General features: G+C 30.2%; 3 protein-coding genes across 3 annotated transcripts in view; 1 reads left to right on the top strand and 2 right to left on the bottom strand.

Moving 5' to 3' along the window:
* LOC142333354 (uncharacterized) overlaps positions 1 to 6,329 on the bottom strand; it is a 14,284-nt gene extending 7,955 nt beyond the window's left edge. The window contains exons 1-2 of the mRNA XM_075380377.1: positions 6,252 to 6,329; positions 3,785 to 3,847 (exon numbers count right to left, since the gene is read on the bottom strand). Coding sequence (XP_075236492.1) covers positions 3,785 to 3,847; positions 6,252 to 6,329 — 141 coding nt within the window. The remainder of the gene's footprint in view (positions 1 to 3,784; positions 3,848 to 6,251) is intronic.
* A 49,756-nt stretch (positions 6,330 to 56,085) lies between these two features.
* On the bottom strand, positions 56,086 to 119,382 carry LOC142332735 (uncharacterized). Its single transcript, XM_075379340.1, has 9 exons — positions 119,084 to 119,382; positions 118,153 to 118,292; positions 111,238 to 111,360; positions 110,451 to 110,618; positions 107,616 to 107,726; positions 107,211 to 107,503; positions 98,163 to 98,423; positions 85,320 to 85,543; positions 56,086 to 57,632 (listed from the first exon to the last, which is right to left on the bottom strand). The coding sequence occupies exons 2-8, from the start codon at positions 118,279 to 118,281 to the stop codon at positions 85,423 to 85,425; spliced, it is 1,206 nt and encodes a 401-aa protein (XP_075235455.1). The 5' UTR covers positions 118,282 to 118,292; positions 119,084 to 119,382; the 3' UTR covers positions 56,086 to 57,632; positions 85,320 to 85,422.
* Positions 119,383 to 120,007: 625 nt separating this feature from the next.
* bora (aurora kinase A activator-like protein bora) lies at positions 120,008 to 143,755 on the top strand. Its single transcript, XM_075380177.1, has 9 exons — positions 120,008 to 120,220; positions 121,107 to 121,420; positions 121,846 to 121,985; positions 123,033 to 123,208; positions 126,063 to 126,151; positions 131,896 to 131,978; positions 136,277 to 136,322; positions 136,651 to 136,801; positions 141,112 to 143,755. The coding sequence occupies exons 2-9, from the start codon at positions 121,148 to 121,150 to the stop codon at positions 141,405 to 141,407; spliced, it is 1,254 nt and encodes a 417-aa protein (XP_075236292.1). The 5' UTR covers positions 120,008 to 120,220; positions 121,107 to 121,147; the 3' UTR covers positions 141,408 to 143,755.
* The last annotated feature ends 424 nt before the right edge of the window (positions 143,756 to 144,179 follow it).

Below are 144,179 nucleotides of genomic sequence, written 5' to 3'. Positions count from 1 at the left end.
GGCAGTGAAATCATAGTTTGTTAGAAGTAAAAAGGAATGCTTTAATTTATTTATTTAATTTTTTCACAACACTGTATTTACTCGTGTGTTGCACAAAAACTTTGAATAAGAAATGACCACAAAAAAATTTCTAGTTGACGGTGCATTGGTTGTTCTAAAATTAAAAAAAGAAGTTAACAAATAGTCATCGTAAGACATTATATAGTTTTTTTTACAAACAATATAAGCATATGATTTTTTTTTAACCATCTTGGTCCTCAAAGAGTAAATATTGTTTATATCGTTTTATTATATTTGTAAAAAAATATATATATTTCAAACAATAATGGTTGTTGTATATACAAGTGTTTTTAACTGACTATAAATAACTTTACTTATAACTTTTATTTGTAAATAATTGAATAAATATAATAGTATGAAGGTTGTCTAGTTATAAACAGACAAATTCACAGAGAAAAGTCTAAAATCAATGGTGAAGCAGACATCTAATGTTTTAACTTTGAGAATGAAGATAAATCTTTATTTACAATACAGTTATCAAATGAGAATATTAGGTTAGCGAGACAGTTACAAAGCTATAGCAGCTAAAACGTAATGGAAGAAAATGTAAAAATCAAAAGGTGTGCTGCCCTCTTATAATTTCATTCTCTTGATATTAACATTCTAAAACTTGTTGACCCACCACACCCTCTCACTTTCTGCCACCATTTTTATGGAATCAAGTACACCTGCTATATCAATCTGTCTAAAGCAAAAATTCAATTTTTATAAGTGGAAAAAGTAAATGCTAGTGACATTCATTGTTGTCTAAAAGCTATTTTGGTGATGGAAAATATTAAATCACAAAATGTTTGCCACAATAAAAAAATTCAAAATAACACTCTAACAATAAAATTCTGTAAAAAGAGTGCTGGGATTCCAAATCCATGTACATGACTGACTACCTGGAAACAAGTTAGAATATAAATTCTGTGTGATACATGGCGACATAAAAACACCTTAGAAAACGTGTACTGTTTGACAATCTATGGAGCCAATAATTCTGCAACATGATAATGCTTTGCCAAACACATCATGTGCCACCTTCCAAGGTCGTTGTAAAGTTGAAATTTGAATGTGTTTCAGATTCTCCATAATCACCAGATTTCGCGCCCTATAATTTTCACTTCTTTCCACAATTAAGAAGATTATTAAGGATATTCATTTCACAACAGATGATGAACTGAAGGATGCAGAGCATGATAATGGATCAAGAAAAGACTGTAAATTAAAGTTTGAAATTTAATAAAAGAATATGTTATAGGGAGAAATAGTTATATTTAAATAAATATATTATTATATATAATATATATATTATAATATACTTATTTTTTTCTTTTTTGTAATATGATAATTAATAAATTCAATGATGTAATATAAATAGCTTATTATAACAAAAAAATTTTTGTTGAAAAATTAAACTTAAAATAAAAAAAATTTGCAAAACGACAAAAGAATGACAAACTTAGTTCACCATTGAGAGAAACGTATAGCTTTAAAAGTTGACTACCTGAAAAAATATAAGTTTTTATAGCAAATAAAATGTACTTTTATGCTGTATTTATTATTAGTGACTACATTTCAATTCAGCCACCCCTCAGTGTAAGTTCTGGATCCGAACTTAGTAGCAATTCTAATAGATTGCACTTGAACTTGAAAAAATAAGAAAAAAGCAACATAAGGGAGAAAATTAGTCATGTGTTAATCTAATTCATACTTACATTATTTAATTTCTAATAAATAATAAAGAATAACTAACAACAGAATTTAATAATAAATTTATTTTTTTTTTATTATTAAATTAAGTAGAAAATTATGACTATTTTAATAACAACATTATATTTACAAATATAAACATAAAACCGATTACAAATTAATTTTAATTTTTGAACAGGATGAAGTTTTTTGATTGGTACATCTAATTTTGTGGCTAACTGCAACTGTTTAAATTCAACTCAGTCAGTCATAATAACTATCAAATTTCTCATATAATAGGTAAAGCTATTATAAAATTTTATAACTGATTACTTCACAGATTCAAGAAGCCATATAGATTGATAAGTTTTATTAAGTAATTCGTTTAAGCTACAGAGTGATTTTTTAGTCCTGTTACCCAATTTTAAATGTAATTTAAGAAAGGGAAATTTAGGTGGAATAAAAAAATGTATTTGTTACTTACAAAAGAGATTTAATAAAAAGCTATTACATAATTGTTAAAGAATATGATCAAAATGCCCACCCCTTGCAGTTATACATGCACGGACTCTTTTCAGCATATTAGCAGAAACCATTTAAGAGTTGCATTGGAAATATTCGTGATTAAGTCTGTAATATTGACTTTAAGTTCATCAATAGTGTGAGGATTGTTTTTGAAGGCCTTGGACTAAATATAACCCCACAAAAAGGAGTCAAGAGATGTGAGGTCTGAGGACCTAGCCCATAAGCCCTTGCTTATTATTCGATCATCAAAGAACTCTTGCAGAAAATCCACGGTTTCTCGAGACATGTGGCATATAGCGCCGTCTTGCTGAAACCAGCAATACCGTTTTTGAGGTTCCAGGTGGGACACAAATTGGCGCACAATATTCCTGTATACTTCACCATTTACTGTCTGTTCGAAGAATACGGGTCCGACTATACGATGACGGGATATCGCTCACCACACACCAATTTTTTCAGGATGCAAAGAATTATCTTGTAAAGCGTTAGGATTTTTAACCGCCCAAATTCGACAGTTTTGACTGTTCACATAACCATCGAGATGGATCCAAGCTTCGTCACTAAAGAAAACTGTGTTTAAAAATTTGATTCCGTTATCGTTTACGAGAGACCTAAACCAACGGCAATATTGCAATCGCTTGTTTAAATCTGGAGGCTGAAGCTCTTGAACTAATCATACGCGATACGGACACGATTTTAATTTTTTAGTGGCTTTCTGAACACTCGAATATGACAAACCGACTTGCGTGGAAAGTTTTCGTAAACTTTTCCGTGGAGAATTGAGCAATCTTGTTTTCACATTCTCTAAAACATCATCTGTTAAAGCGAGTTGGTCGACCGCTACATTTTCTGTCGAAAACACTACCTGTCTCTCGAAATCTGTTTACTATCATAGAAATTGACTTTTTTTCTGGTGGAGGAACACCAACAAATTTAATTTGAAATGATTCTTTTACACTCGTGTATGATTTCATAGCAAAATATCGTTCAAGAATGAAAACTCATTGTTCTACGGTAAAAGACATTCTGTTGATAACACGACCGGAAACAGCACAAAAGTTTACACAGCTCAAGGAGAATCAACTCACACTGCCGTATCTATACCGGTTGAATAGCGCTACCAACTTTGTGTCTCAAAACAAAATTTCCCTTCCTTAGAAAAAAATTACCAGACATTAACAATTGGGTAACAGGACTAAAAAATCACCCTGTACTTGCTGTATTCATATGTATCTTTTATTAATTATAGCATATTAAAAAACATGTTTAACATAATTATGACATTGAGGTATGTGTAGTTATTTACATACACATACACACAAACACACTCTCTCTCTCTTCAAAGACTAGGGCAATGCATTAAAGTGAGAAAAAAGAATGGAAACATTTTAGGCTGGTTCATCCACCCTTCCTATCCTGGAAGAATGATACATGTAAAAACTGTCAACATGGCTTAGGTTATGTAAAGTTTAACTATACTGATTATGCTTTTATAACTAAAACAATTTTGCCATATAAAATTTACCTTGTTATCAAATTTATTAATGTAGTCTGTAACATCATCAACTGCCCAATTTTCTTCCAAGTCCTAAAAAAATAATAATTAGTTTATTCCATTATGTTAAAAATTATTTAAGAAATATAAGAAAAGAAGAAAAAATGGTGCATATGACTGAAACATAAACTCCACAAATGGCAACTATCACTTTACTAATAAATATGGTGAATATCATTAAAAAACACAAATGCCAAAAAAAAAAAATCTTAATCATAAAAATTAAATGGTCTGGTGTTTGTATTTGTAAACTTAATATTGGCAACTCCTGGATTGATATACATCATTTTCTTACTACTACTACCTTTACTGAAAGTTCTTAGGAATAAATTTATCCACATAAATCCAGCTTTACTTGAATAGTACAATTTAAATCAAGAACATCCATATTTTACAGAAATTTTTATTTTGTAATATTGTGAATCATGGCAAAATTATGTTTGTAAATATAAAATACTTGGTTTCCACAAAATTAAATTAGAAAACATCATAAATTTTACTTTGGTAATTCATTAACCAAAATTTGATTATCTGATACATAGAATAAAAAATAAAAAAAATAAAAATTGTTTATTTTTTTTTTTTTTTTTAGTTAGGAAATGATCTTATTTGGATTAGCAAATTCTCTGCCATAATACAATGAAATCTCACTACTGCAGCTCTCTATCTCTCTTTTGGAACAATATTTATTAATATTTATTCTTTTACATTCCTAAATTATGCAAAAAATTTTACTAATTCTATCTTCTATTGCTACAAATAAAATTCCATTATTTTCAAAGCAACAGAAATATTTTCTTGACCTTCAAGTGAATATGGAAAAATGTTCATTATCAGACATCAAGAGTCAAAGAACCCAAAATGTTTGAAACATTTAAAATCTACTTGTACAAAGTATTAAAGTAACAAACCAACATTCAAGACAGCTGAAATTTTTTAAGAAGAAAATATGATCATAAAATTAAAAGCATTCTATAGATAGATCAGAGGGTTACAACAAATGTATAAAAAAATATTATTGAAAGAAAAAGTAATTAAGGTTTATTGAAAACTCACCTCAGAAAGAAATTTATACGATGCAGTATGCTTACTGCAAAAGGCATGGAAATAATTACAAGAGTATAAAAAAATTTATATTTTGGTGACTACACTGTCGTCAAAAACATTCTCTTACAGAATACATAAGGGAAAGGAAGTGAAAAATATGGCAAAATTGAATTTGATACACTGCCACCATTTAAAAAAGAAATGTTAGATGTTTTTCTATTTCCATGTATTTCTGATGCCTCAACAGAAATAAGGATTTACAATGGCAACTCTTAAATACTGAAAATAGAATTGATACACTACAAGTCAAAATGCGAATGGTTAAAAATTACTAATTACTCTACTCAACCATAAGTGTTTTCAAGGATTGTCAAAAATTGCGACTTAGTTTACTTCTGCAATATACAAGACAAAATAATCTATGTACTGTATATAATCTGTAAATATTTGTTATTAAAGTCTTTTAATTAATATTGTACTTTCATGGTGTTATTTTTGTGTAATCTTTTTTTGGACTAAAATATTTTGCATAAAATTAATTAAAGGAAATATTTTTAGAAGCTAGTGTTTTTATTTCTCTTAATAGTGCATGTTTCTTTTCTTTGTATAGTGAACATTTTTATTTGTTCTTTTTCAGTCAGTCTCTTAAATAACATTTTAGCATGGATTATGGATTTCACTACACACGAGCATGCACGCACAAAATTTTGTTTAATATATATATTATTGTTTATATATATATATATATATATATATATATATATATATATATATATATATATATATATATATATATACACAATAAAATTCATTCTAAGATTTTTGTAATTTTTGTATTGAGTACAATTATCTACCTTTCTTACTTCCATCATAATTTAATCAAATGTTGATGTTTTTATTGTGCTTGTATGTAATACAGTGAGTTTTGAAAATGGAGTATATCTGAAACGCATCAATATGATTTAATTATGATGTAGCTAAGAAAGATAGATAACTGCTCAATACATAAATTATGAATTCTATTTTCATGATACTGGTAATTCATATAAAACTGAAACCAAAACTCAATATGTTATATGCATTACCTCAATTTGAGTATACTATTCAGTTTGTATGTATTATTTGCAACAGCAACAATACAACCTCTTTACTGTTTAAATGAAACTAGCACATAAGCTTAATTACACCAATTTTTTTTTTTAATTTGAGGCATTTACTAACTCAAGATATTTTTAGCGTAAAATCTCAACAGACGGAAATAAAATGTTAAAAGCCTTTCTTCCAAAGTTTTCTTTGGGAGGTTGTTCATCCTTCTTTTGGTAAAACTGTTTTTATAATTTATTGGTGGAAAATGCATTTCAACAAAATAATTTCAAGCAATTTATATTACCGATCCAATAACTTGCCATTGTGCCTTCCATCTGGAAGATTCTGAATTCAAATCCACATCAGACTTGCCATTTTTCATCAACTATAACTACTTCTTATCATATTCTCATGCACAAGCCTTGAGTTTATTTGGTGAATTAATCATCTAAATACACACTTTCCATCTCTTGAAATTTCAACAACTGGTTGAAATTTAAAAGGGTAGATTTTATGATTCACTAAAATATTTTAACATATCCCGCAGAGGAAAATTTGATAATTCAGTTTGTTTCCAATAATATAAATGAAAAAGATTGAAAGAAAAGTAATGAACACACTATTCTGCTACTTCTGTAGCACAGATTTCTACCATCCATCCAGAAAGTCCAGGGTTTGAATCCATCAGGCTGGGCATTTTCAAATGTTATCATAATTTAACTATAATCAGTTCTTGTTTAGAGAATAATTAAATGTTATAAGCATTTGTACCAAGGCATAAAATTAATTATTTCAAGAGGTAAATACCTCCTCTCTTTAACTCCAACAATCTGAAAGAATAGTAAAAGAATTTTACAATATTTCATCAAACATATTAGCAATTCCAGGCCAGAACGTTCACCTTTGGAAGGAAACCTAAAAGGACATGTATGAACGTAAAGATGAAAAATGCAATTCTCTAAATAATAACCCGACAATTAATTTTAAATACAATTTTATGAATTGGTATCAGTCATAGTACTAATGTAATTTTTTTTGATTTAGTTACAAAATTAAAACTTAATGTAGATCAATCTCTGGAAGTATAACTTCGTAAGTCAACATGATAAGAATACAATAATTAAAATAAGAATTTTTAATTGTACTTAGTTACCTACAGTAAACAAATTTTAAATTAAAAAAAAAAAAAAAAAAAAAAACTGCAAGGAGCCTACAACAAATTATTTTAAAAATATTGAACAATCAAACATGATTTATACAAAGATAGTAGTACATTTATACCATATTTCATTCATTCTTGTTCAGTATCAGATAATGGTTCTTCTTTAATGATAACACTTCAGATGTCATAAGAGGTTGCATTGGCTGTTTATCAGATTGTGAGGTTGTACATTCCACATCATCTTCACCTTCTGCATCAATGTCCTAAAAAAAAAAAATTAAGTTTTATTACTTAAATATACTTATAGTTTACTTATAATTACTATATTTTATTACTATAATTATAATTACTCATAGTTTTATTACTTAAATTTTTTTGTCTTAATTTATCACAAAAATTACATTCATTTACTACTTTTTTACACACTGCCTTCAATTTCAACAGATTTTTCAGTGTTTCACTAGCTTCTTCGTTCAATCTTCAAGAAATTCCATCACCTATGACTTAATCACTTAGTAAATGCCATTTTTCAACTTCTTGTCACTGTCAAAACTTTGTGAAGCAAGCCACTGTTTCAGGTGAAGAGCATTATAATCTTATTTTAGTGTCTAATATTCAGCCTGTATATGTCATTATTTTTACTATGAATTTTAGTCACAAAATCAAATTACTCCTCAAATTTCACTTGGCGGAATCACAAATCACAGTAACTCATTATAAACAGATGAATATAAACAACTAACAAAAAATAACTAAACTATTGTTGCTAACAGCTCACAATCAATTGAAAATCTGAGCTACACAAGTGGCATCTGTTTACATAGAGTATAGGGAGCAAATTCAAAACAGGCCTACTTTAAAAACATGCAAATGTGTTAAAATTGAACACTAGTTATTAATTCTTTAAAGTGTTTTGATACTTTATAACATTTGCACAATTCTGCAATCTTGACTGGTTAAATCAAATGGCACAAATAATTTTAAAAAAACAGCTCATTCCAGTATCACTTAAAACCAAGAAGCAGTAAGAGTACTTTTTTGATGACTGGGCTCTTATCTATTCATAAATTTAGTGCATTTTTCAATTAGAGTACATTTATTTATATTAGTATATTTTACAACAATAATTAAGTTAAGAGATATTTAACTATAAGTGATAATTAAGTAAAGCACAATATATTACGGTCTTATCTAGCAAGATAAAATGTAATTTGTATATAGTACAAAAATATGTACTTTTTGAAATAAAATATATATTAAATCATTAATAATAAATAAAACTTGAGGTCCCATTTATAAAAAAAAAATAAATAAATAATATTATACTTACTTTATTAGAATCATCAGTAAATGAAGAATTAGTAGTCCCAGCTAAAGAAAATGTTTTCAACTGAATTTTTCCACCTTCATATATTTCACTGACATCAGACTTTTCAACATTTTGTTTCTAAATAAATAAAATAAAGTAAAACATAAATATAAGCTACTCTTAAGTATAATTACTTTGTGTAAACAGCATAAATAAAAAATGGAGCAAAAGTACTTTTTTTTTTAAATTCTCAACTTATATTTAATTTCATATTTCACCAAACATTTCTTTCAAGATACTAATTTCTTTCACGGTACTTTGTAATTTAATTTATTTTTGATATGCTTATAAAAAGCAATTGTTTTTATGGAAACTAAAGCTGCAATTGAAGCCTAGTGGGATGTATTATGAGAATGCTTTGAAGGCTTGGAGAGGTGTAAGAATGCAGACTACAGAAGTAGAAGAGGGCATTAAAACCAAGAATACATATATTTAGACATTTTGCTTATACATTTATAGGAAATATTTATCCAATACAAAACCTTTTCTTTTCTTTTTCCTGTTTAGCCTCCGTTAACTACCGTTCAGATAATACTTCAGAGGATAATATGTATGAGTAAATGAAGGGTAGTCTTGTACAGTCTCAGTTCGACCATTCCTGAGAAGTGTGGTTAATTGAAACCCAACCACCAAAGAACACCGGTATCCACGATCTAGTATTCAAATCCATGTAAAAATAACTGGCTTTACTAAGACTTGAACGCTGGAACTCTCGACTTCCAAATCAGCTGATTTGGGAAGACGCGTTCACCACTAGACCAACCCGGTGGGTCCCAATACAAAACCTAAAAATCATTAAGTACACAGCAGAGCTAGGAATGAATCTAAAAAGGATCTATGAACTCATGTTGTTTCATAGGATAATTTTATTAGTCAGAAATTCTAAAAAAAGGTATAACAGAAAAACCCACCAGGTTGGTGTAGTGGTGAACACGTCTTCGCAAATCAGCTGATTTCAAAGTCGAGAGTTTTAAGATTCAAGTCCTAGTAAAGGCAGTTACTTTTATACAGATTTGAATACTAGATCGTGGATACTGGTTTTGTTTGGTGGCTGGGTTTGAATTAATCACACATCTCAGAAATGGTCGATCTGAGACTGTACAAGAATACAATTCATTTATACTCATACATCATCCTCTGAAGTAATCCTGACAGTGGTTCTGGAGGCTAAAGCAGTAAAAGATAGAGAGGTACAATAGAGAATCTGTTTGACTCAATACTGGCAATGAGAACTGGATGAATTATTACTGCAAGTTGTTTCCATTAGAAAATTTTGAGAGAGTCTTGGAAGAAATAACTATGGAGGAGGAGCAGGATGCCAAAACACCCACAACGAAATAGCAAGCTCAAGCTCAAAGAATAGGAAAGGAAGAGGTTTTGAGGGTGTAATTATGAAATCACTTTAGTTTAGGGGTATATTTCTGTATTTTTTTAATATATGTTGGAAGCAGAAGAAAATACTTGTTTGTGGCTTAGAGCAAAAATTGTTTTATTACTAAAGATATACAGACGAACAAGGTTATGTACCAGGGATGCTCTACTTCCCAGATTTTGTTCAATGCTTCTTATGAATTAATTAGAAAATGTAAGCTAAATTTTGATGAGAATACAGTTTGAATATCTTACTTCAACAAACTAGTCTCAAAGTTTACCCATTATGTCCTTTTTAGTTTCATTATTTCTGAATGACCTGGAAAATACTATTCAAGTAGGCATAAAGATGGAAAGTGTCCTGTTGGACCAATTTTTGCAAAGTTTTTTTTGCAACCAATTTGATTTCATTGCATAAGATGATAGATGCATTCCATCAGTATCGTCTAATATGGAATCTGTAGTTAAATATTAAGTCAAAAAGTGTTGCCTTCTTGAAAGGTGTAAAACTAGCAAAACATGAAAAGTAGTGATACCGGTATCCTCTAACTGAGGTTGTGAATAATTACCAATATTTAGGTATATCGCACTTTCAAGATTATAGTCAAGACTAGCATAATTTTTCAATGAAAAAATTATCAATGGCAAAATTAATTTGAAAACTTTGAATAACATAATGAAAAATGACATCAAATATGACAAGAAGGTTTATGTGTGCCACATATATAATCAGACTAAATCAATTTTGTAAAATATTTTAAGTAGATATTAGATGGCTATATATTTATCACCTGATGACAACAAAACTTTATGAGATCAGGGCATCTGCCTGATTTCAAACGAAAAAAAAAATAACTGCAGGCTGCTTTGTTTTTGTCTGTTGTGGGTGAAGCAGTTAAAAATGTATTATCTTGTAAATAAATCTAAAATCACAAGAAACTTCACTAGTTTAACATTTCTTTATCAATAAAAGCAGTTGCTCATCAACAGTTTCATTTATCTTTTCTGTCTGCCATTTACCGAATTTAAAATTTAACACACTTTCAGTTATGAAAAAATGTACTAGTCTTGCACTATAAAAAAGAATTGTTAAAAATAATTTTTAAAGCAGTGATTTTTTAAGTTTTTTTTTTTTATTTTTAACAATTTTAAATTCAAAAAATTTATTTCCTAACTATTTTACTGAATTTTTTAACATATATAAGAAAATTACTCATTTTTTCAGATTCTGACTTTTAAATGCTTTATATTTTCCATTAGTCACAATTTATATCTAATAGTACTAAATTTTAATATTACATATGCGTTGAATCTAATTTATTCACATTTAATACTTACATAAAACCTGTTACTTGTAAATCCATCACCATTACTAGTCGATTCTCTTCTACGTGATCCTAATGAACGTCTTTTTGAAACTGGTAAACGATCATCTGGATCTTGAAAAGCAAGAGACCCCGCCATTTTATTCTATTAAAATTACAAAATTGGAGGCTGAAAAGAAAAATACAGTTTTTAATACATAAATGTTAATATTTGTCACATATTTTATAAATATTTCAAAACACATACATAAAACATATAAACATGACAATAAATTATTCTGTGTTCAAAAAATATGTTATTTTTAATGAAAAAAAAAAGTTAAATTAATTATTGCTACTTAATTAAAATAAAAATATAGTCGTAATGTTTTTCTCAGTATTTCTATTAAACAACTTAGAACAAATCTCTATATCTTCATTATGGTCATTATTTTTATATATAAGATAATTAAAAAAAAAAAAAACATTTATACTCGAGAAATGCATTTCTCTCAGCCATTGAAGTAAAGCAAGCTACTGCTGCTGTTGGTAGATAAGAAAATAACATCTGATACTATGTTTGTACTTCAAAAGTGGTACTACAATAATGATACAATCAATAATTAGAATTTTGTTTTATGTCTTATTTTTTTCTGAATATTGTATTTATGACTGTAAATGTAGTTGAAATATTTTAATATTCCTATTTGTAATTTCTATTAATAATTTTATTTTTATTTTATTCTCCATATTATTTTAGGGATAACTATACATATTAGAATTGGTAATTATTAATTTTATTACAGTTTAAATTCACATTTATTTCTTAATTTATCATTTATTCTAAATAATTTTTCATTACTATTTATTTTATTAAACTGAATTCCTTACATTTAACTTATCAGGGATCTATTAATCACAGTTATTGAGATTAATGTTAAAAAATTAATTTTTAAAAAAATAAACAATGAAGTATTCCAATACACAAAATAGTTTTGGCTATGTCACAATGTTCAGGAAAGTAGATGAAATTCTCATTAAATGGATCGGCTGGTGTAAGGGAAATAACTTCTTAATTGATTCAGAAGTTCTCGAGTTCTTCGAGCACGGAACTTCTGGTAGCCTAATTTATCAGTGACAATCGTGTACAAACTGCAAAAGCTATTTGTAGGGATTGTTTGGAGATGGTGAATCATCAACTTTCATGCACTTTTTCATCAATTTCACTGACAATATCATTACTCACAACAGAAGGCATTCTTCTCTTCTTCATGGTGTTTGACCTTCCTTTTTTAAAAAACTTGAGACCCATTGCCGCACTACACAATCACTCAACATTTGTACCATACAAGTACACTACTGACAATAGATGTCTGCTGCCGAAACATTTTGTGCTCATGATGTTTTTAGGTTATAACAAGCGAATGTTCGTAACTCACGCTAACAAATAAAAGTGCACTGATTCAGAGAGAATGTCAATGTGCACCACCAACAATACTAGTAGCACTATGCTACAACGGAGGTTACTTTCCAAACCGCCCTTGTGTAAGTGTAAAAAAGTTATACAACAATTTTATATTTTCTGCAAGATTAGACTACTTTATTAAATTTGGATAATTTATTATTATTTTTTTTTAATGAACTGTGAAAGTACATTTTTTGTGTACATATGTAGTACTGTGAAAGTTCTTTAATAACATAATGTGTAAGTACTGCAATTTTATTTTATAATCTATCTTATTCTAAATGATTTGTTTAATTTATTATTTATAACTTTTCAAAATAATTTCCACCACAAATTATATTCTTCTCCATCCTTTGAAACCAATCTTCAAAGAAACCCTTCCATGTTTCGTAAGAGATCTGGGTATACTCATGATCTCAAGCCCTTATTAGGAGGTCATTAACAGTTGTATAATGGCTCCCTTTCAATCTGTACTTCACCCGGGGGAACAGAATGAACTCACATGGAGCGAGGTCGGGACTGCAGAGAGGGTGCTCTAACAGTTTTATTCCAGTGCTTACTACACACTTGGTGCAAAATTTGGAATGGAGCACTGCTGGAGAGAATTATCATGGTAAAGAAATCAGTGTGCATCCTTGAATTTGGGCACAGCTTTTTGAGAACTTAAGACAACTTTAGGCAGGCATTCCTCAGTATACCATTTCCCTTTAACTGTCTTTTGAGTTTCCAACAACTCATTCTAAAATTCAACTAGAAAAACATGACCACCATTCTCCTCTTCACTGATCTGGAATTTTCAACCGTCACGGGGTCTCCTCATCTTCAAACATTCACACTTTGTTCTAAGCCTTGGTCAGGATGTCATAATAGTAACAGCCAAGTTTTGTCACCTGTCACAATACTGTTCACATAGAGAGAGATTTCCCATTTTCAAACTTTTTCAGTATTTCAAGGTACCATGAAACATGATGTGCCATTTATCATCGGTCAATTTTTTTGGTACCCGAAGGGTACAAAATCTTTTTACCTTGAAGAAGGTCTATCTCGCATAACAGCACAAACTGCTGGCGCATTAATGCCCAAGGACATATTTGGTAGTAGGTCACACACCTATCTCTTTCAAGAATGTTTCAAACTACAGCAATGCTTCCCACAGTCACAAATTTCCTCTTTCAAACCCTCTGTACCACCTAAATATTGTTGTACGATGAGGACATAGGAGTCATTTCCTCAGTAATCAATACTTAACCCATGTGCAAAACTTAGCATAAAATTCCCCGATATTCAGTTTTCAACCATGATGATATCACTACCTCTTTTCACTAACACAGTTAAAAAGAAAATAACATTGAAACAGTGGCTAGAGTGGCTGTTGTGCAGGTTGGGACCTCTCTAAACATGCACTAACTTGCAACTGCCTGTGATAATCCGTTCTGTCATACTGAAAAACTTTCCTAGTGCCCTTTATACAAAAGCTGGTAACAGAAGAATAATATGGATTCAGGTTGGGAAGGAACCGATAAAACTGAGGTAACAAGAATTATTACTGTTAAGAGATATATGGAAAGAGCTACAGATAAGTATATGTTTTATAGAAATGAAAAAGTATTAAATCGTGCCAAATCCATAAATTAATGGGAAATTAGGTTAGATTGAAAAGATAGAATATTAATTAAAGAACCTGACTTATATAAGCAAGGATATAAGCAAGATACTCCAGTTACAACACATCCAAAAATTGTAAAACTGTGAAGTACAATTATTTCATCTTTAAAGAACCAAATCTTGTACTTAGAGCCAATTAAAATTCCAAGAATTATTTTTTGGTTTTGGCCATAGAGTGAAGTTAATTTGATAAAAGTTCTTGTATTGTAAAAAACTAATTTAGGCCAAGTTAACTGATAAAAAAATATTTGAAATACTGGTACATGGCTAAAAAAATTTAAACCCTAAATAACCTTAACACTATTTAATGATACATAGTGAATTTATGAATTACAAAAAGTAAATGTAATAGGAAGTAGGAGCTATCAGCAACTCAAAACTTTAACTGGGAATAGAGGAGAATGGAGACTGATGTGGTGCAATGGAACTGCATAAGGGCAGATAGTCATATGTTGATAAAATAAATGTTACGTTAATAAATTTTGTAATTTATCTTTTACTCCATTTCCTTATCATCCTAAAAACTTGAAGGAGATATAATGTGGAGGTTTTAATGTAAGTATAAATTATTTACTATGTTACAGAAAACAGTTAAACGAAACTAATATGCAGCTACGAAACAAGTCAATAACAATACTCAGTGATTATAAAATCCATTATCATCCAATATTTGCTTGCTCACTACGAAAGGATTAATTTTGTCTTATGAATAAAGGACAATGAGTTTATATCTTAAAAACATGACAATACCTACAATTCAAAATGTTCCACTTAACTGCAAGAAAATACAGAAAATTATTTTTTTATTTTATATTATCTAATTTAAAAAATAGAATCATTAATTGGTATCGTACTTGCACAATTTATTTTAAACAAAAATTATCAGATTTCTTACTTGAACATGACTTAACAGAACAATATTTTTAAAACAAATTATTATTATATATATATATATATATATATATATATATATATATATATATATATATATATATATATAATGTATATATTCCTACTCAGAACAGCAATTTTGAAGTCAAAAAGAGGTAAGCAGGAAGTAAAGTGAAAATTTATTTTCTCCTAAATTCAGAATGATTTAAACAGTCTATGTATTGCTGACTGGTTACACTGATAGACAAAAAAATTTGTTTAATGTTTCTCTAAGTGTGATACCATTTGCTGAATTGCACTTTTGTGTACATTACAGATCTGTAAATACAATTTTTTTATCACCCTTAGTTTTAAATAAATTACGCTTCAAACAAAATTAAGGGAAAATATAGTTAAAATCTGTAAAATTTAAAATTTTGCATGGCCATACATGTGTTAAGAATGATTTCACTGATGCTTTTTCTTTTATAACTAGCCTCAGGCACATCCTAAATTAATGTCCAACAATAATCAGCTAGCATGTTAGTAATCCATTTCCCTTTGTAGCGGCTTTACATCATCAAAATGTCTTTGTGGAAACATTCACTGTGTTCGTTACTTACATCTCCGAGATTGTCTGGGAAAAAATCCAGATGTGAATGGAGGAAATGTATTTTTAAAGATATATTACATCCCATAGCTCTGTATGATGTAAGAAGTTGATTAACAATATTGTGATAATTGTCAGATTTTTATTTGCCTAGAAAATTTTGCAAATGTCTTTAAATGAAGCCGAAGCTGCACTTTCTACATTATTTAACATCGATTTAAATACATCATCTTTAACAAACTATCTTATTTGAGGGCCAACAAATATTCCTTCTTTAATTTTTCCTTCACTTAAATTCGGAAATATCTGCCTGATGTACAATGTCCTTCTTCAATGTATCCTTCTTCATTGCTTTACAAAATTTGTCATTAGTCCTAGCTTGATGTGGAGAGGATAAAAATATTTTTTGGTTTCAACTAAGAGCTCATGAATAATATTTTTCCCATTTGGAGTTTAGTTGTCACATTTCTTCCACTATTTGGTAACATAATGTTTATCCCTAGTTCGGCCGTACTATTTGCAAAGAAAACACATCTACTCAGTATCGCCTAACAAAATAGCTATAACTTTCAAATCATCACATATGTTCCAGCTATGTATTTTATAATTTATTTTTTCAAGAACATCTTTCATCACATTGTATGTCTCTTTCAAATTAATACCATAAGTGATTGGTATCGAAGGATATTTGTTACCATTCTGTAGTAGAACCAGTTTTAAACTATACTTGGGCAAATCATTGAAAAGGCACCACTCCTCAGCTTTATGATCTTGTCCTAAGTGCAACATAATATTTGTGCAATAAACCAAATTAATTTCATCAATAAAGTTCTGAGAAAGTTCTTTTGATTTTTTGTTTCAGATCAGCTTGATTTTTTGATAAATTTAAATCCCTACCAAAGTCATTTAATTCATCTTGTGATATAAGATGTGGCTTGTTGGAAGATAATTCAAAATCAAAATTATTGTTGTCTTCTTCAGTACTGCTTTTGAAACATATACTCACAGGTTGGTCAGGAACTGGAATAATTTCACTGTGAGATACAGGTCTGATTGCAGATTGCAATAAAGGATATTTTACAGTATGTTTAGAATTTTTAGAAATTCCAGACACACATGTTAAACAAAAGTAAAATTGGTTACATGATTGTTTGGTTCATGCCAAACCATAGGTACAATATGGATAAGATAGAAAGATTCTGAGTTCATATTCGTTTTCAGCATAAAAAAATAGATTAAAATCATGTATCACATGTTAGGAAACAAAAATTATGTTTATCAGTATTATTTATAGGCTAAATACATAAATGTCATCAAGCTCTTAATTCAAATTATACTTTATATTAAAAATGTGAAACAGGCTTAAAAATCATAAAATCTGCGGTATTTCATATTAAATACTAACATTGGGATTGAGGAAAATGTTTCTTAGTTTTCTCCTAATAGAAGGCTTTAACCAGTAATATTAATCAAATCTGGCAACACTTGCCAAACTTTTAAAAGATGACACCTAAGTGATTTTCAAGGGTATCTGTTGAACTCATCATAAACTATTTACGAGAGTATTAAACTATTACGAGAGTTCTGAAGAGACCGAAAAAAATAGTAGTCTTTACTGTTCAAGGTCAAAACTGTATGGTGATTATTCATAACCATTTCATCTAGTATCAAATCTTCTCGACCAAGCTATCTGTATTTTTGACATCATTAAAAAATGTGTGGGATCTGACACTGTTGTGATGGAAGTTTGACCTTTCCTATTGATCAGTTTATATCAATCGCTTAGTATAATCTTTCCAGTTGTTGAATTAGAAGTTAAAATCAATTGTTTGACTGGGAGGCAGCAGCTCATACTGTGCAAATTCCTTTTCTATTCCACCACACACAGGATCACTTTTTTTGACATCAATCCTAGCTTTGCTTTCATTTGTGGAGCTAATCTCGCTTCAACCACGATCTTATCCGTACATTATTGTCATACAATTTTTTTCATTACTTTAAATGAACTGTTTAAAAAATTACAGTACATTTTAACAACAATTCACAGATGGAAATTTGATCCACTAAATTTTTAAATGTTAAATCACATCGTATCCAAACAGAGCTTTTTTTATATCCACTGTTTTGTAGTCAATTATTAGTTTGTTACTGATACCATGACTGCTAAATGTGCTGTGCTAAATGTGTCAACTTTTTTCTGATTTCATTGAATTTTTCAGTCATTGGCTGTTCCGAGCATGGTGCATCATTGACATACTATCACATCCATAAACATCACAAATTTATTTTGCAACCAGTCTCATTTTTAACTTTTTTTGTAATAAAATTACAAAAATAAATTTCTTTCTTATTTTCACTTGTTTTCAAACCGAAATAAAAGATTTTCAAATTAAAAAAAAAATACACTTTTGTATATATTCAAGGTCAAATAATGTTTTTTGTGACCTTCAACTATTAATAATACAAAACTTTGCTATGTGACATCTCATATAAAAGCCCATTCCAAGAGCTTTAAAATTACACCAAAATAAGCGTCTTTATCTCTTATAGTAGCTGAGAAATTTATTATTTTATAATTACCCAAACCTTAATTTTTGCAGTTTTTTTATGGGGACCTACACAAAAAACAGAGCGACTGAAAAATCTGAAAAAAAATATATTTTGCATCACTTCATGGGTAGAGCCAGCCAAACCTGTAAATTTTATTTGAATTCCTGGACATGAATCTGAAAAGTGCATTTATTTTTGTTGATTTGATGTGGAATGCCCTACTGCAGTTTTTCATTCAGTAAACACAAAGTTCTACAGTGATAGGATATGATTTTACTTCAAAAATAGCAAAAGCTTATCTTTCAGATTGCACATATTTGGTTTAATAAAATTAATTAGGAATATTAAAAAACCTCACTTTAATTCTGTACTAAAATATAAAGAAAGTTTTTCCCATTAATATAATAATATAATCCTTACCTAGTTGTAAGTTTAGAATTTTTTTTCTTAGAGGAAGATTCCTTCTAGGTATTGCTGTCTTCAAATAGGCAAAAGGTCTTCTTTTATCTGTAACAACAAATTAAAACAATGCTTATTTACACTGTTTGATTTTTATTTCATTTCACTTCCAAATATGAAAATGTATGCCAATTACAAAAGGAAAATTAATGCTGCAAACTACTGCATACTGTCAAAGTTAACACAATCCTCACAACAGCTTTTTTCTATTTATTTAAAACACAGTTGAAAATATACTTTCGCATGTACAACACAACCAATTTGATTCATACAGGCAATTTGATTCATACAGTCAATTCATGCATGCAAAATATATTTAACAAATATGGTGAATGTTTTCAATATCATCGGGATTTTTCTTAATTAATTCAACACTTTTCGACATTTTCAGCTTAGCCTTGGTAAAGTCTTTGGTTATTATGGACTCATCTCTGATTTTGAAATAGTATGGAGTAAACCTTATCTAGGACCTAAGTTTACAATTGAAATAATTGTCAGAAACGCCTTTCACCCGAGTGACGTCCCTTTTAAATTACACAGTATCCTAATACCCTCACCAAAAAATTTTGTAATCCAGCACTGTGTAAGTGCAATATACATTATTTTCAGATTAAATAATTTGGTTTCAGTGAAATAAGTTAAGAATGAGATATTAAGCTTATGTTGTAGATTTTGATAAATGTGTAATGTAGATTAATTTTCAGAGTAAATAACTTGATTTAAGTGAAATTAAATTGTTTCGTTAGATTTAGATAAAGATTAAAGTTAGATTAGGTCAGATTTGTTAAGTAACTAGCATACCTGGAAATGCTTCACTATTGTTAGATTTGAGTATATATATATATATATATATATATATGTTGAATGAACACAATTTAATGTTTAATAACACATTAAAAACTGAACATTACAAGATTTAACCTTTCACTTTATCCCTTTTCCATTTCATCTTTCCCCTATTTTAATTTCCCTTTTTATTTTCATTTTACCCTTTAAATTTATCTCTTTTCCATTTTTTCCCTTTTCCCTTTTTCCCCATGCATAAATCGGTCAGTAGTTTTTTAGTCTATAGCAGACACACATTGCCATTTTATATATATATATATATAGAGAGAGAGAGAGAGAGAGAGAGAGAGAAGAAAGTCTGTTTGTATATTTATTTGTTTTGTAAATATCTTGACACCGACACTACCTAGTGGGTATAGTTTTTGTTAAAATTCTTCTTTTCATGTAACTAATATATCAATCAAATCAAATCATTTTTATTATTTCAATCATTACAATGTACAGTACATAACATTTTTATACAAATAGTAAACTATATTAGATACTTCATGTATAAAAAAAAATAAAAACAGTAAAAAAGCAAAAATTGAAATTAAATATGTACATTAAAAAAATTCAAATTAACTTTAAATGGTTTAAAAGAACTAGGTATCTTATTTAGGCATTGTCTGTATCAAAGTTACGACACTTAAAAATTAATAATTGAGTTAATGGAGAATTAAAACTGAAGTTATTAAATTAAAACTAGAGTTAAAAAAATTTAAAACTAGTATTAATAATTTACAGCAGAGCAGACAAAAAATATTTTTTTAAAAATAATACTGGATTTACCAGCATGAATTCTATAATTTGAGAAAACTTATTGCAAAACAACTAGTAATAATAAAAATAAAAGCTACTCTAAAAAAATACAAAATTAAATTCATGACATTAGAATACAAATATTACTGTTACACTGAAAACACTTTTTCAACTGTAGTGTTGATAACTAGTTTTTCAAATTTCTTTTAAATAATTTAATGTTTAGAAAGTTTTTTATAAATACAAGTTATTTATTAAAGATTTTTGGGGAAAAATACGTGTAAATTTATTAAACGTAGTAAAATTTGATTTTGGCATGTGAAAGTCATGTTTAAACTTTGATTTGCTACCACTTCTTTTGTAAAACAAATTTAAAACTTTATATACATACAAAAGTAGCAGGAAGATATTTAGATTAAAAAAATTTGTCACAAACATTCAGCAGTATGAATGAGCTTTTTTTGCAATTATTCAAATAATTTTTTTTGTATGTTAGCAATAGGAATTAAGTTTGTGTCAAAAGCCGCTCCGTTTAACAAGTTAATCCATAATCTAATCTACTTTGTACAAAAAAAAAATAGAACTTCTTACTGATCTCTTGAGAGCAGAGATTAGTTAGGAAGTAAAAATTTCTTGTGATTTTATTTAGCTTTTTCATTAAGCTGCCTATGTGGAGTTTCCAGGAGAGTTGATCATCTATGAGAATACCCAAATATTTTGTAGAAAATTCTCTAAGTATGGAGGAACATGTTTGGCATGCACTGCGTGAAACGAGACACACTCATTTGCAGTAGACACCTATAAATATCAGAGTTAAAAGAGTCATGAGATTTTCTTAGAGATAAATTAATTTAATTTGTTTTTTGAGTGCTTAGAATCATTTCATGATATTTGATATCAATATATTTCATATATTCTGAATATAAGCCAAATTTCTCTCCATAAATACAGTTTTTCTTAATATATCAACACACCAGCGCCTCCTAGCGGATCCCTTTTTTTGAAAAAATATTTCTTTTCACATAACTAATATATATCCTGAATATGAGCTAAATCATACCATAAATACAATTTTTCTAAATATCTTGACCCCCAGTGCCACCTAGCAGGTCCGAACTAATTCAGAAACCTTCACAGACATGTACACAACTCACCAGTTTCATCGCAATCGGATGAATGGTACAGGAATGCATATGGGGGTACAAACAAACATTGATTTAACCTTATATATATATATATATATATATGAAGTTTAAAAATTTAACAGAAATTTGCCATCATTTCTCTGACATCATAATTTCAAGAATTCTGCTCAACCTACCTTAAGCAAATCTAACCTTATTCTTAACTAAATTTAACTGAAACTAAATTATTTAGTCAGCAAATAATGTACATTACACATCTGTGGAGCGAAATAACAAAATTTTGGGTGCAGATACTGTATAACTTATTAGACATAACTCAGGTGAAAGGTGTTTCTATTGAATAATTTCAACTGTAACGAATGATTTAAGACCTAAAAAGGTATATTGCAAATTTCATCAAAACAGAGGTGAGTGAATTACTGTATATAATAAGAAAGTCTTTTACTGTTCTTACATCTGAATCACATTTAATTGTGATATTCTGAGTTTTCAAAAATGATTACATTTTTTGTAAACCTTAGTCTGCTGTATAATTTCATCGATAAAATTTATGCTTTGAAAGTTTTTTTATTATTAATCTAATATACTTTATGGTTTAAATTGACAACACAATATTAATGTAAATAAATGAATATTTTACAAAGTTACTAACAACAGATTTGTTTTATTTTGTAAGAGTATATTGTTTTATCTTACTGAGAGATTTTTTCTTAACTTACAAGATTATCTTTCTAGCAGTAATTTCTAAGAGCAATTTAAAAACAAAATTTTTAATTTATCGTGTAATAAAATAAATATTCTAATATTGAGAATCATGGATACTATGTTCCTTTATATATAGCATATATATATTTATACATATGTCTTGCAGCATATTTTTAACTTACAACAAACTTGTTATGCAACCCCAACAGCACCTGTTACGGATATAAAATAAAATTTCAGAGGGTAATTTTAAATTGTTCTGGTTTTTAAATTTTATCACATTGATCTGTTTTTTTAAAAACCCTAACAGCCTAATCATCCTTACATGCCTGCTTTGCATCTACTCCACGCATTCACTAAACTTCACATATTTTCAGTTTTATACAAAAAAGATTAAACAATTTATTTACTAGATAACCAATTCTTGAAAATATTTGTTCAAGTGAAGAATCCAATTAAACGGAATTATTGTTTATATTTTTTACAAAAATTTTTATAATACTAAATATTTAATTTCTAAAAGCAAATATGAATAAAAATATAATCAAAAACTGAGAAAATCAATTCAGAAAAATTACAAAGACAATCAAAATACATTAGAAAAAATACACAAAGACAAAGAAAAGGCAAGGAAAAATGAGAAAAATTAAAATCAAAATTACTTGAATGGATTATGTAAAAAATGGGGTATTCCATCTTACTTCAAGAAATTTTCAAAAATTTTATTGCATCAATATTTTTGATTTTGATGAAATTTGGTATATAACTATCCACCTTGTAGTGGCCAAAAAATATTTCTATTCTTGAGTACTAGACAATTTTCTAACTTGCCAACAGACAAAAACAGCCATTTTCATCACTTTTTCCATGAGCTATAGCATTCTTATTTTACATCGTACAGAGGGTCAAAAAGAGGTTTTCGGAAAGAGTAAAGATGGAACTTCGTCTTAGTATACTCAAAATTCATTTTGTTACATAACCAAATGTTATAATGTTTACAGATTATTTTTTCATATTTTGGGCCCAAAATAAATAATTATGGTTTAGGGTAACAGATCTGTTTTTTACCTTTTAATTCTTAGGTACTAGTAGTACTTATAAAAAAAAATTGGACTGTTACAGTGACCTTTATTTAAAAAAAAATAGCTGCCAAATTGTAAGATTATGAAAATGTCTAATTTTTGGGACCCAAAAACTACATGTGGGGCAATGGCAAAATTCTGAAATGTGTACAGCAGTAAGTACTTTTTATGTACTTTAAAGCCATAGAAAATTTATTTTGTTACTCCCAGGGCTTGACTAGTAAATGAACCACCAAAACAGCTAAAAAACACTGTTCCTTCTAACCGTGAACAATGTATCCAAAAAATTCAGAGCATGCATTTTTTTATATAATAATGTAGGCCTACTATACAAAATATTTTGATATGTCTATAACGAGATAGCTTATATTCTAGAGAGTTTGTTACTTAAAGTATGACTCGTACACACAAACTCATGTTTAAACTCGAAAAGTGAATAGACATGCATGGACATGAATGTTTCCGAAATCCTGAATATAAACATTGTAGAAGGCTCAGTTACTGTTTTGATTTCAATGTGATATTTTGTATTGTTGCTAATGTTAATACTGTGGTTAGGTAATCTACACTTGTTTTTAAAGTAATTTTATTAGCAGTGAACTTTTCTTTTATGTGATATCTTTTATTTTTTATTTTATTAGAGAAATTCTTATTTTTGCTGTAGAAAAACTGGGATAAGACAAAGTGAGGTGCAATTGGTAGTTTTATAATTTATACTACCTGTATTTTTATTATAAGAACCCTTGCATTTTATAAAAATGGATAATGGAGTGTTCAATTGGCATTCACACTGAAACAGTATGTCAAAAATTGACTTAGAATAGATCTTCAATATTGCATTATTCAGAGTTTACTGAACAGCAAATAACATTGATATCTTTAAGAAGTGGATGTATGGAAACAAAAAAATATCTGTATTTCATAAAACCGAATATTTAGATAAATATTTTCATATTAATGGGAAAAGTTACTCTGACCCCTTTAGCTGTCACACTAAACTGGTAAATCTCTTTGACACTTTAAACATACAACCCAAATTTAAAATTAATTCCAGGCGCAAAGCACTGTGTACAAAATGCTTAAATAAAATATAAAACCACATGATGATATAGAAAGCAAATTGGAATATCAGGATATATTCGAATCTTAAGGTGTTATAGTCAAGTTGGTGAATAAAGCTTGTTCAGCACTTGGCATTTTCCCCATTAAGGTTCAAAAATTATCAAGCAGCGCAAAGGGGAGACAGCGAGCGGAAAGATTTTGCTACAGCCGAAAATGATGAAAGGAGTTCTCTTTCATCAATGAGACCGAGAATAGATTGCCTTGGCGATCTGAAAATTGCATGGATTTTTTCCACACAGTAGACGTGGATGTCGTTCACATATTTCGTCCATGAATTCCTCTTAGCGTTCAAGAAGACCCGACGGCATACTGCTCTAGCCCTGCGGTACAAATTTAGATGTTCAGTTGTAGGTCTATTATTAAATTTGCGTAGTGCTCGCTGTCGATTCTTAATAGCACATTTGCAATCATCATTCCACTATGGAACATGGAACGGAAGGACGTTTAGGATTATCCGATGTTTGTGGGATATATCTGCTGGCAGTTTCAATTATCATGGACGTAAAAGAGGAACATTGCTCAAGGATGTTTGCACCATCGTCATACTGTGATTGGAAGGCCTTATGATATCCATCCCAATCTGCCCTAACTGGTTTGTGGTCACTGCCATGAAAGTCATCACAAACAGACCAATCAAGATGAGAGAGTAAATTCGGTAAGCATATGGAGAGATCGATGTTAGACATAGTACCAGATGATAAAGACATGAATGTGTGAGATCCATTATTCAGAAAACAAAGGTCTAAGTCTTCTCACACTGTGTAATACATTTCCTCGAGAGGAGGAGAAGGTCGACCCCAGGAAACATGGTGGGCATTGAAGTCTCCTACTATTAACGATGGAGATGGTATTTGTGTAAGATTTGAGATATCCAGAGCACTGAACTCAGTGTTCGGTGAGAGATACAGATTGCAGATATGTAACTTGAAGGGGGTTAGAGATCTTTACTGCAACAGCAGGAACGAGAGTGGTCAGTTAAATCCTTGCAGCAGATACCTCATCCTTCATGAAAATAGCTACTCCACCATTCTCTCTACCGTCTACTATACAGTCGTATCTCTCACAGAACTATCCTCTGAGTGCTATTGTCATGTTGTTGAAGATGAGTTTCCTGGAAACACATGATTATCGGATCATGTACGTGTGCCAGTACTCCAATATCTTCAATGCGGGACCGAAGACCTCTAACATTTCACTGAATAATGTTCATAAGGGAAAAAATATATATATAAAATATATATAATATTTAGTTGTATGTGATTCGGTTTTTCATTTTCGTGTTCTTTAATTTAGATAACTCCGACACCTTTGGGTTGGGAGGTTCTTCAACCATATCCTCCAGTATATGGGGTGATGGTGGAGAAGACTTATTAGAATGGGATGTCGCTATTGACTGACATCCCAGAGGGGGTGGTTATGTGGGTTCCCTTTGTGGGGAGCTTGTTAGTTGGCTTACTGCCAGCTGTGGTAGTCTCTGCCCGTACCGGTAGGACTTTGGGAGCAGGAACTTTCGTATGGACCACCCTGTTGGATTCATTTACTGCGACGTAGGACTTTTTATTCATCTTTGTCAGCTCTGAAATAGTGGCTGTAAGCGAAGTAACTTCATCAGAAAGCATCTGAACGAGTTTCTTAAGTTCATTGCAGGATCCGCACTGCTGATTATGAGACGTAGCGGTGGTGAAAGATACATCCGGTTTGACGAGGTTCCGTGAGTTAACTACCTTTCTATATTCCCTACGTACAGCCGGGAAAGATAGTTTCTGCACAATACAGATTTTGAGAATTGCCTTTTCTTCCTTAAAGGTTGGGCAATCTCAGGAGCGGGCTGTATGTGAACCACTCCAGTTCGCACATTTTTCACTTTCCTTGTAGTTAGTGTCATTGTGTTGGGTATGAATGAGCGTACCCGAACGGAGAGGTAACCCACTTTATTCTTCTCTAGTGGAACAGGAAGACTGAACGTCAGTATAAGAGACGGTGTTGATTCTTCTATTCCGTTCTGCCGTTTCACTTCTACAACACCTTGAGTACGAAGTTCATCAGGAATTTCACTTAAATTCATTTCCAGAAAGTCACGACAAAAAATTACTCCTCGGCTGGTATTTAGGGTCTTGTGGCATGTCGTACTTATGTTTATGCCACCCATATTGGTCAGACGTAATAGGGAGCGACTCTGCTCATCATTAAATGTTTTCACCACAATTGTTCCATCACGTAATCTTAATGTTGCTCGGAGAACCAATACATCCTGTAACGCATTTGTTAATCAGGAAAGGTGAGACCTTTTGAAGGGAGCCACCATCCTGATTATTTTGAATAACAACAAAGCGAACATTTTTGCACCTGAAACCATCTTCGTCTGCTGTAGCAAAATTATCCTTGTCAGACGAAGCTGACCGAGATCTTTACACTAGACTGAAATTGGTGGTTTTTTTCAGATGGACCACCAACCATAATAAAATTTGCTGAAGAAACTGAAATTTTGGTCCCACGAGAACCGGCAATATAATAGACCATTCCAGCAGAGCGCACGCGTACTGGAGCTAGAGCTAAATACAACTGGGTTTTTGCTCTGATGCCCAGAGGACATTGTTCGAGACTCACTACGTAGAGCCATTCTCCCATCGGCACAATAGTTCCCACCTTAGGTTACGGTTGCGTTTCGTAAGATGTCGCAACACCACATAGTGTAAATGAAAGAGAAAATTGTGTTGGATGTTGTTGTGTAGTCGAGTAAATGTATATGTTGTAATTCGTGTAGTGATCTTGGTGTAGTATATATGTATAGTGTCAAGTATTTTGCAGTTAAGTGTGTAGTGGGAAGAAAAGCTGGAGAGGCTAGGCCTGTGGGGACGCCAGCCCCCAAAGTCTTAAAAAATAAGACTCCCCATCGAGGAGGTGCAAGCTTGTGCAGAGGCCAATTGTGAAAATATGATATTCTTTAGTCCCTCTTGATGAAGGAGGCAATTTTAATTTTTAACTCTGATCACTACACTCCTAAAAGGTTTAAATATAAATATTTTGTTGGACACACAACTAAGTTCAATGATTTTGTTAGAAAAACTGTTCAGTACATACAGATAAGGGTCTTACCATCATTTACTAAATTATAGCCTTACTCAAAGGGCCAAATAAAGTGTAGACAAGATTTTCCCACTTCCCTATATACAAGGCGAAAGATATCTTAAAAGATTAGAATAAGCAAAGAAAAACTTTTCAAGATTTTAGATGCTTACTTTTAATATTGTTTGTGAATGGGGTTTTTTATGATTCATCATTTCTTCATAGCCCTACTTTTCTAAATAAATTAAAACATACAATAAAATTTAAAATGTTAATAAGGCCTACATTAAAAATTTAGAAACTAATCCAATCATACAAAATATTAACTGAGAAATCGCTATGGAACATGAACTTAGGTTGTTTGGAATAAAATATACACTTTTAGTTTTAAATTAATTTTCTTAGTCTCAGATCAAAATATTTTGCAAAGCAGAGTAACTTCAGGCTATGAATATCATTACGTTTTAAGAACATAACACTACATAATGATAAATAAAAAATATTGTTTAAAAATTGTTTCATTCATATTATATGGAAATAATGTACACCGTACATGCCTTTGTACAGTGCAACTTGTACGTTACAAAAGTTATTTTTTGAAGATCACATCTTGCAAGTGAGTTCTGTTCATGTGTAAACATTCCTGCAGTCTCATATTGAAACTCTGCATGGTTTAATGCAACATTTCAACAGGAGTTTAGCAATTGCTGTTCAGATTTTGATCTAGCAGATTGACTACTAAAAACTTTGCTTTTAAGGTGACTCAACAAGAAGAAATGAATGACAGATCGGGAAACTTGAAAGGCCATGGAATGTTACAGTTTCTCAAAATTATAAGTTTGCCAAACAATTTGTGTACAGCGGCCATCAATATATATTTATACATGTCGATCGATCTTGTTAAACCAAATGTTGTCAATAATTTGTGAAAATGTATATAGTTTTTGCACAAAAAAGTTATTCAGCATGATGACGCATCAATCTTATGTGCCTGTAGTTTTGAGGTCATCCTTGTTTTCAAAAAAGGGTCTATTACACCATGTAATAACAAGTACATCACACAGCATAATATGGACACAGGTATAACTTTTTTACGTAGGATTCTCTTGTGTCCAAAAATGAAAATTTGGTTTTTAACAGATTCTTCTAAGCGGAAACTGGCTTTGTCCAACAGCCATAGTTTGTTAACAAAGCCATTGTGCACATTTATCTTTTCTACCGTTCATTCACAGAATTGATGGTGTATTATGTGATCATTTGATTTCAGTTCCTGGACAATCTGTGACCTGATGAATTGTTACAACTTGCAATTATAAGAAAAAAATAACATATATATATGTATAATGCGATGTAAACGATACTTCATTGCAGCATTCATATAAAATTTAAGTTGATTAATTAAATTATTATTAACTCACAATATGTATAATTCTATTGAAGTAGAAGCATAATTAGAAGTAGTTGCTGTTTATATTTTTCTTCCTGTTTTTTTTTTTTTGAACACATTTTATATAATGATAATTCAGCTGTTACGGTACATAACTGTTTGTGGTATAATATTAACTGCATGTGCAGTTAAACCAGGTGGTAGAGGACCAGTACTACCTCCGTTTTCTTTATTGCGATATGAGCATATTGTTGTACTGAAAAAGAAAAAAGGATATACATATATAAAAATAAGTTTAATGAATTTTTTCTAATATTTTAACTACTGAATTTAAGAATATTAATTTTTTACTTTTCTGGTAGTTTTAATGTAAAATACTCACCAGAATGAAAGTATAGAACAAATGGCAAACATTACCATTCCTTTTTTTGACAATGAATGGAAAAAAGGTGAAATTTTGTTTGTAATCTATTTGGGATCAAGTAGATCAAAAATCTTAGATTTAGCCGGGTAACTTTTACATCATAATGGCTATATATGTTTGGTGTTTGTTGGACTCTGAAAGGGGTGGAAAGTAGAGGAAGATCCAGAAGTCAGTCATATCTTGGCTGGAGTTGAACTTATTAAAAATTTTACTTTCATCAATTTTCAGCTGTTTAACAGAGATTTTGTTTTAAATGTTTCTTTTCTCTAAAATATCTTCTAAATTAAAAAATAATGGTTTAATTAAAACAATTTTCAAATCATACAGATTGGTTAGTTTTAGTTCAAACTTTATGCACAATTAATTTTGGAATTTAGGTCTCAAAAGGGTACACGGCTAATTACTCTAAAGAATCTGTGTGGGTTTAATCTAAGCATTGAGGATTTTTATATTTTGAGGCCTAGCAATTCAAAACCTTTAAAGTTCATTAATTGGCTTACATTTAAATTTTAAAACTTAATCAGACTGTTTAGCTGGTAGAGATATCTTATTTAGGCAATGGAGTTTATTAGAGTTTTGCTTTTGCACTGAGTTCATGGAACTGCTTCAAATGGTATGACATTTTCCATTACTATGCTATGCGTTATTAGTACCATTAAAATTTGAGTAAAATTATTTTTACAGTAATCGTATACTGTTTGTTTTAATATCAGAAGGTAATTATCTAATGGTTTGTGGTTGAAGTAAGACATTTTAATTGTTAACACTAATTAATGAAGTATATTTTTTTAAATATTAAGCACCTGTACTAGTATTTATTTTACTTCCTGAATACTGTTATGTAACTGTTTATAAAGAACAGTTGTTGTGAGGTCGCATGAATATTTATTGCCAATGTTATGAATTAAGAAAAGTAATCTTGTATCTAAGAAATTTTAATCTAGGTTTTTGAATTCAAATTAGTTTAAAATTTATGTTATTATATTCATTGAAATCTCCTGCCTCCAAATTTTCTTATAAATGGGAAGTTCAAGAATCAGCAAATTATTTTTTTTCTTATCCAAATTCTTCTTGTGCTCTAGTTAGGAATGAAAATATGCATACTGGATTACTTAATTTCAATTTGTTGTTTAAAGAAGTACCTAATTCAATAGATTTTCTGGCATAACTATTTTTGTAATTTTATTCTCTTAAGATAATTCGACTTTAAATATTAGATAGTGTATTAAACTATACTACAAACTTAGATGGTTTGTGACAAAAGAATGGGATTAACCATCATCAACCTGATAAATTGTAGTAAATTAAACTCATAAAAAGTAAATACATGAAGGTATTTACTATACTCCAATACTTTCTTTATAATGTGTGTCTTGCTAGTTTAGGGAATTGGATGATTAGAAACCTAAGGGTGGAAAAAAACTGTTATCTTTAAGTGGGGTGCACAACTATCTCTATGATACATCATATAGTACGATATATTGTAAATTACTGTAGAATAAATGCATGTACTAATTTTAAAACAAAAATGTATCATTTTTTCATATCCAAAATTTTCCTCTACCTGGGATAAGTCCTTTCAACATTCCACTGTTTGTGAGAAGTTTTGAATTTGAAGTTTGTGAGTTCTTATGCATTTATAATTTTGCATGCTAAACATGCCAAGGTAGCAATACACATAATACATATCTAAAGATACCCCTCTGTGAAATGTAAAAAAAAAGATAAGAAATACAAAAATTTAATTAAGTCAATAATTCATAATGTGGAAACATATGAAAAGTAAGTAAATAAATTTAAATTCCTTACGTCAAGAAGCTTGATGAATTGGTTTGTTTGCTGTATGTGCTCACATTTTTATTTTGAATGAAGCGTTTCTATGCTATCGCAGCACATACAGTTTCACTGACAGTACGTTTTATCAAAAGCCTTTTCTAAAATATGTTTTACTACTTTTATTTTTATTTTAAATATTAAAGCTAATTAATTATTTTGTATTTTTTGTCTGTATTAATTATAATTTTATAAATTATTATACAATACATTTAAAAAAATAATTAGCTTAATATTTAATGTATACTTAAATGTAGCCATAGTTTTTGTGAAAGCTTTAGTTTCAAGTGTATTAGATTTAATAGTGCATAACAGAATGAAAAAAAAATGCTGATAGTATGTCCAATACCGCTGTTTTTGGCCGTAATGTTTGTATCTAGAAGCACGGTGCGTTGGTTTGTTTGCTGTATGTGCTCACATTTTTACTTTGAATGAAGTGCTTCTTGGCAAAATGCAACAAAGTAGCAAACTGCATTTGCTACTTTGTTGCTACATTAGTATGCTAAACTGTAATGTGTACAATTAAAACACTATATTGTTTACATTAACATTTATTACACTTATTATTTTTTTACATTTTTGTTAAAAAAAAACTACTGTAGACTTAAATTTTCTGTAATTTTATAAAAAATAAGTATAGAATAAACGTTAATGCAAACAATATACTGCTTATAGTACACAATACAATTTATTATATACTTGTTATTCAACTTTTTGTCATCATATTTCTTCATTTCGGATTTAATAAAAAACATTATTTAAAAACAATATAGAATGAAAGGAACTGCTGCTTCAGCATTTGCTTGGATACAGGAGAAACAATGATAAGAACAGCATCATAAAATACTTAATCCTACCTACATTATAAAATGATAAGAAAAATAATGAAAAATGAAAACGTCAATAAATCGAGACCTAATTGATCTGCTGGGATGGGTAATTACTTAGAACACTTGGATAATCAAGTTATGCCTAATGAGGTGACACCCAAGATTTTTCCTCAACTTGAGTCGAGATATGAGCGAACACTAGTTCTCTCTATATTATGAAAAACGCTGAAATATAATATAAGAAAAAATGTATATAACGTAAATATAATATAAGAAAAACACTCAAATTTTCGCCATGAAGCACTATATTCAGATCAGTGAAAAAAGAAACTACTCTTAAATTTCCTGAGTTTGCCTGGCAATGGATGCTTATTAATATTAGGAATGTTTATGCAACTTTTATCTCTACTGGGTCACTGAAAACCATTAGTTAGAATATGGTACCAGACATACACATATTCAATGAAAATTTGATTAAAATAATTAAAAGATTTTTATAATCAGTAATAATATAAATTGTATATGTGTAAATACATGCAAAGTAAGTATTGCAACTTGAATAGGCTGAATTTTATGATAAAAGGTCCCCTCAAATAAAATATTTTCATTTGAAGTTTATCTATTTAGGCACTCATCATTTTTGATACTAAGATAGAACCACATACTCTAATTATAAATTAACCTCTGTTTGGGTGTTACAACAAATTGATTTCTATAGTACCACACTGCATGGGCAGTAGACATTAACTAAGCTTAAGTATAGTTACACAGGCTTGTCACCATTTTGTTTAAGTAGTACCACCTTATGGTGGTTTAGGAAACTAAACAGAAATAAAATAAAAAGAGTAGTACCAAGTAAAATATGAAGGCGATTGTTGTGGCTCCTGCCAGTTGTACATAGCGACATTTGTTTTCTGCAAGTAGAAAGAAAGAACATCTGCAGCCAAGATCCAATGTCGGCTCTGAACAGCTTGTGGTAATAATGTAATTAATGATGGTTCTGTGAGAGAAAGGTGCAGGAAATTCAGGGAAGGGCGAACTAATGTGTACGACGAGGAAGGAAGAGAAAACAATCCATTGTGAGTAATGAACTTGTTGAAAAAACAATTGAACTTGCTTTGAATAACAAACACCTTTTCACAATTGGTGAAAATATTCCTCAAATTTCAAAGTTCACTCTTTTTGCAATTGTAACAGACAGATGGGTTTTCAAAGATGCTGTGCATGTTCGGTACTGAAAATTTTACAGATACCCACAAAATGAAAAGAATGGAAGGGACATTGAATTTTTTTAGAAACACCAAATAAAGGAAGTAAATATCTTGACAGAATTGTTTTTGGAGACAAGACATGAATCTTGTTCACCAATATAGAGACAAAAGAACAGTACAAACAATAAATGGGCATATACTTGTTGAATAATCCCAAAAAATTTTAACAAACCCATTCAAACAAAAAAATGATTGCTACAATTTTTTGAGAGTAAAGAAATTTTGTTGACAGAATTTATGAAATTGGGTATAACAATAACTGCAGAAGTTTATTGTGAAACATTGACAAAGCTTACGGGAGCAATACAGAATAAATAGTGAGGGATGCTAACAAAAGGTATCGTTCTTTTTGCATGACCTCACAATGACGCTAGCATTATAGTCAGATTTTTTTACCACGTCCTTATTTGACACTGTCTGATTTTCATCTATTCACAAATTTGAAGAATTGGGTAGCTAATCAATACTTCAAAAATAATCACCAACTCACGCATGAGTACTTTGACAGTACCGTCTAAGTGGATGTAGGTAAATTAGTATCATGATATGACAAGTGCTTGAATTTACACAGGGATTACGTTGAGAAATATAAATATGTATGTAATTTTTAAATACAGCATTTTTCTAAAATTTTTATTATTTTACTGAAGGTTATTTTAAAATAAAACTCAAGTATACAATCAAAGATAATGCATAATTCCTGGAGGGCATGAAAACTCCATCTTAACTTTGTTTAAGCCTATTACAGATTCTTCATAGTTACTGTTGCATTAATGATTTTTCTCACATTGATACAGTATATTTGTACCACTTATAGAACAATAACGACAACCACTTACTCAACATTCCATTAAGGCACGGATATCAGTCTGGATTTCACTCGTTTATCCAGTGAAATTTTTAGTTTTTAGGTAAACTGTTTTTACACTGTTATGTACACAGTTCAGATGAGTTTAACAAAGAACAACCATACTTTCTCAGTCATATTTAATCCTCCCTCTTTTTTCTGTTTAGCCTCTGGTACCACCTTCTGGTATTACTACAGAGGATGGTATGTATGAATGTAAACGAAATGTAGTCTTGTACAGTCTCAAGGTCAACCATACCTGTGATGTGTGGTTAATTGAAATCCAACCACCAAGGAACAACAGTATCCATGATACAAATCCATATAAAAGTAATTGCCTTAACTAGGGTTTTAACTTTAGAACTCTTGACTTTGAAATCAGCTGATTTGCAATGACGAATTAACCACTAGACCAGCCAGGGGGTTAGTCATGTTTGATCCGAGATTAACAACTGAACACAATAGTAAGCTTTTTTGTTCCCTATAATTCAAAAGAAAATGTTTTAATTTAATAAATAACATTAGGGTGTAAAGTTTAGGATAGAACCTTTTAACTTCTCCAAAATAACATCTTTAACAAAAGTTAGATCGGAGCATCCATGAGGTGCACCTGGATATATCCAGAACAAATAGGAGATTGTCCAGTGAACTGAATCCAAACTTCACAACTTCATCTATCATCAATCAAACCCACTATAACATCACTAGATCATACCTACAGTTGTAACTTGGAAAGTAGTCCCAGCACAGGTGACCTCTTGACAGTCAACTATGAAAGGTCTTTTAAGGGATATTCCACCAGCTGAACCAAGCAGTACGAGTTCAGAGAGGGCAGAAGCACTCTGATATGGTGGACAGCCACTCAGAAGATAACATGCGATTGGAAGCACTGGAATGCCCTAACACCACACACGCAAACAAGAACAATAGAAAATCCAAAATCAAACTGAAGCAAATCACGTACATTTCCTCACACAATGTAAACTCACTCATGCAGACTGGTAAACTAAAAATAATAACCAACCTAATAGACAAACACAAAATTCTCATGGGACTACAGGAAATAAGAAAAACAAACCAGGATACCGTGGAATCTCAAGGATATAGACTCTACAAAGGTATACCTGGGAAGAGAGTGATGAAAAGTGTCCCACAGTTTAAAACAGGCTCTATGGTCAACCTCAAAATAATAAACTCAAATACTAGAATTCAAATCATAATACCCAAGAATTTCAAAGCATCTAAAATACCCTTAACACATCTAATAGAATCTATCATAATAAACACCCATGCCCCCACTAATCATAAAAACAAATCTTTAAAAGACTGTAAGAAACAGAAAAATTCTGGGATCTATTTGACCAGACCATAAATACCATCCCTAAAAATCACATTTAAACAATTAATTGGAGACTTCAAGACTCAAATAGGCAGAGCAAAATACCATGACATCATCGACAAATGGCCCGCCCAAAAGTGAACAAATGAAAACAGACAGAGACTCATTGAACTCTGGAGAAACCAGAACCAGAAAGATTTTTAAATCCATATATTTAAAGAGGAAACATCAAGAACTCAAAACCTAGAAACACCTTAATTATACTAAAGGAGAATGGCAACTAGATCATGTCTGCATGCACAAACATCATCACAAACACATCTACAACATAAAAGTCCTTTGAGGAGTAAACGTAGGCTCAGATGATTATGTAGTCAAAATTAAAATTGGCTCTAATAAAAAAAAACAAAAAAATTGGCTCCTATAAAAAGCATCAATGGTGAAACAGCAAATACAAAAAACAGTGTAGAAATGTTATCAAGCACGGCTATTACACACATTCCAAAAATCAGAAACCTCCTTCCAAAATCTAGTAAAACAAAGAAAATAAACCACCTGTACCCCTAAGGAAAATAAAAAGACAATACCACAAAGACACACTGAAATCAACAGAAGAGCATTAAAAAAAAAACAGTTGAGAGATTACCACAAAATCTTCAAAAAACAACTCCAAAAATATGAACCTCCAACCCTACTAATGAAGTATGAAATCTATAATCTGGCCCATAACAATAAAGACAATATGGAAGCCCTAGCTAAACATTTCAACAAACTCCTAAATTTCAAAGAACTGATAGAATTCCTAAACTTCAACACCAGCGCTTCAATAACAACACCATCCGAAAACATCAACCATCCCACAATGAAAGTCTACCAAGCACTGGGCAAGATGAAGAATTACAAAGCACTGGGAGATCAGACACCTTTGTAGAGATCTGGAAACATGCAGAAAGACCAGTAAAAATCACTCTTCATCAACATCTGGATCAATGAACTACCAAGCCCAGTGTACCTGCTACACAAAATAGACCCTAACAACTATAGGGCATTTCACTTCTAGACACAATACACAGAATTCTTTCAAGAATTGTCCTCAGCAGGATCGGTTTACAATTTGAGAAAGAACTAGAATACGAGGGAGATTTCAGACCCTGGAGGAGCTGTCCAGACCAGATTATGAGTCTCAAGCTAATGGATTACAACAGAAAAAGAAGCAGAGGCGTGGTTATAATGTTTGTAGACTTCAAGAAGTATATGATTTCATACACAGAGAATCCTTACTAAAAATTCTATGACACCTTGGACTACACCGCTATTATTCAACTGCGCTTTGGAAATTTGGTTTGTCTGGCATTTCTCCCACCACCACCACTCCATTTGGTCACCCTAAATCATAAGACTGAATGTCCGTACCATAAATGGCTACTGTTCCTCAAAACGGTTTAGCGACCAATATCCTAATTAGCTCCTAGAGCTTACCTAACTGCATGAGCGGAATAAGCATGGTGCCCTATACCACTTGTTTGCATGTCCCACCGCTCACTTGTCATATATTACTAAAATGGTTAGGCGCACCCTGTCTACATGCTAAAATATATGACCTGTAAATAAATTAAAATTTATTCTGACAAGGACAGCAATTTACTGCCATGCCTAGGTCACTGAATGGCAGCAAGTACCTGTCCACTATATTATAGCGCTTGGAGCTATATTTGACTGATGACCAGCCATTTCTACATATGTAGCTCCCTACGGCTAGCAGTAGGAGTCTTTTTATCCCTTAAACTACTGATGCCGGTTGAACAAAGCAACGACATCAACAAACTCCCACATGGTCCGACGATGCGACTCACGCCACACTGACTCGTCGCTTATGAGTGGCTAATTTTCCCCTTGATCTCTAAGTTCCAAGGTGGCCTGAGTTCTGGCTCCCTCAAGAGCTGGGCAGTCGAACTTCATTTGTTCATTCTACTGGACCTCCTCGTAGACACACAGCTCATCAGTTGCCAGGTGGAACCGAAACAAATATTGGTTCAAATTCACATGGATGGAGAGTACTTGGGCTCCTGTTGCCCTTAAAAACGAACTAGAGGCGTACCATCTCTCGCAAGTCCTGTATAAATCTATACTAGGACCTATCCCTACTTGTGAGGCTCGTAAAGCCTTCTCCGCAGGCGGAGATGGGCAACTGTTCGAAATTTAGAACCGGAGCATTGCGCTCAACGTTCCGCTCCGGTACAAGCCCAGCTAGAAACCGCATCCCAAATACCTCGGCCTCAAGATGGTAAGCCTTGTAGGAGGTTCTTTATACACACCACTGCATACACGATTTAGGCTCTGCACTGGGCACTCCTTCAATTTTGAATAAGTGCTCGATTTCTTTCCAACCTATGCGCCCAAACGGATGCAGCATTAGAGGTCATACTTTCGAAGACACCTTGGTACACCATGTACAAATAACAGCTCGACAGCCTGCAATACTTCTGAGTGATCGTCCTAAGCTTATGCATCACAGAGACGGCATCCGACGCTACTTGCCTAATGTGGATACTAAACAGCAACTTCTCATCAAACAAAACACATAGGTACTTAACTCAGCTGATTACACAGCCTTTATACTTAATATGTTTTGGAAATGAGGGAATGGCTCAAAAATAAAAAATAGGCAAAAAATCAAAACAAACTGCCTTAGTTTCACCGACAACTTGGCACTGCTAGCAAACAACACTGACAAAGCAAAAACATAAATTTAGAACTTTAAAACATTGCAAATAAAACTGGCCCCAAAATATCAATCAAAAAGACAGAAATTATGGTCCCAAAACAAACAATTAAACGATGTAAACATATAACAGTAATAAAGTCAAAATAGTAATCTAAATGCCTTGGAGAAATAATAACTCAAACAAGAACAAACTAGCTAAACACAATAATTATCCAGGTATACCTACAATAAAAAATATCTATTCATAAACGCAAAAATAAGAAACTACAACAAAGTTATAAAACCAGAAGCCATATATGCAGCAAAACACTCTTCCACCTGAATAAACAATCAAAGACAGACTCCTGAAAATTGAAAAAACCTGCATTAACAGTACTAGAAAGATGGGCAGTGGTGGATTGAGGCCAACAAAGTTGTATACAACAGAACTCATCACTGTGTAAGCGTGTAAGAGGAGACTATGATTCTTTATACTCACCATGAGGATGCAAGATTTAAAACTTCTGAAACAGCTAGTACAGTATAATCTTGACTCGAAATACACTAATACAGAATGGAGATAGATCAGAGAAATAAGAGAGGATCTAAAGGAAATTGTCCTTATACCAGAAGACATTACAGACAAGATAAAATTAAACAAAAAAATCAAGGATAAAAACACTTGTTTCAAACTTACAAGAAAGAAACTCACAACATGTACATTTTCAAAAGACCGAAAGGGCATGGAGATTGGAATGTATAAAAAAGTACTGGAACAGCTACAAGGCCCAAACAGTCACTTCAAAGAGACTTGTATAATGGACTGATTAAATTGATCCTAAGCAGTCATAACATGAAAAAAAAGATTTACATATTACAACTTAAAAGTGATTATTATTTATAATCATAAAATTAATATGTAATAGCAATATATAATTCAACTTATACTACATTTTTAATATTCTTCTTTAACATCCATGAAGTCATTAAAAAACCTATCTATTTGTATGATTCCGAATGCGCTGGCATCAGATGTTTCACTGATGAGCATAAGAAAACTAGTTATAAGATTCATGTAAGTGCACACAGAGACCAGTGACTTTATTGAATAGTATGTAGATGTAAACAGAATTTTTTTTCAATAACATTTTTCAGTTATTTTTTTAAAAATAATAGGTACATGTATAATATTGATTGAAAAGAAGTAAATTAGTTTTAAGAGAAAAAATGTATTTAATAAATGCTGTAATTATGTTTTAAGTTAAAAATGATACGATAGAGAATGGATGCAGTGTACCAGTGCAACCTGAGGTTAAGTGCTTGGAAGATGTCATTTGTAATAAGATGGCAAATTCCTGGCAACCATGCATGTGCAAAACTCGGCAGTCATGTCTACAGGCCAAGAGGTGACTGTTCAGTTTGAGAAAGACAAGAGAGTAGTTCTCTCTACAGTGTGGGCTATCTTGTGGTGGACCAGTGGAAATTGTTAAATTTAATAGTGAAATAAACAAAAAATTTGGAGCAGTGTATATGTTTTCTGAGTGAACAGTTTTCATCCTGGCTGTGCACTGAGGGTGAAGCTGAGCCACAGCAATTTGGATGAGGTCAGACAATGGCAGACGGTATTCAGACCTGTACCGTTCTTTATAATTACACAGGGCAGTTATTAGTAATGTGGAGACTAATTTGATAGTTGTAATAGTAGCTCGAATTTTACCTTTTCTAAATTGAATCATGATGTTACAATTTTAAATTCAGTATCCAGAGTGTGTAGTAAATTTGACACTTAGTGGATATCCACCTTTGTACAGATGCACTCACTGCATTCCAAAATGTAGTATATGATATTTCTATTTCACTTAGAGTACATCATTTAAAAAAAAAATTATACATAGAGTTCATTGATTATGTGTCAACTGTTTCTTTTTTTAAATGCAATATATGATGCTAATGAATCAAATATACAAACAGGAATAAAATAAATGCTTTAATATGGACCATTCAGTTTACATAATATAAAAGTCTTTAGCAACTGTTGTTTAGCTGATAAAAAAATAAGTTGCAGTAAAAATCTTAAAATGTGATGATGTAATATGTATGATATATCCAGGGCACTTAATGGTTGTAAGTAGTTTTAATTTTATTTGGGAGTAAATGATTTTTTTTAAGTTTTATTTAATAAAACTAATAATTAAACTGTAATATTCAATTACTTATATACTTTCAATAGTTACATTTCTTTTATTACAATTATATATATATATATATATATATATATATAATTGTATATATATATATATATATATATATATATGTGTGTGTGTGTGTGTGTGTGTGTGTGTGTGTGTGTGTGTGTGTGTGTGTGTGTGTGTGTGTGTGTGTGTGTGAGTGTGTGTGTGTGTGTGTGTGTGTGTGTGTGTGTGTGTGTGTGTGTGTGTGTGTGTGTGTGTGTGTGTGTGTGTGTGTGTGTGTGTGTGTGTGTGTGTGTGTGTGTGTGTGTGTGTGTGTGTGTGTGTGTGTGTAAAATTAAGATACTTAATTTAAATATAGAAATTGTTTGCAGTATTGTAAAATTTATTTTTATAATTTGTGAAATATTATATATACATATATATATATATTTGTTTTAATTATCATTATAATATTCTAGTTATTAAATGTAAATTTTTTGTATTTTGTTGTCGCAATGTAAAATATATTAATCTAATTCCAACATTACATTCCAATAAACAAATTTATAATACAACTAATTATCTAATTATAAAATTATGAAGAGCATTTAGTTTCTAATAACTTAATATAATTTCTATATACACTATGAATTTAAAAAAAAATATATATAAAAAAATATTCAACAAACCTTGTTCTTTGAGTTAGAAAAATTATCTGGTGATTGTTTCTGTTCATTAACTACAGTTTTCTATCCATTCAAATTTATTTTCTTTTATCTTAATTCTAATTCTACTGTACATTCTTTTTATTGTAATTTTTTTTTTTTCCAAAAATTAAATGAAAGCTGATATTTTGAAAAGTAATTAACACAGCTGACTGAAATATGCTAAGTGATTTTTATCATTCTTTCAATAGCGATTGATAGATTATACAAACTGGTGTGTAATATTTATGAAAAAGGGGAATTTCCGTCAGACTTCAAAAAAAGTGTTATAGTCACGATACCAAAGTATGAAAAGATAAAGATCCTATGATTTGCTGATGATATAGTAATTCTAGCCGAGAGTAAAAAGGATTTAGAAGAAACAATGAACGGCATAGATGAAGTCCTACACAAGAACTATCGCATGAAAATAAACAAGAACAAAACAAAAGTAATGAAATGTAGTAGAAATAACAAAGATGGACCACTGAATGTGAAAATAGGAGGAGAAAAGATTATGGAGGTAGAAGAATTTTGTTATTTGGGAAGTAGAATTACAAAAGATGGACGAAGCAGGAGCGATATAAAATGCCGAATAGCACAAGCGAAACGAGCCTTCAGTAAGAAATATAATTTGTTTACATCAAAAATTAATTTAAATGTCAGGAAAAGATTTTTGAAAGTGTATGTTTGGAGTGTCGCTTTATATGGAAGTGAAACTTGGACAATTGGAGTATCTGAGAAGAAAAGATTAGAAGCTTTTGAAATGTGGTGCTATAGGAGAATGTTAAAAATCAGATGGGTGGATAAAGTGACAAATGAAGAGGTATTGCGGCAAATAGATGAAGAAAGAAGCATTTGGAAAAATATAGTTAAAAGAAGAGACAGACTTATAGGCCACATACTAAGGCATCCTGGAATAGTCGCTTTAATATTGGAAGGACAGGTAGAAGGAAAAAATTGTGTAGGCTGGCCGCGTTTGGAATATGTAAAACAAATTGTTAGGGATGTAGGATGTAGAGGGTATACTGAAATGAAACGACTAGCACTAGATAGGGATCTTGGAGAGCTGCATCAAACCAGTCAAATGACTGAAGACAAAAAAAAAATTTGAGAATTTATTAAAATGTTTTTATTTATTTATTATTGTCAAAATGAATTGTTTAAGAAAAAATAATTCCAATCTTTATTTTAAATAAATAACAGATATATATATGATGAAATAGTATTTTATAGCTTTCAACAAAAATATTTTTCTTGATGTAAAGTTCATCTGTGAAGTCCCAATACCCCTTCCTGCAATTAACATTGTCATTACTTTTTTTAGTCACATAGTATTCGGTTTCTAAGAAACAATTTCTCAAATATGGTTGCTCTCAATGTCACATATTTACTGTCTTGTTTCAGTTACAAAGCCATGGTTGATGTGAGAAGAAGCAGTTACAGTATTAAGAATGTTTGTTGGTAACTGTGTTTGGATGCACAAATGATGATGTGATTGTGGGAAAGCAATCCCACAAATAATGAATGCACTTCAAGAACTCTTTAATAGGTCAGAATGTCATCATAATATGTTCATCATAATTGTTCAGACCTAGTATGCAAATTGTAGTTCTTATTTGAAAATTTTAGAAAGATTGTTAATAGTTCAATTTCAAAAGAAGGAGGAGGAGCACTGTAGTACTTGTGAGGCTACAGAAAGGTAAGGCTCTAGCTCATTTTGCTTTTCTGAGTGTGCGATTTCCTAGTTAAACAATTTCCAGGCTGTTGGATTGGCTGTGGTTCATAAGCACCAATGCAATGCCTATCTCAAAGCCCCTGCCTTAATGCACCTGACAACTCACTGTGGGAAATAATCAACACCATTCTATCTCAATCTTATACATAACAAAAAAAGAATTGCTTAATAGAGTGGAGGAAGCATACAATCCAAAAATGCTTCGCAACAAGGAAGACATGGTAATGCAAAGTTCTCTGTGTTCATCATGGTGTATGGACAGGTTCATAAATAATAAATAATTTATATTTATATGAAGAGAATTAATTTTATATTTATACTTGTTTAGGGGTATAGGAACTTCTCAAATAAATATTATATTTAAATGCTGTAAAATAATATCTATCAATAAAGTAGAACTTTAAAAAAATAGTTACCAAAGCAATACAAGCATGTCCACGACTATCAGCAACTGACAATTTTCTACAGCAAGAATGGATTTAAAAAAAAAACTCTCTCTATACTTATAAATTCAGAAGCGTATTCATGGATGCAGCACATTCATGTTATTTTTAATCTCAAATGAAGCACTTTTAACAATATATCTGTATGTTTGTGCATGTTATGATATTTGACAAAATTAATGTATCATCTGTTGATGGTAAACAATCAACATTAATTTTATAAACATAGGGAGTCACAAGTATGGCAATCCCTCAACAACTTTAAAACTGTTCCAGATAGAACACTGTAACTTTCAGGATAAGGTATCAGTCAACTACTTTACCTTTTGATCAGGGGTTTTAACTAAAATATTTTAAATGGTAACAACACTCTTTGTGCAATACATAACTTTAAAGGTCTCTTTAAGATAAATAAAAAATGGTATAAATAAAATGTTGGTACGATGTCTGTACTCAAAATGGGGGCAGGATAAAGTTCAGATTTTGAAATTACTACATTTACTTAAGTTCAAATAATAAATTATAATAAGTGAAATAAAAAAAAAATTAATCTAGCTTAATTTAAATTTTAAAAGTTAAATTTAAAATATTTTGTATTTTTTAAGACAAAAAACTGTTTTTGTTCAGTTTAATGAGAAAAATAAATAAAAATATTGTAAAGTCTTTCAAACATGCCATTGTTGGTAAAATATAATTATTATAAATATAATATTAAAAACAGCTTACCAATATTATGTTTATATATATCAGTAAGCTGTTTTTAATTATGGTTTCTTATCATTGTTGCAAAAATAAAGTTTACTTCATTGTTTAGAACATTCGAAAGTTTAGATTCAAACACTAATAAATGAAAATTCCAAACACTTCACAATGACTTAAGTTCAGCAAAATTATGATGAGTAATAAGGTGCAGATCCTAATTTATTTAACAGTTTTTAGTGATGGGACCACATTTTTTTAAAATGACAATGTAAATCACCATAATTAGCAATACTGGACTGATGATATTAACCCACATATCTTGAGGCTCATTACTGGTGATGAAAAATGGATCATGTACTACAACAATATTGTAAGGAGAAGATCTTGGTGTTTGTTGCTAATTTTGATGTCAATGACTGACAGTAAGTGGTGATGCTGTGTGTGTGTATGTGTGGTGGGATTGGAAATTAATTAGAATTTTCACTATGAGCTGGTGCTGCTCTGTCAAACAATTAATTCTAATTTTACTATCAACATCTGGAAATATTAGGCCAAGTTGTTGGGATAAAGCCACAAGAAATGATCAATAGGAAAGGTATTGTCTTCCATCATGACAATGCAAGCAAGACCCCCCCCCACCCCTTAAATCTTTGGTGACTAGTCAAAAATTGAGAGAGCTTGGCCGGGAAGTTTTTAAGAACCTAAAGTTTCCTGATCTACAACTGGTTTTGCTCTACAGAACTCTCTTAACTATATAAGGTTAGCTTCTAGGAAGACCAGTGGAAATCACTTATCACAGCTTTTTATCTAGAAAACAGAAGTTCTACAGCGATGGTATAATTTTACCTCACAAATGGCAAAAGGTGATAGATCAGAACAGCACATATTTGGTTTAATAAACTTCAATTGAAATATTATAAAAAGACTTATTTTACTTTTGTATTAAAATATGAAGAGACTTTTTCAACCCTTTATTTATAAAATTAAAAAAACGAGGTTACAAATAGAAATTAGTTGACAGTATGTTCCTGTTAATAGCGACAAGAAAAATTTCTAGTAAACAACATAAATATATAATTAGAATAAAGCATAAAAAAAATTCTTTACTTAGCACTAGGTCCGCCATTATCACCAGTATCCATTCCGTACGCTGAAAAGTAATCACCATTTGAGCCATACTCTGGTGATGATTGTAATCGTTATTGAGTAATATTTGTAGTCACTTTAGTCGAATGTAAAACTGATTGCTGTTTCTGCTGACCCCTGCTACCTTGTACTTTAATTTCAGTACCATGATTCCTTAAAATTGCTTCAACTTGTGACAAATGATATAACTGTTGCTCTGCCAAACTGTTTATATTTCTTAACACTTGTGAACCATTATCACCGCTATTATCACCCTGAAATTAATAAAATAAATGTTAAAAAAAATAATTCATAAAATCAAGCTTATTCTTATTAATTAACAACTGATCACAAAATTTGAAAAGTAATTATTAAAAATACTTACTGAACCTTTACTGTCTTTATTATTACTTCAGGTGTAAATTTCATCACTTCCCAACCATCCACAGATTCAGAATCACCACCTGGTACAGCAATTGCTCTTGCATCCTGTAAAAGTAATTTAACAATAATACTGTTTTAAAAAGCAGAGATATACTTAAAAATCTTTAGTATTGTTATATGTGTTCTACAAGTTGGACTTTGTTTGCTGCTGTTCAGTTAACCATACCTCTTCTTGAATGATTTTAAATTTTCAACTTATTTTTAAAAAATCTTATGTGGACACCACATGAATTCCTTGTATACCTACTAAATTATATCACATTTTTTGTTGCACTTCATTTAAACTTATTTCATTTGAAAGTGAGATACGATCCTCCAATTCTTTAATAAAGTGGACAGTTACACAATTGCTGAAATATTAGTGTTTATTAACATCAAATATTTATACAATTATTAATTCAATAATCTTATATGAAATATTAGAATAGAGTAAAAGTTCATTTATCACTCATATTACTAGATCAGTATTATTTGTATCTTTGTGAGTTGCTGACTAACAAAAGTTTCTGATTTCTGGTGTGTCATATAAATAAAAGTTAATAATAATTTAAATATTCCGTTTGGTGAACTCTTGTATACTGGTTAAAAGTGTTAATTTTGACTTTATGGTGTAAAATATTCAGTTTTTATTATTGGATTAATTGCTGAATAATCAAAAATGAAAAAGAAACAATCATATAGGAAACAGAAAGATAACATGAGGAAATATATCTAAAAAAAAAAATGACAAGAAGTTGAATATTAAGAGGAAGAAAATGTTAAGAACAAGGAAAGAATAAAAAAAATAGGAGAAGATGATAAATAAAGAGGAAGAAAATGTTGCAAACAAAGAAAGAATAAAAACATTAAGAGAAGATGATAAATGTAAAGAGGAAGAAAATGCTAAAACCAAAGAATATAAAAATTAACAGAAGATGATAAATATAAAGAAAAAGAAAATGTTAAGACCAAGGAAAATATAAAAAGATTAAGAGAGGATGATGAATATAAAGAGAGAAAAATTTTAAACTAGAGAATGTGTACACAAATTAAGATGAGAAGAATTATCAAACCAAAGAGCGATTAAATGATTGGCAACAAAAACAAACGAAATGATGATCAACTATGTCTTAGGGAGAATTATTGTCCTACAATATCAGAGGAGTAATGAACTAAAAGACAAGAATTTTTGCAATTTATAAAGATTAGGCTGTATGCCTCAGTTTATATGTTGTTCTAGAAAGAGTCTATTTTTTAGTCACTCTGTAGTTAATTTTAATGTAGAGGAAATTGAACTAGAAAAAAAAAATTCTAAATTATAATTTTCAATTATTATTATCAGATGTTTCACCAAATCTATTACATATACACATATGTAATAATACCTATTAAATTACATATGTACATTTTAAAAGTACATCAAATTTTATTTCATTAATAACTTCTGAATTTTTCAATTTCTTTTTATATTATTATTGAATTATTAGTTATTGTAAAATTTTTTTACCATCAAGGGTTAATAATTAATAAATCAATATATTTAAATTAAAAAAAAAAAAAGTTACAAAAATTAATTAAGAAAGTTTAAAAAAAAAAAGATGAAGTCCGATTCGAACCAATGTGCCTTATTCTAAGACCCCAATATTTCACCGATTTAAATTTTATTTATTCATTTTTGAGTTATGCGAGATACATAAGTACGTACGTACATACAGACGTCACGCCGAAACTAGTCAAAATGGATTCAGGGATGGTTAAAATAGATATTTCCATTGAAATCTGAAAACCAAAATTTTTTGCGATCACAATACTTCCTTTACTTTATACAAGTATAAAAAAAAAAGTAACTTATCATTCATTCTAAAAACACACAATGTTTCCTTTTGAAATTTAAAAAATGTATTAATTATTAGACGTTATCAATGGATATATTTTTAAAAACATTCTGTCAAATTAAAAAGTCAAAAAGGGTAAAAGAGTTTTTTGAAGACAACTTCCAGCAACAAAATCTTATAAGCTGCCAGAAAAGTGATTGAGAAATAAAACAGGATAATACGCGATTTTTATCATAACTATACAGCAAATTATTAATTTTTAAACTCATCAGTTAAGATATATAGTGTGATTTTTTAAGTCTGATTTAAACCGATGTGCCTTCCCTTGTAAGATCCAAATATTTCATTAATAAAAATTTTATTTAGCTATAACTCTGGAACCCATGAAAATAAGTACCATTTATATGATATATCATTGAAAAGCTCTCAATGAGGATTTATTACTACAATTAAGAAATAGTCATCCAAATATTTTTGGGCTTTTTGGACACTTTTAGTTGTCAATTGCACTCAAAAAGGGAGGTGTACAACAAGATGTTACAATAGTCCTAAATCCAAAATTTCAATATCCTACAGTTAATCGTTTTTGAGATATGTGAGGTACGTACAAATGTACAATACGTACAGATGTCATGCTGAAATTTGTCACAAAATTGATTACGGGATGGTCAAAATGGATATTTCTGTTGAAATCTGAAAACCGAAATTTTCTGCGATCACAATACTTTACTTCGTACAAGGAAGTAAAAATATATGACTGAACACCAGTATTCATCTGATGTTATTCATGAAACAATTTCTGATCAGGAAAGTAAGAACAAATAAACATGACATTATGTTATTAAACCTGTTACACAACTCTTAAATAATGTCTGCACATCCTATTTTTTTAACAGACATATATTATTGTAAAAAAGCATACAGTCATTACAAGAATACAGAAAATTCCACTTTCAAATAATAATTTATTTAATTTACTATTATTAAAACTAGCTGTACCAAATTCATTTCTTACCATATCATCTACATCTGAATCTTCTTCATCATCTATTTCTTCATCTTCATATTCAATACTACTGCCATTTAAACTATTATGATTATTAATATTATTTGATGAACCGTTTAAGACTAAATTATCGCTGTTTTTAACAGTAACTGATACATCATTTTCCTGTAAAAAAAATGTTCAAAATTTAATAATATCTTATATTTAAAAGAAATTTATTTTACTTAAACCTTTCAGTATGAGATGGCATATCTGTACAAAATTACTTACTTATTTAAAATTGATTCACACAATACATTTAAATTTGCAATAATAATACAAATTCTCATTTTATAAATTTCATGTATGAGAGTATGTTATCACCATCAATTTCACCATTTATCAGATTTATATAATACTTTTTCTCTGAATCTTTCATGTATGGCAGAATTTTCTCTAATAAGTTAACTTTGCTACAGATGAAGCAAAATTAGTAAATCAATTAACTTTGGGGCAGAAAACACCTGAAATTGAATATCTTTGATATCCAAAATAGTCTTACTTTTTTCAAGAATGTTGCAGTATTTCATTTCCATGTTTGAAATTCAATGAATTATTCCTTATAAGCTACAACTTTTGGGTATTCTGCAGTAATTTTAATTGTCCACACTTTAGAAATACCTATTTTTTTATGTGTATTAGTGTGTAAGCTACATGTATCAAATTAAAAAAAAAATCATGAGAATATAATTTAACTGGTATCAGTGTATGTTCAAATTTTACCATAGCATTTAAGTTAAATCTTTTGGCGTACGGATTAATTGTTTCCATTTTCTTTTTTCAATGTGGCTGAAGTCATGGTCACAAGAAAGGAAACTGTGACTTCAATGCAAATTATGCTGTACCTCCTTGAAAACTCCAATGGTGACCAACAATATCATCAGGAAAATCACCACGGTTCTTGTTTTGTCCGCACAGTTATTGGACAATATCGCCAGTTTTTTTGTGCAAATGATCATCATTTACAAGTTTTAAGAGACATTAACCATTTCACTACTACCTTGAGCTGTTACACCTTCATGCCAAATGCAGTATCATTGTTACCCATATGTGCACCAAAATTATAAATTCACCACTGCTGACAGTACATGTCTGTATGGGATAAAGAAGTAAGCTGAATGATTTGCTACAAGTCCATTGATAATACAATGTAATCGCACACTGGATTTTTTGCTTCTGCGTGGTCCTTAGCCATCTCATTCAAGATTCTTGTATAGGCCCTATGACTAAAATGTAAGAATTTGGTAGATTTATTTTACAATGTACCCATTTCCCTCTCTCAAAGCATCTCTCTATAGTGCATTTACTGTAGGAAAAAATTCATTAATTTGTTAATATGTTAACGTGTAAAATATTAGAGGTACAATCGACTCTAGCCAGAGTTACTTTGGTCTGAGATTAATAATGTTCATTTTACAGCTAGCTCCTATGATGAATGAGGTGAAGATTTCATTTGTGGGGTTGAATAACACTGTAATTCGGTAGATTTGATATCCTTATATGCAACAATATCTGACTTTTGAAAGATAGTAATAGGGAAACTATTTCACTCCTCACATTTCCTAGCAAAGCAGAAGGTACTTATTATTCTTTGGAGCAGTTATGTCATTACTGGCAATAATTTTTTGTCTTTTTTGGATTTTTTCTGAGCGAAAAACGCTTCTGCATTTTCATCATTGACATGATTGCCTGGACACGATATATTTGTAGTAATAAACAAGGGTATATCACATTATGAGCCAATTAAGATAAAAAAATAACCATCTGCTTTAAAGCAATTGACATGAATAGCTGAAACTCACTGCAGTAATTCAAATATACGAATGTAAGCAGACAGCACTAAGAAAATGTAAAACATAAGATAACATTTCATTATCCCATAGAATAGTTTGCAGGTTGGCCCTATGTTAAATTTGCAACATATATGTTAAATTCTGCATAACATATATAATCCACAAGGATGTGATGCACTGTTAGTTGCCAGTTGCATCAAGCACAAAGAGGTACATCTGTTTGGGTCATCAGATATCCATGAGCGAGCCTAGTGTACCCTATTTGTAAATGGCAGAGAATAACCTCCTCCTGACAGTTATTTCTGCATGAAGAGCTCAACGGTGAAACAGTATTCTTAATTGGGTGAAGTTCATTGTTCATGGTAATATCCCATTCACTTTGCCACTCATTGTGAACTACCCTCTTCAGGAACAACCGTTAGAAGCAATGTGATTGGTAAAAGTAGTTTGAAAACAAGACTCTTTTGCTGCACTATCTTTGCACTCCTTGCCTGAAATTCCTAAATGGCTGTGGATCCAGCAGAAGCTCATTTTGGTATTACATCTAATCATTTGCAAAATAACACACTGAATTTCACAAACAGGGTATCTGGAATACTCATCACTAACTGCTTGTAAGCAACTCTGGAATCCAAGCAAACTACATGTTAAAATGTTGAGCTAATTATATTTAAGATCTTTAGGAAAAAGCACTGCAAAAAAATACTGGAGATGCTGTGGAGGCTCATATGTGTTTTCTGTTGTTTACCAAAACAGCACAAAAACAAACTTAATGTTTTTGGAGCCATTTGTATAATCTGTAACATCAGGATTTATGCTATTTATATTATAAAATTTATTTCGCAAAATAACTGGATTTTTACTATATTAACAAAGCACTAATTAACCAAAGTTGCCAAGGAAGGTAAATAGCATGAAGCAACTATAAGGACTGTAAGAAATTGTATATTTAGAGCTGAGAAAAGGCAATGAACTCTGATGCCTAGTGAAGCAGTATATCTCGGCTGTTCCTGGTATTGAATAGATGTTGGTTACAGAAAACCCATTAAAGGTTGGATGATTTCGTTGCACTTTAATACCAGCTACATAAGTGCATATCATTTGATTCTGTCTATTCAAGAGGGATGGCTCACCACTTTCCACCGGTAGACTTACTACAGGGCTTTAACGAAAAGCACCTGCAGCAAAACAGATGAATGAATGATGGATGGAATCCAGCATTCTAAGAGCGGTGGACCAAGCGGATGAATAAGTCACACAACTGTAGTTCAAGCGGTTATGCGCTTCTAGTAAAAGAGCTTGGTAGAAGCGCAACATAATACTCGATCAGTTCCCCACTCTCAGCAGTCCAACAACATTTTTCAAGTTTTATCTTCAGCTCTTTTAAATCTGTTACCAATGTTATTCATGGTCAAACCACATTCCTAAAAATGTAACCAGTGTGCATGCTTCACAATGTAAAAACAATTGGGGGTCAGTATCTTTCTTAAAGCATGAAAAACAGATGCATTTTGTTTTTCTTCAGAGAAAATGTGAATCCACTCGTTCTACACCACTTAATTGTATTTTGGAGCAGCCCCACAAGCTTAAGTTCTAGTTATTACGTAAATTGAGAAGTCAACAAATAAAGAACACATAACTGGTTTTCGCATGCAGTTTGTTGTATTATTTATAGCTACAGCAAATAAGGTAACGCTTAGGAGACTTCTCTGTGGTATTCGGTTTTCTAGTTGGACAATATCCAAAAGTTTTTTTGTTTTGGATATCGTTCCAACTCGAACTCAACAGGACTGACTGGTGAGGAAACCCATGATAAATGTAAGATTTCCTTGAATACCCCATTCATGCAGTTTATTTAGGATTCCTCTTCTCCAAGCTGTGTTGTACGCCTATTGCATATAAAAAAAATACCACAACTAGGAGTTGGCGATGTAGGAAGACGTTTTGAATCACATTTCAGGACAACTACATGATCGACAGTTGATCTATCTTGGTAGAAACTGTAAAGTTCAGGGGCAATAGGACATTTCTTTCAAGGAACCACACTAAACGACGGTTTATCATACGTTCCACCTACTTGCACAGGGTTATTATGGTCAAGGATATAGGACGATAACTGGAAGGGCATGATTTATCTTTACCAGGTTTCACTATGGGGATGACCAATTTTTCTGACCAGGAATCTGGAAACACCTGTTCAGAGAATATTTTATTGTAAAACAAAAGATGTCGTAATGATATTCGGGAGGCGAGATAGCATGCTGAACCAGGTATTATCATTTCTAGGGAAATTTCACGGGAATTTTTCACTGCAAACTTAGTTCATCAAGAGAAAAAGGAATGTTTAATCCACTTTGTGAATCTCTGATAATAAAAGGCACACTTTCTACCTGCAGCTTATACCTCATAAACTCAGTACAAAGGGATCATGTTAGTGAAACTGAGGACTAACCAAACATGTTCACCACATCAATTGTTCTAAATACGAATGGAGTGTTCAATTCACCAATGTTTAACGCCAATATTTCTATCTGTACTTTGTACCTCTGAAAATCGTTGTTATATGGTGAAGTGAGAGACAGCGAGCGGAAAGATTTTGCTACAGCCGAAGATGATGAAAGGAGTTCTCTTTCATCAATGAGACCGAGAATAGATTACCTTGGCGATCTGAAAATTGCATGGATTTTTTCCACACAGTAGACGTGGATATAGTACCAGATGATAAAGAAATGAATGTGTGAGATCCACTATTCAGAAAACAAAGGTCTAAGTCTTCTCACACTGTGTACTACATTTCCTCGAGAGGAGGAGAAGGTCGACCCCAGGAAACATGGTGGGCATTGAAGTCTCCTACTATTAACGATGGAGATGGTATTTGTGTGAGATTTGAGATATCCAGAGCACTGAACTCAGTGTTCGGTGAGAGATACAGATTGCAGATATGTAACTTGAAGGGGGTTAGAGATCTTTACTGCAACAGCAGGAACGAGAGTGGTCAGTTAAATCCTTGCAGCAGATACCTCATCCTTCATGAAAATAGCTACTCCACCATTCTCTCTACCGTCTACTATACAGTCGTATCTCTCACAGAACTATCCTCTGAGTGCTATTGTCATGTTGTTGAAGATGAGTTTCCTGGAAACACATGATTATCGGATCATGTACGTGTGCCAGTACTCCAATATCTTCAATGCGGGACCGAAGACCTCTAACATTCCACTGAATAATGTTCATAAGGGAAAAAATATATATATAAAATATATATAATATTTAGTTGTATGTGATTCGGTTTTTCATTTTCGTGTTCTTTAATTTAGATAACTCCGACACCTTTGAGTTGGGAGGTTCTTCAACCATATCCTCCAGTATATGGGGTGATGGTGGAGAAGACTTATTAGAATGGGATGTCGCTATTGACTGACATCCCAGAGGGGGTGGTTATGTGGGTTCCCTTTGTGGGGAGCTTGTTAGTTGGCTTACTGCCAGCTGTGGTAGTCTCTGCCCGTACCGGTAGGACTTTGGGAGCAGGAACTTTCGTATGGACCACCCTGTTGGATTCATTTACTGCGACGTAGGACTTTTTATTCATCTTTGTCAGCTCTGAAATAGTGGCTGTAAGCGAAGTAACTTCATCAGAAAACATCTGAACGAGTTTCTTAAGTTCATTGCAGGATCCGCACTGCTGATTATGAGACGTAGCGGTGGTGAAAGATACATCCAGTTTGACGAGGTTCCGTGAGTTAACTACCTTTCTATATTCCCTACGTGCAGCCGGGAAAGATAGTTTCTGCACAATACAGATTTTGAGAATTGCCTTTTCTTCCTTAAAGGTTGGGCAATCTCAGGAGCGGGCTGTATGTGAACCACTCCAGTTCGCACATTTTTCACTTTCCTTGTAGTTAGTGTCATTGTGTTGGGTATGAATGAGCGTACCCGAACGGAGAGGTAACCCACTTTATTCTTCTCTAGTGGAACAGGAAGACTGAACGTCAGTATAAGAGACGGTGTTGATTCTTCTATTCCGTTCTGCCGTTTCACTTCTACAACACCTTGAGTACGAAGTTCATCAGGAATTTCACTTAAATTCATTTCCAGAAAGTCACGACAAAAAATTACTCCTCGGCTGGTATTTAGGGTCTTGTGGCATGTCGTACTTATGTTTATGCCACCCATATTGGTCAGACATAATAGGGAGCGACTCTGCTCATCATTAAATGTTTTCACCACAATTGTTCCACCACATAATCTTAATGTTGCTCGGAGAACCAATACATCCTGTAACGCATTTGTTAATCAGGAAAGGTGAGACCTTATGAAGGGAGCCACCATCCTGATTATTTTGAATAACAACAAAGCGAACATTTTTGCACCTGAAACCATCTTCGTCTGCTGTAGCAAAATTATCCTTGTCAGATGAAGCTGACAGATATCTTTACACTAGACTGAAATTGGTGGTTTTTTCAGATGGACCACCAACCATCATAGAATTTGCTGAAGAAACTGAAATTTTGGTTCCACGAGAACCGGCGATATAATAGACCATTCCAGCAGAGCGCACGCGTACTGGAGCTAGAGCTAAATACAGCTGGGTTTGCTCTGATGCCCAGAGGACATTGTTCGAGACTCACTATGTACAGCCATTCACCCATCGGCACAATAGTTCCCACCTTAGGTTACGGTTGCGTTTCGTAAGATGTCGCAACACCACATAGTGTAAATGAAAAAGAAAATTGTGTTGGATGTTGTGTAGTCGAGTAAATGTATATGTTGTAATTCGTGTAGTGATCTTGGTGTAGTATATATGTATAATGTCAAGTATTTTGCAGTTAAGTGTGTAGTGGGAAAAAAAGCTGGAGAGGCTATGCCTGTGGGGACGCCAGCCCCCAAAGTCTTAAAGAATAAGACTCCCCGTCGAGGAGGTGCAAGCTTGTGCAGAGGCCAATTGTGAAAATATGATATTCTTTGGTCCCTCTTGATGAAGGAGGCAATTTTAATTTTTAACTCTGATCACTACACTCCTAAAAGGTTTAAATATAAATATTTTGTTGGACACACAACTAAGTTCAATGATTTTGTTAGAAAAACTGTTCAGTGCATACAGATAAGGGTCTTACCGTCATTTACTAAATTATAGCCTTACTCAAAGGGCCAAATAAAGTGTAGACAAGATTTTCCCACTTCCCTATATACAAGGCGAAAGATATCTTAAAAGATTAGAATAAGCAAAGAAAAACTTTTCAAGATTTTAGATTCTTACTTTTAATATTGTTTGTGAATGGTGTTTTTTATGATCCATCATTTCTTCATAGCCCTACTTTTTAAAATAAATTAAAACATACAATAAAATTTAAAATGTTAATAAGGCCTACATTAAAAATTTAGAAACTAATCCAATCATACAAAATATTAACTGAGAAATCGCTATGGAACATGAACTTAGGTTGTTTGGAATAAAATATACACTTTTAGTTTTAAATTAATTTTCTTAGTCTCAGATCAAAATATTTTGCAAAGCAGAGTAACTTCAGGCTATGAATATCATTACGTTTTAACGTAATGATAACACTACATAATGATAAATAAAAAATATTGTTTAAAAATTGTTTCATTTATATTATATGGAAATAATGTACACCGGAATGCCCAAAGAACTTTCTCTACGCTGTTCAAGTACAAGGATAGTTGAAAAAATTTTTTCTCCTTTAATATTTTTTTAATTTTGAAAAAAATACTTTTTCTCCTTTAATATCAAGATGAAAATTATAAATAACCATCTGAGGAAATGTTTGATAAAGGAATAGATGAAATAAATAAACATGTTTGTTTAAAGGTACTAATTTATAATTCAGCCTTTAAAAATGAGTACATTATTTTATTATGTTATAAATGTATTTAATATACAAATCACAAAAAAAAACATAATATTAGAAATAATAATACAACAAATAATACATTAAATGTCATGGACAAAAATATAAAACACACTAAAAAATATATATATATATATATATATATAAAAATCACAAAAAATGAGTATTATTTGTATTTATTTTTAATATCATATATTAACAGAAGGAATACACTTTGTAATAATAACTTAACTTTTTCTTTCTCCCATCTCCAGAGAAATATTTTATTTTACAAAACTCGTGAAACAAAATTTTATTACAGTATATTTTAAGTAAAACATTGTTAATACAAATCTTTTTTTATAAATCTGAATGAACATTATAATTTGAAATTTATTATTAATATCAATAATCTATTGACAATCTAAATACTTCAACTATTATTATTATTATTAGAATCAATATATTATATCAATAATCCACTTTTGGAGTAATCTTTGTAGTACAGGCCAGAGAATACTAAAAAAAAATTTATACCAATTGAACCAAAACATCATAATTTAATTTCTTTAAAAATTACCTTGGGGTTTTGAATTTTGAAGCAAAGATTTAACTGTATTTCCAGCGAAGAATATATAATATATATTACAAACTATTTTTTTTTTTTAATTTTTCAAAAATCGAAATTTTAATATATAAAAATTATTTTAAGTGTTTTCGCATCTGAAAAAATATTAGTTAAAGTAATGATTTATTTTTGTGCCTTTCCTGTCAGAGATGAGATAGACCATAACACAATATACTTTCTAATATTATATAATTGTTACTTTGAAGATAATTTGTTACAGTTATATAATTATAATCTACTGAAAATCATGAAACAACATTATTTTAGACATTTAGGAGGCGTAATGGAAAGGCAAAACAAGCATAAGTAAAAATATACGAATATACATAATAGTATCTATTGTATTAGGATGATCTATAGTAAAAAATAAGAATATCAGGAAAAATTAAATTTATAAAGCAAGATTTTTTAAAATTATTTCTCTTTTTTAAGGTTTACCAGAACAATAAAACTTAAAGTAAATCCATTAACCAAGAAATTTTTCATATTATGTTTTGCAAAAACCAATCATTATTTCAAACATCTGATGGAGTAGAATACTGGAAATGTGTTAAATAAAGATAAAACACCAACGGCTAAAACCCCACTTAACTTCCAAAAGATCAAGTTATACACATCTATTCCGGTAAAGAGGAGATTTGTGTCAATAGCCCTGGATGAGTATCAGCAATGAATAATTTATAGAAGCCGGTTCATGCCGTATTGGTATTTAGTTACTGTGGATATTTGGGAGTAGCGCATAACATGCTTTAACCATCAAAGCTTTTTATAAAAATAATGAGTGTGTGCAGGCTTCGCGTAGAGAATTTCACCGTCGATTTAACTTAGGAAAACATAATTGTGAACCATCAACACATGGATGCACAATTTTGAGATTCAGAAATGAAAAAGAAGCCTCCAGTCAATATGCAGACCCTTTGTACACCAGGCAGTATCAAGCTCTGTGAAAAGAAGCCCTTACCATTTAATTCATCATCAAGCAGTGTCTTTACTGTTGCATAATTCAAGTTTGAAAAATACCGTTACAGGACTACATTCATCAGGTCACAGATTGTCCAGGAACTGAAATCAAATGATCACATAATACACCATCAATTCTGTGAATGAACGGTTGAAAAGATAAATGTGCACAATGGCTTTGTTAACAAACTATGGCTGTTGGACAAAGCCAGTTTCCGCTCAGAAGAATCTGTTAAAAACAAAATTTTCATTTTTGGACACAAGAGAATCCTACATAAAAAAGTTATACCTGTGTCCATATTATGCTGTGTGATGTACTTGTTATTACATGGTGTAATAGACCCTTTTTTGAAAACAAGGATGACCTCAAAACTACAGGCACATAAGATTGATGCGTCATCATGCTGAATAACTTTTTTGTGCAAAAACTATATATATTTTCACAAATTATTGACAACATTTGGTTTAACAAGATCGATCAACATGTATAAATATTGATGGCTGCTGTACACAAATTGTTTGGCAAATGTATAATTTTGAGAAACTGTAACATTCCATGGCCTTTCAGGTTTCCCGATCTGTCATTCGATTTCTTCTTGTTGAGTCACCTTAAAAGCAAAGTTTTTAGTAGTCAATCTGCTAGATCAAAATCTGAACAGCAATTGCTAAAACTCCTGTTGAAATGTTGCATTAAACCATGCAGAGTTTCAATATGAGACTGCAGGAATGTTTACACATGAACAGAACTCACTTGCAAGATGTGATCTTCAAAAAATAACTTTTGTAACGTATTCATAAATGGCATGTATTTTAGATTTAGTGTTTATAAATTAAACCTTATTTTCATAATAATATTAAATTTTCAAAATTAAATTTTTGAATTTTATTTTTAATTCTGAATTATCCTAAATATACTTTCTCTGTCTAAGTAGCATTTTAATCCTCTTGAGCTTTATATTAATTTAATAAGATTACTCCTGCATGTACGTACTTAGCTAATTTTTCCTACATTATATAGAATCACAAAAATATTTCTAATTTACAGGACTTGTAGCAAATAAAATTTTCATCTTCATGAGAATCACTTAGAATATTACTTCCAGAATACAGAGGTAATCCTACATCTGATCAAATAATTCCCTTCTTCATTGACCAATATTGCATGTGAGAAAACTCAACCATTACAATATTAAAAAAAAAAAATTATTTTATATACTAACAATAACCATTATTTGACATAAAATTATGAAAAAATCAAAACAAACTGCAAAACAACTAAGTGATGATTCAGAAATATAGATGGAGGCACAAAAGGTTCTTGCACCGGACATGTGTCTTGTCACTATGCTCAATCAGAAATAAAAAAAACAACTTAAGTACCTTTCTTTATCATCTGTGACTTTGATGTTATAAAATGATGGGTTTCAGAAAATAAATTCTTGTCAGAAATATTACTCTATGGAGTTGTCATGTCAACATATAACGTTCACTGTATAATTAAACATTATAAAGTACACAGGCACTGTTGCAATCAATTTAAATGAGAATCACACAATAAAAATGAAGGTTATAAGTTTATATATTGTTCATTCCACAATGACCTTTATCCAAAAATTTTTAAAAGTGAGTTATTGGTTGTATGATATTCCTCATATCAAGAAGTTCGCGGAACTGCGCTATATTGAATATTTTTGTTGATTCAATGCATTTTATTTATTAAGTACTTTATAATATAAAGCTGACTGCATTATTTAAAATTTTTTTAGTCGTATTTGATTTAATTAATTAGTTTTTCGTGGCTAGCTAGGACTACTGCTTTAGAAATGAAATTTGTACTGAAAACTGTTGTGCACTGTAAGCCTATCATGGAAGGAGTTCAATCTCAGTTCCAGGAAGAGCAACAGCTAATGAAAGGTATGAAAGTTCCTTCCTGTCCTAAAAATAAGGTCAGAAAATGTCCAAGAGATGTTGAAGTGGAAAAAGACAGCAAAAAAGAAAGTTATATTTCAAAAACATACTTCCAGAGGGTAGGCATGTCAACAGTTTTTAAATGCAGTCTTTTATCTGTGGAAGACATTCGTAAATTCTGTGCAGATTTCTATTTTACAAAAAAACAGTTCAAGACAATTATGTGCTAAAATTAAAGCGAGTGTTTATATATGAGCAAGTCTCCTGTAATTAAAAGGAACAAAACAGAATGGAAATGATTCTAATGAAAACTGGAATCGCTACTTCATTCCAAACAAAGAATTTGGGAAGATTTCATTTTCAAATTGGAAAAATACTTTCTGTAACATATTAAGCATTACAAAAAAAAGGGCACTATGCATTTGTAAATCAAGTAAACTTACCACAGAGAACAGAGGAGGAAACCATAAGTCTCACTTGTTTGCAAGTAAAATGTCTCTTGTCATTCATCAAGTGTACTTTTACCCTCTAGAAAAACACTACTGCAGGTAAGCAAATATTGCAAGGCAGTATTTCCCAAGTTACCTCTCAAACCTGTTTCATGAAACATCAGTACAATAGTACTGAAGAAGTACTCAAAGTACCATATTCATATTTTTACGACATCTTTATAAAAGATTATAATCTCAGCTTTGGTTCACTAAGCTATGGACAAATGCTCGAAATGCATCCCGTTTGAACTAAAATTACAAGCAGGTGACAATTCAATTCAGAACTCCTACTTCATAAGAAAAGGGAGATACTTTTTACTCTTTTTTACAACAAGAAGAAAAAGGTGAACTCTTACTGTCTTTTGACTGCCAGAACCTAGACTGAGGCATATCAATAGCACTACTCTCAATGGAGTACGACAGACATGGCATAGCAGTTTGGTAATGTAATTGCTATCTTCTATTTGTTTCTTCTGAATATTTTCTTAACTTATTTTATAATCTGTTAATTTTATGCGAAGGATACTGAACCAGGACCATCAAATCCAATTTCAAGATCTACTGTGAGTGGAAAAAGGCAATTTAACTTTGATTCAGGGCTCTAAGCAAACTTCAACGTATTTCAAAAACTTTATTAGTGATATTTTGAATGAAGTGACAGGGGAGATGAAATTGATAACAGTGATAATGACCCACACTATGTGGAGGAGACCAACCACGACAGTGAATCAGAACAGTGTGAACGTAATCAGAAGACTCGAGAAAAATATGGCGAAATTGGATGCCATAATTTTCTAAAATACACTGAATGTGGATGCACCTGTTGAAGAAATCTGTATTGTCCCAGTTGCTGATAAGAACATAAGTAATGAACATCGAGGTGAAAATTGTCCAATTACATCTTGCATAAGAGGTGACAAGAATTATTTTTGCGATAAATGAATAAAATATATGACATAGAAAAATACAATGTCATTTAGGTGAAAAAATTACAGCCTAATCAAAATCTGGAGCAAAATTTTGAAATTGAGGCTGTTTGGAGCTTACTTTCAATGAAAAAATTTTGCATGAAATCATATACTGAACAAACAAAAAAAATAGGACGAATTAGACCAAATTATAAAAAGAAAAATCTGTCATATATTCATGATTTTGATTTAACGGTTAGAATTAAAAAAATTTATTGTGCTGCTGGTGTACTCAGCACTTTTCACATCTGGAGATAAATCTGTTTATAGCTTGTTTGTGATTGATGGCACCAGAAGAGAAATTTTCTGATGCGTCATGACGAAAGATTTTTATTTCTCCTACAAGTTCTAAGATTTGATAATCATGAAGATAGAGAGAAGAAAGAAAAAAAGGAGGATGCCTCAGCTGCAATATCAAACATTTTGTTATAGATTAATAGAAAATTGTCAAAGTGCTACTGCCCTGGTGCTTTTTTTTGCATCGATGAGATGCTGTCTGCTTTCCATAGAAGATGTAATTTCAGAGTTTATATGCAAAACAAGCCAGCAAAATATGGCTTGAAGGTATAGCATTTAATCAATGCAAAAACTAACTACCTATTCAATATATATTTGTATACAGGAAAATATTCACGTACTTGATGTAATATGAAATATATTCACACATATTTGATGGAAAAATATTCACAGATGATTAAAAAAACGCTAATGATACCAACTCAAGCTGCTCTTAGATTAGTGAAACCCATCGAAGGAAGTAGATGGAATATTACTGCAGATAATTGATACAGTTTCATACAGCTTGCTCCTCAAGAAAGATTTGACTTTTGTTGGACCTCTTAAAAAGGAAAAAACTGAAATGACAAATGCTTTTCTTCTTGAAAAGAATAGAGAGGAAACAGTTCAATTAATATGGAAGACTTGATGTTACTTTTGTTCATTAGTAATAAATTCAAAGCCACGATTATGTTGTCATAAATACATCGAGGAGCCAGCACTGATCCATATTCAAATAAACCAGAGACAATTGCAGACTATAATAATATATAAGGTGTGGTTTTTTTCACATGCTCAGAAATAACATGTATCCTATTTGACGGTAACGAACATCTTCTGGCAAAGTGTATTTTGACGGATGACCCTTGGTTGCCATCAGTGATGAAGAAAAATTATCTTTATTTTTTCTTTATTTTCAGTAATGCGTCGTGGTATTTTTCTTTCTTCACTTTTTATCAGTGATAATACAAGAGAAGATCTAAAATCAATTTGACTGATTTTATACTATTATTTTCAAGTCTGTGTATTCTCCATAACTTTACTATAATAGAATCGATAATAAACAACAGCTGCCACCACCACTTTTTCTCCATGTACTTGTTAATTTCTATAATTTCCATACCATTGTCATAGGAATCAATGCCATCCATACTTTAGTATATTCTGTTATCATTAAAGGTTGAAAGATCACAATTTTTCTTTTTTTTTTTTTCAGCTATACTTTTCTAATGGATATATGCCATTGTGGTTACTGGCAATTGTCACCAGAGCATTATAGCATTATTATTAGATGTTCCATCTAGCAACTGCGAAATTTGTTTTTCAATGGGAAATTAGGAAGCCTATTTTCTCTGACAATGCCAATCACAAAATAACCTTTTTTCTTCGGTAATTTAAACAGATCATGTACAGAAAAGAAATTGTCAAATAATGTCTATGCTCATTAGGATTGTTACAACACTTAACAAATCTAGTATTACCTGTGTTTAAAGACCATATTCAGATTTTTCTTTGTATGCACCTCCGTATGGAAAAATTGGTACAAATACCCATCTGAACTACACAAACATCAAAGCTTAAATCTAAATCTAATTGGTTTTTCCTTTATAAACATTTTTTCTGAATGCCTACCAAAATATGGCGCCATTTCTTCAACATATAAATTATGACAAAAACACATTGTAAATTCAGTTTGTTGACAAATGTATAAACTGAACATTTTATAAAATGATGTCTATGGTTTTTAAATGATGTTTATAATTTTTTTAAAATCATGGACATGTTTTGTTACATTTTACTAAAAATAGTAAAATGATAGACAAAACAAAACTTAAAGATTCAAAATAAAAACAGCACAATACAGGATTGCAAAATTATTATTTGTAATGTAAGAATAACACACTGCAGCCTATGTGTGATTGATCAGTCCATAGGTCAGTGTAATCGCACCATTATTTTTATCAACCAGTATTCATTATCAGTTTTCAAAAATAAATAATTTTCATGAACTGATGAATAAGAGCAACACTTAAATAAGCAAATAAAATAGAAATATTATTTTTAACATCGATCATTATATACCTTATCTAGAAGGGGTTACACGATCTCATAAAATACAGTAAGTTGATGTAAATAAACTAATTAAAAACCTATAATCATATAATTTTCTTTTTTGTGATTACAACTCCTAAGAAAATAAGGGCAAATTGCACAAAGCAAGAAAATCTTGTACAAATTAAATAGAAAAAATGTTTATGAAAAGGTTTATTTACGCACCATTGGCGGTTAATTGTTGTAGGGCTTGTATTATGAATTGAAAATGGGATATTAGAAATTCAATATGGAACTGAGCTATTTCAAACATGTCTTGTGAATAACTCATCCGACCTCCTGTTCTGTTTTTCCCATTTAGCCTCTGGGAATCACCATCAGGTATTACTTCAAAGAATGTATGAGGATGATATGTGCGAGTAAGTGAAGTGCAGTCTTGAATGGTTTCAGGTAGACGATTTCTGAGGTGTGGTTAATTGAAATCCAACCACCCGTAACGAAAGAACACCGGTATCCACGATCTAGTATTCAAATTCATATAAAAGTAACTGGCTGTACTAGGATTTGAACTTTGGATCTATCGACTTTGATGACCTTCTTATGCCCAAGCAACCATACCCGAAAACAAGACCATACTTGTTTTGCTGATGAGTTTAAAACTTAATAACTTGCTTCATAATAATGTTAAAAGAGCCACAGATGATTTTATTTTATTCCCTGATCAGTTTTCTGTTGAATTCTTTAATTTCAACTAATTGAAAATTACTTCAATTAACTTCACCAAGCTGTATGGTCATGTGAAATGTAAAGAAAGTAAGAATATGCTCTATTAAGTAATCATTTCTCATTTTCTTATTAGGTTTGGTATTTTTAGTTGTTTCCAACTGGAATGATTAATCTTTAAAATTAAAAAAAATGCCTGATAAGTTCATTTTGATAAGCCGCATAAACACATCCGTAATATAAAGTAAACAACTATTATTACAACATATTAGATGAACTGGGATATATGATTAAAAATTTAGTGCCAGTGTGATAGATGCATAATAATTCTCAGAAGAAATAAATTCATCGTCTTAACAGTAAATGCTAGATACTTTTTCCTATCAACAGCAGTTATCTAAAAAAACATTTTATAATATTAGATTACTCCAACTTTTTCTGCTGTACCTATTAAAAACATTTGAAACAATTTTAATAATTATTTAATATAATATGAAGTAGAATATTTTTATTTCTATTTTATGAAACTAATATAAAATAAACTATTATAACACACAAAGTTAAAAATGTGGAATCTGACCTAACAACTACAATAAACTCAAGTAAAAAAATATTTTTCCAAATCTTCAGATCTGGAAAAATATATATGAAAAGAATACTAATGCAGTAGAGGCATTTTATCGTACACATGAATATTCTGTAATGAATAATAATGAACACTATAACAAAACACCATACGTAATCTATTCAAAAAATATTGACTTTTAAAAAAAAAGTTGAAAAAAAATTTTTTAACTTAAAAAAACAATGAGAAAGATGTATTAAATTGTTTTTGAAGCAATATATCTTATAACTTGCCCCACCTGATTGCATGTTAGTGCAAAACTAATAATGTATAAAAAAAAAAAAATCACTTAAAAATTACTGACCGATAAAATCCTTCATAATTATAAAAATAATATATATTTTGAACAAATAGTTCATTTCTCACTACTGAACTACAGGAATTGCATAACCAACTAATGACATTACATTAATTAAGCAAAACATATCAACTGTTCATACACTTAATTAATAAAAAAAAAATATGCATATTAAATATAAAATAATTTGTACATAAATTAATAATCTCAAATATAGCAAACTCAAGATTAAGAATTGCTTTCATATTTACTTTTGATAAATTTTACAATCACAAATACAATGTCACTAATCTGATTTAAAAAAAAATGTTTATTTAATATAAAATAAACACATAAAAGTCTTTTATTTTGAATTTTGAAAAAAGTTTATAAAAGAATGAAAATTGCCTTTACAGAACTATAATTGGTTATAAAAAAAATAACAAGAATGTCAGATATTTAAAACAAAACACCTTTACAAAAAAAAAAATCATTATGGCACACATCAAAATTTCATACTAAAAAAACTCAATGTCTATAAATTACATTTATAAAAAATTCAGTACAAATCTTACACACACTTGTATATAAATATATATGTATAAGTAACAAACTACACTAAATATATTTAGAAAAAAATAATACCTACATTTAAATAATGATCACATTTTTATTTCTTTTAATTAGGAGAAATGGGAACAAAATATAATACTAATTGTAGCAAAAATAAAAATAATGCATAAAAATAAATAATTTATAAAACTGAAACGTGATGTAAATTAAAAATATTAACTAAATGCATTAAATTTTATAAAATGTCATGCAAAAATCACTAAAGATCATTAAAAATAATAATAAAAGAAAGCAATCAGCTGCATTAATAAATCAAATAATACTAAAACACAATAAAAAATAAAAGTAACAAATTAACAGCCAAAGATAAACAGTAATTTTGTTGGACTACAACATACTTTAAGGGAGGAGATAAAATAGAAAAAAAACATTTTAAACCAGTAAATATTTTTAAAATATCTACTTTTTATATATATATGTATATTTTTAAATCTTGGATGATCTTAATGTCTTGTAAAAAGAAATCGTTTTACATCTACAGTCTGTTTATTAACAGAAACAATTTTATTTAAAAACGTAACAAAGGATAATTATGTTCATAGATGTAGATAATAAAGTAGCTTTATAAAATCTGTTGGATATACCTCTTGTATGTCTATGGAGTTTTACTTAACATACACTAGTGGTTCCGTTATTGTTCATATTGTTAAGCATCATGAAAGAAAAGATACACCGTAATGAAATTTTAGTTACTTGACATGGTAATTAGGAAACCTAGGGAACTGAATATAGGGCCAGTTTACAGAGAAGTTATCATAGTCAGAATCATTAAAAAATTATTGCATATACACAGTAGGTTTGAAAAGTTCCTGAACTAAATTTCTGTAGTCAGTACAAGTAGCGCCATCTCTTGGACAACCAAGGAACTACGTAGTACAATGTCTGACAAGTGTGTGTATATTTAAAAATTTCATCATGTTTCATCACTCCAGTCTCGAGTTATATTCAGCCATGTACATTGTGTTCATGTAACCTTGTGACATGGAACAGAGAAATGGGATGAAATTTTGTGTTTGACTTCAAAAATCTCTAGTTGAAACTTATTTTATGATACAGCAAGCATTTGGTGATTAAGCTGCATCTCGTACTACAACATACACGTGATGGAAGCGGTTAAAGATAGAAGAGAGTCATTGGATGACAACGAACGAAGCGGGAAGCTATCAACAGCTGTTCACGATGAAAATGTTGGGAAAGTGCACACACTCCTGCTCAAAAAACCTCATTTATTCTTCGGGGCATAACAGAAGAGCTAAATATGGGTAAGACATGGAACAAACAATTCAAACAGAAAAAATGGACTGCCAAAAGGTGTGCTGTCGTTTTATTCCAGACTTCTTGACTGAAGAACAAAACAGGTGTATCTTTCTTGCGCTTAAGACTTCTTTGAAACTGCCGATAGTGACCCAAATTTTTTGCAAACAATTGTAATTGGGGATGAAAGCTGGTGCTTCATGAATGATCCACAAACAAAGCATCAATCCGCTGCTTGTTTGTCCTGAAGCACAAAGACTGGCAGCAAAAATCAAGAGTGAAAACGATGTTAATTGCATTTTTTGACTCAAAGGACCTGATTCATCATGAATTTTTCAAACCGGCCAAACCGTGAATTCTAAATTCTATTTGTAAGTAATGAAACGCCTGATACATTGCATTTGTTGAATCCGGGCTGAGTACCGGGATCCGGGCAGTTGGACTTTTTTGCATGACAATGCCGCAGCACACATGGCAACAGTTTTAATATGTTATTACATAGCAAATCAAATCACCATCTCGTTCCACCCACCCTATTCACCTGACTTTGCTCCAGCAGACTATTTTCTGTTCCTGAAATTATTGTAGATGAAAGGTCGCGTTTTTGACAACATTCTGACCATCCAAAGGACTTCCATCGAGCAGTTAAAGGCAATCCCACAAAGTGATTTATAGCATTTGACGGGCTCTACCGGTGCTGCAACGAGTGTATAACTAGAGAAGGGTTCTATGTAGAAGAGGTTTGATACGAGTAAATTTGTTTATCTTTAAATCTGTATTTTTGTTTAATTTAGTTTGAGAACTTTTCAGACATACTGTGTAGTATTTGAATCATCACCAAGTGATGATTCTTGGTGAAGATTCCATTCAGGTAAATTAAGAGATTAATTTTTAAGAGATAATTTTTCTACGAATAATATGTCCCTGAGATGAATGAAGCTGAAAATTGGCCTAGAGTTGTTAAAAAATGTTAATCGGTTGTTAAAAATTTAGCATGTTACCTAGTTTATGAAAAATCAGGCTCTATAGGATAATAAAGAGAAGGGTGTGACAGGCTAAATTTTGCTAGTTATAACAAGATTTTACTTTCAGTGGAAAGGCTAACTCTAATTTTAGTGGGTCAGTTTTAGGTATAGTGTCTTTCTTTTTTTATATTATGTCTGTCAAATTGATCGGTTCTGCAAATTTGTTGTTTACAGATTGGGTTAAAAAATATTTAAGTGATGGTAAATATATACATCATCGAGCAAGTTTGCTATATCTAATTAAATAAATGATTAGCGAACTTACTAGTCACATGAACCACTGAATAAAATTGTTTTGAACATCTTCAAATTGCAACAGTTAATTATTGAAACAATACTAATTTTTTATTTATTAAAATCCACTTCTATTTTAAAATAACACTTTTCAACCGGTTTTTTTATTACAACACTGTTTTTTTTTTTTTTTAATATTTCTATTAAATATAAATTAAAAAGAGTATTTATAGTCCAAAATAAACACCAATTAAAAAAAAAAAAATAAATAAAATACTGAGGGACTCTACTAAAATAGTTTTTAACTAAAAAAAAAAAATCACAACTATTTTTATAGTTTTAATAACCTAACTCTACACTATAACAAAACTAAAATTACAAATCACTATTAACAAGCAAATTATTTTGATAACACAGATTATTCACAGGTTTAGAATATTGTTACTATTTTTTTTTTTTTTAAATAAGAACTATGTATATGTTACAGCCACTAATTGATCAAAACTAATGAATTTTGGCAATTAAACACAATTATTATTTATAAAACTTAAAAATATTTTAAACAAAAAATTATGCAATAAAAAACATAATACAACTCAGAGAGATATATTATCAGTTCTATATAATACACTTAAGCCTTATATATAACTACAATTTATCCACGTAGCACAAAAAGTTATTCTAAAATTAAAGTATTGACAAACCAGAAAAAAACATATTGTCACTAAATAATCTAACTAAAATCTCACTAATTTTGTATATATACTAGCTAAAGTTACCTGGCTTTGCTAAGGTAACTATTAACAGTAATGAGCTAAGCAACTTGGCAAGTTAAGTTTCAAAAAACCTTTTTTTATTGACAACTCTGTCAAATTTAAAAAAAGTACTTTCAAATTTTATGTGGTTTAATTATTTTATTGTCTTTAGTAATTTTCTTTCCTGAAACATACTTCAAGTGAATAAACCACAAAAATAAATAGTTTTGCGAAGAGGACCTAAACAAAAAAAGCCCTAAAAAAAGAAGACTGATTACTGTAATGCTGGTCACAGAAAATACCAAAACTGGATGAGTATAGCGAGAAAAGATAATAAGGTAGCTAACAGGGCATAATAATAATAATAATAATTTTTTTGTGCGTTTTGTACAGGATAATAGGGTCAATAGGATTGTATAGGGTTGTATAGGTTTAATAGATTGTATAGGTTGTATAGGGATAATAGGATCAATAGGGTGAGGTCACTTTTAATTTTTTAAAAATAAAATTTCAGTAATTAAATTAAATTACACAGGTTAATAAAAAACTTATTTCAGAATAAAATTACATCTTCAATTTTCTTCTGTTAACACAAACAGAATTACTCAATTTTAAATTCACATTGATATCATGACTAGGGTACCATAACTTTCATCCATTCTCAGTCACAGACACATACTGAAAGACTGGCTCAGCAAATTGGTGAAGGCATTCTATACTGCAATTTTCTTTTTCCTTTAGGCATCTGGAGACTGATGCCTGATTGAAGTTACTTATTGAAAATAGATTTTCAAGTGTGTGAAAAATGCTAAGCCTGACTGGGATCTGAATGTAGGACCCTCCGGGTAAAAGGCAGCAATGCTACTGCTCCACCATCAAGGTCATCAAATTATGTACAATTACAATGTTTACATTTTGCTATAAATAAAATTTATCTTAAATTCATGTATCCTGTTTAGGATACATGAATAGCCTCTTAGTTTTAAGAGGCTATCAAAAATTAAAAAAAAGAATCTTATTGATGTTTTCAATAAACAAACTCTAGATTCCAAAATAATTAACCGATTTATACATAATAATACGATAAAGAATATACTCTTTATATATATAAAACATTAAGCCTGAAAAATTGGCTGAAATAAAATCAGATTAATTTAAAAAAAATATCAAACATCACTCCATAATAATTATAATAAACTATTATAATTATCATTATAATTAAATACTTATAACTAATTGTAACTTGACAAAATACTTGTATACTACAACAACTATACTAAAATCACCAACTGATTTATTTCTAAAATCTAATTACCTTCTAATTCAGCTTACTACAGTAATAATTACATACGGTAAAATACTAAACTACAATCATACGATCACAAAATATATATCATATAAAATAATAAGCTACAAAAATTAAATTAAAAAACTATAACTGTTTAATTCTATTTTATATAACTACAGCTACAATTAATTGTTCAACTACATATAACTAATTATTAATATTAACTGCTTATAACAATGCAAATTATAATTCCATACATATATATATGGGCACAAGTATCAGTTATTCATAAAGTGAAAAATTGCTGACCAAACTGCATTCAGGCCTATGTAAAACATCAGAAAATGGGATTATGGATTGCACTCTTACTTATTATTAATTAATACTGCAATGAATCTGAGTCATATAAACAAAAAAAAATTACATTATAAATGTTTATGAAATTATCAATAAACTTGTAATCTTAACATAGACACCATAAATTAAAAACATATCCTTCTGATTGAGAAAAAAGTACACACACACACACACACACACATACACAAATATATATATATATATATATATATATAATAGACACACACAAAAAAACTATTTATTCAACACAAACTATTTTGCTGCTTTTACCAACGATGGCAGATAATGGCTATTGTTTTTTAAATAATAATTTGAATATTATACAGTAAATATCGTTTATAGTGACCTCCAAGGGACCGATGATTTTAGGTCATTATAACCGATGTTCAGGTAGATTACTGGTACTACTTTAATATGCCATCTACACGGGTATTGTAATACAGAATTAATATATTAATTTATTTTCGCAAATATATTATAAAAGAAAAAAAAATAATACGCAATAATACATACAAATTCCTTCATTGTGAAGTTTTTTATGAAATCATAATTAAATCACTATTGAATGAATTACACACGATATGTAAAATAAAATACTGTACCCGCACGATATGATATGCTCATAGCAAAAAATTAATAACAATTGAATGTGAGTGCTTCAGTTTACAATAATCTGGTACACAAAATTAAAAAAAAGAACTACAGTACATATGTAAGAAAAAGTCAAAATATTTCTGAAGCTACAATGCATATATACTGTTACGCATATATACGTTACTGATGAGTCACTTCTGTCTTGTCCATAAACTATAAAATGCTGCATTGCAATAGGAAAAATAAGTCATAATAACTGATATGTCACTACAACCAAATGTCATTATCAACAATATACATTAACGTATTTATGTATTAGCAGCATACCAAACTAACCTGACAAGTTTTTGGTCATTATATCCAATGTCACTATAAAAGATATGTACTATGTTACTAACGAGTCACTTTCGTCCGTCATTATAAGATAAGAAAAAGAAGAACTATAGTATGCAGGTAAAAAGGAAAAGTGACTCATTTTAACCGTCAAAGTATTTCTGTAGCTACAATACTATGTTACTGGCGAGTCACATCTATCCGTCATAAGTGATAAAAGATTGCATTGCAGTAGAAAAAATAAATCACTTTCAACCGATAATAAAATATGTCACTACAACCCTGATGTAATTATAAACAATATACATACTGTATTTAAGTAATAGCATACTAATATGTACTATGCAATATAATAATATTAGTAATATGTACTAATATGTACTAGCATACTATGTATGTACTAATACATATTTATGTAATAGCATACTAAATCAACCAAGAGACAAGTTTTTGGTCACTATATCCGATATGTCATTATATCCGATGTCACTATAAACAATACTTAATGTATATGTTTTATTATTTCTCTAATTTAATAATTATAATTTTGATTTTATTTGTGTTTGTTAATCATACATTTTGTATCAGTAACTAAGAAGGTAAACATACTTCTCCATGTTTTTAATATTTTAATTAAATTTTCTCAAAACATTCTGATGAAGTACAAAATCTCTAGAGAATATTTTATCACTTATTTATATGATCTAAAACATCAATATATATATATATATATATATATATATAAATAAAGTACACGTCATGTTATTTCCTCTCCAATAATAACAGTTATATGTTTATATAAAGGTCATGCAACATAAATTATTGCAGTTCAAATTAGTAATGTCTTATTCTGCATGTTTCTATAACAATAACTAAAAATAATAACATTAGAGATATTAATATCTCTATGAGGGTCACATAGTCATTAAAAATAATCTGTTTAGGCTAGAATAAAATTATTAAAAGCAAAAAATAAAAAATTTTGAGGACTATAGTAACTGAAAGAGCTCAATAAGAAAATAAGGAAAGATAGCAGTCTAAAAAAAGGAAGCAATCTAATAAAAGGAAGGAAAGGAAGACTTCAGTAAGAAGAGGAAATTATTACATATGGAAGTGAAGCATGGATGACGAGAAAGAGGGAAACAAATTGGATTGAGGCTTTTGAAATGTGGATACTGAGAAGGATAGATAAAATGAGAATGATGGATTAAGTGATGAATGTGGAAGTAATGAACACGATTAAAAAAGACAGATTACTTATATGGGAAGTACACAAAAGAAAAAGAACTGGTTAAGGACACATGATTATAGGTGTATTGGAAGCATCAGTAAAAGGGGAACGGAAGCAGTTAGATTAACAGATGAAGTTAAGAATAGAAACTACAAGGGAATGAAGGAGAAGGCTTGGGACAGGAATGGATGAAGTGCAAGGGCATAAGGGACCTGTTGCCAAACAGAACACCAACTGATGATGATGAAACAAAAGCAAAGAAAAAATAACAATTAAATAGTGCATTATGCAACGAGCCTATAATGATAGCATTTAACCCTTTGCACTCATATGTTGGTAAATAGCCGACATTCTGAAAATTCCCATTCAACTTGTGTCAGCAAAAGGCTGACATATTCATTTGTTATGTAATCCATTCAAATACCTTGGTTATGTCCTAGTGTAACTGCTTATGCAATTCAGTGGCTTTTTTTTTAAATACTGACTGTTATTTTTATTGGAATTCAACTATCGATAGCTAAGAAATAGTCAATTTTTTGACCGATGTTTGATAATGCTCATGTTATGTCAAGTCAGCAGCCATTCCATGTTGCGTATTGTGCGTGTTGTGTAAGTCGCTGTAGTTAGTTGTTTATTTTGCAAGATACAAAGTTATTCAATATTGTTTAAGACACTTAGTGATATTTATACGTATGTATTTTTTCATCCAGTTAGTTTTTATATTTATAAAAAAATCTTTTGTATGTATTTTATTTAGCAATATTTGTGTTTATTATGGTGACTTATCGGTTATGATTTACGTTACTTGAAGCTATTTTGTTATTATGTTTTACTGATTTTGGACATTTTTTTACATAATATTTTATTTATTGGACATGGCTGGACCAAGATGTTGATTAACAGAGGCAGAAATATATGCTGCATTCTCATTAGAAGATGAATTCAGTTCTTATTCTGAGGACAGTAACAGGGAAGTCCTTCCCACAATGTGGATTTTCTCACAGAAAATGTTAGCAGTGTTGTTGTTGTAGTAGTAGTAATAATGAGGAAAGTTATATGGAAACTGATGACGTTAGAGAAGGTGATTACATTTGTAATAACAATAGAACGGATTTTCCAAAATTCTTTTATAGTACAGTGTCTGGATATACAGCACCACCAGGAAAATACTTTTTCCAGTTATTTTTTAGTGATGAACTTTTATGCCAATGAAATATGCTAATGACCACATACAGGAGAAATTTTCAAATAATGCCTGTTTCTTGCAAATCTATGTGGCATACATGGAAGGATTTTGATCTACTAGAAATGAAAGCATTTTTTGGTAACATTATAAACATGGTTCTACATCCTAAACCTTCCATTGAAGATTATTTTAACAAAAAATGGACTCATTACCAGTCCTTTTTTAGCGGTCTTTTCAAGAGATTAACTACTATAAAAGATAGGCCAAAGTAAAAAATGTTGTTTTCTATTTGCAGAATAAATTCTAAGAATTCTTCACTCCAGCTTATGAGGTATGCGAGGATATCCCTTAAGAGTATGGGGTATACCTTTTAAAGGCTGCATCATTTTAAAATGTTATAATAAACAAAAACCTATTTGAAATGGGGATTAAAGGTTTTTGTTTTATTCGATTCAAAATGTGGCTATATATATATATATATATATATATTCATTTGAACTGTATTTCAGTGCTGCTACTATTCTACCTTATTAGACCTGATCTGCTTGTAACTGCACAAAGTTTTACATCTTGTGGAAAGACTGTATTAAAGTTATCCTGACTGTGGTTTTCGTATGTTCACGGATTGATAATATCTGGTACGCGGTTGGCTCTTGAAATGAGGAAAATTAAAATGCATTTCACTGGAACAGTAATGGGCAATAGAAAAGGATTACCAGTTCAAATGAATAAAAAAAATCTGAAACTTCATGAGACAAAAGCTAACAGACATGTTTATGATATCCTTGCTTTGGTGTGGAGAGATAAAAGAAATGTCCTCATGGTTAGTTCCTATTACAACAATGAAACACGGATTGTACGTAAAAAAACAAAAAGGGATATAGTTGAGATTGTAAAGCCAGTGGTGATAAGAGAATATAACAAATTCATGGGAAGGGCAGATATTGCAATCACTATATGGCAAGCTATAATTTTACGAGAAAGTCTTTGAAATGGCGGTGACCTTTTTTTTGGCTCTTTGAAGTGTTACAAACAGCTGTCATTTACATAACATGCATCAGCAAAACATGGGAAAACATATAATAGCCCACAAAAGATTCAGAGAAATATTAACAGAACAACTAGTTGGAGATTTCCAAGTACCAGCTAGCAAACTTGGACAACCATCGACATTAGATAAAGAAAACTGGCTCAACCAGAAGCAGTATTTCATGTACAAGAATGAAAAAAAATTCAAGTAAGGACTCTGCAGTTTTTCATAATCGGAATATACCAAGTGGAAGAAGGGAAATATATTTTTTTTGAGAGAAATACAAAAGAAAGCCAGGTTTTACATCCAGGAGGCTGCTTCAAGTGGTATCACACCTTCAAAAATTATAAAATTTATTCGGTGAGTGGATATATGATTAACTTATTATAAATGCATATTTATTAAATTAAATATTTCATGCTTCATAATATTTCAGTATTCTAGGAAACATATAAGTTACACTGATAATGACTGAAATGTTTAAAAACACATAACTAAATCTGGACAGGATTAGCATGATCTAAATATTCCTGAGTGGAATAAAAGGGTTAATGCATGACTGTGAAGTAAGTTACAACATAAGTTTTAGCGAGTGTCGTAAACTTCACAATAGTGCATTAATGGCCATTATAAATGTTTGCATTTCGCATTTTTTTCTACAAATGAAATAATATTGGGATTATTGATTTAAATCAATGACAGAATATTTTATTTTTAATTTTTCAAAAAAATAAATTAAATTATACATTTCTATGGCAGTAGGTTATTAGTCTTTCCTTTAATGCTGATCATTTCTTCCTCATTATCAGACATAATTAACAAAAGGATAAACAGTGTAATACAGAAAGATACCCATCGGTATATTTTCGACTTATTCTCTACTTGCTAACTACTAAATTGGATTAAAATCAAAATTAAAAAACAGCTGATACATTAAACAACACAAGCTTCTGATTGGTCAGCAGTTGAAGAGAGTAGCCTTTTGATCGGTTGAACACTTGTATCATAAAGACCCTCATTATGGTACAGATTCTAGCCACCTGATTCAAATGTTATAATACAACCATAGAAAAATTTATTTGATTTGAAGGATCTTGGCCACCATGAATTCATTCCAGTAAGATGAGTCATAAACAAGTTAATGTATGCCTACAGGATGTAATCAGAAGGAAAAATCACAAAAAAAAAAATATTAAAAAATTGTATTTTTTTATGGCAATGCATCATTCAATCTACACTGGTTAAAAATTTGATCCATAAAATTATCACCTGTTGACATTTTTGTTAACATTATAATGGTAAATAAAAAAGAATGAAAACAATTTCTATTTCTAGAAACAGCCAAATATGACATGAAAAACAACAGATCAGTAAAATAACCATATTCCAGGAATAGATAAACATCTTGCATAAATATAATATATATATATTTATATTCCATATAAAGTATAGAATTCTTTAATTTATTAAAGTAAAGTTGCAGGAGGATGTTGAAAATTAGATGAGTCAATAACTTTCTCCTAATCTGTATTTCATCTGTTCAACTAGTGGACAATGAGCAACCCTCAACGCTCGGGAGGCTCTTTGTGTCCCCCAAGATCCAATGAGATGAGGATGATATTTATGACATGTAAATTTGATATGAAAAGATTTAAGATGAATACAGAAGGGAAAAAATTTTGGCAGAATCTTGTAAAAAGATAAGAAGGTGGTAGGCCATATATCAATCAACCATGTTTCCTTAAATACGAAAATGAACAGGTTTAGATGGTAGGACATTTAAAATTCTTCCCTTTAGTTTGCTCATTAAATTGAATATCCTCAAACAAAAGGTTTCTTTTTGTGACAAATTCTTCAATAAATTTACTTTTAGCTGTAATAAATGTCAAATGTTAGTAGATTTATATACAATTTTGAGATAACAATGCTGACCAGATGTACTTTGGCATACTACCATAAAAATTTTAAAAAAATTCCATAAAATTTTTTTGATGTTTTACAAAGCTCAGAAACAGACATAAATTGGATTTATCACTGAATAATCGATTTCAATGTTTGAGCGTATATATACATATTAGCAACTTTATTAAAACAATGTCAGTTTAATAAATTAAATAATATTCAAGAGATGATCATTATTATCTCCTGAAGTCAAGAATAAATTTATCTGCATTTTTATTATTAAAATACTGTTGTTAATATAAATCATATATTTACAAACACAAATAAGTAAATGAATATAAAAATAAATGAAGTACACACAAGTACACAGCAATAATACAATTTTTCAAACACAGAAATAATGAGTTTTATAATATAAAAAAAAAGAAACAATACAGAAGAATTATTATCGTTCACATCGCCATAAAAATTCAATATCATTTCAATTTAAGTTCATGAAATAATATTTTAGACCGATTACAGTGAAAGTTTGATACAGTGAATTCAGCAAATAGTGAAAGAATTATTTACAGAGACGTCTATTTTTATTTAGTAATTATTTTTTGTCTTGAGTAATTACTTTTAATTTGCAACACATAATTAATTTTTTTCCTAATTATATCAACAGATCTGGACTGTTTGGGCAATCATCAGGACCGGCCCTGATGGTTACTTAATAACGGTAAGTAATTTCACATAATATAATACTCAGTAATCCTTACATTTAATACTTACTAGATAGGAATAACGAGAAGGCACGATAAACAACTCCTTTCCTTTGGTTTTTCTTCTATCATATTATAACAATAAAAACATAAATATTAAAGGAGAAATATATTAATTTCAGATATGAATCATAATTTCTCTTATCATTTCCTATACTAAAGACTAGTTCAAATTTAAAAATAAATTTTTTGTGAATTTTATTTTTATTATTAAATTTGCCAATAATTATCAACTGTCAGACTCTCACTGTATTTATCATATTTAATAAAGGAAAGTTACTTAATAATGGATGTTTGGATAACATTTTCAAGCAGGATGATTTTTTTTGTTTTTTGATGTGGAATGATCGCCCTTTATTTTTTTTTACAAGCCAAATTGTAATTTTTTCTACCTAGCATAAATTATACCGGATGATATTTAAGTACAGAAACAACTTTATACTGCATATCTGAGTGGTATTTGGAGGTAGAAAGAAATGGAGTTCAGCATAGTTAAAAAAAAATGAAGCAATACGGTGGGTTTCTAATTTTAGTCTGACATCTTGAATATGATATTAAGAAAATATCAGTTGATATAGCTGTTTAATTTGCTGTTGTGTTGTTAATTATTAGTTATTGTTTATATTATCAATATTATAGCACTGTTAAATAAAATTGTTCATTCAGCATATTTCACCTTGTCTTATTGTAAACATACATAATTTTTTTGTTATTGCAACTTTGAATGCTTATAACTCGACAACGAAAGCATTAAAAGAAAAACCAATTTCACCAATATTTTTCTTGTAAAATATTAAATCAAAATCATTTGTTACATGTCCATCTTCCAATTTAAAAAAATTAAGTTTGATTCAATATGGTGGACAAAAATTAAAAAAACCACCATAATGGAGATTTTTCGTTTTTTAATTATGTAGAACCCCATTTCTTTCTGCCTCCAAATACCTTTCAGATATTCAGTATAAAGCTGTTTCCATATTTAAAAATCACCTGGTATATGTAAAAGAAAACATATAAACTGTATTAAAAATAAATAGCGGTCAGTCACATGAAAGAGTGTTAAAATATTTAACAAGCATTAAAAATTAATCCAGATAATAACTTAACATTGACAAATTATTTAAGGATTTCTTGTTTGAGATTCTAAAAACTACTTTACGAGTGCATGCTACTTGAAATACGATTTCTTTCAATTCTTTGTTTTTATCTACAATTTTTGTAAACATCCATCATTATATAACTAAAATTTCTTTAATTTTCACACATTGACAACCTTTATTTTCTCTGTAGTATTCTACACTTGAATTAAGAAAATGCTAAACACAACACATTCTCCTCAGTCACAGGGTCCGATTTTCCAAAAATAATTGACAGTACAATAAAATTTTGAATTTTTTAGGATTACAGTCCTTCAATATAGTATTTTTTTTTTTAATTTTCATATAATCTATTTCCTGGTAGTAAACATGTTTTTTTGAGTATTTCATAAAAGTCTATGCTTATAAACAGTCTCCTAATGTATTCTTGTCAATAAAATTAAGCTTATGAAAAATTGTTTCCTTAAATAAAACTGTATTTAATTGGAGTTAAATGACATCACTAAATCACAATGTTTATAAGATCATTTATGCTAAATTTAAAAAGTTAAGTAACTCTACACCAAAGCCAGAAACCTAAAATACCTCATAATTAATGTAAATTAAAATTGGAAAATTATACTAACAAAATAAATTAATTTAATAAGAGGTATAGGAATCAAACAAATACATATACAAAAGTGTGTTCAAAAATGTAATGAGGATTTTTGAAGTTTTGGAGGTTGTATTAATCTGATTCTCAAGATTTTTTCGTTGTATTGGTAAACATGTCCGAAAAGTATCTGTACATTTTTAGCAATATTGGATGTTTAGTCTGGTGTCAGCTATCAAAAGGATAACACGTGTTTTGGTACGATCTGTAATTTTTATTTGTATAAATAATGGATCCAAGAATTTGTAGTAAATTCTGTTATGAGAATGGAATAAAGTGTATTAATGTTTTAAAAATGTTAAATATTGCTTTTGGCGAGTCTGCTATGAGTAAAGCAAGGGTTTACATGGTATAAGTGTTTCCAAGAAGGTCGTGAAGACGTTGAAGATGACGAACACCCCAGTACATCAACAACCGATGAAAACATGGAAAAAGTAAGAGATGATTTTCAACGATCACTGAATCACAATCAGAGAAGTTGCTGATGATGCTGGGATATCAGTTGGCTCATGCTATGAAATCTGTTCTAAAATTGTTGAATTTCGAACAAAAACAGTGGTAAATGGAAGTTGCTAAATGAAGTCAACAACGATGCAGAACACTATTGAAATTCTGGATCACCAAGACCAAAAAAAACTCGGTTGAATGTGAAGGTTATGCTGACTGTGTTCTTCGATTTTAATGGCATAGTGCATCCTGCGTTCTTGCCACAAGGTAAACTATCAATAAGGAGTATTACCTACAAGTTCAACGCTGTCTGCATGAAGCAATCTGAAAAAAATGTCTGGATTTGTGGCGAAACAATTCATGGCTTTTGCATCATGATAATGCGCCACGTCATTGCTTGTTTATCAATTTTTAGCCAAAAACAACACTTTAATGGATACTGCAGCCATCATATTCGCCAGACATGGCCCCTTGTGACTTTTTTCAATTCCTAAAGAGAACATTAAAGACCGTCGTTTGTCGTTTTAGAAGTATAGATGAGATTAAAAGCGAATTGCTGAAAGAGCTAAACACTATTCTAAAGACTGAGTTCCAGAAGTGTTTTGGGGACTGGAAAAAGTGCTGGCATAAGTGTATAATATCTAATGGGCACTATTTTGAAGGGGATAACATTAATGTAGACGAATAAATAAAATTTTTTCCAAAAAACAAAAATTCTAATTACTTTTTAACAAACCTCGTGTGTGTGTATATATATATATATATATATATATATATATATATATATATATATATATATATATATATATATATAAAGTTTATTTGATTACAGAAAAATAGTAATGAACAGCATATTGGTCTATGATGAATACACCATGTATGTTGAACGACTGTCATTTGTACTCTCTCTTTTTCTGTTTATCTACAGAACTATTATACGGTATTACTTCAGAGGATGAATGTGGATGATGTGTATGAATGTAAATGAAGGATGAAGGATTTGAACCTTAGAACTGTTGACTTTGAAATCAGCTGAGATCAACCTGGTGGGATACTGTCATTTGTACTAGGTACAAATGACATTTTTGAAAATTACTTTAAAATGAGGAAAATTGTATTGTATATAACTATTGTTTAAAATTATCAAAATAATACTAATAATTTTTGAAAAATTTAGCTCTGAAATTTTATAGCAGAACAGTGTGGTTTACACTATAAAAGGAGTATAAGATTAAGACAGAGTTTTTAAAATTATTAACTTAAAGTTCTGAAGTTAATAAAAATTGGTAATTTCGAGGAGGAGAAATAAAAATAATGCCAATAGGAGAAAAAGTAGAAATGCATGGGGACAAACTAATTTTTTTTAATCTAATCCAACGTGATTTTGCCTGCTACACAAGCTATAATTATTCTAAAAAAAAAAAATTATTATTCCAATCAATTTTCATTTCCTCCGAGAATGGAAATGAATGATATACATCATTCATTTTTGGAATTGAACCACTGTGAATAGAGCTATCTACACAGTCTTAAAATTCTGCTTGAATAATGCTGTTCATATCGAGACAGTCAAATTTATACTGTTATTAATTCTTATTCAGTTAAATTTTAACAATAAATATATTGCATACAATTATAAATAACAATTAATAAATGAGTATTAAAAATCAAAATACATTATTAAACATAAAATAATTATGTAATAATGTTTAAGTTATTGTACAGTTATTAAATAAATTTTATACTATTTACATTAAATATCAAAACTATATTGGAGATACTCCATTAAATTTAATACATAACAATACTAGTATTATTAAGAAAAAATGAATTATGAACCCTGAGCTGAAATACAATCCCTGAATGTAAACAACTATTATGACCTGTCAAAGACAATACAGATTATATAAAATGGAGTGAATTCCTTTTTTATATGATCTGGCAAAAAAAGATGAAAAAACCACTGAAAATAACACAGATGTAATACACACATTACTAATGAAATGCAACCGTATGTACTAAATAAATATTATGCTTTTGGTAAAAGAATAAGTGGCCTGCTTTCAGTTAAAAATTTTAATTACAAATAATCATAAGAGTTAACTTACTCCCTTATAACTTGATGATCTTATTAATATCTGGAACGACTCAAAATAGTAGCATACCAACAGCCAAAAGTACATTCAATAAACTGGTTCACACAGATCACCAAATCTTTAAGTAAGAAACTATAGCAGAAAAATTTAACATAAGGGGGTTGTAAATGACCCTGACACAGCGAGTGGAAAATCAAATTGATGTGGATATAAATAATCCATCTCTTAAGATTAGTTGGTTATTTAAAATTATAAAGATAGAATGACTTGATTAAAAGAATAAATATATATAAACAAAAGATATTAAGCCTCTGAATGAAGATGATGCAAGTGTACTCTCGCTAACAAACTAGTTCAGTAACACTCATCTAAAACTGTAGAATTAGAATAAAATTGAAATACATATTCATTTATCTTTTATTACAAATTATTAACTATGTGCAATCATCAATCACTTTGGCTTAACATATTATACTGCACTTCACCATTAATTTTAACACAGCAATACAGGTTATAAATCTTCGAGACTGTGGGTAATTTTTAAACTGTCTGCTCTCTTTAATTCATAAATTTTTAACTTTTTTTTTTTTAATACTATATGCAATATTTTTCTAAAAATCCCTATGTTTAACAACAAACCATCTAACAAACAAAATTGTTACTTTATAATAGATTTTATTGATTACCTTCAGTAAGTTGCATTATCAGTTATATCGTAATAAGGAATATAAAAACTAATTTTTTTTATTAATAAATTTTATATTTTAATTCTGCTAATAAAAATCTTCCTTGATCCTTCCAAGAAATTATAACAGCACTTTCCTGGTCAACATATAAGTCTGGTCGTGATGTATTACATTTACTTTTAGACAAATACATCATAAAATGAAAAATCATTAAAAAACAGTTGCTATTTAAAAAAAAAGCATTATTACCAGTTAATGAATAATTTCATATTAATTATTTCATAATTATTCATCCAGCAGAATTTTGACTGGATCCCATTTAGAAGGGCTATTACATGAAATTAAATTATTCTTTTATTTTTAACAGTCTGCACCCATCATAGATTTTTTCCTTATATTAATCAAAATAGTCTAAGGAATCATTTTTATGTCTTTTTCTTACTCGAGTGACATCATAGAAAAATAATAATAATAATAGGAAAAAAACAACATAGAAAAACATTGCTCTTAAATTTACTTGAACACTAATTTATAGTACACTGCATTTGGAAAGTTGCTGTGTAGTATGCTTTAGAATTATGTGGTGCATTCTGTTCTTTCAGTGTTAGGTTGGTTGCCCTGTGGGTTTGTTGCACATGCTCAGCATAAACTAAGACATCAGCTGTTGAATTGTGATTGAATGCGATTTGTTTTGTACTGAGTAATTTCATTTATCACAACAAAAGTTGCAAGAAATGTAACTGTTCTTTTGGTAGAGGAATGCAATTTTCTTGTTGAACATGTCTTTTGTAAAGGTGATAAGTATACAGATTTAGTAAAGTACAAGTTTTCTGAAAAGTTTCCAAATACTCCTGTTCTTCTACACAATGCAGTTTGAACTCTTATCGAAAAATTTCAGGCAACAGGCTCTGTTGAAGACGCTGATCGAAGCGGAGGACTACCTAAACTAAATGAACAGAAGCTGCTTGATATTTTGGATGCTACAGCTGAAAGTCCATCAAATTCAACGTGCAAGTTAATACAGTAGCAAAGTATTAGACCTGCTACTGCACATAAAGTTGTAAGAGAATTGAAACTTTACCCAACAAAGTAACGCATGTTCAAGAACTGAAACCTACAAATCATGCTAAAAGATTAAATTATTGTCAACAGTTTAAACTTTTCATTAACCAAAATTCTGTACGTATCCCTGAATTCTTGACATTATGTTTTTTACAAATGAATTGAGGTTTCATTTGGAAGGGTATGTTAATTCACAAAATATACGTGGTTGACGGCTAATCCCCATGAATTACACGACATGAAAACTGGAGTCTGAGTCAGTATAAGTAGAAAGCGCATTGTGGGTTCAATCTTTTTTTAAAACACAGTTATTAGTAATTGTTATTATGCTGTTTAACAAACTTCATTAATCAATTAACAAAAATGGAAATCAATCAGGATTAGTTGCAACAAGATGGTATCACAGCATATACAGCTAACAGGTTAATGACTTTTACAAAATGTTTTCGGTGAACAAAACATTTTGAGGGGTTTGTAGCCTGCATGATCGCTCAATCTGACTCCTCAGATTACTTTCTAAGGAGGGGGGTTAGTGAAATAAACAGTGTATCGCAACAGACCATGCACAACTGAGGGACTAAAAACCAACATTCCAGTACAACAGCTGGTTGAGGTGTTTGAAAACAAACTGAAACGTGTTGTACTGATGTTGGAGGAGGTCATTTTCAACATCTTTTGTAAACTATTCCAGTTATTGTAATATCAGTTTCTGTAAAACAATTAAATATAAATAGAAAGTAATAATTAAAAAAGTTTCATTACATTTCCGTAATTCCAGTTTACAGCAACTTTCAAAACGCACAGTATTTCTCTTTATCAAGTTACGGAATGCTGAGATTACACCAACAGGAAAACACTTGGAAGAAGGAATAATTTTTATAAATAATTTTCTGTAATTCCTTTGTGCTTTCTTCAAACAAATTGCAACTTATAAAAATCATGAAATAAACAAAAATATTTATACGATGCAAAACTAAATTTTCTCCATAAACTAGATCTAATTCTTCAAAAGAAGTTTTCTTTTACGATGGATCCTGTGATTAATAGCGATATGAAAATACTTTTCGCAATAGGCAATTCCTATTTGAGATCAGCGGTAAACAAACTGTATCTACAATATTCTTATGGCCACCTAAATTAAAACAAGGTATTATGTATATACTTTTTGGGAGGAAAAGATTTAGAGATTCATAAGAAAAATACATACAGAATCAGACTCTAATCTGTACAGATACGGAAGCGAAGGTATATGATGAGGTAATAATGTTTTTTTCTTTCCTGAGCTGTAAAATGAATACCTATTTTAACTGGTTAAACTTAAAGATCACCTGTTAAAAATTATTTATTAAATTTTAAGCTATACGACCTGAAATTAAATGAACAGCATCTAGAACAGAGAACTGTTATAATTAGCAAGGAGCTAACTGAACTACAAAAAAGTTTCCCTTCTTATTTTTATCATTAAAATATACGTTGCAAAATTGATAAGAAAGTTTAAATTCTGAACCTATAAAACCATACACATCAATATTTTAAAATTAAAAAAGTAAATTGATTAAAAAAAAATTAATACTATAAACAAGAGAGCTTTTTTTACAGGCTAATAATAAATACATCCTCATTAGGAAAAAAAAATAAATAAATAAAAAAATCTTATCACATAAAATCACGAGATCATATTCTTTTTTCTTCCATGTAATCATTCAACATATTGTTACAACTTGCAATTATAAGAAAAAAATATCATATATATATATATATATATATAATGCGATGTAAACGATACTTCATTGCAGCATTCATATAAAATTTAAGTTGATTAATTAAATTATTATTAACTCACAATATGTATAATTCTATTGAAGTAGAAGCATAATTAGAAGTAGTTGCTGTTTATATTTTTCTTCCTGTTTTTTTTTTTTGAACACATTTTATATAATGATAATTCAGCTGTTACGGTACATAACTGTTTGTGGTATAATATTAACTGCATGTGCAGTTAAACCAGGTGGTAGAGGACCAGTACTACCTCCGTTTTCTTTATTGCGATATGAGCATATTGTTGTACTGAAAAAGAAAAAAGGATATACATATATAAAAATAAGTTTAATGAATTTTTTCTAATATTTTAACTACTGAATTTAAGAATATTAATTTTTTACTTTTCTGGTAGTTTTAATGTAAAATACTAACCAGAATGAAAGTATAGAACAAATGGCAAACATTACCATTCCTTTTTTTGACAATGAATGGAAAAAAGGTGAAATTTTGTTTGTAATCTATTTGGGATCAAGTAGATCAAAAATCTTAGATTTAGCCGGGTAACTTTTACATCATAATGGCTATATATGTTTGGTGTTTGTTGGACTCTGAAAGGGGTGGAAAGTAGAGGAAGATCCAGAAGTCAGTCATATCTTGGCTGGAGTTGAACTTATTAAAAATTTTACTTTCATCAATTTTCAGCTGTTTAACAGAGATTTTGTTTTAAATGTTTCTTTTCTCTAAAATATCTTCTAAATTAAAAAATAATGGTTTAATTAAAACAATTTTCAAATCATACAGATTGGTTAGTTTTAGTTCAAACTTTATGCACAATTAATTTTGGAATTTAGGTCTCAAAAGGGTACACGGCTAATTACTCTAAAGAATCTGTGTGGGTTTAATCTAAGCATTGAGGATTTTTATATTTTGAGGCCTAGCAATTCAAAACCTTTAAAGTTCATTAATTGGCTTACATTTAAATTTTAAAACTTAATCAGACTGTTTAGCTGGTAGAGATATCTTATTTAGGCAATGGAGTTTATTAGAGTTTTGCTTTTGCTTTGAGTTCATGGAACTGCTTCAAATGGTATGACATTTTCCATTACTATGCTATGCGTTATTAGTACCATTAAAATTTGAGTAAAATTATTTTTACAGTAATCGTATACTGTTTGTTTTAATATCAGAAGGTAATTATCTAATGGTTTGTGGTTGAAGTAAGACATTTTAATTGTTAACACTAATTAATGAAGTATATTTTTTTAAATATTAAGCACCTGTACTAGTATTTATTTTACTTCCTGAATACTGTTATGTAACTGTTTATAAAGAACAGTTGTTGTGAGGTCGCATGAATATTTATTGCCAATGTTATTAATTAAGAAAAGTAATCTTGTATCTAAGAAATTTTAATCTAGGTTTTTGAATTCAAATTAGTTTAAAATTTATGTTATTATATTCATTGAAATCTCCTGCCTCCAAATTTTCTTATAAATGGGAAGTTCAAGAATCAGCAAATTATTTTTTTTCTTATCCAAATTCTTCTTGTGCTCTAGTTAGGAATGAAAATATGCATAATGGATTACTTAATTTCAATCTGTTGTTTAAATTTTTTTTTCGTGTCCAAATTCTTCTTGTGCTCTAGTTAGGAATGAAAATATGCATACTGGATTACTTAATTTCAATTTGTTGTTTAAAGTACCTAATTCAATAGATTTTCTGGCATAACTATTTTTGTAATTTTATTCTCTTAAGATAATTCGACTTTAAATATTAGATAGTGTATTAAACTATACTACAAACTTAGATGGTTTGTGACAAAAGAATGGGATTAACCATCATCAACCTGATAAATTGTAGTAAATTAAACTCATAAAAAGTAAATACATGAAGGTATTTACTATACTCCAATACTTTCTTTATAATGTGTGTCTTGCTAGTTTAGGGAATTGGATGATTAGAAACCTAAGGGTGGAATAAAACTGTTATCTTTAAGTGGGGTGCACAACTATCTCTATGATACATCATATAGTACAATATATTGTAAATTACTGTAGAATAAATGCATGTACTAATTTTAAAACAAAAATGTATCATTTTTTCATATCCAAAATTTTCCTCTACCTGGGATAAGTCCTTTCAACATTCCACTGTTTGTGAGAAGTTTTGAATTTGAAGTTTGTGAGTTCTTATGCATTTATAATTTTGCATGCTAAACATGCCAAGGTAGCAATACACATAATACATATCTAAAGATACCCCTCTGTGAAATGTAAAAAAAAAGATAAGAAATACAAAAATTTAATTAAGTCAATAATTCATAATGTGGAAACATATGAAAAGTAAGTAAATAAATTTTAATTCCTTACGTCAAGAAGCTTGATGAATTGGTTTGTTTGCTGTATGTGCTCACATTTTTATTTTGAATGAAGCGTTTCTATGCTATCGCAGCACATACAGTTTCACTGACAGTACGTTTTATCAAAAGCCTTTTCTAAAATATGTTTTACTACTTTTATTTTTATTTTAAATATTAAAGCTAATTAATTATTTTGTATTTTTTGTCTGTATTAATTATAATTTTATAAATTATTATACAATACATTTAAAAAAATAATTAGCTTAATATTTAATGTATACTTAAATGTAGCCATAGTTTTTGTGAAAGCTTTAGTTTCAAGTGTATTAGATTTAATAGTGCATAACAGAATGAAAAAAAAATGCTGATAGTATGTCCAATACCGCTGTTTTTGGCCGTAATGTTTGTATCTAGAAGCACGGTGCGTTGGTTTGTTTGCTGTATGTGCTCACATTTTTACTTTGAATGAAGTACTTCTTGGCAAAATGCAACAAAGTAGCAAACTGCATTTGCTACTTTGTTGCTACATTAGTATGCTAAACTGTAATGTGTACAATTAAAACACTATATTGTTTACATTAACATTTATTACACTTATTATTTTTTTACATTTTTGTTAAAAAAAAACTACTGTAGACTTAAATTTTCTGTAATTTTATAAAAAATAAGTATAGAATAAACGTCAATGCAAACAATATACTGCTTATAGTACACAATACAATTTATTATATACTTGTTATTCAACTTTTTGTCATCATATTTCTTCATTTCGGATTTAATAAAAAACATTATTTAAAAACAATATAGAATGAAAGGAACTGCTGCTTCAGCATTTGCTTGGATACAGGAGAAACAATGATAAGAACAGCATCATAAAATACTTAATCCTACCTACATTATAAAATGATAAGAAAAATAATGAAAAATGAAAACGTCAATAAATCGAGACCTAATTGATCTGCTGGGATGGGTAATTACTTAGAACACTTGGATAATCAAGTTATGCCTAATGAGGTGACACCCAAGATTTTTCCTCAACTTGAGTCGAGATATGAGCGAACACTAGTTCTCTCTATATTATGAAAAACGCTGAAATATAATATAAGAAAAAATGTATATAACGTAAATATAATATAAGAAAAACACTCAAATTTTCGCCATGAAGCACTATATTCAGATCAGTGAAAAAAGAAACTACTCTTAAATTTCCTGAGTTTGCCTGGCAATGGATGCTTATTAATATTAGGAATGTTTATGCAACTTTTATCTCTACTGGGTCACTGAAAACCATTAGTTAGAATATGGTACCAGACATACACATATTCAATGAAAATTTGATTAAAATAATTAAAAGATTTTTATAATCAGTAATAATATAAATTGTATATGTGTAAATACATGCAAAGTAAGTATTGCAACTTGAATAGGCTGAATTTTATGATAAAAGGTCCCCTCAAATAAAATATTTTCATTTGAAGTTTATCTATTTAGGCACTCATCATTTTTGATACTAAGATAGAACCACATACTCTAATTATAAATTAACCTCTGTTTGGGTGTTACAACAAATTGATTTCTATAGTACCACACTGCATGGGCAGTAGACATTAACTAAGCTTAAGTATAGTTACACAGGCTTGTCACCATTTTGTTTAAGTAGTACCACCTTATGGTGGTTTAGGAAACTAAACAGAAATAAAATAAAAAGAGTAGTACCAAGTAAAATATGAAGGCGATTGTTGTGGCTCCTGCCAGTTGTACATAGCGACATTTGTTTTCTGCAAGTAGAAAGAAAGAACATCTGCAGCCAAGATCCAATGTCGGCTCTGAACAGCTTGTGGTAATAATGTAATTAATGATGGTTCTGTGAGAGAAAGGTGCAGGAAATTCAGGGAAGGGCGAACTAATGTGTACGACGAGGAAGGAAGAGAAAACAATCCATTGTGAGTAATGAACTTGTTGAAAAAACAATTGAACTTGCTTTGAATAACAAACACCTTTTCACAATTGGTGAAAATATTCCTCAAATTTCAAAGTTCACTCTTTTTGCAATTGTAACAGACAGATGGGTTTTCAAAGATGCTGTGCATGTTCGGTACTGAAAATTTTACAGATACCCACAAAATGAAAAGAATGGAAGGGACATTGAATTTTTTTAGAAACACCAAATAAAGGAAGTAAATATCTTGACAGAATTGTTTTTGGAGACAAGACATGAATCTTGTTCACCAATATAGAGACAAAAGAACAGTACAAACAATAAATGGGCATATACTTGTTGAATAATCCCAAAAAATTTTAACAAACCCATTCAAACAAAAAAATGATTGCTACAATTTTTTGAGAGTAAAGAAATTTTGTTGACAGAATTTATGAAATTGGGTATAACAATAACTGCAGAAGTTTATTGTGAAACATTGACAAAGCTTACGGGAGCAATACAGAATAAATAGTGAGGGATGCTAACAAAAGGTATCGTTCTTTTTGCATGACCTCACAATGACGCTAGCATTATAGTCAGATTTTTTTACCACGTCCTTATTTGACACTGTCTGATTTTCATCTATTCACAAATTTGAAGAATTGGGTAGCTAATCAATACTTCAAAAATAATCACCAACTCACGCATGAGTACTTTGACAGTACCGTCTAAGTGGATGTAGGTAAATTAGTATCATGATATGACAAGTGCTTGAATTTACACAGGGATTACGTTGAGAAATATAAATATGTATGTAATTTTTAAATACAGCATTTTTCTAAAATTTTTATTATTTTACTGAAGGTTATTTTAAAATAAAACTCAAGTATACAATCAAAGATAATGCATAATTCCTGGAGGGCATGAAAACTCCATCTTAACTTTGTTTAAGCCTATTACAGATTCTTCATAGTTACTGTTGCATTAATGATTTTTCTCACATTGATACAGTATATTTGTACCACTTATAGAACAATAACGACAACCACTTACTCAACATTCCATTAAGGCACGGATATCAGTCTGGATTTCACTCGTTTATCCAGTGAAATTTTTAGTTTTTAGGTAAACTGTTTTTACACTGTTATGTACACAGTTCAGATGAGTTTAACAAAGAACAACCATACTTTCTCAGTCATATTTAATCCTCCCTCTTTTTTCTGTTTAGCCTCTGGTACCACCTTCTGGTATTACTACAGAGGATGGTATGTATGAATGTAAACGAAATGTAGTCTTGTACAGTCTCAAGGTCAACCATACCTGTGATGTGTGGTTAATTGAAATCCAACCACCAAGGAACAACAGTATCCATGATACAAATCCATATAAAAGTAATTGCCTTAACTAGGGTTTTAACTTTAGAACTCTTGACTTTGAAATCAGCTGATTTGCAATGACGAATTAACCACTAGACCAGCCAGGGGGTTAATCATGTTTGATCCGAGATTAACAACTGAACACAATAGTAAGCTTTTTTGTTCCCTATAATTCAAAAGAAAATGTTTTAATTTAATAAATAACATTAGGGTGTAAAGTTTAGGATAGAACCTTTTAACTTCTCCAAAATAACATCTTTAACAAAAGTTAGATCGGAGCATCCATGAGGTGCACCTGGATATATCCAGAACAAATAGGAGATTGTCCAGTGAATGAATCCAAACTTCACAACTTCATCTATCATCAATCAAACCCACTATAACATCACTAGATCATACCTACAGTTGTAACTTGGAAAGTAGTCCCAGCACAGGTGACCTCTTAACAGTCAACTATGAAAGGTCTTTTAAGTGATATTCCACCAGCTGAACCAAGCAGTACGAGTTCAGAGAGGGCAGAAGCACTCTGATATGGTGGACAGCCACTCAGAAGATAACATGCGATTGGAAGCACTGGAATGCCCTAACACCACACACGCAAACAAGAACAATAGAAAATCCAAAATCAAACTGAAGCAAATCACGTACATTTCCTCACACAATGTAAACTCACTCATGCAGACTGGTAAACTAAATATAATAACCAACCTAATAGACAAACACAAAATTCTCATGGGACTACAGGAAATAAGAAAAACAAACCAGGATACCGTGGAATCTCAAGGATATAGACTCTACAAAGGTATACCTGGGAAGAGAGTGATGAAAAGTGTCCCACAGTTTAAAACAGGCTCTATGGTCAACCTCAAAATAATAAACTCAAATACTAGAATTCAAACATAATACCCAAGAATTTCAAAGCATCTAAAATACCCTTAACACATCTAATAGAATCTATAAAACATCTAAACACCCATGCCCCCACTAATCATAAAAACAAATCTTTAAAAGACTGTAAGAAACAGAAAAAATCTGGGATCTATTTGACCAGACCATAAATACCATCCCTAAAAATCACATTTAAACAATTAATTGGAGACTACAAGACTCAAATAGGCAGAGCAAAATACCATGACATCATCGACAAATGGCCCGCCCAAAAGTGAACAAATGAAAACAGACAGAGACTCATTGAACTCTGGAGAAACCAGAACCAGAAAGATTTTTAAATCCATATATTTAAAAGAGGAAACATCAAGAACTCAAAACCTAGAAACACCTTAATTATACTAAAGGAGAATGGCAACTAGATCATGTCTGCATGCACAAACATCACCACAAACACATCTACAACATAAAAGTCCTTTGAGGAGTAAACGTAGGCTCAGATGATTATGTAGTCAAAATTAAAATTGGCTCTAATAAAAAAAGCAAAAAAATTGGCTCCTATAAAAAGCATCAATGGTGAAACAGCAAATACAAAAAACAGTGTAGAAATGTTATCAAGCACGGCTATTACACACATTCCAAAAATCAGAAACCTCCTTCCAAAATCTAGTAAAACAAAGAAAATAAACCACCTGAACCCCTAAGGAAAATAAAAAGACAACACCACAAAGACACACTGAAATCAACAGAAGAGCATTAAAAAAAAAAACAGTTGAGAGATTACCACAAAATCTTCAAAAAACAACTCCAAAAATATGAACCTCCAACCCTACTAATGAAGTATGAAATCTATAATCTGGCCCATAACAATAAAGACAATATGGAAGCCCTAGCTAAACATTTCAACAAACTCCTAAATTTCAAAGAACTGATAGAATTCCTAAACTTCAACACCAGCGCTTCAATAACAACACCATCCGAAAACATCAACCATCCCACAATGAAAGTCTACCAAGCACTGGGCAAGATGAAGAATTACAAAGCACTGGGAGATCAGACACCTTTGTAGAGATCTGGAAACATGCAGGAAGACCAGTAAAAATCACTCTTCATCAACATCTGGATCAATGAACTACCAAGCCCAGTGTACCTGCTACACAAAATAGACCCTAACAACTATAGGGCATTTCACTTCTAGACACAATACACAGAATTCTTTCAAGAATTGTCCTCAGCAGGATCGGTTTACAATTTGAGGAAGAACTAGAATACGAGGGAGATTTCAGACCCTGGAGGAGCTGTCCAGACCAGATTATGAGTCTCAAGCTAATGGATTACAACAGAAAAAGAAGCAGAGGCGTGGTGATAATGTTTGTAGACTTCAAGAAGTATATGATTTCATACACAGAGAATCCTTACTAAAAATTCTGACACCTTGGACTACACTGCTATTATTCAACTGCGCTTTGGAAATTTGGTTTGTCTGGCATTTCTCCCACCACCACCACTCCATTTGGTCACCCTAAATCATAGGACTGAATGTCCGTACCATAAATGGCTACTGTTCCTCAAAACGGTTTAGCGACCAATATCCTAATTAGCTCTTAGAGCTTACCTAACTGCATGAGCGGAATAAGCATGGTGCCCTATACCACTTGTTTGCATGTCCCACCGCTCACTTGTCATATATTACTAAAATGGTTAGGTGCACCCTGTCTACATGCTAAAATATATGACCTGTAAATAAATTAAAATTTATTCTGTCAAGGACAGCAATTTACTGCCATGCCTAGGTCGCTGAATGGCAGCAAGTACCTGTCCACTATATTATAGCACTTGCAGCTATATTTGACTGATGGCCAGCCATTTCTACATATGTAGCTCCCTACGGCTAGCGGTAGGAGTCTTTTTATTCCTTAAACTACTGATGCCGGTTGAACAAAGCAACGGCATCAAGGAACTCCCACATGGTCCGACGATGCGACTCACGCCACACTGACTCGTCGCTTATGAGTGGCTAATTTTCCCCTTAATCTCTAAGTTCCAGGGTGGCCTGAGTTCTGGCTTCCTCAACAGCTGGGCAGTCGAACTTCATTTGTTCATTCTACTGGACCTCCTCGTAGACACACAGCTCATCAGTTGCCAGGTGGAACCGAAACAAATATTGGTTCAAATTCACATGGATGGAGAGTACTTGGGCTCCTGTTGCCTTTAAAAACGAACTAGAGGCGTACCATCTCTCGCAAGTCCTGTATAAATCTATACTAGGACCTATCCCTACTTGTGGCCATTCTTGCTGCCATGCTTCCATCGTGAGGCTGTAAAGCCTCCTCCGCAGGCGGAGATGGGCAACTGTTCGAAATTTAGAACCGGAGCATTGCGTTCAACATTCCGCTCCGGTACAAGCCCAGCTAGAAACCGCATCCCAAATACCTCGGCCTCAAGATGGTAAGCCTTGTAGGAGGTTCTTTATACACACCACTGCATACACGATTTAGGCTCTGCACTGGGCACTCCTTCAATTTTGAATAAGTGCTCGATTTCTTTCCAACCTATGCGCCCAAACGGATGCAGCATTAGAGGTCATACTTTCGAAGACACCTTGGTACACCACGTACAAATAACAGCTCGACAGCCTGCAATACTTCTGAGTGATCGTCCTAAGCTTATGCATCACAGAGACGGCGTCCGACGCTACTTGCCTAATGTGGATACTAAACAGCAACTTCTCATCAAACAAAACACATAGGTACTTAACTCAGCTGATTACACAGCCTTTATACTTAATATGTTTTGGAAATGAGGGAATGGCTCAAAAATAAAAAATAGGCAAAAAAATCAAAACAAACTGCCTTAGTTTCACCGACAACTTGGCACTGCTAGCAAACAACACTGACAAAGCTAAAACATAAATTTAGAACTTTAAAACATTGCAAATAAAACTGGCCCCAAAATATCAATCAAAAAGACAGAAATTATGGTCCCAAAATAAACAATTAAACGATGTAAACATACAACAGTAATAAAGTCAAAATAGTAACCCAATCTAAATGCCTTGGAGAAATAATAACTCAAACAAGAACAAACTAGCTAAACACAATAATTATCCAGGTATACCTACAATAAAAAATATCTATTCATAAACGCAAAAATAAGAAACTACAACAAAGTTATAAAACCAGAAGCCATATATGCAGCAGAAACACTCTTCCACCTGAATAAACAATCAAAGACAGACTCCTGAAAATTGAAAAATACCTGCATTAACAGTACTAGAAAGATGGGCAGTGGTGGATTGAGGCCAACAAAGTTGTATACAACAGAACTCATCACTGTGTAAGAGTGTAAGAGGAGAGTATGATTCTTTAGACTCACCATGAGGATGCAAGATTTAAAACTTCTGAAACAGCTAGTACAGTATAATCATGACTCGAAATACACTAAGACAGAATGGAGATAGATCAGAGAAATAAGAGAGGATCTAAAGGAAATTGTCCTTATACCAGAAGACATTACAGACAAGATAAAATTAAACAAAAAAATCAAGGATAAAAACACTTGTTTCAAACTTACAAGAAAGAAACTCACAACATGTACATTTTCAAGACCAAAAGGGCATGGAGATTGGAATGTATAAAAAAGTACTGGAACAGCTACAAGGCCCAAACAGTCACTTCAAAGAGACTTGTATAATGGACTGATTAAATTGATCCTAAGCAGTCATAACATGAAAAAAAAGATTTACATATTACAACTTAAAAGTGATTATTATTTATAATCATAAAATTAATATGTAATAGCAATATATAATTCAACTTATACTACATTTTTAATATTCTTCTTTAACATCCATGAAGTCATTAAAAAACCTATCTATTTGTATGATTCCGAATGCGCTGGCATCAGATGTTTCACTGATGAGCATAAGAAAACTAGTTATAAGATTCATGTAAGTGCACACAGAGACCAGTGACTTTATTGAATAGTATGTAGATGTAAACAGAATTTTTTTTCAATAACATTTTTCAGTTATTTTTTAAAAAATAATAGGTACATGTATAATATTGATTGAAAAGAAGTAAATTAGTTTTAAGAGAAAAAAATGTATTTAATAAATGCTGTAATTATGTTTTAAGTTAAAAATGATACGATAGAGATGGATGCAGTGTACCAGTGCAACCTGAGGTTAAGTGCTTGGAAGATGTCATTTGTAATAAGATGGCAAATTCCTGGCAACCATGCATGTGCAAAACTCGGCAGTCATGTCTACAGGCCAAGAGGTGACTGTTCAGTTTGAGAAAGACAAGAGAGTAGTTCTCTCTACAGTGTGGGCTATCTTGTGGTGGACCAGTGGAAATTGTTAAATTTAATAGTGAAATAAACAAAAAATTTGGAGCAGTGTATATGTTTTCTGAGTGAACAGTTTTCATCCTGGCTGTGCACTGAGGGTGAAGCTGAGCCACAGCAATTTGGATGAGGTCAGACAATGGCAGACGGTATTCAGACCTGTACCGTTCTTTATAATTACACTGGGCAGTTATTAGTAATGTGGAGACTAATTTGATAGTTGTAATAGTAGCTCGAATTTTACCTTTTCTAAATTGAATCATGATGTTACAATTTTAAATTCAGTATCCAGAGTGTGTAGTAAATTTGACACTTAGTGGATATCCACCTTTGTACAGATGCACTGCATTCCAAAATGTAGTATATGATATTTCTATTTCACTAAGAGTACATCATTTAAAAAAAAAATTATACATAGAGTTCATTGATTATGTGTCAACTGTTTCTTTTTTTAAATGCAATATATGATGCTAATGAATCAAATATACAAACAGGAATAAAATAAATGCTTTAATATGGACCATTCAGTTTACATAATATAAAAGTCTTGAGCAACTGTTGTTTAGCTGATAAAAAAATAAGTTGCAGTAAAAATCTTAAAATGTGATGATGTAATATGTATGATATATCCAGGGCACTTAATGGTTGTAAGTAGTTTTAATTTTATTTGGGAGTAAATGATTTTTTTTAAGTTTTATTTAATAAAACTAATAATTAAACTGTAATATTCAATTACTTATATACTTTCAATAGTTACATTTCTTTTATTACAATTATATATATACATATATGTGTGTGTGTGTAAAATTAAGATACTTAATTTAAATATAGAAATTGTTTGCAGTATTGTAAAATTTATTTTTATAATTTGTGAAATATTATATATACATATATATATTTGTTTTAATTATCATTATAATATTCCAGTTATTAAATGTAAATGTTTTGTATTTTGTTGTCGCAATGTAAAATATATTAATCTAATTCCAACATTACATTCCAATAGACAAATTTATAATACAACTAATTATAAAATTATGAAGAGAGCATTTAGTTTCTAATAACTTAATATAATTTCCATTTACACTATGAATTTAAAAAAAAAAAATATATAAAAAAATATTCAACAAACCTTGTTCTTTGAGTTAGAAAAATTATCTGGTGATTGTTTCTGTTCATTAACTACAGTTTTCTATCCATTCAAATTTATTTTCTTTTATCTTAATTCTAATTCTACTGTACATTCTTTTTATTGTAATTTTTTTTGATTTCCAAAAATTAAATGAAAGCTGATATTTTGAAAAGTAATTAACACAGCTGACTGAAATATGCTAAGTGATTTTTATCATTCTTTCAATAGGCAACTATTACTTTAAGATTCTTTTGAAAGCAATTATTTAACATAATAAGTGTTTTTGTTGTTTACTGAATTAAAGATTACATTTCATCTTAGAATATGAAAAGTGTGTTACATTTTGAAATCCGACTTGTCTTGACTTTTGTTAGCATACGATGAGAAGAAAAATTTATGTAAAAATGTGTTAAATAAAATCCATTGAAATTTTATATTTTTTTTTATACTGATGAATAAATAATTCATTTTATTTTATGATTTACTATTGCTAGTAGAATTAATACCTACTGTATTGAGTGATGTTTATTTCTTGATTAATTAATATGTAATGAGGTGGACAATTTTTTTTGTACATGGTGGATTATTTTGAACTGTTTATTTTAAAATTTTTGAAGATGTAAAAATAAGAGAAAAATGGGGTTTTTGCCACCATCCAAGTAGTGGATAGTGGTGGTTTCTTGACCTCCCAAACGAACTTTTGGATATGAGGAAGGAATAAAAAATAATTAGCGCTCAACCAAATTCGATTTCATTAATGACCCTACCTTACGTAGCCGGATTATCCGACTATTACACAGAATTACAATATTGAGGCCATTACATCTTTAAGAAAGTTTACATTAATGTTCAGTACAATATAACAATACATCTATGCATACTGATTAAAAACTAATACTTACACATGTCTTTCATAAGTATTGAGCGCTTTAAATATACGTCCACAATTATTACATCTCCAGGTCCTATCAACAAGATGTGTACGGCTATGACGTTCCAATTTCTCTGGTTCAGCAAAACCCTTCTTACATATCGGACAAACATAAGGTCGTAACATTGTATTGTGCACAGCTTTATGTCTACTAAGTGCTGAGGAAAAAGAATATGATTTTGGACAAAGACGGCACTTAAATAATTTTTCACCATCGCGTGATCTTCTTGACCTATAAAATTTCATAACTTACTCAAATTTTATGTAAAATAATAAAATTATGTAAAATATAACTAATAAAAACTTTTAAATGGGAATCTAGACACCTTGATATGGAAAACTTGGGTTTAACAGATATAACTTTTACCTTAATAATCTTAATTTTTAGAAATTTTAATCTACAAAATTGGGCTTTGAAGAAATGACATAAAATTAAAAACAACTATCAACTTACTAACATCAAAATCAAAGAATTACTATTTACTGAATTCTTAATGTGGTTATTTATTTAAACTATTTTTTAGAAGTTTATTATATTTTTAATATAAAATGTATAGACCTACGATCAACTATAAGAAAAAGAATCAGTTTACACGAAACAAAAAGGCGAGAAACCTGCACCTTGATAAAAATAAGAACAAGAATTTAGACAGATGATTTAGTAAATTTTTACAAGCCTAAGAGCACAGGTTCTTAGATAAGGAGGAAAACAACAATAGGTATGATTTATAACCAAAGTTTTCTAACTAGTAATCCTGAACTTTCACAAGAAAATAATTGGGATATAAGAATGACTTCACACTAAAAAAACCACAACACTAAGTAATTGTAAAAAAAAGAAAACTATCTTCAAAGTTTATGCAGACAATGTATTTTTCGTTTAAAAATTTTCAACTTAAGTTATTGGTAAGTCAACAATGGGACAACCAGGTAAATTTCCTTAACAAAATAAAATAAAGATAATGAAATCAGTCATTTTGTGAACAATAAGGTTTAAAATATATTTAAAAAGAAAAAAAAATATTATAGTTTAATTTGAGAATGCCTACAAGGGCCCATGATGATGATGAGGTAGAGTGTATATACGAAGAGATGGATGAAGCAATTAAACACGTAAAAGGAGATGAAAATTTAATAATAGTTGGAGATTGGAATGCAAGCATTGGAAAAGGCAAGGAAGGAAATATAGTGGGTGAATACGGGCTGGGCAAAAGGAATGAAAGAGGGGACCGACTTATAGAGTTTTGCACGAAGTATAATTTAGTAATTGCCAACACCCAATTTAAAAATCATAATAGAAGAATATACACTTGGAAAAAGCCAGTCGATACTGCAAGGTATCAGATAGATTATATCATGGTTAAGCAAAGATTTAGAAATCAACTCGTTGACTGCAAAACTTACCCTGGAGCAGATATTGATAGCGACCATAATTTGGTGATAATGAAATGTAGATTGGGGTTTAAAAACCTGAAGAAAAGGTGTCAGATGAATCGGTGGAATTTAGAGAAGCTTGAGGAAGAGGAGGTAAAGAAGATTTTTGAGGAAGAGGAGGTAAAGAAGATTTTTGAGGAGGACATCGCAAGAGGTCTGAGTAAAAAAGATAAGGTAGAAAATGTAGAAGAAGAATGGGAGAATGTTAAAAAGGAAATTCTTAAATCAGCAGAAGCAAACTTAGGCGGAATAAAGAGAACTGGTAGAAAACCTTGGGTTTCAGACAATATATTGCAGCTGATGGATGAATGTAGAAAATATAAGAATGCTAGTGATGAAGAAAGTAAAAGGAACTATTGGCAATTAAGAAATGCTATAAACAGGAAGTGCAAACTGGCGAAAGAAGAGTTGATTAAAGAAAAGTGTTCAGAAGTGGAAAGAGAAATGAACATTGGTAAAATAGACGAATTGGAAAATAGCAGACCAAAGACCCCGGACATACCCGGCACAAACATATCATAAAACGTCCACATCCACGAACTTTAACCTGTTAATCTCCCACTCCACAACCCGACAGTATAAATAAAGAACACAACAGTCAGGCCAACCAGTACAAAAGCAATGATCGACGGCGAAGTTATAGACTGCATAATACACGAAGACTGTAAACACGGAGAACGCCTGTGCAATTGTATATATTGTGGCAATAAAGACGAGCAGTGTATAGGGTGGCTAAGAAAAGTATCAGAAGAAGACTACAAAAAAGACTACATAGACAACTTCTGGAAATCAGGTGAAAATAGTGCATACGACGAACTCAACCACGACACCTATAAAAGATACAAAGAAGAACTGGAGGAACTGGACGGGAGAGAACTTCAAGAAGAAGATAGAACAGATACAACAAACAATGGACAGACTAACACAACTAAACAAACCATGGGCGTGGCCAAACCAAATAACGGAGAAACAACTATACCCAACGATACAGAACAAATGGGGGGTCATCGATTTACATTTCGGAGCATACAGGAAAGTTAAGGAAAATTTGGGGTACATAAATTAAAATCTAATAATGTGTTAAACAAAGATGGTACGCCAATATATAATACGAAAGGTAAAGTCGATAGATGGGTGGAATATATTGAAGAGTTATACGGAGCAAATGAATTAGAAAATGGTGTTATAGAGGAAGAAGAGGAAGTTGAGGAGGATGAAATGGGAGAAACAATACTGAGATCTGAATTTAAGAGAGCATTAAAAGATTTAAATGGCAGAAAGGCTCCTGGAATAGACGGAATACCTGTAGAATTACTGCGCAGTGCAGGTGAGGAAGCGATTGATACATTATACAAACTGGTGTGTAATATTTATGAAGAAGGGGAATTTCCGTCAGACTTCAAAAAAAGTGTTATAGTCATGATACCAAAGTATGAACAGATAAAGATCCTACGATTTGCCGATGATATAGTAATTCTAGCCGAGAGTAAAAAGGATTTAGAAGAAACAATGAACGGCATAGATGAAGTCCTACGCAAGAACTATAGCATGAAAATAAACAAGAACAAAACAAAAGTAATGAAATGTAGTAGAAATAACAAAGATGGACCACTGAATGTGAAAATAGGAGGAGAAAAGATTATGGAGGTAGAAGAATTTTGTTATTTGGGAAGTAGAATTACAAAAGATGGACGAAGCAGGAGCGATATAAAATGCCGAATAGCACAAGCGAAACGAGCCTTCAGTAAGAAATATAATTTGTTTACATCAAAAATTAATTTAAATGTCAGGAAAAGATTTTTGAAAGTGTATGTTTGGAGTGTCGCTTTATATGGAAGTGAAACTTGGACAATCGGAGTATCTGAGAAGAAAAGATTAGAAGCCTTTGAAATGTGGTGCTATAGGAGAATGTTAAAAATCAGACGGGTGGATAAAGTGACAAATGAAGAGGTATTGCGGCAAATAGATGAAGAAAGAAGCATTTGGAAAAATATAGTTAAAAGAAGAGACAGACTTATAGGCCACACACTAAGGCATCCTGGAATAGTCGCTTTAATATTGGAAGGACAGGTAGAAGGAAAAAACTGTGTAGGCAGGCCACGTTTGGAATATGTAAAACAAATTGTTAGGGATGTAGGATGTAGAGGGTATACTGAAATGAAACGACTAGCACTAGATAGGGAATCTTCAAATCAGTCAAATGACTGAAGACAAAAAAAAAATTTGAGAATTTATTAAAATGTTTTTATTTATTTATTATTGTCAAAATGAATTGTTTAAGAACAAATAATTCCAATCTTTATTTTAAATAAATAACAGATACATATGATGAAAAAGTATTTTATAGCTTTCAACAAAAATATTTTTCTTGATGTAAAGTTCATCTGCGAAGTCCCAATACCCCTTCCTGCAATTAACATGTCATTACTTTTTTTAGTCACATAGTATTCGGTTTCTAAGAAACAATTTCTCAAATATGGTTGCTCTCAATGTCACATATTTACTGTCTTGTTTCAGTTACAAAGCCATGGTTGATGTGAGAAGAAGCAGTTACAGTATTAAGAATGTTTGTCGGTAACTGTGTTTGGATGCACAAATGATGATGTGATTATTTGTGGGAAAGCAATCCCACAAATAATGAATGCACTTCAAGAACTCTTTAATAGGTCAGAATGTCATCATAATACTTGTTCAGACCTAGTATGCAAATTGTAGTTCTTATTTGAAAATTTTAGAAAGATTGTTAATAGTTCAATTTCAAAAGAAGGAGGAGGAGCACTGTAGTACTTGTGAGGCTACAGAAAGGTAAGGCTCTAGCTCATTTTGCTTTTCTGAGTGTGCGATTTCCTAGTTAAACAATTTCCAGGCTGTTGGATTGGCTGTGGTTCATAAGCACCAATGCAATGCCTATCTCAAAGCCCCTGCCTTACTGCACCTGACAACTCACTGTGGGAAATAATCAACACCATTCTATCTTATACATAACAAAAAAAGAATTGCTTAATAGACTGGAGGAAGCATACAATCCAAAAATGCTTCGCAACAAGGAAGACATGGTAATGCAAAGTTCTCTGTGTTCATCATGGTGTATGCACAGGTTCATAAATAATAAATAATTTATATTTATATGAAGAGGGGACTATTAATTTTATATTTATACTTGTTTAGGGGTATAGGAACTTCTCGAATAAATATTATATTTAAATACTGTAAAATAATATCTATCAATAAAGTAGAACTTTAAAAAAATAGTTACCAAAGCAATACAAGCCTGTCCACGACTTTCTACAGCAAGAATGGATTTAAAAAAAAACTTCTCTCTATACTTATAAATTCAGAAGCGTATTCATGGATGCGGCACATTCATGTTATTTTTAATCTCAAATGAAGCACTTTTAACAATATATCTGTATGTTTGTGCATGTTATGATGATATTTGAGAAAATTGTATCATCTGTTGATGGTAAACAATCAACATTAATTTTATAACACAGGGAGTCACAAGTATGGCAATCCCTCAACAACTTTAAAACTGTTCCAGATAGAACACTGTAACTTTCAGGATAAGGTATCAGTCAACTACTTTACCTTTTGATCAGGGGTTTTAACTAAAATATTTTAAATGGTAACAACACTCTTTGTGCAATAGATAACTTTAAAGGTCTCTTTAAGATAAATAAAAAATGGTATAAATAAAATGTTGGTACGATGTCTGTACTCAAAATGGGGGCAGGATAAAGTTCAGATTTTGAAATTACTACATTTACTTAAGTTCAAATAATAAATTATAATAAGTGAAATAAATAAAAATTTAATCTAGCTTAATTCAAATTTTAAAAGTTAAATTTAAAAAATTTTGTATTTTTTAAGACAAATAACTTTTTTTGTTCAGTTTAATGAGAAAAATAAATAAAAATATTGTAAAGTCTTTCAAACACGCCATTGTTGGTAAAATATAATTATTATAAATATAATATTAAAAACAGCTTACCAATATTATGTTTATATATATCAGTAAGCTGTTTTTAATTATGGTTTCTTATCATTGTTGCAAAAATAAAGTTTACTTCATTGTTTAGAACATTCAAAAGTTTAGATTCAAACACTAATAAATGAAAATTCCAAACACTTCACAATGACTTAAGTTCAGCAAAATTATGATGAGTAATAAGGTGCAGATCCTAATTTATTTAACAGTTTTTAGTGATGAGACCACATTTTTTTTAAAATGACAATGTAAATCACCATAATTAGCAATACTGGACTGATGATATTAACCCACATATCTTGAGGCACATATACAGTATCCAGTCAAAGTAAATGTTTGAGCAGGTGTTATAATAGATTGATGATTGATTTCCTTCTACATTTATAGAAGGAAATTTAAACACAACGAAACATGAATGAGGCTTTGCTTCTCAACCATAACATTGCCGACATTCAACAAATCACTGGCCCCAACTTCCAGAACATTTGGTTTCAACAAGATGGTGCCCCGTCTCATTTCAGTCTTCAAGTACATGAAATTTTAAATGAATTTTTTCCTGGAAGATGGATTGATCGAAGGGATCAAATAGAATGACCAGTGAGATCACCTGACTTGTCATCATTGCATTACTTTCTATGGAGGCACATAAAAAGTACTGTTTATCATAATAAGCCCTTAATTATCAATGATTTACAAAATAGAATTCGAGAATCAGCACAAAATATCACTAGGGAATCATTGAATAATGTAATATCATCCTTTTACAACTGCCACATCAAACAACAGAAGGACATTTTGAACATTTATTAAAATGAAATGTAAGTAAATAAGCAAATATTATGTTTAATAACTGTTTTTTGTAAAATAAATTTAATTGAAAATATCTATTTAATTAAATTTTATATATATATTTATTTGCAGTAACAGTTCCTTAAATCATCAATGTAAGTTTTATCAAAATCCAACAATTATCCTGCTGCAATTTTGGTTACAGCCATCGTACCAACTTTTTATTTATATCATTTTTCTTGTCTAAAAGATACCTTTAAAATGATGAATCACAAGGTGTTACCATTTAAAATATCTGGGTTACAACCCCAGGGCCACCCACCCAAGAAGAAGTTGAAATTCTATTTCTCGTCAAAAGGTAAAGTAATTGACCAATACCTACCTTATCCTGAACGTTACAATAAACTATTTCTAAAACGGTTTTAAGGTTGTTGAGGGGTTTCTATACATTTGACTCATTCTATTATATAGCGTTGTCTTGTATTTTTTTACATTTTATTTAGAAAAGCATGATAAATTTTTAAAAGTAAGTGAGATTATATTCATTTTATATGAATTCAGTGTGACTTTCTTAAATTTTTCAAACATTAATGAAAACATCAGTAACACGACTTGCCCAAATAAAGAAGTGAAAATAACTTCTTGAAGCATTTTAGGAAACAGTACAACTTTCAATATGCCAAAAAAAAAACTCATAAATGTAACAAAGTATACCAACCAGTAAATACATTAAATGCTTATAATTTTTGCGAAGGAGTGTTGGTCCTGACTTTAGGGGAAGAACCCACATGTAACAATTTCAGCCGCCATGCCACCCACTCTTTACCTAGCCTTTATGGGCTACAAAAGGCATCACTCAGCCTTGTTCTTGCCCCAGTCAGGATGCCACTGATGCGAATGCCACATGCGACATTCCCATCAATGTACTACTATCCCTTAAAAAACAAAAAATCTGACATCAGTCTCAAATAAGACTGAGTGAATAAAATAAGAAAAAAAGGAACTGAAATCCACTATCTACCTAAAGGTAAAAGAAGTGAATTCAACACGCAATACAATAAAACAAAACAAAAACAACAATGAAACTACAGAAAACAAACCAACAAAAAAGAAGGTGGAAAAGCCCAGACTGGACATCCCAAATATCCTCAGCAATCCTTTTTTTTGCCAAATAACGCATGAAATTTTCAACTATTATCCAATCAGCCTGGTTTCGCCAACTGTCATGGAGAGATCTAACGTCAACCCGACAAAAGTGATTTTAATTTTTTCTAATCTTCCCTTTCAAAAGATATTTCACATTTATCATAACCCAATTTTTCTATTTAAACAACTCAATTGTCATATAGAATCAAGAAGTAGTAATGATTCCGACAAAAGATTTTTTTCTATTGGGACTGAAAAAAAATTTCCTCATTTTCTCAAAGTAGTAGATGACTTCAGGATTGAATAAGTCTGGTAACATTAATCAAATCTGGGAACAATTGCGAGATGTGGAAAGGAAGAATTGTCATATCACTGTGTATCTCTAAAAATATTATGATTGTATTAGTTTATTTATTTAAAATTTATTGCATCTTGAAATTTAGTGAAAATAAAAAAGAAATCTTTAAAGTTTTGAAATTTTATCCGAAAAGGTAAAGAAAACAACCAAGAATAAGATAGCTAAAAACATTTATGATGTTTAAGAACGAGATGCAGTATCAGTACATGTGGTACAAATCTGGTTTAAGCATTTTCAATCTGGAAATTTTGATGTCAATAATGCATCTTGCTCTGGTCTGACAGTGGCTAAAAATGTCGATGAAATCATGGAAAAAATTGAGCAAGACTGGCATATTAGCAGTCGTAATATCAATAATGAACTAAATATTGACCACAAAACAGTTTTAAAAATTTGAAGAAAGCTAAATACATTAGAAAACTTTTCGACTGCTACATGATTTAACAAAGAAATATTGAATTTCAATCTGGGAATAGCTGCTGAACCAGAATTACTTTTGAAATGGCTCATTACTGGTGATGAAAAATGGATCATGTACTACAACAATATTGTATGGAGAAGATCTTGGTGTTTGTTGCTAATTTTGATGTCAATGACTGACAGTAAGTGGTGATGCTGTGTGTGTGTGTGTGTGTGTATGTGTGGTGGGATTGGAAATTAATTAGAATTTTCACCATGAGCTGGTGCTGCTCTGTCAAACAATTAATTCTAATTTTACTATCAACATCTGGAAATATTAGGCCAAGTTGTTGGGATAAAGCCACAAGAAATGATCAATAGGAAAGGTATTGTCTTCCATCATGACAATGCAAGCAAGACCCCCCCCCCACCTTAAATCTTTGGTGACTAGTCAAAAATTGAGAGAGCTTGGCCGGGAAGTTTTTAAGAACCTAAAGTTTCCTGATCTACAACTGGTTTTGCTCTACAGAACTCTCTAACTCTCTTAACTATATAAAGTTAGCTTCTAGGAAGACCAGTGGAAATCACTTATCAGAGCTTTTTATCTAGAAAACAGAAGTTCTACAGCGATGGTATAATTTTACCTCACAAATGGCAAAAGGTGATAGATCAGAACAGCACATATTTGGTTTAATAAACTTCAATTGAAATATTATAAAAAGACTTATTTTACTTTTGTATTAAAATATGAAGAGACTTTTTCAACCCTTTATTTATAAAATTAAAAAAACGAGGTTACAAATAGAAATTAGTTGACAGTATGTTCCTGTTAATAGCGACAAGAAAAATTTCTAGTAAACAACATAAATATATAATTATAATAAAGCATAAAAAAAATTCTTTACTTAGCACTAGGTCCGCCATTATCACCAGTATCCATTCCGTACGCTGAAAAGTAATCACCATTTGAGCCATACTCTGGTGATGATTGTAATCGTTCTTGAGTAATATTTGTAGTCACTTTAGTCGAATGTAAAACTGATTGTTGTTTCTGCTGACCCCCGGAACCTTGTACTTTAATTTCAGTACCATGATTCCTTAAAATTGCTTCAACTTGTGACAAATGATATAACTGTTGCTCTGCCAAACTGTTTATATTTCTTAACACTTGTGAACCATTCTCACCGCTATTATCACCCTGAAAGTAATAAAATAAATGTTAAAAAAAATAATTCATAAAATCAAGCTTATTCTTATTAATTAACAACTGATCACAAAATTTGAATCAAGTAATTATTAAAAATACTTACTGAACCTTTACTGTCTTCTTCATTGATTATTACTTCAGGTGTAAATTTCATCACTTCCCAACCATCCACAGATTCAGAATCACCACCTGGTACAGCAATTGCTCTTGCATCCTGTAAAAGTAATTTAACAATAATACTGTTTTAAAAAGCAGAGATATACTTAAAAATCTTTAGTATTGTTATATGTGTTCTACAAGTTGGACTTTGTTTGCTGCTGTTCAGTTAACCATACCTCTTCTTGAATGATTTTAAATTTTCAACTTATTTTTAAAAAATCTTATGTGGACACCACATGAATTCCTTGTATACCTACTAAATTACATCACATTTTTTGTTGCACTTCATTTAAACTTATTTCATTTGAAAGTGAGATACGATCCTCCAATTCTTTAATAAAGTGGACAGTTACACAATTGCTGAAATATTAGTGTTTATTAACATCAAATATTTATACAATTATTAATTCAATAATCTTATATGAAATATTAGAATAGAGTAAAAGTTCATTTATCACTCATATTACTAGATCAGTATTATTTGTATCTTTGTGAGTTGCTGACTAACAAAAGTTTCTGATTTCTGGTGTGTCATATAAATAAAAGTTAATAATAATTTAAATATTCCGTTTGGTGAACTCTTGTATACTGGTTAAAAGTGTTAATTTTGACTTTATGGTGTAAAATATTCAGTTTTTATTATTGGATTAATTGCTGAATAATCAAAAATGAAAAAGAAACAATCATATAGGAAACAGAAAGATAAGATGAGGAAATATATCTAAAAAAAAAAATGACAAGAAGTTGAATATTAAGAGGAAGAAAATGTTAAGAACAAGGGAAGAATAAAAAAAAAATAAGAGAAGATGATAAATGTAAAGAGGAAGAAAATGCTAAAACCAAAGAATATAAAAATTAACAGAAGATGATAAATATAAAGAAAAAGAAAATGTTAAGACCAAGGAAAATATAAAAAGATTAAGAGAGGATGATGAATATAAAGAGAGAAAAATTTAAAACTAGAGAATGTGTACACAAATTAAGATGAGAAGAATTATCAAACCAAAGAGCGATTAAATGATTGGCAACAAAAACAAACGAAATGATGATCAACTATGTCTTAGGGAGAATTATTGTCCTACAATATCAGAGGAGTAATGAACTAAAAGACAAGAATTTTTGCAATTTATAAAGATTAGGCTGTATGCCTCAGTTTATATGTTGTTCTAGAAAGAGTCTATTTTTTAGTCACTCTGTAGTTAATTTTAATGTAGAGGAAATTGAACTAGAAAAAAAAAATTCTAAATTATAATTTTCAATTATTATTATCAGATGTTTCACCAAATCTATTACATATACACATATGTAATAATAACTATTAAATTACATATGTACATTTTAAAAGTACATCAAATTTTATTTCACTAATAACTTCTGAATTTTTCAATTTCTTTTTATATTATTATTGAATTATTAGTTATTGTAAAATTTTTTTACCATCAAGGGTTAATAATTAATAAATCAATATATTTAAATTAAAAAAAAAAAAGTTACAAAAATTAATTAAGAAAGTTTAAAAAAAAAAAGATGAAGTCCGATTCGAACCAATGTGCCTTATTCTAAGACCCCAATATTTCACCGATTTAAATTTTATTTATTCATTTTTGAGTTATGCGAGATACATAAGTACGTACGTACATACAGACGTCACGCCGAAACTAGTCAAAATGGATTCAGGGATGGTTAAAATAGATATTTCCATTGAAATCTGAAAACCAAAATTTTTTGCGATCACAATACTTCCTTTACTTTATACAAGTATAAAAAAAAAAGAAACTTATCATTCATTCTAAAAACACACAATGTTTCCTTTTGAAATTTAAAAAATGTATTAATTATTAGACGTTATCAATGGATATATTTTTAAAAACATTCTGTCAAATTAAAAAGTCAAAAAGGGTAAAAGAGTTTTTTGAAGACAACTTCCAGCAACAAAATCTTATAAGCTGCCAGAAAAGTGATTGAGAAATAAAACAGGATAATACGCGATTTTTATCATAACTATACAGCAAATTATTAATTTTTGAACTCATCAGTTAAGATATATAGTGTGATTTTTTAAGTCTGATTTAAACCGATGTGCCTTCCCTTGTAAGATCCAAATATTTCATTAATAAAAATTTTATTTAGCTATAACTCTGGAACCCATGAAAATAAGTACCACTTATATGATATATCATTGAAAAGCTCTCAATGAGGATTTATTACTACAATTAAGAAAAAGTCATCCAAATTTTTTTGGGCTTTTTGGACACTTTTAGTTGTCAATTGCACTCAAAAAGGGAGGTGTACAACAAGATGTTACAATAGTCCTAAATCCAAAATTTCAATATCCTACAGTTAATCGTTTTTGAGATATGTGAGGTACATACAAATGTACAATACGTACAGATGTCATGCTGAAATTGGTCACAAAATTGATTAGGGGATGGTCAAAATGGATATTTCTGTTGAAATCTGAAAACCGAAATTTTCTGCGATCACAATACTTTACTTCGTACAAGGAAGTAAAAATATATGACTGAACACCAGTATTCATCTGATGTTATTCATGAAACAATTTCTGATCAGGAAAGTAAGAACAAATAAACATGACATTATGTTATTAAACCTGTTGCACAACTCTTAAATAATGTCTGCACATCCTATTTTTTTAACAGACATATATTATTGTAAAAAAGCATGCAGTCATTACAAGAATACAGAAAATTCCACTTTCAAATAATAATTTATTTAATTTACTATTATTAAAACTAGCTGTACCAAATTCATTTCTTACCATATCATCTACATCTGAATCTTCTTCATCATCTATTTCTTCATCTTCCTCTTCTTCTTCATCTTCAATACTACTGCCATTTAAACTATTATGATTATTAATATTATTTGATGAACCGTTTAAGACTAAATTATCGCTGTTTTTAACAGAAACTGATACATCATTTTCCTGTAAAAAAAATGTTCAAAATTTAATAATATCTTACATTTAAAAGAAATTTATTTTACTTAAACCTTTCAGTATGAGATGGCATATCTGTACAAAATTACTAATTGTTACTTATTTAGGAATGACATGTAGAAGCACAGTACATAGAGAATAAATTTATTTCAACATTTTTATCAACTTTTTTTCAGAGTTTCCACAGCTACTCTTAATTTATTTTCCAGGACATTTACAAGATTTTCCAGACAGTATGTGACCTAGCAAACTTCTGATACCTCAGATAATGTAGATCAAATTATATTCCATGTCCTACACAGCAGCAAAGGCCATGCTACCAATGATTCTGCTGTTAGGTCCTAATTACAGACATACTCTGACCAGATTATGCAGATGTGTTACAAGCTACAGGTACAATCAAATTGCGAACCTGTTCTATGTAATATAATTATTATTTAGTGAACATGTCCATCTGGAAAAATCTTTAATATGGGGTGATTACACAAAATCCGTACAATAACGTACTAATTTAGTCCTTGTATAGATGGTTAACAAATACATATCAAAAGGCTAGGAACATTAAAAAGAAATTCTATACCTTAAAGAGAAATTATATAATTTGTACCTGAAAGTTTTTCCTGAGTGTTGCATCAGATTTTTCACACTGGAGTTTAAATTGGTAAGATTTATCAACTTGAGCGAGGCACTGATGACAAATTGACGCTGGAAGACCATCCCCCTCTACTACCTATAAAAAAATTAATATAATTTATGCCATTGCTACATAAGTTGGTAGATATCATTGTAAAAAAAAAATAATATAAAACAGAAAACCATATTACCTGTACTGAAGACTCTACTTGGTCTGTACTTTGGATTAACCATAAGTTAACTTAACCTTTTCAGATCACGTAGCCTTGGAACTGGTTATGTGCGGCGTCAGTTTTAAAACGCTGTTACAAAATCATTTTATATGGGATCTAAGTCTGTTATTTTCTTTTATATTCACAAAGGAATCAGTTTTATTACACAATTTGAACGACGTTTATATGATGTAAAATGTTTTATTTAGACTAGAAAGAATATGACCATTTTTTTCTCAGAAATGTGCTTGTGTGTGTGTGACTTGTGTATTATAATTGCTACGAGGATTACGGATTCATTTATTATTTACAAAAATAGCTTATCGTACTAGCAACATATCGATGTATTGAAACACATAATAAATTATGATATACAACACACAAAATAAAAAGGAATTTGTGGTCATAAATACGTCACTTTTACTTGAGGTCTATAAATATCTTTTCTGACAAATAATATCGGTAAACATGTAACACACTAGATTCGTAATAAATAACAGTATACAGTAAAAATGTTTTTTTTGTCAATCTGAATAGCCTTTTGACCTCGTGGGGATTTTTATAAAACGTAGTTTTCTGAATCTACTTTCACTTATACTAACATATGTTACTAATCTGTGATTTATGACACAGGTTTTTCATCATATTTTGCCCAATTTTCAACTGATTTGCTTCAAAGTATTATTTTTAAAATCAGCAAACTATGTTTCATAAACACAAAGCAAAAAAAAAATTCTGCTAATAAAAAACGTGGTAGAAATGAGCAAAAAAATTCTGCAATTAAATTATCGTTATTTTTGTACTGTTTCAATATTTTTGTTGTTACAGGCATAAAAAATATCCAATCATAACGGTTTTTTTGTCAGAATCTGTTAAATCTCTTAATATACAGTAATTTTTTGATTTTTTTCACAAGAGGGTAGCATAAGACTATGAAGGGAGGCAATCAGATACCAACATACTTTCACGGAGCGCTAATCAACTGCGGATCATTGTGATGGGAAAAGGTTAATAATCTTGTTTTTGTTAACAATATTCAAATTTTCAACCACATTTGTTTGTTTATTGTATCACATAATATTTAAAGAAAGATGATCAACCTTTTCTACCAATGATTTGGCTTTAGGTAACCAGTTTGGAATTCTATCACTTCCCCAACCTTCCACATCTCTCTTCTTGTTTGTGATCAATACTTTCATGCACAAAATAGCAATTAATTCTGCAGTAAAAATTCAAGGAATTCACTACAACCCTTCCTGTTGTATCATCTGATGATCATTCAGCTAATATGATGATCTTGTTTATCGCATCCTTCCTCACCATATGAAACTACTTCTAAACTAACCACTTTTTCTTCTTCTATCTCAATGATATAAGTTGATAATAATTTAGCAACTGTTTTATAAAATACTTCAGCTAATACTAATTTAGCTGTTTCTTTTCCTTCTGACGTGTTCGATAGCTGGAGGGGAGAAGCAAAGCAATCCAAGCAATTTAAGAAGCACTTATTCATTGTCTGATTTACATATATATATATATGTAACATTGGCTGGCCAGGTTACATAGTGTAAATTTGTTCTATTTATTTCATTTTTAAACATAATTTTAACTTTAATTTTTAATTATGATGTCATATTTACCATATATGTAGTTTCAAATTTAAAATTTAAAAAAATATTTGAATTTTAAATTAATTTTTATTTTAAATTATATTTTAATATATTTTATATTTTTAATCTATATTTTGATTGTATTGTGTTACGTGATTTGATAAAGAACAATTTGATTAAAAAGCAAATTAAAAAGAAAAATTACAACTGAGGATGTGGGTTGCCACGAAAGTGCTTTTGGAATAATTATGAAAAAATAGTAAATGTCATCTCATTTACTTTGTATTTTTGTACTTGGGTGGATCACGTTGGTTTTTGATTATAAAAATACAATATATATGTATATATATTATTCATATGCTTCATAGGTTACATTACTTATAAGGGTGCTGAGCATGTGTGTAACGCATAGATTCCCATACAAAGGGGTACATTAGTTTCCTTTGCACTAAATCACAATTTTCTTATGACTGGTTTAAATAAAGCAATTTTAGTCAAAATTAAAATTAAATTCACTCCCTAAAGGAAGCAAAAAATCCAAGCCCCTAAAACTAAAAGAAAAATAGATCCTACACAACTAATCAAGAATAAAAATTACCAAAAAGCAACTGAAAAGATTTATCAGAGATAAACTCGAAGACCTAGTCAACAACCTTAAATAAATCATAGAATTGGTGTCAATAAAACCCCATAAAAAGCATTAATAGTGGAACAGCAAATGCAATGAAAACATGGAAAAAAGAGCATGTCTATTACACATTTTCAAAAACATCCTCTAAAAAAAAAAATCAGAAACATCCTTCCAAAATCTAGTAAAACAATGAAATCACCCAAACCCCTAAGGAAAAAAATAAGGCAAACTGAAATCAATAGAAGAATTCAAAATGCAGTAGAGATTATCACAAAGCCTTCAAAAAATAACTCCAAAAATACCAACCTTCAACCCTACTCTAATGAAGGATGAAAACCATAATTTGGCCCATAACAATAAATACAGCTTGGAAATCCTAGCTAAATATTTCAACAAATTGCTAACTTGTGAAAACTGACAGAACTCCAAAACTTTGACAACAGCACCCCAATAACACCAGTGGAAAACATCAACCCTTCTACAATAAAAGAAGTCTACCAAGCACTGAGAGAGATGAAGAATTATAAAGCAGCAGGAGAAGATCAGAATTTTGTAGAGATCTAGAAACACACAGAAAGACCAGCAAAAATCACCCTTCAACAATTGTCAACATCTGGATCAAAGAATTATCAAAACACTGGACAACAGCCTTCATCCACCTGCTACACAAAAAATAGGATTAAACCCTAACAACTATAAGGTAATCTTACTCCTAAATGTACAAAATTCTTTCAAGAATCATCCTCAACAGGATCAGCTTACAACTTGAGAAAGAACTAGGAGAACACTATCAGAAGACTTGACTTGAGGATACCAGGGAGGTTTCAGACCCTGGAAGAGCTATCCAAGCCAGATTATGAGTTTCAAGCTAATAATGGATTACAACAGAAAGAGAAGCAGAAACATGGTGACAAGATTTGTAGATTTCAAGAAAGCATATGATTGTATTTACAGAGAATCCCTAAGTTTTAAAACACCTTGACTATACCCCAAATTAATAAAAATGATAAAACTGACCCTCCCAAATATTAAGTCGAAAGTGAGATTCAGGGATGAACTCTTTGAACCATTTAAGATCAAAACAGGACTGTGTCAAGGCAATGGACTCGCACCGCTACTATTCAACTGTGCTCTGGAAATGGCTCAAAAAATGCCGCCAAAAATAAAAATAAGCTGCCTTGGTTTCACCAACGACTAATTTACGTACAAAGAGTTAGAACCCATCGCTGATGCAATGCCTAAGAGGAAACCAGGATTCTTTGGACTCATCATGATGATGCAAGATTTGAGACTAATGAAACAGGTGGTACAGCACTATCTTGCCTTGAAAAACACCAAGACAAGATGTAGATGGATCAGAGACATAAGAGGCGATCAGAAGGAAATTGGCCTTACAACAGAAAACACCACAAACAAGATAAAGTTCAACAACAAAATCAAGGACAAAAACATCGCTTCACACTAACAGGAAAGAAATTCACAACATGAACATTTTTAACACCACAAAGTGTAAAGAGATCAGAACATATGAAAAAGTACTGGGAGGGCTGCAAGGTCCGAACAATCCCTTCAAAAAGACTTGGATAATGGACTGACCTATGCAATCATAAAATAATTGTTTTTTTAAAGGACTATAACTATTAACAAGCTAATACGCCACTTTAGAAGGGTTAATACCTATAAATGAGTTGACTAGCAAATCATCAATCGGTTAGAATAATAAGGTTGAGACCAATTATGTGGTCTAAAATAATATATTATAGAACAAAGAACAGAAGTATTGAAACAGAAGTCAAAATGAAACTTTTCTGGCTTTTTAGCAATTAAAGTAAATGTACAGAAGAGTAATTTTCAATACTTCTGTTCTTTGTTCTATAATACATTTTTTATATAATCAGCCTGAACCCATTAATTTACATGAGGTTTGATAAAAAAACAAGTAAAGTTTTTTAATTTCCCAGGCTTTATAAGTCTAATTGTCACAATTTTTTTTTGTTGGTACACTTGTCCCTACCGTACATGTACAGTGGTAGCCATACTGGATGCTTAGTTTATTGTTGGCTGTCAATAAATTTATAAGTGTTTTGGTATGGTTGACAATTTGTAACTTGTAGAAAAGAATTTGCATTAAATTTTGTTTTAAGAATAAAATAAAGTGCAGCATTGGATTGGAAATGTTGAATATTGCTCTTCTATGAATAAAACAAGCAGTTACAAGTGGTACAAATGTTTCCAAGAGGGCTGTGAAGATGTTTAAGATGATGAGCACCCTGCCCTGGATGTCCCAGCATGGGATGTTGTAAAACCAGAGAAAATGATTCTGGACAATCACCGAATCACTATGGGAGAGTTAATAAAGTTTAGTACCTGGAAATTCTACGCAGTTTGAGTAAAGCAATCTGAAGGAAACGCCTGGATTTGTGACGAAACAATTCATGGCAATTGCAGCAAATAATGCATCTGCTTGTTTGTGAATTTTTTCCCAACTTATTATGATGCCTCAGCTTCTTTATTTATCATGCATGGCCCCCTGTAACTTATTCCTGTTCCCAAATCTGAAAAGAACCATGAAAGATGATGTTTCGCCAACAATGAAGAGGTAAAACAGAATCGCTGAAGGATCTAAACACCATACTGGAAATCGTATTCCACAAATACTACAAAGATCGGAAAAAGTGTTATCACAAATGTATTATATCTGAAAAGGAGTATTTTGAAGGTGGCAATATAATTTTGATGAATAAAAAAAGATTTTTTGAGAAAATCTAAAATTTCACATATTTTTTTAAATCAAACCTTGTATTCTAGTTTCCAGGAATACTCCCACCAAGTTAAATAGGAAAACAATGAACACTTTTCTATGGGTCAATAAAAACTTAAAACTACTCATCAAATTATATAGAAACTTCTTTCAGAGGATCTTTTAGAACAGAACTAACAATAAATACAATTTCTTTTCAATGCAGTTACTTCAGAAATTAGACATGGTTGTTAATAGCATTTTTCTTAAAGATGTTCTCAGAAAAAAAAATTGTGTAATTTAAAAGCAAGTTATTGATAATTTTTAAGTGTTGAACAGTAATCATGCTGTGTAATGAACAGGATGAATACTTTTACTCATGAGTATTTTTACACTAACTGAGAGATGCATATAAACAAAAATTTAATATTCTTATAATTTTATGAACATTAAGGTTAAGATGTCTAAAATAACAGTACACTATGAAAAACGTTGATATGAAATCTGCTAAAATCTCAATTGAATGTGTGGAATGAATTAAGAAATAAATCATACTGAATGATACATATAAAAGTGTGGCAAGTAGGACACTAAAGGCTCCCATTGAAATAAGACTATATAAATACCTATCTCAAGAAACAATTTGAAAAAAAAGCAAATCTAAAATTGAAATTTAACATCAACTGATTTAATCACTACAAATAATTTGTTTCAACTGCAATGTCACCTAAAATAATGCCAAATTCTAGATACCAGTTTAAATTTATCCTTTAGTGTCATATAAGATATTTATATAACAAAAAAAGGGTTACTAGTTCAATAACTTGTTACACTCATTCTGTTCCAAACAATAATAGCAACAAGATCTTAACAATGAATTAGTAAACAAATGAAAATTGACATTTGAAGTTTGTTGAATATCAAAGAAATAATCATTGCGCTGATGCAACAAAAAAGTTTTTTATACTATAGGATAAGCGAGAAGGGCCACAACATAATTTTATGTGATTCTGCATAAAGGGCTGTTACATGAGTGCTAGACAACAGTTAACAAGCATGTAAATAACTGGTATCAGAATTTACAAATTCCATTTACTGTCATTGTAAGATTCATATAATGTTTGAATTAGCAACTCAAGTTAATACCATGATGTGAAAACAAAGTGAAAATGTGCAAAACCAGAACAATTGAAAGGTTATTCATATGCAGTACCTCAGTGATGGATTTCAGCAGATATTTGTCAACAAACAAAGAAATGTTTTTTGTTTTCATACCGAAAAATAAAAAAAAAGATATTCAAAGCCATTGCCATCAATATTGCTGAAGAAACAACTAATACAATACTGTTGGCCAATATAATAACAAAATAAACAGTCTCCCCCACAACCCCTGTTTAATAGCCATGAAACAATGAATTACTATGGATAGGAAAATTGAAACTACAAAAGACAACATGAAGAAAGATTTATACTTTGTATTAACCTGAAATAATACAAATAGAAGTGTAAAAGTGCAAGTTCTTTGCACCACTTACAATAAATTTAACAAAACTGGAAAGATATGCTAGCTACAAGCATAAAGGCAAATAAATACACACACATCTAAATTTACTAAATGAGATATCTTATTTACAGTTCCTTAAGTCTGTTAATTGTATACATTTTAATAATGGCAATATAAAATAAATAATGTTACCTTAATCTGAGCACAACTCATAATTCTTTGTGGTAAAGCAATCCCATGGCTCGAGTGACTGCTAAATATTGGGCACATGACTTCAGCCTGGGCTAAACATAGCCGACAAACTTTATTACTGTCACTCATTATTAGATGACCTGTTAAACAGTAAAAACATGTAATTTGTAACTGACAATAGTCTTTTATAAAATACACAATCAACAATTGTAGTAACATTTACCTGAATTATTAAACTAGAATAAAATACATTTATTACACTACATGAATAAAAAATGAACAAGAATAAAACATGAGTACGTTTAAAAAAAAATTTGTCACAAAACAAATATACAAGACGTTTTTGAGATGACGGTCGGCAGATATTAATTCTTATAATAAAACATACATTTAAAAAAAATAAATAAAAAATGTTTCACTTTAAATAAAAATTGGGGGGAAAGTACAATACGTACAATTAAATGAATTGCACGTTTCGTATATTACAAAACAATAAATTATTGCTACAGAAATGATAAATTAATAAAAAAGTTTTGTTAAAAAATGTACTATCATTTTGAATTAAACTATCAAAAACAGCATTAATTACTAACAATATTCTATTTCTAACTTTTAAAATCACAATATAATGATTAAATAATTAAGAAAATTACATTAATTAAATAATGCACTTGTTTAATGAATAATTTAAACGCGCCATCTTTACAAGTAAAAAAGAAATTATTATTATTCATCAGAACTTTAAAAATACAAAATACACAAACAATTAATAACAGATTTATTACTTCGCACAATGACAAAAAAAAAATTGTCTAACGAATTAAAAATAAATAAAAAAATGAACAAAGCATCGGAGCCGGCGGAGAGCGATACTTAAGCGAATATACTGGTAAATAAAATTATTTAAAAAATGTCATTTAACTTTTCTTACCGTAAATTTATTCTTATGTTTAGAATGAACGTGCGATCAGTTGAAAGCAGATAACTGAACATCGAAACACCGGCGTAACAACTCTCACCGTGCAGAGGTTTCTTGTGATTAGGTTAGACCTTGAGTAACTAAAACAATCTTCTGTAATTCAATGTCAACTTTATGCAACGAAATTAATACTTTATCATGATAAAATTGAGTATTTTTAATAATAAAAATTTATTAGTAACCATCAAAACTAGGCTTTAGTTAAATTTGTAAATACATAATTAAGATCACATAATTACTTAAAATTAAGCTTACAAAATGAACGCCATTTTATAAAATATTGGTCAGGTTGGCCATATCACAATTAAAAAATCGAAATTATAGCGCAGCGGTTTGAAAATGACAATACTTTCCAGCCTATCCACCATTTTACTACTATACTTCGTAAAAACATTTGCATACCTATACATAAAATTCCCTTCAGTAGTACCACAATTGAAAGTGTTTTAATCGGGAAAAAGTACGTATTTAAAGAAGGTCACCGCGCAATATAGATCAATTGAGAAAAACTCTTATTGTTTTAGAAAATTATAATGCTGTATTAAAAACATTTTTTAGATTTATTATGACATATTATGTATTTTCATAAAAATTATAATAAGAAAACAAATCTAATTAGAATTATGCATTTTTACTGAAGTAATTTAATTTTCTAGTAAAATATGAGTTATTGAAATATAATTAAGGTAATATATGACTAAAAAAATAGTAAAATAACCTGTTTTATACCGAAATAAATTTATCCATGGATAGATACTTTTTATTTCAGCCTGAATTGAGAAATTTACTTCGAATTCTTATAATAATAAGGCTATTCAAAGGATTTCTGACCTTTGAACATTATCAAAACTTGAATTTACCAACTATGACAGGTTGCCTGTTCAAGTTTATGATTGTCCGTTACTTTATAGTCAGCTGGAATAGTTATTTTTAAAGTTTAAAGTCGGTTATTATAATAGTAAATTGCTTATTACTATTAGTTTTCTTAGTTGCAATTAAAATAAGTTTGTATCTGAATTACTACTAAATGCATAAATCTAAATTAAGTAGTTAAAAGTGTAATACCGTTACTACAAATTTTAAATACTGGTGCGTCTTTCATATTGATGAAATTTTATTTTATTTTAAACATAATTTTAGAAATCTATTAAATGTTAATTTTTTGTTTTAAGCTCCACTGTTGAAAATAAATGTGGTGGTTAAAATGTATATGATCTGCACACAAAATGTTCTGTTTTGAATTTTGTACTATACTTTTTATTAATAACTACGATCTGTATGATCAGAGGAACATTTTTTTAACAAAGATTATTTATAGTTAAAAAAAAAGACTGTGTTGTAATTTTAAATGCATTTAAACCTATAATTTTAATTTTTAATATTTTAAACTAAGAAATATTTTGAAAATTATGATATTTACATTCTTTGAATGCATACCATCTAGAACCATTGTTACCAGCCAGATGACAGTAGTATAATGGTAATGCACATATTTTTTTGAAATTGTTTAAAACACTTTTCATTTACATTAAATTGTTTTTATTACTGTGAATTCCTTGTTCTTTACGTAGTAAGAAATGGAGGTAGTGGCAGTTCTAAGATTAGATTACGTGAGATACCCTCAAAATCATTTCTGAGTCACTGGGGGATGATATTAAAAAAAAAAAATTAATTTGATTAAGTGACCATTATTCATTGGAGGAATGAATTGGTAGTAATTATTTTTTCATAATTACTGTAATGCATTGCTATTTATATTTTTATAAAATAATAAAACTTACAATTCAGTTTCAAAGTAATGAAAAATATTGTTCCATAAGATCTTTTTTAAACTGAATGAATAATCTAGTGGTCCATTCAAAAGATACTGGATATCTCAAAAAGTGAATTATGATTTTAATTACTTTATAAATTTTTTATCATAAAATAGCTTGTAGTAAGTAAATTTATTTTGTATTAATTTTTTTTCTTTCAGCTTTAAGAATAGAATAAATTACCAATATTAATGAATAAAGGATGTCATTTTCGATAAAAGAATGTACAGATTCACCAAAAAATCGCAATCTTCAAAGACAAGCTGTTTTGCACTCATTTAATAAAAAAGAAGATAAAACTCAAACATTGTTAGCCCATACAGATTCATTTGCAAGTTTGCCGCTATATAAAACTCCACCATCAGTAGTTAAAACAAGAAAACCATTTAATCCTTTTAATAGAAATTTGATGGAACGTCTTGAGAGTACTACATTTAGTCCAACAGTATTTAAAACTGTTATCAGCCCTGGAGAGGTATGTTGGTAAATAATATAGCATGTTTTATTTTATATTTACTTTAATTTTTATAGTAATTTAATTATTTCTATACTTTGTCATTTTATGTTTTTTTCTTCCATTCCACATATTTAATCTCTGCCCTTCCTTTACCCTCTATATAATGTTACATTTACAGATTAATAATAGGTTAATGTATTGTATTTCTACTAATCTACTTTATTGTTCAGTCTCTCTTAAAACTTCTTTATTTAACTTTACCAATCTTTATTATAATATATATGTATATCACACTTTATTCTCAGACACACTTCAAAAACACATTAATTTTTTCTGGCATTTCTGTTGTTAGTTTTAATTTTTTAAAGAATAATAGACTTAAGAACTGTTACTTGTAGGAATGTAGGCAATGCAACTTGTGTGCTGATATCATCTGATTTTAGGTATCATCAAGTGAATTTAGGTGGACAATTGAGGATGTATCAAGAATCAACCCGGTTAATATTGAAGAATTTGTTCATCATGATGATACTGATGCTGTTGATAATGAAACCGAGCAGTCAGCACAAGAAGCAATTGAAAGGTAACTTCACTGATTATGAATAATTTTTTTTTGTCTTCAGTCATTTGACTGGTTTGATGGAGCTCTTCAAGATTCCCTATCTAGTGATTCACAAATGATACAGTTTATGTTGTTAATATCATGAATTGTGTATTAGTTTGTCCCGTTTATTTTTTTTGTAAATCAATCCATTATTCTAATTGGTATGAATAAAATAGATTACATCATAAAAAAATTAAAAGTTAAAAAATAGACTTGATTAAAATCTGTATTAATTATTCTAATATAAACAGATGAAATAATGCTAAGGTAAATAATACCTTAAATATAAAAATTGTTACAAAATAGTTCACAATTCAGAAGGTGCTTATGAAAATTATTTTGAGCACATATTTATATACAGGTTGAATGGGATGCAGATAAATCAGCTTTTTCCAACCTTTTTTTACAAAGTTATATTGTTTCTGTAAAAGAAAATCTTTTTATTTTAATAAATCTAGGAAAGTTTTTCACTTGGTTCGGCAGTTTATTAAAAATAGCAATGAAAGCATAAGACCCTTTGTTGTAAACTGAAGTATTGTGTTATACAAAAAACAGTTTCATTGTCTAGTGTGGTAAAGTTAGATATTGTTTTTTAAGTTGACAATTATTTTTTGGGAAATATGGACATTCATAAAAATAAACATAAAGATGATTTAATTTTTTATATTTTAAATATGTTTACAAGATTCATATGTAGGAGTCCCAGATCTGACACCCACACATATGATTTGACTGCCCATTTTTGTATCTTAAACTTAAACTTGTTTTGTCTTTCTGAGGGAACTCCAAGGGGGGATATTATATTTTATATGAGAATGTATGTCAGTAATAATATACATGAGAGTAGCATTTTATTAAGGTAATCAAAGCAAAACAGTATGATTTATTATTTTGCAGTCTGATTTTTTTTTTTAATATTAAATGGGGCTTAAGATTTGTTTTACTTTAGAAAGATGTGACTGTAATTATAATTGAATCTATTATAATGATAATTACTTTTGTTAATAATTTTATTTTTAATTATAGATACTTTTCTAAAGTTGAAATACCAAGCCCATGGGATGCTCCAAGACATTGTAGTTCGCCTTTAACTGAAACACCTGAAATTCTCAGTAAATCAAAACTATATAACAGTGTATCCTCTGTCTCAACTGGTAATAAACATTTTCAGGTTTCTTCATCGCCATGCCTTACTGTTAATGGTATGTATTATTTTTAACTAGCTTTTATTATTATACCATTCCCAAAATTCTGACTTTCTCCAACCGAATTTACATAGACTTCTAGCATAAGAAAAAACAACACTTTGCTATTAATTGTTCAAAATGTTAGTTTTAGTTGATATTCCCTGAACCTTCAAATATTCAAAGTTTCAAACTTCATATTTTTTTTCATTTCAATTCATTTATTAAAGAATCTTATTCACCTGAGTCTCATATTTGGTTTTGTAACATATCACATTTTTTTCAGTATGTTAACAATTGTTAGCCTATTGCACTAGTTGACAACCTGGAAATCATGTAATTTATTTTTTTGAAGGTTTACCTTTTTTAGCTTCTGATAGATCAGTGCTGAACTACAAGATAATCTATTGGTCCATGGAAGGGGGAGATATTTGAGTTCTCTTCTATCTGAAAGAGTTTCTTTTACCTGATTTAGAGATAACCAGCTTAAAAATATGTTATAAGAAAAATTGTTTTCCTCTAAAAATTAAAAAAATCACTTTTGTACACACACAGGATTCCTAAATTTTTAGGAAGGAAAGAAATCTTTTTTTGCAAGAGCCTTGTTACCCTTCCTTGGATGATAATCTGCAGAAGTCAGCATTTTTCTTTATTTCTTATTTGATTTTATAACAAGAATATTCAAACCATTATTTGATAAGTGTTCTACAAGAGTTTTTTGTTACAGAGATAATTTAGGCTTATTCTTAGGTATTTTATGACACTGAATTCAAAAATGACCTCAAATTTGTCCTAAGGGCTTCATTTTGTATAACTGTTGCTCATAAAAAATTAAAATTGTTAAAAAGATTTATTATTCCAATTAAGAATAAACACTTACAGAGATTTGTTGCGAATCAGCATTTATATTAATAATTAAATATGAATGTCTGAAGATATTTATAAATGAATCACATCTACAAATGGCTCAGAATGGAATAATTAGGAGGAGTGACCAGTCTGACTAATATGGTATTACATCATAGCTTGACAAAGAGTCTGTTTACTATAACTCATTCTTTTAGGAAAGATGAATTTATCACTGTATATGATTTAATTAATAGCCTTTATTAATGACATCATAATTAATAGAGTCATTTCAATCAATATTTTTACTATGAAAAAACCCATACTAGGCAATCAGTTTCATTCTAGCTTTCAAAGTAATGAGGAAGAACACGAAGAAGAAAGAGGATCCAGATTTCCAAAGTGAGAATCCTTGCTCAGGTACGTGAAATTTTGCTCAAGCAAAATTTAATGATGGCTTGTGATTTTCATTATCTAAAATCCAGTCAGATTTATTGGCTTCAAGGTTAAAAGTCTGGGAAAATCCTTGAAAGTGGCACTAAAGTATGTTTTTTCTGAGTTAAGCAGCAAGAATTTGAGTTAAAAGATAATAATATAGTATATTGTAATGATGTATATTCTTTACTGGATTTACTAGGTCAGCTTCACAATCGTATAGAATACAGATTGTTTTTGAATTCCTCTAAAACAAGTTCAAAAGTTGCCCTCCACAGTGGAAATCTCATTTCCACTGTGAAAAACAAGAGGCACTCTCAGTGCCTCTTGTTTTTACACCACAAATAAAGAACACATATGAAGGATGACATTTGAAATTTTTACTGTCTATGATACTGTTTGAAAAGTATTCTTGGCAGCATATGTGGAAACCTGAAAGTGATATGCATGTTATTAGGATTGCAGCTTGGTTATACAAACTGTTGTTTCTTGTGCCAGTAGAGACAGTAAAAACCACTAGATTGAAGAAGTAAAAGATAGCTGAAGAGAGAAGCACTTATAGCTGGGCAGAAGAGTGTCAAGCTCTTGTGAATCCAAAGAATATGTGTCTTCCACTGTTATTCATAAAACTTGTTTTGTTGGTGAAAACTTTTGTGAAAGCAATGGTCATAACGGCCAAGTTTCTTATACTTTAAGAGCAATTTTCTCAGTGAGAAAGAAATTAAAGGAGTATTTGTTGGATGACAGATATGTGAGCTAATGTAGGATTCATATTTTGAGAGGCGTTTGAATGAATCTGAGAAAGCAGTACAGATATCATTTTAAATTATATTGTTAAGTCATTCCTGGGTAGAAAGAAGACTGAGAATTGTGTTTTATTGGTTAGTTAAGTTCTTGAAAACTGTTAGAAATTGGAATTCAATATGTCTAAAAATATGTTGCATTTACACATTTTTAACCTAATCTTGGTGATGTAAGTGATGAGCTCGGTGAATGCTTTCACCAGGATATATCAATGCTGGCGACTTGCTATCAGGGAAAGTGGATTCTAAATATGCTTGTTGATGACTGCTAGAAACTGAAAAGAGACATTCCAGAACACGAGTACTGGAGGAAACTAAAGAAATGCAGGCTATATTAGGTTAAATAATATCATACTACAGATTATGTGTTTCTTTAAAAAATCAGATTTTCTTTAAATCCACGTTGCTAAAACAATTCTCTTCGCCATTAAATTTTGGTTTGCAGATTTTAAATTTGTGCAAAAAGTAGCTTATTGATTGCTTGTAAGAGAAAAAACCATTCTTTTTTGTAGGCCAATGTAATCATTATTAGTTAATGCTAATTTTAGGTCAGTTTACACAAATAAAATTAAATAAAAACAATGTATTTATGTTCACATAAGAAAAACAAGAGAAAAATGAATTAAGACAATAAAACTGTTTGTGTGATTTATAAGAAAGTTTTAGTAATTTAAGAACTTTCTTATCCTAATGGTTCGTATTGGGAAGATTTAGATATAAGTAATATATTTCTATATTTGTAAATTAATTTTAGTTTGTCAATTACATTAATTTTTTTTTTGTTTTAGTTGGTACACAAACATGTTGGAGTTTCCCACCAGTATTACCTGAACATGTTGAAGCAATATTGAAACCATATCTATTTCCTATTACAAATGTGCGTAAGTTTTTATTGTTTAGTTTAATACATGCTTTTGACATTTTTGCACTGGTTAGTAGTTGTAATAGATATTGATTTTGTTTGTCAGTTAAATTTAAAAAAAAATTGTAAGTTTGAAATATAAGATTTCCTGGAAAATACAAGATTTTCCAGTTCCTGTGGCTCATTTAACTATCTAAGTGTTATGATGTGCTGTATTTATATGATGTTGAGAGTACAAAGAAGTATCAATATCTGGTTTTGTAGCCATGTGGGAAAACATAGAATATAAGTTTGTTTGATATATGACTACCTCGTATATTTTATAGCACTAGTTTTTGGAAACAAACATTTTTCTATAGAATATGTATGTGATACATCTCGGCCTTGTCAACATTAATACTGCTTATCAATGTTTGAAAATAATTTAAATTTTTGAAATACTTGTTTTATTTAATACATTATTAATTTTTATTTATGGATATAAATTTATGAAATTTGTGTAATAAAATATAAAATTGCATCTCATGTGTTTTATAAATTATATTTTTTTATTATACCATTCTGTGCAAGAAATTAAATGGTTATAGAACAAAATTTAAAATAAATAAAATTTAAAAAAAAATTCTTATAAATAAATATAAAAAAAGGAATTTCTCAAGTTATATGAGTTGTCTGTGGACAAATTAAAAAAATAATAAAATTAATGCATAAATAACCACACCATATAATTATTAAAAAAAAAACCATTGTAAGTGTTAAAAAATCAGGTTGGCTCTTTTGGTTATCGCTTTTAATAGTATTGTACTGTAGATTCAGATATTTGAAAAAGTATTGACATTGAAAGATTATGTCTTTATATTTGGTAATAATAAAGTTGGAAAGTTGCTAATATTTATATTGTTTCATATGAGTATAAATAAAACCTGTATTTTTCACATTTTAGAGAAAATATACTCCATACATTGATTTCAGATCCATTCTCAGGCCAATCTTTATTATCAATCTAAAAAATATTATGAGCTACAGTTATTTATTTTTTGGTGATTCTTTTTACCTGCAATATATTTTTTTCTTTAGTAAATAACAAAATAACTACTGTTTGTAGTTAAAAAAAAAATTAATTAAAATAAATTTGACTCAAATAGTAATAAAAAGTAAAAAATAGTACTAAAGTACTTAGTTAAAAACAAAAATGACCTACCAACTCTTTAATTAGATGTTAAAATTAGATTTCAAAATTGCATAGCATGAAACACTGGATCACATATTTCAGTATTATGAATGTACTATTGTGTTGTAATAAGGTCGATAAATTTAGAAAACCTGGAAGGTTGCTTTACTTTTGCTTCATTCTTACCTTGCCCAATCCACTACTCCACCAGTTTCTCATTTCTTGTTGCTCGTAGTAGTGCTAAAGGTAAAATCTTTAAATGATTTTATTTCACCCTTTATGCTTCAAAAGTTTATCCAGTCTAACAGAAAGTTAACTAATTTTGCAAATATTTGTGTTCAAAATGTAGATTTTAATTGTTACATCTAGACATTTAATTCTCTATTCTTGTTTTGCGTTTTCATTTATAGTAATTTCAGCTGTTTATAACTAAACAGTTATAAAAAATAAAGGACTGGAAGAAATACAGCAAGATTTTATCAGATAAGATCTGCTATACATCAGTTTCTGATAAACTTTTGTGACAATATTGAAAAAACTGGTTTTGTTAAGGATGAGTTGCAAAAAGTGTTTAATTTATTCAGTGCTGGTATTAAAAGTATATTGAAATTATGTTTCAATATACAGTGTAACACCGTTATAACATGGTTGTCGGAGGACTTATGTGACACCTGCGTTATAGGCTAACCGTGTTATTTCGAGAAGTAAATTTTAAATCACAAAGGGATTGATTAAAAAAAATAAACAGAAATCAAGCAATAATGGTTAAATAGAAAAAGCCAACACAGTATACACTTACATAGAAACAAGTTAAATGTGGAAGATACAATATTTTTTTCTTTTAATGTAAATTATTTTTGAAAATAAGAAGTTATTGTATTTTGTTTCTCGGTTATTTGTTTCTTCTTTATAATATAGACTTTACACTTTGTAAATGCAATAAATGATGATCATCACTATCACTTTGTTGCTCCATCGATTTTATTACAGTACTTATATTTTCCAGAACATCTTTCATTGAGGGTGTAGACCTCTCCGTTACACAGCGACCTGTGCAACACCTTCCCCTTCTTCCTTCAACAAATTATCGTTAGGTTGTAGAACAGAATTTACAATTTCTCCGTCAGTCATGTAATGGGCAACGTATGTGATTGTCTTCTTGAATCCACTCATTGAGATCACTTAGAATTCTTGCCTGGTTGAATTTGACAATTCTAGTGCGTGTTCATCAATAAAAATATGAACATTTCCTGTTTCAATGTCTTCTGTATTACTCTGTGACAATACCGACCAACGATTTTTAATCGTAATAGAATTTACATTACTCCATGCAGTTCTAGCATTGTATACAAGAGTTTTAAGAAATTCTGTTACTTGTAATTCTGAATCAACGATAGTGGTCAGTTGCTCTCGTCGGTAATAAGCTTTAAATGCCTGAATAATTCCTTGGTCTAATGGCTGGATGAAAGATGTGTTCTTGGGCAAAAACATTGCAATTAATTTCCCATCTTTAGATTTCAGCAAGTCAGTAGGTGGATGAGCAGGGCAATTGTCAAGAAGTAATAAAGCTTTTTCTACAGATTTTTGAACCCGTAAATAATTTTTAACACAAGGGACAAATTCGTTAAACCACGTTAAAAAAATATTACGCGTCATCCAAGCATTTTTACTATTTTTAAAAATACCCGGTAATGAATTCATATTAACGTGTTAATGTGAGCTGGCATACTTGCCGATGAGCAACAGCTTCAATTTATGATTTCCTGACTTATTGGCACACAAAAGAAAACTTATGCTTTTTTTGTTCATTTTCATAACTAGAATTTTATACAGAAGAATTGAGAGGAGAGTGGAAGAAGTGTTAGGAGAAGACCAATTTGGTTTCAGGAAAAGTATAGGGACAAGGGAAGCAATTTTAGGCCTCAGATTAATAGTAGAAGGAAGATTAAAGAAAAACAAACCAACATACTTGGCGTTTATAGACCTAGAAAAGGCTTTCGATAACGTAGATTGGAATAAAATGTTTAGCATTTTAAAAAAATTAGGGTTCAAATACAGAGATAGAAGAACAATTGCTAACATGTACAGGAACCAAACAGCAACAATAACAATTGAAGAACATAAGAAAGAAGCCCTAATAAGAAAGGGAGTCCGACAAGGATGTTCCCTATCTCCGTTACTTTTTAATCTTTACATGGAACTAGCAGTTAATGATGTTAAAGAACAATTTAGATTCGGAGTAACAGTACAAGGTGAAAAGATAAAGATGCTACGATTTGCTGATGATATAGTAATTCTAGCCAAGAGTAAAAAGGATTTAGAAGAAACAATGAACGGCATAGATGAAGTCCTACGCAAGAACTATCGCATGAAAATAAACAAGAACAAAACAAAAGTAATGAAATGTAGTAGAAATAACAAAGATGGACCACTGAATGTGAAAATAGGAGGAGAAAAGATTATGGAGGTAGAAGAATTTTGTTATTTGGGAAGTAAAATTACTAAAGATGGACGAAGCAGGAGCGATATAAAATGCCGAATAGCACAAGCTAAACGAGCCTTCAGTAAGAAATATAATTTGTTTACATCAAAAATTAATTTAAATCTCAGGAAAAGATTTTTGAAAGTGTATGTTTGGAGTGTCGCTTTATATGGAAGTGAAACTTGGACAATCGGAGTATCTGAGAAGAAAAGATTAGAAGCTTTTGAAATGTGGTGCTATAGGAGAATGTTAAAAATCAGATGGGTGGATAAAGTGACAAATGAAGAGGTATTGCGGCAAATAGATGAAGAAAGAAGCATTTGGAAGAATATAGTTAAAAGAAGAGACAGACTTATAGGCCACATACTAAGGCATCCTGGAATAGTCGCTTTAATATTGGAAGGACAGGTAGAAGGGAAAAATTGTGTAGGCAGGCCACGTTTGGAGTATGTAAAACAAATTGTTGGGGATGTAGGATGTAGAGGGTATACTGAAATGAAACGACTAGCACTAGATAGGGAATCTTGGAGAGCTGCATCAAACCAGTCAAATGACTGAAGACAAAAAAAAAAAAAAATTTCATAACATACTTATTTGGTGCTCACTTCGCATCTACTGTTTTTGTGGCAATAGTTTATAATACAAAGTAGTTTCATCACAATTATACAACTGTTCATCAGTGAAGTTATTCTCTTCTATAACTGATTGTAATATTGTTTACGAAAAATGTTCGGCTGCCGTCGCATCTGCTGAAGAGATTCTCCTTCAATATTTACTTGGCCTTTGCCATCACAGATTTTCTATCATGAACCAACTGCTAGAAGCATTCAGTTCTTCTCCATTGCCAATTTGTTCATGAAAATTTAGTGCCTGAGCTTGAAACATTGGCCCTGATAGTGGCACTCCTTCACTCTGTTTTTGCTAAAACCAAGGTTATTGCCCTTCTGCAACATTAACATCACCGAATCTAACCTTTTTGAGATAAAGTCCGACTGTTTCATCTACCGAATCAATAAAAGAATGCAATTTATCTTCTCTTTTCACCCAACCTCATGTAGTACTTAAGGCAACAAATTCCCAGGATAAACTTGCTTTCGAACAACCTGCCTTAACCTTTTCAATAATTTCTAATTTTTCCTTTACAGAATACATTTTTTGTTTTAGACTTAATAAATTAACCGATGTAATAAAACTTAATGGTACTGATAAACACAGTAAAAGCAGCTCAGAATAAATCACAATACGTAATATCATTCAGATACCATATACTGTGCCTTGTTCAGGCAGCACATTGATCTTCTTATCACTGTTACAGGAAATGAGTCATGTGCAGTATATCGCAAGAATTTCTCCTGTTATTGTATTAGAATTATAGTTTAGTTTTATTGAATCATGTTTTTGGGAATTCCAAGGCTTTAAAATTGGTCGTGATTGATTGACAGATGTCTACCCATCTTGACAGATGGCTAAGGTTGAATGTAGTACTTGGAAGGGATTCGTCCCCCACCCTATATTTATTGCACTTGGTGTACATCACATTGAGTTGCATATTAAATAAATTTCTTAGTACAAGACTGTCAAAGAATTTCCTCTACAAAATAAAAAAGAATCAACACTAATGCATTTGGCGAAGAAACTGCTTTAAAATGTGTTTAAAAATAATCTCTGGATTTTCAAGGAAACTGTAAATTTTGTCAGAAATTGGTAAAAATATTTTCATCAAAATTGTGATCATTATCAGATTGCTCACTTCAGATTTAAAAGTATATCCATCTGTTTTCACAGATGGATATATTTTTATACAGAACAGATAATTATTTATATTAATTTTTGAATAGTTATTTTACCTTGAATTAAAAATAAAGAAGAAATCACAAATATTAACAAAAAAAAAAAATTGTGAAAAAAGTCTATGCAATATTTTGAAATCTAAAAAAAAAAAGACAAAAATTTTTATGTTTAAATTTAACCTTGCAATAAAAAAATCATGATGTTTTTAAGCTAAATTAACAAAATTACAGTAAGATTTTAAGAACTAATTTGAGACAAACATATTTCATCATCCTGTTGTATTATTAAAAATGTTATTTTGTGTTTTTTTCTTAGGAATTTGAGACTGAAGAAGGAAACTTAAGTGCGTCAACTCGTCGTAGAAAACTTAATTTCAGTAAAGGTCATGATTCTGAAAGGTAAATAGTTTAATGCGATTTTTTTTTATTAATAATAGAGTAATACAGGCTGTATAAGAAAGTAATCGGAGTCTACCTACATTTTAACCAGCATGTCTGGAATAATGGAAGCGACGGGTGGGTTCAATCCTATGCCTCAAATTGGAGAGATCAGTAGGTAGCAGAGACACATAAACAAAATATTTTGTAACCCCAAAGTAAAAATCACATAGGATCAGACCAAATGACCTTGGAGGCTGCTACAAGCAAGCTCTATTGTTGGGTCCATGCTGACCAACCCTGGAGGCCACTGTAAACTAGCTCTGTCATCAAGTTCATGCCATCCAGTACAGTGTTTGGGAAAAGTGTCATTCAACCAATCCTGTACAGAGTTATGCTTGCTCCAGCAAAAAAGGAATACCCTATAAACTTGTCAAGATATTGCACAGAAAACATTTAATTTTAGGGAATCTCTTTTGCATTATAAGAAGTTAAATGGGTTTTTTGACTCGCAGTGACTGATCACTAAATGCAATATGATCAAGAAAGCCTTCACTTCATGCTGCAAAATTGGCATGCACAGCATAGTCAGTAGGTTTCAAAGTGTGTAATAAAATTGTGGTTACAAGGTGCTGTAAATGGTATGGAGACCTGTATGTTTTCCTTAAAACATTCCACAATATCACTGGTGTTGCTAGGCTTTTCTAACAGATATTTTAGGAATAAGTAGGAATGACTTTCTGAAATGTTCAACATTTTCTTCGGACACCCTTGGTTGTCGTGTATTTTTCCCTTTACACCAGATGGTTACAACCTTTATGTGGTTAAATATTTACGTAATGGTCATTTCAAACTGATTATGCCATCAACAAATGATATTGTCACTTGGAGGTTTAATTAAACTTTTTATGAAGTGCATGTTGAACTGTAATAACAGATTTACATTTAGCAAATTGCAAAATAAAGAATGCTTCTGAGTTGCGAAAGAAGCTGACAGTTAGCCTGTTCGTTTTGCCAAATGCACTTATGATTCTGTTTTAGTAACCTTATTTTTAAAGAAATATTTTATTAACATGTATCTGTAACTTTGACTTGATGTATATGTGATTATGATATTGGATAGATTAAATGATTTTCTGGTTGATTTTCATCTATGCATACTTATGCAATAGTTATCAGTTGAGGTATAAAATAATTATGATTTAATTTTTAAGCATAAAATTTATTTACAGGTGAACATCAATAATTTGTACAAGCTGGTAGACTTAGGTCAGTTCAAATTCTTAAATTGTTTGGTTCTTTGAACATAAACTATTAGTAATTGAATAATAAAGAACATTTAATTTAATTATGGTAAAGCAATAAATTTCTGAATTGTTCTTACGTATTTGTACAACTTGACACGTTAAAAAGGTTTAAAATTGGTGTGTACAAGTAGTCTGCAAAAAAATGTTATAAAATTTGTACTGAAAAGTTATTATTTTTTTTACGAATGGAAAGTTTTTTGAAATAATCTGTATGTTGTTTGATTTTTTTATCATTGTTTTGCTACTGCAAGATCTTTCACTTTTTTGTGAGTTTCATTGACCACAATTCAGATTGATGCTCATACCAAAACAGCATTGTCTAACACAGTGAAACCTTTATCACGAGTAAGCTCACATGTTGAGTCATCTTTGCCAGAATATTCTCACAGAAAGCAAGATCACTTTTTTTTAGATAATTTTCATTGCTCCAAGGTGTGGAGCGATCAAAAGTTGGGTGATGTGAATAAAGTGTTAAATTTTATGTTAAGAGGTAGTGTACAGTAATACGGATGGGTAATTGGGTGATTCCTTAGAAGGATAACAAGCGTGCATATGAATGATTGGTTTGAAGCAAATAGTTTGTATAAGCGTTTATAAAAACAAAACTATTAGAGAAAAAGTTTAAAAGTATACATGACTTAAGGGAGTTTTAGAATTTAGTGTTAGCTTTTAAATGAAATATTTCAAGCATTCACATAAGATCAAAGAGTCAAAATGGGTAAGATATTTTAGTAATCTGCTAGAGAGGGGTGATGAGAGACACATTAGTTGTGTGCTGTTGTGGAAGTTAGGTATTACTGGATAGAGAAATTACAGCGACAGATATAAGAAAAGTATTAGATAAAGCCAAAGAGAATAAAGCATCTGGCTTAATTCCAACAGAATTTTTTAAATGGATATCAGAAGTTTATATAAACTTGCTGATGAAGTAATTATTTAATAGTATTTATAGTTAATGGTAGTGTTCCTATAAACTTAAGAGAGACTTTCTTTTCTATTATTTAGAGTATTAGAGTAATTTTTCTGTTCCATCCAGAATTATACAGGAAATTCATTAACCTCTGAGTATAACAGGAGTGCTTTTAAACTTAAATATTTTTAAGAGTGTTTTTGGAAAGATTACAGGAATGAATGGGCAAGAATAATACAATTAATGAATGTCAAGCAGGCTTTAGAAAAGGTTATTCTACTATCTATAATGTATTTAATTTAGTTAAAATTGAAGTATAGTGGCATATGATAAACAGAATTGAGTTAATGTGAATTTTTGAGATTAATTATAAAAACAGAAAAGTGAAAAATAATGGTGTTTAGAAAGCGAGGGAGACTTGTGGGCCCATAAGGTATGGTTTCATGGAAATGCAGTGACTTGTAATGTGATACTATGTCCTGTTCTCTTTGTGAATGATTTTTTTCTGATTTATTGACTATATCTCACCCTTATTTTGTTGTGTGTTTGCTTTTCCTGTTACTGTTATTGTTGCTTTTGTGAATTGGTGTATGCAGTTGATAAATATATAAATAAATAGTAGTGTTCACACCTTTGATGTTGTTTTATTGTTATGTTATTGAAAATATCTAGGTAAAATTTGGTTTTAAGTGTTGAGAGAAAGTTTTATCACAAAATCTTATACATTTTATAGGACTAATCAGAAAGTATTTAACTCTTGTTGTGTGGGCAGTAGCAGATAACAGGACCAAGTTTGGGAAATTAGTGAGAAGCAGTTGGATTGCTTCTGTGGCCATTCTACCACTTCTCATCTTAATGATACCTAATGATATTTATGTATAGAAACGAACTCAGAATTGTATTTTTTTTTTGTTAAAATTGTAATTTTACCACGTAAAGGTGATAAAACCTTTATCATCTTTGTGGTAAAGGTTTTAAATGGTCCACAACAGCATTGAATGCGAATTTTCACTGAGTATATATACAAGAATAAGTCAGGATGTTAAAAAGTATGAAAAGTAGATGTTAGGAATGAATGAAAAGTTTGATTGTGTTGTGTGGGAAGAGAAATTACAGAATAATACTGAATGAAGGGATTGTTAATGATTCTGTTACAAAAAATTAAATTGGAGTTTAGAAATAATTGTTTGGAAAATTTACAGCAGCTTTGTTGCACAATTTATACTTTCTGCTTGAGTTTAGAATAAAGAGAAAATCACAGTTAAAGTCATGTATGTTTATGTTCTATGTATTTATTTTTTATAAATGTTAAATCTAGAATAGATTTAGGTTCAACTTGGCTTTTTGTAATCTCAGATCTCCTTAACATCATCTGACCTAACAAATAGATTTTGCATCAACTGATGCGAGGTTGATCATCAATATTCACTTTACCAGCTTTAATGCTTCTGAGAAATTTATTGTCCACCTACTCACAATACATCAATGAACAGTTTTATCACCATAAACAGCTTTTAGATGACAATGAATGTCACTAATATTAACTTTTTCCAGTGTTAAAAATTCAATTACTGCACATTGTTTTAGACATGTTGTCTTGGCAGACAAATTCAACTCTGCAACAATGGTGGCTGTAAAAAATGAGAGAGCATGAGTCGAGTTTTGGAATGTTAGTAGTAAAGTAAAGAAACTACAAGTTGGCAGCACCTGTCATATTGAGCATTTGTACACCATTACACCAATGTGCATTACATTTTAGCCACTTTTCATAATTATTAAGTCTTACTAAAAAAAATAATCATATCTTGACTTTTATTTTATGTTTCATGAAGGAAATGTAAGCGGTTCAGTTTTTTAATGAAAAAAAAACATTATGAATATAAATACAAACATGCTGTATTTACTCATGAATACAATTACTAGACTCGACTGACAATGTTCACCTACAAGAAAGTAGTTTCTTTCAAAAGTTATGTTTCCATTTCATCCTGGTGTACAAATTTTATGAAATTAACTATTTTGACTTTTTTTTAATATTATAATTTAAAAATAAGTAATTCATTCATTATATAGTATATAAACAGATTTTTTTTATTTTCCAGATCTGAATCGGATGATGAAAGTATGAGTTGCAATAAATTTTCATTGGTAAGTATCATGTATGATAATTTTAATGTTGCAGTTTTTATTAATTCAGTTTTCACTGAGATTTGGACCAATAAATTTTAGATTTATTATGGAATGTGCAAATCATGAAATTTAATTAGATTTACTTTTATGTCTACTAAATCATCATCAGCATAGCTTTGTTTACACTTTGAATGCATTGAGACAAAAACAACTCCAACAACAAAACAAAAACAAAATACAACTACAAAAACCTTGACTGTTGTACCGGTAATTTTTCTTTTAATATTAAGAAAATATAACATTTTATTCTTTTTATTTTTATTTATATGTTATTTTCTTTTTACAGGATGGTGGATTTTGTTCACCTGTATCACATCTCACAGGTACTCCACTTCCGATGTCAATTTTATCACCTCCTGATGTTTCACCAATTCTTGCCAGTACTAACAGTCAATCAAAATTAACTGCTAGACTAAATTTTACCTCTAACAATAATGGTAATTATTTTCTATTATATATAAATTTTTAATAGTATCATAAATTCGGACATGTAAGTGAAGATTTTGAGACAAAAACTATAACTAAAAAGATAAAATGCTACATTATGTGGAACTTTCAATTTTTTTTAATGTTATTTAGTTAAAAATACAAGTTATAATTTTATTTAGATGAGTCCCTGTTCCACGATATCAAGTGTTATACACTTGTCACTAACTGCTCCTTGATGCTGAAAGTATCTATCAGCCATTTTAGCACAACCTTTTTTTACTCAGTGTATGGGCCTTGTAAAATACTGTTGCCAACTGACCCCGACAAAAATACGTAACTCATATAAAAATACACAAATTCTAATTCATATTTTTCATTAACTTCAGGGGTATGGTGACTGCCGAGCCACATTATATATATATCTTTTATGTACATAAAAATTATTAGGTTAACTTTCTACTATTTTATGTAGAATAATTTGTATACTTTTTATCCATGTGATTACACTCCTGGAATGGTTAAATAAAGCAAAGTGTACGGAGATAATCTTTTGAGATTGGAAAGGCATATTGTCTCCACTGATCTCCATAATGTCATGCTGTGAATGCTGCTTACTATTGCCAGCTCTTGTACAAATGTGAAAGCCGTTTACAAGAACAAAGCCACCATCAGCCAATCAGAGATATGATTTTTCTTTACAACAGTGTTTACTATGTTTACAACACTCTGGATAAACTGGACAAAATTTCCTGGAAAACCTTAGAATCTCCTCTGAAGTCCAGATTTATTCTCCTGCAATTTTTTTTTGTTTAAGTTATTGAAGGAGGTACTGGGAGGACATCAATTGCAGAGTGACATGTGCAATTGGCTCATTACATGTTTTTATGAAGGGGTCCAGAAGCTCCTCAGATATTGGGAAAAACATGTAGAACTTCAGGGAGACTACATAGTAAAGCAACAAATATATTTTGTGTTCTTATTCTTTACTATTAAATGTTAAAAACAAAAATCTAATTTATATTTGCTTGATCCTATTACTTTGGTAATTTGGATTTTTTTCTAGAAACCTACCTAAGCAAATTGAATTTATTAGTTTCAGTTCATAACAACGGCTGAAATTTTTTATTAGATACAGCATTCTTTCTTTTTTTTAAGTACTCTGATAAATAAGAAAAAGATCACCTTTTCAGATTATTTTTTTTCTTATTTTTTTTTTTTAGTGATTATTGGCCTAATTTCCCCTTGATTTCAAGCAGATATTAGATGCAAATGATAACATGAAATACAGAAAGCTGTCATGTTCCGGTCTCTGAATAGCAGTGTAGGGTTATTTGTATTTTTGTTTGGTATTTGGTTAACCATGATACTTCTCTATAATTTATTATGCTGTCATTTTGGAATCTTTCTAATTATAAAATATGGGAAAATATTTAAAACTGAATATGATTTTGATGAATGTGTAAATTAGATGATACGAGGTGAGTGCATAAGTAATAAAAATGTTGATTATGACATTGAGATTATGAAAATTGTATTTATCAGCTATAATAACAAATTTGCATGGAATGTAGATGATAATTTTGTTTTTGAGCGAATTTCATTTGATAACTATTGTTTAGTTTCTGTGAGTTTCTTTTATTTTATTTTACTATTGTTGAGAGTAGGATCATCTTTTGGCCATTTCAGTGCGTACAGATGCATAGCATAAGCGTAACAACCATCTATTCAGTCTGCTTTCATGATGTGATATATGATTTATTGTTGCATGATACTCTTAATTTTGAGGCACACAATCTATTTTCAATTAAGGATTTTTCTGCTATTATAAGTCATTTTTTACTATATTTCCTATGTACTGTGTGAGCAACTTAAAACTGAATCAAGTTTACTTGAATTGCAGTTGTTTAAGCATCACCTTTAATGCTGCTGCTATTAATAGCGCCACTTTTGTTTATGTATGTTATTACTCTTTATCTATTGTTATTAGATGTAAATTGTTGAATCTTCCATTCCAATATAGTGTTGTTCTTTGCAGTTATGTTTTTTTAAAATGCCTTATTCAGTTGAGGAAAGGGTTGGTCCCTATCGTGGAAGCTTATGTTCGTTCTGGATCCTTTCAAGAAACATACCAAATATTTGTGGAAAAATTTCTGAATACAGTATCCCAGAAAAGAGAATCATATCATATACAATTCTGTTAAAGTATGGCATACAACAGGGTTGGTTTCAAAGACAAAATGAAGTAAGTAAACTTCTGTTACGATTCCAACAGCCATAATCAATATTCAAAGAAGAATTTCTTTCAATCTAAAAAGAAATATATTTGCACGTTATTATAACAAAGCAGTGTATATATATATATGATATTTTCCATGATTTAAATTTGAAACTGTATCACTTAACAGTGCAACAATTTAAAGAGAGCAAGCTGAAACATCTTAATTATTGCAACTGGCTTTTCAAAAACGTTGTTGTGTTAATGGACATGTAGACCCAATGTTATATTTCATGTCGGATGAGGCACGGTTTCATTTATATAGTTGTTAATTTGCACATCTGGTATTAAATGAAATTCCTCATTTGATATTTGAGTGTCTACTACATGATGAGAAAATCATTGTATGGTGTACAGTTTTCGATAATCGTGCAGCAGGATTGTTTTGGCCGGATTATCAATATAGAAGTGTACCTTATAATTTTTGAAAAATTCTATGCTCAGTTAACAGATTTTGAAAAAGAGTATGGCTTCTTCCAACAAGAGGAAGAAATGTGTCTTTGATAGATTACATCCAATGATTCACAAACACGTGTTCATATGGCTTTTATAGCAGAACAAGCTGTCAGTAGAAGCCAGTGGCCTCGACATCCCTTCTCCAGATTTATCAAATTTCAGTTTTTTCCTTTGTAGCTACTTAAAGGATAGAGTTTATGAATCAAATTCCCACACGCTTCAGTTGTTGAACTGAAGGAAAGATAAGATTCAACAAGAAATCAGTGGCAACACACTTGACAACACACTTTGGTGTGACATAATTCATAAAGTGATCACTTGAGCACAAAAGTGAACTGTGGGCAGAGCGCTTAGTTTGAACATTTTTGTAAACATACGTAAACTTTGGCTAATGCAAATAGAATTTAATTTATGTGTTCATTTTTTCATTCAAAATGTTTCTTATTGTGACTGTGTTTAGTCTGTAGCGGTTCGGTTTTAATTTGCTTACTCTGTATGTATGTGTGTGTGTGTGTGTGTGTGTGTGTGTGTACATTTCTAAAATCGATCCTTTCAGGAATCATATTCCGCTGCAGTATACAAATTATATTAATTCGATCAACCCAAGTATAGAATTAATAAAATAAAATAGGATGACACCTATCTTATTCTATAATTTTTCAAATCTTTCTGTTTTGATTTAATTGGAAAAAGGATCTTTTAATAATTTTAAATTTTAATTTTAATGTGTAATTTGCAACAAAAGATTTGAAAAATTATAGAGAAACTGATGATGTGAGGTACTCACAAAAGCGCTCTTGCTTGGATTATGGAGTAAGGTAGGTGTCATCCTATTTTATTTTATTATATTAATTCTGTACTTGGGTTGATTGGATTAATATATATAAAATAGTTTTACTTTAATGAATTATGGATTCATATGTTTTAAAATGTTCTTTATGAAAAGTATTATATTAATGTAAACGCATAGTATAAAATAAAACTTTAACAGTGCATTAGGTATTAGATGCTAATGATGATTATATTCTCTGGAATACTATGTTACTAGGTTGAGCTTGCTTTTGCTATTACCCCTGAGCTAAGTGAGAGTTATATTTATATATAATCAGTGCAATAATTCAGGAATGACTTAACATAGTTAATCTGTTTTTAATATTCCTAAACCCCCTTAAAAATGAAGTTTGACTTATACACTTGAATTGATATATAAACTTGGATCTTTAGAACATCAGTTATGATAAGTGTATGTGTGCTGTTTATTCCTAGAACTAGCAGAGGTTGTTTTTATGATAGTTTTATTACTTAAATTGTGCTGTTTCAAAAATAACAGTTTGCAGTCGTTTACACCAATCAATATTTTCACATATTTACTTTGATTTCTGTATTGATTTTTCTTGATTTCTGTACTGATCAGTAACTTACATTCTGTTTTATCTATTGTAATATCAATTTCTGATGTTATATTTTGCAAGTTCTCACAGCAGCTATAAATCAGGTCAGTCGGGTAATAAAATTTAATAAAAATATATATTTAAGTACACATTTAATATGATTTAAAAAAATAGTATTTTCTCTTTTTTTATTCAGAAAAAGAAGAAAATGATGAGATTGCTTCAATAATGGTTACATCTCTTTGTAATAACAGTAGTAAAGATAACGAACATCATAATACTCAAATGAAGAATGACAGCAATCAACAAACTGTGGAAAGTAGTACGAGTCAGGATACAGGATATAATACACAAAGTTCAAATGATAAAACTGGTTGGGGCGGTACAATAGGTGTAAGTGAAATGGAAATAACAGATAATATTAGTTGGAATGATCCTGTAGTTTATGCTTGTTCAACACCAACAAAAGGAAAACCATTCCTTGTCTGCTGATGTTTATGTATTGTATAAATTTATAATCTGTTTTTAAAAATAATTATTTTTTTAAAAGTTTTAGATAATAATAATACTTTTTTAGAAGTACTACAATGGGGTTGATTAAATCTATTATAAAATTCATGGAAGGTTTCACGATATAAATTTTAACACATACCTACCGTAAAATAATGTATTTATTTAAATTTTTCCACAGGCTAAGTTTTTATTATTCCTTATACTTGCTCTAATTTTCTGATATAATTTTTGAAACTAAGTGCCACATTTTTCTTTAGTACAGCACATGTTGATACAACATAACAGAATTTACAAAGAACAATTTTAAAATGTAACTAATACAGGTGGGGCAGAAAAACCTGACAAAATTTAGAATAACATCATAACTCAGTAACTGTAAAGAGTTTGTTTCTACTTTTGATTTAAATTTGCTAGCATTATGTATGCCATTATTGTTAAAAAATAAATTTTTTTTATTTATATTAACGTTAAGTGCAGAAAATAACATCTTGCAAATCTCATCCAATTTGGTCCTCCACTGCTTTAGTCTGTCGGCAAAACCTTTCTTTACTTGTCACAGCATGCATCCCAGTATGGTGACCACCTTGCATTGAATTGTTTGTATTACAGTGAATCTATTTTTCCCAGTGTACATTTCAGTTTTTAAGTAACCTTTTAATGAAAGATCAGGTGAATGGGATGGCAAGGTGATATTTTCATGTGAGAAAATTAAATGTTACAGAAACATCCTCTGTAACACTTTCATCAAAACCCTAGCCATGCAGGTAATTGCCCAATTTTCTTAGAACCACAGTTCTACTTGGTTTACAGTTTACAAGAAAATAATTGAGGTCTTCGTTGGCCTTATTTAAAAATAAAACGTTTTATCTTTTAGGCAGCATCTGTGAAATTATTTTATCACAGTTAGTATATATCATCTTTACCTTTGTGCAATGATCCTAATGATAATAAAACAATATGAATTTTTATAAATATAAGAAATATTTTTATTTCTAATAAAAATGTGTTTTTAGTAGAATGAGTGTTAAGGAATAAATAAAAATTTAGACACATGGAAAAATATACATAAATGCTTTATTTTATAGTAGGTGTGCACTAACGTTTATAATTGTGAAGAGTTTTTCATTAATTCTATATAAGTTTTGATTATTTTTAAAGGTATTTGTGTTGAACTTGTTTTTCTGCATTTCCATTTTAGTCATCTAAATCGTCTAAAAGTGTACTTAAAATTCTTTGACATGCTTTTAAATCTTTATTTAAAAAAAAGAAAATTATATCAAGCATATATTTCATTATTAAAATAAATTCAGCAATGTTTAAAATTTTCAAGATCATGGTCACTGCCAATTTTGGGTCAGCCAAGATATGCAAAAAAACCAGTTTTGATTAGGCAAACAGGAAAAAAATGCTTCCACAAAGTATACAAAAATGATGTACACTAAATTGTCAGAAATTCACACCTTCGCAGCGACAGTAACCAGTATAATAATGTACATGCATCATAGATTCTTTGACATTAGTTGAAGCCTTGCTGTATGCAACACTATAATTTCCTGTCACTCATCAATCACTCATGATGAAACCTTTTGAGCAACGGTTTTTTTTAGAATCCTAAAACTTGATCTTCAAATTTTTGCCTCAAAGATATTTCCATTGTATTGAATCACGTTTTGATTCAGTTTCATAATGACCTCATTATCATTAATAATCATCCTCATTATCCCTATTTCCACAATAAAAATTATTGTATCTATAATCTTTTTCTTTCATACAACTTGAAAGGTTTCCTAATTTCAATCAAAATAACAATACCGACAGAGAATCTTCATATTTTTTGTCCCTGAACTGTTATTCCAGTCTCATAATATTCTTTTACTGACTTTCAGTTGTAAAATATATTATTTTTCATCATCGGTAGCTCAATATATTTATGTAAAATTTAACTGTATTCATTGTGTTTTCATATTTATTAAAAGTATAACTTAAATCTACATGATCAAATTGAAATTTAAAAGGAAAAAGATTTTGTTTTTTTTTTAGTTTATAAATTATTGAAAGCATTCTCAGTCAATTAGTCAACAAATGATATCTGACTTTCAGGTATTTAACTGTAAAGCAACTGTTTATGTATGTAGCCTTGTAATTCATTCATTTGAAACTATTTTTTAATCTTGTTAAAATAAACTGATGCTACTTCTAAGTTCAGTTACACTGGCAACCTTCTCTATTTTATTTTAGAAATAATTGTGTATATAAAATCTATATATTTATGTAATGATTATATCTTAGATTTTATTTGTGCCATTTTGACTAAATTTTAATAAATCTTTTATGGTAATTATAAATATGTTATTATTTCTTAATATAATATTGAACCTTAAGAAAACAGTACTTATATCTACATATGGTGCAAACAAATTGCAATACCTGTTTGAGATAGAAAAAAAAACATTTTCAGTATGTTTTACAAGCTTATTTTAGTGGTCTAGTTTAGCAAAGATAAATAATACAAGAGAAAATTTGCAATGATGCCCCAATGAAGTTGGTGAACAATGTTTCAATCATTGATTTTCAATATAATCAATTTCTGATAGAATAATCATTCATTTGAAGAAATTGTTCATATGAAAAGATTATCTGCTCTTGATGCTAGTCCCTTGATTCTTGTAAATTCTTTTCTATTTCCTAATACAATTTTGAGTTCTCGACAGGTCCCATTTCCTTTCTGCTACCTCTGCATCTTTTATTGAT

The sequence above is a fragment of the Lycorma delicatula genome, chromosome 12 (genome assembly GCF_047948215.1).
Source record: "Lycorma delicatula isolate Av1 chromosome 12, ASM4794821v1, whole genome shotgun sequence".
In the NCBI taxonomy this organism is placed as follows: Eukaryota; Metazoa; Arthropoda; class Insecta; order Hemiptera; family Fulgoridae; genus Lycorma; species Lycorma delicatula.
This window is presented reverse-complemented; position numbering and strand designations above follow the sequence as displayed.

Excerpts from the sequence above, each read along its gene's own strand:
- LOC142332735 (XM_075379340.1), bottom strand. The coding sequence starts at position 118,281 with ATGAGTGACAGTAATAAAGTTTGTCGGCTATGTTTAGCCCAGGCTGAA. Across the intron at positions 107,727-110,450 it reads ATTCAGATGTAGATGATATG|GATGCAAGAGCAATTGCTGT; the intron begins GTAAGAAATGAA and ends TTACTTTTACAG. Across the intron at positions 85,544-98,162 it reads AATACTTATGAAAGACATGT|TACAACAATATGCTCATATC; the intron begins GTAAGTATTAGT and ends TTTCTTTTTCAG.
- bora (XM_075380177.1), top strand. The coding sequence starts at position 121,148 with ATGTCATTTTCGATAAAAGAATGTACAGATTCACCAAAAAATCGCAAT. Across the intron at positions 121,421-121,845 it reads CTGTTATCAGCCCTGGAGAG|GTATCATCAAGTGAATTTAG; the intron begins GTATGTTGGTAA and ends ATCTGATTTTAG. Across the intron at positions 123,209-126,062 it reads GCCATGCCTTACTGTTAATG|TTGGTACACAAACATGTTGG; the intron begins GTATGTATTATT and ends TTTTTGTTTTAG.